The 108,596-nt window shown below is 42.9% G+C and overlaps 2 protein-coding genes across 2 annotated transcripts; both read right to left on the bottom strand.

Annotated features, from left to right (window-relative positions):
* Positions 1–21,838: 21,838 nt before the first annotated feature.
* On the bottom strand, positions 21,839–41,318 carry LOC146021265 (carboxypeptidase O-like). Its single transcript, XM_083155059.1, has 9 exons — positions 41,266–41,318; positions 40,349–40,463; positions 38,727–38,828; positions 31,385–31,489; positions 27,098–27,205; positions 25,679–25,769; positions 24,438–24,640; positions 23,614–23,698; positions 21,839–22,134 (listed from the first exon to the last, which is right to left on the bottom strand). Exons 1-9 carry the CDS (start codon positions 41,301–41,303, stop codon positions 21,839–21,841), a joined length of 1,143 nt encoding a protein of 380 aa, XP_083011185.1. The 5' UTR covers positions 41,304–41,318.
* A 2,658-nt stretch (positions 41,319–43,976) lies between these two features.
* On the bottom strand, positions 43,977–91,326 carry LOC146021264 (carboxypeptidase O-like). Its single transcript, XM_083155058.1, has 13 exons — positions 91,228–91,326; positions 78,455–78,579; positions 77,122–77,236; positions 75,947–76,048; positions 74,606–74,710; positions 73,978–74,085; positions 70,896–70,986; positions 68,376–68,582; positions 66,155–66,235; positions 64,915–65,145; positions 60,929–60,995; positions 44,547–44,622; positions 43,977–43,994 (listed from the first exon to the last, which is right to left on the bottom strand). The coding sequence occupies exons 1-13, from the start codon at positions 91,324–91,326 to the stop codon at positions 43,977–43,979; spliced, it is 1,425 nt and encodes a 474-aa protein (XP_083011184.1).
* Between the last annotated feature and the right edge of the window lie 17,270 nt (positions 91,327–108,596).

Here is a 108,596-nt window from a genome sequence, read left to right as displayed (position 1 = left end):
TAGTTATAAATGTAAGTGACCGTTGTGCTCTAATTGCCCGAGCTAGCAGTTTCCCTGGCTTATTTCCCCACCTGTGGTATTTATGTCGACACCACCTGAAGGCTCTCCGGGTACTGTCATCTAGCATATTATTAAGTGACGTACGTGCTTTTTGAAGTTCTAGTAGTGTGTCGTTGGTGTGGGATGTTTTATGAGTTTGTTCTAACGTTTTAATTTTGGATAGTAGGGCCAAACGACATTCGTTTTTTTTTCTTTTTTAATGAGAGTACCCATCTGAATGCATTTACCTCTTATTACGCATTTGTGGGCTTCCCAAATGGTTACCGGTGAGCAGTTGTCTGTAGAATTTAGTGAGATATATTCATCTATAGTCGTCTCTAATTAGGCTCGGCAGTCGGGATCTCTGAGTAACTGTTCATTGAACCTCCATTGCCATTGGGTAGGAGTTGAACGTCGGAGCAGTAGCGTGAGTGTGATGGGGGAATGATCTGATCCCACCATTTGGTCAATGGTAGCATCTAGTATCAGGTCCAGATGTCTATGGCCCACACAGAGGTAGTCAATGCGAGAGTAAGAATTGTGGGGACTTGAGTAAAAAGTATAATCCCTATCTGCTGGGTGGAGGAGACGCCAAGAGTCAACTAACTGAAAGTCATGTAAGATTGACCTAAATTGCCTCGCCTGTTACATAGAAGTTCTAGATGTTCCGAGGTCCCCTGGTCTCCCGAATATGTTCTGTTCCCCTTAAATATCCCAGGGGTGAAACCCTCCTCGCAGAAATTTATATGGTTTCTGCTGAGTGCGGTAAAAATAAAAATAGCTACCAATTGGAAAACAAATACGTTACCATCAATAGTAGCCATAAAAGAGATGATATGGCATCTATATCATATGGAATACCTCTCGAGTATTGTGGAAGAGAAAGTAGATATCTTTAAAGATATCTGGTCCCCATGGTTAGCCTACCATAATCTCATCTTTTGAATGAAGCTCATAAGGGTAGAGAAAAACTCGGGATTGGGAGGTAGTACATGGAAGGTCTGTCTTCTCCCTACTCCGGTCGTTGCTCCTTTTCGTGTGTGATTTCCCCTTGCTCTTTTCCCTATTAGATACTCAAATTCAGAACACCCTCAACCCCCCTTTCCCTTTCTCTTTCCCTCTGTTGTCTTTGTGTTAGTGTTTAGGGTGTAGAACACCTGGACGTATCTATCCTTCTTATTGCAAGGCTTGATAAAGGCCACTGGGATAGGGAGACTCGTATGTTTGATAAGATGAAAGCGAGCTCATCGAGCTTCCCTATCGAAGTTAATGTTTGGTACGTCTTTTATTGTCTTAGTCTAATTGTTTGTTGATTTATGTATTGTATTGAGTTATAGAGAAATGTTAAATAACAATGAACTAATACATTTGTGGTATATGTATATTGTGAATTATAATAAAATAAAAATTTTCTATGAAAAAAAAAAAAGAAGTTCTAGATGTTCCGACAAAGGAGTCAAGTGCTGGTTCTAAAGTCCAATTAAAATCCCCACCCACAACTAAGACACCTTCTATGCATTCCTCTATGGATTCCAGGCTGTTTCTGAGGAAATATATCTGGTTATGGTTAGGAAAATAGAGGTTTACAAATGTAAACACTTGTTGGTCTATGGTGGCTTTTACCATCACCCCTCTGCCATCTCCTATCGTTCTTTCCATTATATCACTGAGCCGAAGGTGTTTGGCAAACAGGATAGCTGTCCCCCTTGCTTTTGCTCCCGAGTAATTATTAAAGAAACCAGTAGGGAAGTGTTGGGAACTGAGACGGGGTGATGCCCCCTTCTTGAAGTGAGTTTCTTGCAGAAACACCACTTCTGCCTTCTCTGTATGCAGTGTGTCACCATCATTACCTGTATAAGAGAAAAGGGAAGACTAGGGAAACACAAAAGGGAAACAAAATCTAGCAAGTTCAGATCTACATAGGGATTAGCCGGAATAGTAAACATAAACAATTTATCCAGTCTGCTTGCATGAAGAAAACAATATAGTGAAAAGGACAACAGTGTCAGTTTCAAGTGGTAGTATTCTGCATTTAGAGCCATGGGCAACTACCAGTGGCCCACAGTCTCAACAATCTACAGCAGAACGGGGGTGAGAGGGGAGTAGTGAATGTGTCATCACAAATTAACATATAAATATAATATTTAGGGGGAGCCGAGCTAAGCTCGGCCGGCCATTTCACCGTGCAAAAGCATATAATAGCTCCGAGGGCTCGGTCAGCATCATAAGCCATCAACACCATCCCTAGAAGACCAGCATCTGCATGACCTGCAACATCTCATGAGATGAACACTTAATGGAAATTGTTAACCAGAGTGAGAGATAACATGTAAAGGGATGACATCATTATCAATTATTATGTATCTTAACATACTGTATGTCGCATCGAAAAAGGATATGAAATCAAGTGAGGAATCATGATGTTCAAGTGTCCCTGGGTATCTTTCCAGGCTGGTTAGATTTTAAACGCCCACGGGGGTGCCCAGCTTTTTTCCAAGCCTCTGTCTGTGGTTGATGGAGCAAAGGAGGGGTAAGTGGGTCTAACCAGTTCGGCAACTTGATCAGCGGCAGTCCCAGCGATTTGCAGAATTGAGGCACGTCATCGTAGTCCTGCAGTACAGTGCGAGTTCCCTCGTGCATAACCTGGATACTTAAGGGGAAGCCCCAGCGAAATTTAATCTCCTTTTTCCGGAGAGCATCTGTTAGTGGTTTCAGGAGACGCCTCTGTTGCAAAGTGTGCCATGATAAGTCTTGGAAGATTTGGACCTGACAGCCATTGAAGTCTATGAACGGTACCTGTCTCGACTTGCGCAAAATGTCTTCTTTTTCATGGAAATAATGCAATCGACAGACTACGTCGCGGGGTTTCTCTGTAGGAGGGCCTTTAGGGCGAAGAGCTCGGTGGGCCCTGTCAAACAGGATTTGTGCGTTCGGAGAGGTGCCCAAAAGTTCATTGAATATTTTTGTTAGAGCATGTATGATGCCGTGGGGTGGGATATCCTCTGGGAGGCCTTTGATTCGGAGGTTATTCCTGTCTTCCATATCTGTGAGTCTGCGTGTAGCATCTGTGAGAGAACGGGATTGACGTGATATTAGATCATGTAGATCAGCAATTTTGGAGCTAACATCGTCTGCATGTTCTTCCAACTTTTCAACTCTGTCTCCTATTTGGGTCAGGTCTGTCTGTATGGTTGAAATTGTAGACTGGAAAGAGTCTTGGAGGCGGTTTTCCATTGACAGTAAATCTTGCTGAATTTCTTGGCGAGTCGGGAGGGAGCGTAGTTGTGCCATTATGGCTGTCATGTCGATGGGTTCTGCTCCGGAGTGGAGCATTGGAGCGCGTTGGCCCTTCTCTGCAGTGCTGGTATCTGCCATCTGTGTATCTATCGCCTGTACGGGTCCAGATATAGGTATGCGATGATCAGCGTCTGGTGTCCGGAACAGGGAGTGGAATGCTCGCGCTTGTGAAGGTTTGGATGTGGCACTTGTATGTTTTCTGTAGGAGCGTCGTTTCGTCATGTGCTGGGGCAGTCAGGTCCAGAATCACGAATGCATTAGTGGTACAGGAGAAATGGCCAGGTGATTTCAGTGCATTGACACAGTACACATTCCCCTCAGCGTAGTAAAGTTAGACCATGTTCACAGTATGAACAGCATCATAGGATGGAGGTGGGACAGCCGTATTCAGTGTCGTGCCCACAGCCTCATGATAAAGGAATTCTGGCCGTCCCACAAAGCATGGCTGGTGGCAAACAGGGGGTACAGTTTTAACCAGGTAGATAGTGTACAGGGAAGAATGTATATGGGAAAGGGGGTGGCTGGCTGTTGCTCTACAATTTTATTGGATGCTCCCAGAACTGTGTTTTAAAATGTATTAGGCACAGTACTGCAGTGATGTGCCCTGTTTGTATGGCAGTAGCAGCACTGCAGTTTCTAGTGAGGGTGGCACAGTAAGTGGTGTGAGGGTCTTACATGCCCAGAGGACTGGAGGGTAGGGGCAGGTTTGGGAGTACCCTCAGCTATTAAATCTATCCTCTGATTATGAGGTGTAGTAGTTACTGCTGACCAGTCCCGAGCAGTAAAATCAAAGATGGCCGCCGCAGCTGCACTGAGCTCCAGCAGCAGTGCCTACTAGAGATGGGTCGTTCGCGAACGAACCGGATCTTTTGAATGGATCCCATGCAAGAACGAATGAGCCGCCGATCCCAAAAAGGCGATCCTGTTCAGTTTACAGTGCATTTCCCTGATCTCAGTGCTGCCACCTGTGGCAGCTGAGATGTACTACCTCTGTAGACTGAGTACAGTGCTGTGACTACAAGTGATAAAAAGATTAGCTGCTGCTGCTGCCAGGGATGGCCATCGGTGCAGACGCCATCGATGGTTGCCATAGATGGTGATTCTGCACCCAGCCCTCGAGTCATGTACTGTATATTCCCCCTTTTTTTTAAAGCGAGTCGAGGACCCGTCTAAAAGATACGTATCTTTTCACTGAGAGATCCGTCGGATCCTGGCTCTACTTGAAGATCCGTTTTGGCCATCTCTAGTGCCTACAGGCAGGGGCGTTACTATAGCACCGCAGCCCCCGCCACCGCGGGGGGTGCTGTGCATGTGGGGGCGCCGGGGGCTGCGGTGCTATAGTTACCCCCCCCCCCCAATCCCCCGCAGACTTACGTATCTCGCTGGTCCCGGCGGCTCTGTTCTTCTGATGAGGACCACCACAAAATGGCCGCCCCCATATAGCACACTGTTCTCTGAAACTGTCTGCTGTATGGGGTGGCCATTTTGTGGTGGTCATCAGCAGAAGAACGGAGCCGCCGGGACCAGCACGATAGGTAAGACTGCGGGGGAGGGGGTTAGCAGGGGCGGCGGGGCGGCGGGGGGGGGTGCTTGACGGGGCGGCGGCGGGGGGTGGGTATGGGCGCCCCCCCCCTAACGGCGGGGGGGGCGCCCAAAACGTAGCTACGCCACTGCCTACAGGGCTTCTCACCTCCTTGTAAGCGGGGAGCAGGCTTCCAGATGTGGGCTGTCCGGCTGCTGGGGAACCCCCTGAGGTATGGCAGGCTGTGGGTGGTCGAATCCCGGGTCCCGTTTTGCCGCGAATTCGGCCGTGGAGCCCGATCCTGGGCAGGCCTCCAAAATCTAGGTCCCGGCTTCTCCGGGCAGGTAGGCCACAACCCGCAGAGACCTAGTAAAAGGTCTCCCGGCTCCGCAGCACTCCTCACCCGTTTCCCCAGTGCCTGTGGGGCTTAAGTAGCAGGGTGTGGGGGAGATTCAGGTGTGGGGGAGGCACTGAATACTCTTTTTACAGCTAGACCGGCAGGAGCTGTTGAGGAAAGCTGCTGTCCCTAACTCCGTGCATGCCACGCCCCCTGACACTGCTTTTAGGGCCCTACCGATTACCGAAAGACCATGCATGCGCATGGTACGCTGTGTGCATGCGCATGGTATGCTGTGTACATGCGCGGAGTTCTCTTGCGAACAGATGATGTGAATGTTAGCCTTCGCTGGCCACTCGCAAGGTGATTGACAGGCACCCTGGCGATCCCCGGCCCCTTAGACTATTTTTCCTCCTTACTCCTTGCAATGGTTCCTAACCCCAGGTCTCTGCCACCCTAATAATAAGGCCAGTGTCCTGTCCCCCGATGCAACTCTCCTTATTTACCATGCACTTGTCCTAGAATGCCTTGTACTGTGTCTGTCAGGAACCAGTCTGTTTTGTTTTCTGTCAGTTTCTGTTTGGCATTTTGACTCACTGGTGACCTCCAGTGGCAGGTCTGTTGCCATTGCAGCTTTGTGTTCTGGGAGCTTAGTTTATTCACTAGGCTGTGAGATATTAAGCTAATCAAGCACTAGCCTGGGAGCTCCCTGAATCTTCAGGTGTAATTAATCACCTGAGCCCTTTATAGGGCAGGCTCACCTGCAGTATTCTGCCAGTGATAGCTTTCTGTTTAAGTTCCTGCTGCATTTGCAGGGAACTTCTGTTTGCTCCTAGCCACGCTTCCTGGTCCCTTGTTCCAGTCTCCTGTTTGGATCCCAGGATATATCCTCTGCAGCTCAGCTCCTTGCTAGTAATAGCATAAGCCTGATTACCCGGTCCCCGGAGCATTGTTGCTCCAGTCTTTGAAGTATCCTGGTGTATACTCCTGCTCTCTTGTCTCCCAGCCTGCTTGGATCGTCATCCTGTCCTGGGCCAGAGCCTGCACCTGTCCCCGTTACCTATCTGCCTGTGGGTCACGTAAGTGCTCCGTTGGAGCCTGCTGGTTATTCCTTATACCATCTTTGGCCCGCCGTGGCTGTACCCCTCCGTAGGTCCGCTGTTACTTTGCGGTATCATTTCTGTTGTCCTTCCTCTTTGGTTATTGTCTGTCACCTTAGCGTTTGGTAGGCAGGGGTATTTCCCTTCTAGCTACTCCTTGTTTTGGGGAATCGCAGTCTCGGGGTGTCCCTGTTCCGAGATTCCCTATTTCCTTGTTTGTGTCTGCGACTGGGTCGCCGTTCCCCATTCTTGGCCAGGTGCTGGTAGTTAGGGGTCTCTTCCCAGCTAGGCCCTGTAGTTAGACGGTCCTTTTGAGATACCCCCTGGCGATCGCTCACCCCTTGTCTTTACCTAACACCTGGCTGCATCGGGGTCAGAGCCGGCCTAACTGGCTCTGTCGAACGCGGCTACAGGCGAAGCCTAGCACTTGCAGGGGTATTCCATCTGCCCGGGGGACTCAACAGAGTCAGTGTAGGTTTCGCTGTGGCCGTTCTAAACAGCGGTCCCAGCTGCGGGCTCACGCCTGACCTTTTTCCTCCTGCCAGCTGTCGTATCACCCAGAGCCCAGGCGAAAACCATAACATTATCACTGGCCCTACCGATATATGCATATGTTCACAGTAGTCATAGGTATACATGCATATATAAAATTTTGTTTCAAGGTGATTTGGGTGTTTTTGATTGGTAGCGGGACTTATAGATTTGTCCATATTAAGATTTTTTTTTTTTCTTCCCGCATTTTGCCCGTTACGGGGTTTTGCTTTATTCAGCTTGCCCAGTTGGTCTGGTCTGTTTGTTTCATTGCTGTACTTAATCATGCAGGCCTTGCAAGCATCCTTGATGGCCTTAAATACGACCTTTACAGAATTAAAACCTGAGCGGGTTAAGGGTCTGCAGCAGTCATTTCTGCAATTGCAAGATCTGTTAACCCAAATTTTCCTGGATCTGTCTGAGGTTTTTGGGGCTCAACCAGCTCCTAGGGAGACCCTGGCTAAGGGGGTAGTCAGTCAAACTTCAGATCAGGAGATTCAGAAGGGACATAGAAGTTTTTTACGGCCAAGGCTCACACCAGAAGAGCGGCGACGGCGTAAAGACTTTAACCTATGTCTGTATTGTGGGGAATCAGGCCATTTTCTCCAGTATTGCGAATTGCGCAGACCTGGTGGTGGTACTGGGAAGGGTTTTCCTCAATCCAAGTGGTATCAGGAGATTACATCTATGCCTATCTCCTCTAAGCAGGAGGAGCCTGACCACACACCCCACATACGTAACGCTCCGACTTACAACTGGGGTCCTAAGACTAGAGCGCCCCATGTTGAGGTACGGAATCAGACGGGAATGTGGAATTCATCCACAAAGATTCCAGACAGAAAGACGTTAGATACTAATCTTCCAGTCAGGGAGATCAACGTTCTTTCAACATTGGAACTGTTAAGTCCCGTAGAGGAGTATCAGGTTTTTCCCTCAAAAGGGGCTTCAAGCGGCATAATCCCAGAGGGGGTCCTTGAAGCCATCACCCCTAAGAGGGTCTTGGGGAACTTAACCCCACATGGAATTATGGAGGTCATTGCTCCTGATGAGGCCTTGGGAGGCATAACTCCGAAAAAAGAATCCCTGACATCAGTCTCAGCCGGGATTTCTAGTGACATCTTCCCCGATCTTGGGGTTCTCGGAGTTGCCTCTGAGGTTGTGGATCCAGGAGTCCCGGTCTCCTTAGGCGAGTCCGATGCCGGGGGCTCATCTAGCGGCAAGGGCGCTTGGGGCTCATTGAACGTTTGTGGTGCTCGAGGTCAGTCGAGCCAATTTGATGCCCAAGGCCCGCCGGGCGTGTCTGATGATACTCCTAACACTCCATACTTCGATGGAGATTTGGCCCAGCTCCGACCAATTGCTCAGCAATTCCTCGCTGGAATGGACTTCTCACATAATGTGAAGATGACTCCTGCTTCTGCTGTCCCGTTATCTCTTATCATGCTTTAGAGGAGGAGCTTTGGAGTGGGTTAAACCTCTCATAGAGGCTGACGATCCCATCCTAAGGGATCTTCCGGGTTTCCTAAAAAACGTGCGGAAAGTGTTCAGCCCAAAGGCCGTAGCCCCGAGTGGGGGCCCAAAGGCCGTAGCCCCGAGTGGGGGCCCAAAGGCCGTAGCCCCGAGTGGGGGCCCAAAGGCCGTAGCCCCGAGTGGGGGCCCAAAGGCCGTAGCCCCGAGTGGGGGCCCAAAGGCCTGTTTCGCCCCAGAAGGTGGGCAAGTCTGTTTCGCCCCAGAAGGTGGGCAAGTCTGTTTCGCCCCAGAAGGTGGGCAAGTCTGTCTCGCCCCAGAAGGTGGGCAAGTCTGTCTCGCCCCAGAAGGTGGGCAAGTCTGTCTCGCCCCAGAAGGGGGGCAAGTCTGTCTCGCCCCAGAAGGGGGGCAAGTCTGTTTCGCCCCAGAAGGGGGGCAAGTCTGTTTCGCCCCAGAAGGGGGGCAAGTCAGTCCGGTCCCTGAGGGGGACTCTGCCAGTTCGACCCTGACGGGGACTCTCCCAGTTCGGTCCCTGAGGGGGACTCTCCCAGTTCGGTCCCTGAGGGGGACTCTCCCAGTTCGGTCCCTGAGGGGGACTCTCCCAGTTCGGTCCCTGAGGGGGACTCTCCCAGTTCGGTCCCTGAGGGGGACTCTGCCAGTCCGGTCCCTGAGGGGGACTCTGCCAGTCCGGTCCCTGAGGGGGACTCTGCCAGTCCGGTCCCTGAGGGGGACTCTGCCAGTCCGGTCCCTGAGGGGGACTCTGCCAGTCCGGTCCCTGAGGGACCATAGAAGCTGTGTCCCCGGAAGGGGTGGCCATATCCTTGTCTGAGGTCCCAAAGACCACAGCCTCAGCAAGGGTCTTGATGGCTGCAAACCCTGTGAGTGTTTCGGTTTTGCCAGCCTCTCGGGAGGCTTCAGAAATCTTAGCCCCCAAGGTTGTTGTTCCCATAGAGAATTCCAGTTCTGAGGTCCCAGAGGTGGATGTCCCTACGTCCATCGTGTTTGATGGAGATCTTGCCCATTTTATTGCCCTGGTTGGACACTATGTTTCCCTGTTTGAATCTGGACCATCTTCAGGGGTCACTTGGGCTAACATTGTAGACCTCATCATTTCTGCCTTTAGGGGTAGACCTCAGACATGGGCCTACGAGCGGATCAATGCTGGTGACCCTTGTATCCGAGATCTATCTTCTTTCTGTGATGCAGTTATTAAGAAGTTCAGTCCCAAAAAGAAGGATGGGGTTCCACCAGCTCCTGGAAATGTGGTGCCCAGCATAAGCCAGGGGCTTAAGGACCTGGCTTCTGGAGACTCACAGTCTCTGTTTGTTCGTTCTTCTGCCTCATCGCTTGGTCCGGAATCCAGGAGTTTAGCTATTGGTTTTGTCTCACTGACTCCTGACAAAAATTTTTTGGGCACATCTGGTACCTGTAATTCTGGGTCTGGGGAATCCAATAAGAGTTCTGCCTATGGCCAATTAAGACATTCTTCCCTTTCTGAGATTCCATCTGTTAAAAAGACTCTCATGATCTCCTCAGATCGAGACTTCAACTCTGTTTCTGATTTGGTAACCCATAGCTGTGATTTGAAAGAAGGTACCATCAGATCTGATAATGTGTGGGGCCTTAAACTGCTGATTCCATCAAAATCTAGGAAAAAGAAAAAGAAGAAGCATTAATCTTTTTCCGCTTTCCTGGATCATCTTGTTTGTCTTTTTGGTTGTGCCCTGTGGTCACCCTCAAGGGGGGGCACTGAGACAAGCCGTGGTTTTAGCTTGTGTTCACCTTTCTGTTGCCTTTGCCCCATTATCCAGAATCCAGATACATTTAATTTTTGTAGGTCTGGATTTTGGGGTCTGTTGACCCCCCCTCAAGGGGGGGGGGGGGGTACTGTCAGGAACCAGTCTGTTTTGTATTCTGTCAGTTTCTGTTTGGCATTTTGACTCACTGGTGACCTCCAGTGGCAGGTCTGTTGCCATTACAGCTTTGTGTTCTGGGAGCTTAGTTTATTCACTAGGCTGTGAGATATTAAGCTTATCAAGCACTAGCCTGGGAGCTCCCTGAATCTTCAGGTGTAATTAATCACCTGAGCCCTTTATAGGGCAGGCTCACCTGCAGTATTCTGCCAGTGATAGCTTTCTGTTTAAGTTCCTGCTGCATTTGCAGGGAACTTCTGTTTGCTCCTAGCCACGCTTCCTGGTCCCTTGTTCCAGTCTCCTGTTTGGATCCCAGGATATATCCTCTGCAGCTCAGCTCCTTGCTAGTAATAGCATAAGCCTGATTACCCGGTCCCCGGAGCATTGTTGCTCCAGTCTTTGAAGTGTCCTGGTGTATACTCCTGCTCTCTTGTCTCCCAGCCTGCTTGGATCGTCATCCTGTCCTGGGCCAGAGCCTGCACCTGTCCCCGTTACCTATCTGCCTGTGGGTCACGTAAGTGCTCCGTTGGAGCCTGCTGGTTATTCCTTATACCATCTTTGGCCCGCCGTGGCTGTACCCCTCCGTGAATCCGCTGTTACTTTGCGGTATCATTTCTGTTGTCCTTCCTCTTTGGTTATTGTCTGTCACCTTAGCGTTGGGTAGGCAGGGGTATTTCCCTTCTAGCTACTCCTTGTTTTGGAGAATCACAGTCTCGGGGTGTCCCTGTTCAGAGATTCCCTATTTCCTTGTTTGTGTCTGCGACTGGGTCGCCGTTCCCCATTCTTGGCCAGGTGCCGGTAGTTAGGGGTCTCTTCCCAGCTAGGCCCTGTAGTTAGACGGTCCTTTTGAGATACCCCCTGGCGATCGCTCACCCCTTGTCTTTACCTAACACCTGGCTGCATCGGGGTCAGAGCCGGCCTAACTGGCTCTGTCGAACGCGGCGGCTACAGGCGAAGCCTAGCACTTGCAGGGGTATTCCATCTGCCCGGGGGACTCAATAGAGTCAGTGTAGGTTTCGCTGTGGCCGTTCTAAACAGCGGTCCCAGCTGCGGGCTCACGCCTGACCTTTTTCCTCCTGCCAGCTGTCGTATCACCCAGAGCCCAGGCGAAAACCATAACAGTGTCCTTGTGTTTTCTCATACATACACACAAACGTTGCCATCACCTGCACCATTAAAACCTAAGTTTTTGGTTTACTTTATCCATTGGAGTGCCGCCCCGTTTTTGTACATATATATATACCGCGCCCTAATAGCCCAAAGCAGCACCTCTGAAGGCCCCCTGTTAGCTGGAACCCAGGACAGATAGAAATACAAAAAGAATCAGGGTGCGCTAAGGTAAATCATACAACTGGTAATAATTCAAAAGTACAAATATTTAATATAAAAAATGCCAAACAATGGCTGAAAGTAAATATCATGCAAAGTTACACCATTATATCACACAATAAGTTTTACAATCTGAAGAAAGGCCCAACGCGTTTCGTCAACCATGTGACTTCATCAGGGGCGTTTGATGTGTTGATTGAAAACTCGTGCGAAAGCACTAAAAAATGATGATAAACATACAATAAAAATACTAATTTGTACTAGATCTGAGAAAAATGAGAGAGTTGGAAGAGGAGAGAAGAACAATGGAGAGAACAAGCAATTGATAGGACATAGTTTGCATTTATATGCAACCCAAACTGATATTTAGAATAAAATCTTTAACAAATAAAAATGTTATTATTAAAGAGCACAAAAATTATTGCTAAGGGGCACAATAATTGATGTAAAGAAAAACATCCAAAAATAATAATAATAAATCTATTATCATAAAAAATTATCAAACAATGTTGAGACAATAAAAAAACTTTTAAAATTGGTACCTTCTTAGAGCGGTAAATGTTAGAATGTCCCAAACAAGCGGTAATTGTCAGAACATCACAAACAAGAATTGTACAGATGCATATCTGAATAAAAAAATATATACACAGAGGCAATGTTAGGGTTTGCACAAAACCCACTTAATTGAACCATCACCCTTGAAAATACATTAATTCGAGGACTTACATATCGCCAAAACACTCAAAATGTTGATGGAAATAGATAAACAAAGGTAAATCTCCAGAAATTCTGTATCTCCACACCTTTTGTAAAATGGTGTTAGCATCAAGGAACAACCAAAAACTTTGAAAATAAATCAAAGTGGTTCCATTCAGTATGCATACAAACATAGTCAATTATGAGACCGTAATTAAATAAAAGGAGTAATAGTAACCTCTAAAAAGTAATTCCAAATCAAATACTTACATAGACCTGGATGGCCAAGGTGCTCACTCTAGTGTATCCAAATGCTGAATGACAGCTAGAGAGAATCCAAGGCTATATATAGGACTACATGGAAAACGTCACTTCCTGTTTCAATTCTTATTGGATGAAATAACCGTTTTTGCTATATTACAAATATGAAAAAAAAATGGACTATTTATAATATACCCAAGTGGTTTAACTAGGTTGGACTTATAGAAATATAATCTCCTGAAAGGTAAACAGGAGTGAATCCCAGTGAACTACACGGCGAAAAACGCAGTGCGTTCCAAATCGCCGCCATTTTATTCATCTGGAACGCAAATGAGCGTCTAAAGGGCGCCTATATTTATCCACTGGCCATTATTAATACATTGCATTTTTAGTCTCGCTATAGTGTGTGTAGCTGGACAACATTAGTGATCTTAGTCAGAGTAGTATGCACACTTTATTTACCTCTAGGAAGGTTAAATAAATAAATAATAAAAAAGCTTTAAGTGGGCAGAACAGTTCCCTGTTCACGTCATTTCCGCCCTTAATTTCGGGAATATTAATTTAAATTTAATGATGGTTAGACAATCACATTAACTCTAATTGATTAGGTTCTGTTAGACAACCATAAGAAGCTACCAGTGATTTTGAAATAACTCCATAATTGGCTACAATTAGCAAATATACGGAAGCGCACATTATTTATACATGTGCGTTCCAGGGGAATAAAAATGGCGTCCATTTGGAACGCACGGCGTTCCGTGCAGTTCTTTATTATTTATTATGAACTCCAGTTCGCTCTTTAAGTGAATCACACTACACTTTGTTAAACTATGTTAAACCCCTGAGGGTGTGAATTTTGCCTTGACCAGTGGATAAATATAGGCGCCCTTTAGACACTCATTTGCGTTCCAGATGAATAAAATGGCGGCGATTTGGAACGCACAGCGTTTTTCGCCGTGTAGTTCACTGGGATTCACTCCTGTTTACCTTTCAGGAGATTATATTTCTGTAAGTCCAACCTAGTTAAACCACTTGGGTATATTATAAATAGTCAATTTTTTTTCATATTTGTAATATAGCAAAAACGGTTATTTCATCCAATAAGAATTGAAACAGGAAGTGACGTTTTCCATGTAGTCCTATATATAGCCTTGGATTCTCTCTAGCTGTCATTCAGCATTTGGATACACTAGAGTGAGCACCTTGGCCATCCAGGTCTATGTAAGTATTTGATTTGGAATTACTTTTTAGAGGTTACCATTACTCCTTTTATTTAATTACTGTCTCATAATTGACTATGTTTGTATGCATACTGAATGGAACCACTTTGATTTATTTTCAAAGTTTTTGGTTGTTCCTTGATGCTAACACCATTTTACAAAAGGTGTGGAGATACAGAATTTCTGGAGATTTACCTTTGTTTATCTATTTCCATCAACATTTTGAGTGTTTTGGCGATATGTAAGTCCTCGAATTAATGTATTTTCAAGGGTGATGGTGATGGTTCAATTAAGTGGGTTTTGTGCAAACCCTAACATTGCCTCTGTGTATATGTTTTTTTATTCAGATATGCATCTGTACAATTCTTGTTTGTGATGTTCTGACAATTACCGCTTGTTTGGGACATTCTAACATTTACCGCTCTAAGAAGGTACCAATTTTAAAAGTTTTTTTATTGTCTCAACATTGTTTGATAATTTTTTATGATAATAGATTTATTATTATTATTTTTGGATGTTTTTCTTTACATCAATTATTGTGCCCCTTAGCAATAATTTTTGTGCTCTTTAATAATAACATTTTTATTTGTTAAAGATTTTATTCTAAATATCAGTTTGGGTTGCATATAAATGCAAACTATGTCCTATCAATTGCTTGTTCTCTCCATTGTTCTTCTCTCCTCTTCCAACTCTCTCATTTTTCTCAGATCTAGTACAAATTAGTATTTTTATTGTATGTTTATCATCATTTTTTAGTGCTCTTTAATAATAACATTTTTATTTGTTAAAGATTTTATTCTAAATATCAGTTTGGGTTGCATATAAATGCAAACTATGTCCTATCAATTGCTTGTTCTCTCCATTGTTCTTCTCTCCTCTTCCAACTCTCTCATTTTTCTCAGATCTAGTACAAATTAGTATTTTTATTGTATGTTTATCATCATTTTTTAGTGCTTTCGCACAAGTTTTCAATCAACACATCAAACGCCCCTGATGAAGTCACGTGGTTGACTAAACGCGTTGGGCCTTTCTTCAAATTGTAAAACTTATGTGTGATATAATGGTGTAACTTTGCATGATATTTACTTTCAGCCATTGTTTGGCATTTTTTATATTAAATATTTGTACTTTTGAATTATTACCAGTTGTATGATTTACCTTAGCGCACCCTGATTCTTTTTGTATATGTGTGTGTGTGTGTATGTGTGTGTGTGTGTGTGTGTGTGTGTGTGTATATATATATATATATATATATATATATATATATATATATATATATATATATATATACACACACACACACAGGCAGGAGGCGGCACTCTTCAATATAAAGCACACGAACAGCAGGAGTACTTCAACGTTTCGAACCTTTATTAGTTCGTCATCAGGAGGTAAAATTCACAGTACAATGAAGTATTATTAATACTAAACAACAAGATCAGTGCACGAATCATACTCACGTATTCTCCCGCCGCCGCCGGAGGTGCCGTGACGTCAGTGCGACAGGCGCACAACATGTGCGTCATCACGCTGGTAACACTTACCATTGGCGCGAAGCGTGAGGCCCGCGTTGCCATGGAGACTGCATAACAAAGCCCGAGAGTATTCCTGTACCATTTCCTGGTCAGGTGACCTCGATCGGGCTTACGTCATGTGAACAATGACGCGCTGGTATACGGAGCATAACAACAACAAAAAGTGAAAAGTGAAATCGCTTTAATGTCTCCTTTTGCAAGAAATGGATAGCAATCCTGAATAAATGTAGCCTCGATTTGATTTTGCTCGTTATCGAGGAATCAGGTCGTGAGCTCGATGTGGTGCGTGACCGTATCAAGGTTTTTGAGGACTCACATAAGGCCTCCTTTTCTGCTGACACATCTACTGATTGGGTTGATAAGCTGAATAAGCAGGTGATTGGATACAAACGTGACCTGATCCAGTTCAAAAAACAGAAACTTAACCGGGTCAATATGGACTATGAACAAAATTCCGTCTTTTCTTGGACCCAAGGGGGCAACCACCAATCGGGCCCCAGACACTATGGCCGACAGAATAGACGACACGGACATTTTGATAGGAATGGGACTGATTCTTCTTTGGATGCACATACCACCAGTGATTCTGATGGTACCACCAAACCTGCCCGACGTGCCAAGAAGGTTCTTCCCCCTTTAGGGGTTCGCACGAGCTTGATCAATTCCCGCGACGGAGGCATAGGACGAGGAGAGGAGGCCAATGCCAATGGTCGCGGAAGGAGAGGCAGGCCCCCATTGAGGACATAGTATTCAACCTATCCTCCCATATCCTAACTGTTGCCAAACGTAGGGTGCTTAACAAGGGGTTGTCGTTCGTTCCCACCGCCAAATTTGATCCGATGCAGTGGGATATTGAACGTTATAAATTGAACCGTTTGCTTAAATTGAAAGAACATTTCAATAAGACTCCTGCTGCCCCTACTCCTGCTATTGACCCCATTTGCACTGATATTCCTTAACAGGTATCTCGTTTGCAGCCTAAATCTGTCTTTGAACCATTGTCTAACAATGTAAATATTAAATCGTTTATGCATGCACTTGAACATGATGTGGCTACTAATGTGGTGTCTAAACAAACTGGTAAACATGTGTCCAGGGCAAACTTGTCTAAGGAGGAGTTTGATGCCTTGCGTGATTTGGGCAACTACACTGATTTAGTCATCCGGCCCGCCAACAAAGGCGGTGCCTTGGTACTACAGGATCTCAGTGATTATAAAAATGAGATCATCAGACAATTGTCTGACTCGGGGCCGATTTATCAATATTATTTTTACTAAAATAATGTGATAACGGGTGTTTTCGCACCCTTTTCGCATTATTTTAGTATCACCTAAATGTATTAACTATGAATTGTTAGTCTTTTCGCAAAACTTTAGACTTAAAATATATTTTCGCAATTTTTAAGTAAGTAATTCGCAGTTCACATACTTGCAATGGGAAATGTGAACAACTCATATTTATCAAACTTCAATTGTAAAATTAATTGCTTAGTGATAATATCGCCACTTCTTAGTGGCGTTATCCCTGTGTGTGTGTGTGTCTACATTTGTGATGAAGCTGCTCTAACAGCCTGTTCTATAGCAGCCCCCTCCTCCTCTCTCCCCTATTTGTGTGTTTAACACTCAGGGGAATATAGAGACCTTTTATTAATGTAATCAGTCTGCCTGCCTCCGTTCTGCTGCTGAAGCTTCTGTTCACTGTATGGGGGGAGAGATCCCTGGCCTGCAGCTCCATCTTATTCTCTCCTGTCCCCCCTCCTCACTGCTGCTGGGGACTGCTTTATAGCAGGACTTGGAGCACAGGCAGAGTGATACTAAATTAAACAGGGAATTATATATATATATATGTCTGCAGTGAGACCTGCTGTATATTGACATGTACAGCAGATCAACAGCGCAGGGTAAAGAAGGGGATGGGGATGGGGATGGTGAAGAGACGGAGCTTACCTACTCCAAATGTATGTAGCGCTGTCCCACACATGCTTCCTTCCCTTCCTGCTGTGGATCAGAGTCCCACACAGGCTGCCCTGTGTAAGCTCACTTGCTGGCCGAGGAAGAGTTCATTAAAGCGCTGCCCCCCTCTCTCCCCCATGCTGCCGTACATCACTGACAGGCAGCAAAGGAGAGAGATCACCATTAGCTCCGTCAGTGACCCGCTCTCCCCCACTCCTGCTCTCGGAACAAGAGTCCTCCTGTGACTCACTGTGCACACAGACACTACTTTAAAAATCATCTGTGAGTGTGGCATTTTAATAGCGTTTTACTGCATGCAGGCCAGGTCCCTTCCAGCCAGGCTTGCTTCTTCTGGAGACCCCGCCCCCTTCTCCTTCCGTCCTGCAGCTGTGTGGCTGTGCTAAACAGTGTCTCAGATGCGAAAAGACCTGCGATACAGCCGCGAACGGGATTCGCAGGGACAGGGCATTAACGGAAGCTCTGTCTCGGCTGCCGAATGTTGTTACATTTGTACGATAAACGGATTTATCGCAATGCGAGTTTAATCGATATTTACACTTTCTAAACGCCAATAATTTCACAATTTTAATAAATGGGCCCCTAAGGTGTACAGCCCTTTGGCTAAAGATCCTACCATGGAGTATACTGCTCTGCTGAATAACATTCTCAGCACAGCAGTGGCTGATGGTATTATCTCCACCGAATTAGCCACTGCATTAACTGTACAGCATCCTGTAGTGCCACTACTTTATACGTTGCCCAAAATACACAAAAGGCTTCAGGCTCCTCCTGGTAGACCGATCATCGCAGCACCTGGGTCACTTTTTCAGAACGTGTCCACGTATATTATGCATTATTACAGCCCTGTATCAGGAATTCACCTGGACATCTGCTTGATACTACATCTTTCCTTAATTTGATTAATAACATCGGTACAATTCCTATTGATAGCCTGTTGTGCAGCATAGACGTTACCAGCTTGTATACGATCATACCCAATTCAGCTGGGATTGCAGCTGTTAGGAGTCTTTTGTGTGGTAACATTCATTATGTCGGACCTGACATTGATTTTGTCGTGAATTTACTCGATTTTGTGCTCACGCATAATTACTTTCTTTTTGACAGGACATTCCATTTGCAACTCGTTGGCTGTGCGGTGGGGAGTAATTTCGCCCCATCATACGCCAACGCGTATATGATGGTCATGGAACGTGAGATATTCTTTAAGCATATCGATATATCGCGTAACATTTTTTTGTATACGCGTTATATCGACGATCTCTTTGTAATTTTGACAGGGTCTAATGATGATTTTGTTATGATGATTGAACAGCACAATGCTACTGCTAGCCCTGTAAAGTTTACCTACACTGTAGACAGTACCTCTGTAAATTTTTGGATTTTGTGGCACTTAGGGTTGTGGACGGTACGGTGGTGACTTCGGTTTTTACCAAGCCCACCGACCGTAACACATTCCTACATGCCACTAGTTGCCACCCGAGGTCCAGCAAGTTCGGTCTACCTTATTCTCAGTTTCGAGCTAGACGCATTTGCAGCACTGAGGCCCTATCCATACAGCATATTGATATAATGCTTGATAAATTCCTTGCTAGAGGCTATGATGCTCGTCTGCTCAATGAGGCCAAGATTAAGGCTTTGTCCAAAGACAGGGAGGCTCTTCTTAGATACCAACCCAAGAAGACACGAGCAGAGAATCGTCTGCCTTGGGTCAACCACTTTAATGTTTTAAGTGGTGATATCAACATGACCACTAAGCGATTGTGGCCACTTATACAGATGGATAACACCCTCCCATTAGGTGATACAGCGATAATGCCGTGCTACACTCGTGGCAGGAGTGTTCGCGACATTGTCGTTAAATCCGATGTGACCCGCATTTGCGAAGCTGGGAATATACAATTTTTGGGACAGAACCCAGGTTGCTTTAGGTGTCTTAAATGTATAACTTGCAGGGCCCTTATTACTGGCACATCTTTTTGCCACCCCCACAGTGGCAAACGTTATTCGTTGCGCCATAGGATGACGTGCACCACTCGCTTTATTGTCTACATGATATCCTGCCCTTGCTCCTTGCATTACATTGGTAAAACAGACCGTACCTTGAGAGAGCGAATGGCTGGTCATCGACATGCCATCAAATTAGCCTTTGAAAAAGGCACTAGTGATCAACCGGTGGCTCGCCACTTTTTGGAGGCGCGGCATACATTGCTGATGTTACGATATATGATCATTGATCATATTCCAGCCACTATCCGAGGTGGAAATCGCTCTCTTAAACTTCTACAGCGTGAAGCAAAGTGGATCCAGTGCCTCAACACTGTGGCCCCGAAGGGGCTCAATGAGTTCAGGGGTCTGCATTGCTTTCTTTGAGATATATTGCTCCATGATTTGTCCTGTCACATTGTATCATATTGCTATTGCATATGCTAACAATTATGCTTTCTGTACCTGTTACTATTTTGACAAACTGCCTGTTTGTATTATACAGATGCAAATTGCCAATGGAGGTATTGCCCTCTGACATTGGTCTCTTCCATGTTTTTAACTATATGTTTTTTCTTTCTTTAATTGGTAATGGTAGTTTGATTTCACTTTTTGTTGTTGTTATGCTCCGTATACCAGCGCGTCATTGGTCACATGACGTAAGCCCGATCGAGGTCACCTGACCAGGAAATGGTACAGGAATACTCTCGGGCTTTGTTATGCAGTCTCCATGGCAACACGGGCCTCACGCTTCGCGCCAATGGTGAGTGTTACCAGCGTGATGACGAACATGTTGTGCGCCTGTCGCACTGACGTCACGGCACCTCCGGCGGCGGCGGGAGAATACGTGAGTATGATTCGTGCACTGATCTTGTTGTTTAGTATAAATAATACTTCATTGTACTGTGAATTTTACCTCCTGATGACGAACTAATAAAGGTTCGAAACGTTGAAGTACTCCTGCTGTTCGTGTGCTTTATATTGAAGAGTGCCGCCTCCTGCCTGTATCTGTGTTCCCTGCTGGGAAATTGGATGGCACCTGCACCGTGAATGCCTGTTAAGGACGTGCTGCTCGACCACATGGTAATATATATATATATATATATATATATATACTTGTTCACATGTTACACAACATAATATTAAATAATATAAATAGACCTTACACATTTATTACACATCTAATTACATTTTACACCAGATATAAGTCACTTTATATCACTGTTTTGATCAAAACCTTTTTACTCACATTTTATTTTTACTAAATGTTTAAGATTTTTAATATTAATTGGACACTTAGTTTACTTACGCTATTTACATTTCTGAGATCTCATTACTGCGCGGTCTCGTCACATTTCCCTTTAAAAACTGTGACTTTGTTTACATAATTTTTATTCACAGATTTTTCGTTCCCATCCCACATTTCCAAGAGGAAGAAATAATATATCATGAAAGTAGTTTTATATCACACAATAATGTGTTATCATTTCCAAAGTTTCACATGTATCTGATAGAGCTGATTTTGTAAGTTAATAAACTTCAAATAGGGGAGGAGCCGCACCAACTGCCACCATCCGCCATTCCAAACTAGCTCACCGGCCTTTGTTGTTGCTCCCTTATTTGTATTTTGAACTGTACTGCAGCCCAACTTCTGGATCCGCCACAGCTCCTAGCCCCTGACTGCTTGTCCAATTCTCATTGGCTTAATTTCATTGAGTGACATCCAGCTGCTGACAACCGGCAGAGTGCACTGCCTTAGAATGCAGCTTACAGCTTTCTGCAGCCTGTGATTGGTTATCTGATTGATAGCTCCAGAGCTGTATAAGGTATAAGTTAGAAGTGCATCATAGTGCCCAGTGCCAGTGAGCGAGACACTATGAGAGATACAGTTTTCCACACTTACATCCTACAACAGGCGGGAGGTCCAACATTAACTTTATATAGAAAGGGTCGTCAAAAAAACGTTTGATTTCAAATTATAACTGCTGCTGTTTGTATTGCAATAATTATTCAGAAGCACATTAATTTTTTTGCTAGTTAATTCACAAAGTTTAATTTTGACCTATATATGAATTTTCAAATCAATTTTCAAATTTACAAATGAAAAACCATACAGTTCAGGTGCGCACCTAGGGGTTGAGTTCCAGTTGCCCATAAATTCTGTTATGTCGGCATCACCTTACCGCAGCCTGCAATATGCAGAAGCACTAAGCGGTCTCACCAGACTCTTGCAGACCAATGGCCACAGTGACTTCATAGGGCTGTCACAAAAGGTCAGGAGCCACCCAGTCTGCGGGGACCTTAATCTCTGCCCAATGGTCCATTTCTAAATTTTGTGCACAAAACTATAGATGAATAGAATAATATAGTATTATGCAATATTTCTTAAATAAATTATTTGCACCAAATAATGAGGCAAAAATGAGCATTTCGGCATATTTACAAGCACTAAAGTTATTGTGACATTGGACATCTGAACATAAATGTACACAGTACTTTTGTCTATTGTCTAAATTTATTTTGTCTTATTGTCCACATCATTTTTTTCAGACACTAATCACTAATCTATTGAACAGCAGTGGAAAATTGCAGTATTCTGTATTTATATATTAGGCCCACAGTACAGATTGCCTAATCAGCGTACTAGAACGAAGTATATACAGAAAGAAAATGAAAGGATCATATGCAGCCAGTGCGAACCAAGAGCAGCTGCACCACCATTATCATCTTCAACCTCAAGCGGTTCAAGGTGCTTTTCATTTAAGTGCTCGAACAATGACACCATGGAGACCCACGTTTCCTCACAAGTGGGTTTAATCTCATCCTCTGGCAGCTCAAAGCCAAACTCCCCTTCGTCTCTCAGCTCATAGGTGTAACTGAACAGGATGTCCTGGTCAGATGCCCAGTCTGCCGACGTTCCAGAGGTATAATCTGAAACAAATGAAGTAGAGATTCTCAAAGGGAGACTGTGGGTTATTCAGATTCAATTGGTCACCTGTGCCTTCACACGGGGGGGGGGGAACGATTGTTTGCAACTGCGCATGTCTATTCTCATGATTCAGATGAGGATCATATGACATTTATGACCAATAAATGCAGATATCCAGGTTCTTTGAACAGTCCTATCTAGATTTGCCAATCCCAGGGCAATTTTTTAATCACAATCCCGGGATTGGCCTTCCTAATAAAAATAATCTGCCCCCACATTTACTTGGAGTGGCAGAGTGGTGGTGCGTCTGGAAGCAGTGGTGTGTCTAGGTTTGGGGGTACATTGGTGCGGCCAGCAGGCTGCACAGTGAGACCTCTGTCCTCGTCACTCTACGCATTCAGCCGCACAGCTGGAGATGGAAGCAGCAAGGCAGCATCTGAGCATGCGCTGTTACCCTTCTGCGGGAGCCGGCAGAGCAGACTAGGTGTCTTGGGGACAGAGTATTCAGTCTCCACCATCTGCTCCTGTGTACCCATGGGCCGGTCTCTCAGCAACCCAGGGACACAGGGAGAATATTCATCCTCCTTGTCCGCTTAGCAGTTGCTGGGGTACCCCGGGAAAGCCAGCAGGGCCCAGCAGCTGCAGCTGTATAATTAGGACCGGGGTCCTGGTCTGGACCTGGCTCAGGTGATTGGCCACCTGAGTCCTTTTAAGGAATACAGGCTAGCACAGCCCAACCAGTGATAGCATCAATTTTGGGCTCACTACCCTGCCTCTCTGCTGGTTCCTGTTATCCAGGTTCCAGTTTCTGCTGTTGGTCAGTCCAGTTCCTCATCTCCTGGGTTCTCTGCTCACTTGGAGCTGTTGGTTTCCTTTATTCTTTCGCTACTTCTGTTGGACAGAAGTGCCCCTGTTTCTTTACCATCTTGGTCCTCCTTGGACTCACCAGGAAGGTGGTTCAGGTTGTGCTTTGAACACATAGGCCCGTATTGGGTATTGTGTTCGGTACCTTTGGTATCATTTTGTGTGGTTTGCGTGTTGTTACTCTTTGTGTGGTGTTATTACTTTTATGCTTGCGACTTGGTCGCCTATTGTATATGATGAGATCGCTTGTTCAATTAACAGATTCACCTCCCTGATATTGGCTCAGGAGCCATTAGTTAGTGTCCTCCCCAGTCAGGCCCTTGTTAGTCAGTATTTTACCTTTTCATTGTTCCCTATTATGTCCTGGTGGCACCTGAATTAGGATGGACCTAATCTACCCCTCCAACTGTGGCTATTAGAGGTGAAGCCGTAGCATCTGCAGGTATTAGCCACCCTCCAAGATGGATCAACAGAGGCAGTGTAGGACTTGTTGTGGCCATTCTAATCAGTGGTCATGGCTGTTGGGGATTCATAACATGCGCAGTCTAATCCCTAAAACCCGGGTTCCAAACCCCGGCAATTTTTGCCCACCCTCGTCCTATCCCATTTTTACTTACATAATATGGCTGCTGTAGCTCCCACTATGTATTCAGTGTTATGTATCTTTTTTGATTCCTCTGCCGCCTTCTCTGCTGCTTTTGTCTAGAAAGTAAAAAAAAATATACTTAAGTAGAAGTAATAAATATACATAAAATAATCAAAAACAAAAACAGTTGGTGCACCCACAGAAAAGCTGGGTGTACCCCTCTGAATGCAGACGTGTTGATGCCTGCTTGGGGCAGGTGGCTGACATCACATGACATCAGCGCCCACACCGAATTCGGCCATCTCTTGCCAGAAAAAAAGTCAGTCTAGAATGACTTTTATTAGCTATGGGAATAAATCATTCAATTTGTGAGCGACCAACGCCACTGCCGCAGATATCCTGAGCATAAGGGGTAATTCAGTACCGCTGCTTAATGCCGCTTGCCGAAAACCGACCCCCCGACCCCCCACCCCCACAGCCAAATCCCCTCGGTACCATGTGAGAGGATGTACAAGAACACATCCCCTTGCATGCGGCCCTAGGGGAGAGCAATCATTCAATCCGACTATCGAAGGATACCTCTCCCATTCGGAGATAAAAGTCAAGTGTAAACTGACTTTTATTTCCGTCGGAGTCCACCGTCGAGGGGGCGGGAGCTGACATCATGTGACATCAGCTACCCGCCCCCCCTGCAGGCATCGGCCTGCCTGCGTTCCAATAAAATGCTGGCCGTTCCCCTGCTCTGACCCCTGCCTGCCCCCTTCCCCCTTGCAGTCTGAGCTAGCAGTACCCAGAGAGCACAGCAGTATATACATGGTCTTTCTAGCAATATAATGAATAATCCGGGGTACTTGCCATTTCATAATGATTCACAGATGGTAAATATGTATGACCATATGGAAGTAGAATATATTGTCCATAGGAATGTATGGTAAGGTACATGAGAATATTGGGTTTCAGTGGTTCCAGAAGATTGACCACCCCTTGAGTCTCCAACTCAGAAGCCGGTCTTGGTCCGCAGAAGACTAAGGTCTCGCAGTCCCGCGACGCGCCTGTGGCTGGGCAATAAATACAGAAGAAGTCATCATCGGGTAGTAACACTGTATTAATAATGTAGTGCAGTTTATATGTGCAGATCCTTGTGTGAAGGTGATGAATCATATACATGTTCACTTCTTAGTATGGGATCAAACAAGTGAGGAAACTTTTCAGGCTGTTACTAATACTGTAAGAGGTCTGAAGAAGGCATAGACGCAGTTTGGCTGACACAGGTGGCCATGGACAGATGGCCATGGACCCATGGACATTCTGTTCCTGGCATGCCTGGCCGATAGTCTGCCGATAGTGTGTCTTGTTGCACACATTGGCAAGTTTGCACGTGGCCAGTAGAATTTCCATTGGCTGCAGCATTAGGCACTCCTCTACTGCGTCCATCTCTGAATCACCTCCATCATTGGAGATCACGCAGGACCTGACATGGTCCTGACATGTTAACTCCCTGGCGAAGAAGGCCCAAAAACATCTTTACCATCTTAGATGACTGAAGGACTTAATTTCTATGCCTGCACCATTGAAAGCATCCTGACAGGAAATATCACGGCCTGGTTTGAAAACAGCACCAAAAAGGACAGGCAAGCTCTCCAGAGGGTTGTGCGATTGGCAGAGCGTACCATCCGTATCGAGCTTCCAGACCTGGACACTATATACAGCAAGCGATGCTTGACCAAAGCCAGGAAGATAGTGCAGGACCTCAGCCATCCCAACAATGGACTCTTCTCTCTGTTGCAGTCAGGGAAACCCTACCGCTCATTGAAGGCAAACACAGAGTGAATGAGAAGGAGCTTCATTCCGCAGGCCATAGGAGCCCTCATCCAGACCTCCTAGTACCGGGACTTTCTTTCTTTCTAGACCTACCCCACACATTCTCTCTACACTTTTCCTCAGCCGATCTACTTATCGTAATGCAGGACAGTTGTATAATAAGCATTTCACTACATACTGTACTATGTATGATTTTGTACGTGACAAATAAACATGTAATTTGATTTGATCATGTACACTAAATATAAAGCTATAGACGTGTAACCAGCACTTACTGCCCCAATAAAAATCGAAGTTCCGATTAAGGTCTACTCCAAAACAGGTCCCGTTATTATGCGGTGACCGGTTCTTCCTCCAGAAACGTTCCTGGAAGTGACGATGAGATACATGGTTATCACTGCAAATTAAAGTAACCTCCCACATATAGTACAGTGCAGGGTATAGATGGGGAGATTCTCTATTGGTTGTATTTATCAGCACCCCAATTCACCCCTTTTTATCACATTCAGCACAGTATGGTTCTCTATGTAGCATCTATGAAATACTTTATACTCTGCCAGCACCAGGCCGTCTGGCTCTTCTGGAAAATCCCAGATTAGGTAATGACCTGATGGGACAGACCGATTGGATGACAGAGGCTGAGCCGTTTGAATGAATGGCCGACCAACTCTTCCCAGCAGCGATGGATGTAATCCATGATGTGACGATGGTGTAACATTACACATACTGGGTAAGCTGCTACCCAGAGGTGTGGATGGAAAGGTCTACACAGAGTCTAAGTAGACAATGAATAGGTCATCACCAAAAGGTCAACATGCAAATGGTCTAATTTTTTTATTTGTGGGGTATCAAAGTCGACAAGAGTCAACATGGACCACCAATAATTGTAGAGTGTATCTCCGCTCCATTACCACTGCACTTGGCACTGTCATACCTCCCAACAGTACCGATTACTGCGGGAATGTCCCGGTTTTCGGGGACATTCCCGCATCCCTCCCGCGGCCGGCAGTGTCCCGCGGCGAGGGGGAGGCTGTTGGGAGTCCCCCTGTTGGCTGCTGAGCAGCAGTGAATAAACGCTGTGCGCACGAACAGCATCTATTCCCGCAGCCATTGGGCTGGGGGCATAGCTAGAGGCTCGCAGAGCCTCTGGGTCATGTCCCCATAGCATCAAAACGGGGGCGTGGTCTTGCGGTGGGAGCTGTAAGTATAGGCCATGCCCCCTTTAATTAGGTCACACCCCCTGAAATTTCCCCTCTGTCCCTCCTCCATCTCCCTACAAGTTGGGAGGTATGCACAGTTTACCATTGCAAATTGGAGTCTATGTGGATGTTAAAGTATAAAAAAGTCCCAAAAATTGGGATTTTTAAAAAAAAAACTAATGCTAAAGATTTCACACATCGATCTTTTTCATGTCAATGTTGATTGTTTGCATGTCGATCTTTTGCCAATGCCAATTTTTGAATGTTGAACCTTTGGTGTTGACAAATGAAGAGTTGTTATTTTATATATATAGATATTATATATTCATGTATTTTGGTCATCAGCCACTAGATGGCGTCCGATGGAGCAATTTGTGTGTTTCTCCGTTCAGAAGCTCACACCCATCAGTGCTGACATTACTGTAATGCTGGCTGGGTACTAATAATGACCTATCATATAGGTGTCCTCGCAAGCCCCACATTCCAGCATCTTACTGTAGTAAAGGTATAGATGTATCCGTCTACGTTCAGCACAGGCACAACATAGAAATCTACTTGCTTCAGGAGCTTGTTTATCAAGGGCTCATTCTGTCTTGCAAGGATCTGGAAAACAAAGTAATGTGTATGAGGGTTTGGCTAGTACTCGGCGGATGGGCCAATGCATTGGAATGAGCCGGCATGATGCACGTCAATCATTATAAGTAAAAATGTGCACATTTACACACAATTCTTTTTTTTTACCATCGGAATAAGTAATGGTCACAACTTTCAGAATTTTACATTAGACGTTGCTGTCTTGATTTTTTGTGGAGACAAGGCCTCCGGAGGGAGGCCCAGATCAGCTGGGGAGGTTTACTCACAGTGTACAGTAGATAATAAGGACTATAAGTGCTCACTTACTGTAATAAGTATTATGCCCCTTTAATTTAATGATGACAATTAGCACATGCTTACTGTAATAGGTAATAGTTCCCCATTACTGTAATAATGACAATTAGTGCCCCCTTACTGTAATATGCAACAGTGCCTCTTTACTGCAATAATGACTATTGCCTATTACTGCCCGCTTACTGTAATAAGTAATAGTGCCCCTTACTGTAATAATGACTAATAGTGCCCGCTTACTGTAATAAGTAATAGTGCCCTTTACTGTAATAATGACTGATAGTGCCCGCTTACTGTAATAAGTAATAGTGCCCCTTCCTGTAATAATGACTAATAGTGCCAGCTTACTGTAATAATTAATAGTGCCCCTTACTGTAATAATGACTAATAGTGCCAGCTTACTGTAATAATTAATATTGCCCCTTACTGTAATAATGACTAATAATGCCAGTTTACTGTAATAAGTAATAGTGCCCCTTACTATAATAATGACTAATAGTGCCAGCTTACTGTAATAAGTAATAGTGTCCCTTACTGTAATAATGACTAATAGTGCCAGCTTACTGTAATAAATAATAGTGCCCCTTACTGTAATAATGACTAATAGTGCCTGCTTATTGTAATATGTAATAGTGGCCCTTACTGTAATAATGACTATTAGTTTCCGCTTACTGTAATATGTAATAGTGCCCCTTACTGTAATAATGACTAATAGTGCCAGCTTACTGTAATAAGAAATAGTGCCCCTTACTGTAATAATGACTAATAGTGCCCGCTTACTGTAATAAGAAATAGTGCCCGCTTACTGTAATAAGAAATAGTGCCCGACACTGTAATAATGACTAATAGTGCCAGCTTACTGTAATAAGTAATAGTGCCCCTTACTGTAATAATGACTAATAGTGCCCGCTTACTGTAATAAGTAATAGTGCCCCTTACTGTAATAATGACTAATAGTGCCAGCTTACTGTAATATGTAATAGTGCCCCTTACTGTAATATGTACCAGTGCCCCTTACTGTAATAATGACTAATAGTGCCCCCTTAATGTAATAAGTTATAGTGCCCCTTACTGTAATAATGACTAATAGTGCCAGCTTACTGTAATAAGTAATAGTGCCCCTTACTGTAATAATGACTAATAGTGCCCCCTTACTGTAATAAGTAATAGTGCCCCTTACTGTAATAATGACTAATAGTGCCCCTTACTGTAATAATGACTAATAGTGCCCCCTTACTGTAATAAGTAATAATGCCCCTTTCTGTAATAATGACTAATAGTGCCATCTTACTGTATTAAGTAATAGTGCCCCTTACTGTAATAATGACTAATAGTGCCAGCTTACTGTAATAAATAATAGTGCCCCTTACTGTAATAATGACTAATATTGCCTGCTTATTGTAATATGTAATAGTGCCCCTTACTGTAATAATGACTATTAGTGCCCGCTTACTGTAATATGTAATAGTGCCCCTTACTGTAAAAATGACTAATAGTGCCCCTTACTGTAATAATGACTAATAGTGCCCCCTTACTCTAATAAGTAATAGTGCCCCTTACTGTAATAATGACTAATAGTGCCCCTTACTGTAATAATGACTAATAGTGCCCCCTTACTGTAATAAGTAATAGTGCCCCCTTACTCTAATAAGTAATAGTGCCCCTTACTGTAATAATGACTAATAGTGCCCCTTACTGTAATAATGACTAATAGTGCCCCCTTACTGTAATAAGTAATAGTGCCCCCTTACTGTAATAATGACTAATAGTGCCAGCTTACTGTAATAAGTAATAGTGCCCCTTACTGTAATAATGACTAATAGTGCCAGCTTACTGTAATATGTAATAGTGCCCCTTACTGTAATAATGACTAATAGTGTCAGCTTACTGTAATATGTACTAGTGCCCCTTACTGTAATATGTACTAGTGTCCCTTACTGTAATAATGACTAATAGTGCCCGCTTACTGTAATAAGTAATAGTGCCCCTTACTGTAATAATGACTAATAGTGCCCCTTACTGTAATATGTACTAGTGCCCCTTACTGTAATATGTACTAGTGCCCATTACTGTAATAATGACTAAAAGTGCCCGCTTATTGTAATAAGTAATAGTGCCCCTTACTGTAATAATGACTAATAGTGCCAGCTTACTCTAATATGAAATAGTACCCCTTACTGTAATAATGACTAATAGTGCCAGCTTACTGTAATATGTAATAGTGCCCTTACTGTAATAATGACTAATAGTGTCAGCTTACTGTAATATGTACTAGTGCCCCTTACTGTAATATGTACTAGTGTCCCTTACTGTAATAATGACTAATAGTGCCCGCTTACTGTAATAAGTAATAGTGCCCCTTACTGTAATAATGACTAATAGTGCCCCTTACTGTAATATGTACTAGTGCCCCTTACTGTAATATGTACTAGTGCCCATTACTGTAATAATGACTAAAAGTGCCCGCTTACTGTAATAAGTAATAGTGCCCCTTACTGTAATAATGACTTATAGTGCCCCTTACTGTAATAATGACTTATAGTGCTGCTTACTGTAATAAGTAATAGTGCCCCTTACTGTAATAATGACTATTAGTGCCCGCGTACTGTATTATGTAATAGTGCCCCTTACTGTAAAAATGACTAATAGTGCCCCTTACTGTAATAATGACTAATAGTGCCCCCTTACTCTAATAAGTAATAGTGCCCCTTACTGTAATAATGACTAATTGTGCCCCCTTACTGTAATAAGTAATAGTGCCCCTAACTGTAATAATGACTAATAGTGCCAGCTTACTGTAATATGAAATAATACCCCTTACTGTAATAATGACTAATAGTGCCCCCTTACTCTAATAAGTAATAGTGCCCCTTACTGTAATAATGACTAATAGTGCCCCCTTACTGTCATAAATAATAGTGCCCCTTACTGTAATAATGACTAATTGTGCCAGCTTACTGTAATATGAAATAGTACCCCTTACTGTAATAATGACTAATAGTGCCAGCTTACTGTAATATGTAATAGTGCCCTTTAATGTAATAATGACTAATAGTGCCAGCTTACTGTAATATGTAATAGTGCCCCTTACTGTAATAATGACTATTAGTGCCCGCTTACTGTAATATGTAATAGTGCCCTTACTGTAATAATGACTAATAGTGTCAGCTTACTGTAATATGTACTAGTGCCCCTTACTGTAATATGTACTAGTGCCCGTTACTGTAATAATGACTAATAGTGCCCGCTTACTGTAATATGTGATAGTGCCCCTTAAAGTAATAATGACTACTAGTGCCCCTTACTGTAATAATGACTAATAGTGCCAGCTTACTGTAATAAGTAATAGTGCCCCTTACTTTAATAATGGCCAATAGTGCTCCTTACTGTAATAATGACTAATAGTGCCAGCTTACTCTAATATGTAATAGTGCTCCATACTGTAATAATGACTAATAGTGCCCCTTACTGTAATATGTACTAGTGCCCCTTACTGTAATATATACTAGTGCCCATTACTGTAATAATGACTAAAAGTGCCCGCTTATTGTAATAAGTAATAGTGCCCCTTACTGTAATAATGACTAATAGTGCCCGATTACTGTAATAAGTAATAGTACCCCTTACTGTAATAATGACTAATAGTGCCCGCTTACTGTAATAAGTAATAGTGCCCCTTACTGTAATAATGACTAATAGTGCCAGCTTACTGTAATAAGTAATAGTGCTCTTTACTGTAATAATGACTAATAGTGTTACTGTAATATGTAAGTGCTCCTTACTGTAATCATGACTAATAGTGCCAGCTTACTGTAATAAGTAATAGTGCCCTTTACTGCAATAATTACTCCCGCTGCAAAATGTTACAAATCAAAAGTATATAACCTGGGACTGTACCTCTTTCACAAACCACTGGCAGTACGCAGGAGCTATCCATTCCCGAGCATGGATGCCGCAGTCCATGAATACAACTTTCTTTGTCTTGGATGACGGGAATCCGATCTGTAACACAAATATATACAGTACCTTGTAGAGATGAAGAGCAGGACATGAACACACTTCTACAGCTAGAAACAAACTTGATTATAACTAAAATAGGGTTGTGTTTTTTACAACTATATACTAATAAGTTGATTGCAAGCGCTTCCTTGTGGTCTCTGCCACCTGCTGGGGTCTCCTGCATTCGCATAGATAACAGCACTTTACTAATGCATACAATGTCTCTCTGGGGAAGGTTCCCCATTGGAATAGTCAGTACTGCTTCCTCGATATAAATAGGTTATTGAAGATTCATAGTACGGCATCAACACAAATGTCTCCAGGTCATCCGGTGTACTGTAGCATGTGACATACTGCATTAACATTGTTACGCGTTTCATGAGACTGCTGCCCACTTCTTCAGACAGTTTATACCTATCTTGTTTTAACAGTGTTATTTCTAGAATAAGACCTTTTATCTCCAGCACAGAACAAGCTAGATTCTGGAACTCTGCATGAATAAGAAGCATGTTTATTCTGAATCCAGCCACAAGATCATCCAGGTATAGGCTGTCTGATGAAGTGGGCAGAAATCCCATGAAACGCGTAGCCACATTTATGCAGTGGTGTACTGGATGACCAAGGCTTGTTTGTATTGATCTCTTTCTTTCTGTATTATCATAGACTATTTATCAGCAGCAAGAATCTACATGGGATTATCTGACATTAGGTTAAACAGGGTAGATAGGGCAAATGCAGCATTCCTCCCGCTACTCGAGGAACAGCAACCCCATAATGTCAACACCTTTTGTGATACATTTCTAAAATTAGAAAAATTGGTAAACAAAGAATCACGACTCTGGTGGGAGGTACAGACACTAAAACTATATGAACAGAATCAAATTATACCAAAAGGACTGACCATCAAGAAACTACCGACACATAGCACAGAAGACGACACATTTATGAACAAATGGAATAAGACACTCAAACAATGTTCACTAGAACTCATAAATGTATTGATTGAGACCAATACCAACAGACTGGAGAGTGTAGAGTTAGAGATCAACCAACTCGAAACAGAACTTGAACCCTATAAAGACCAACCAGAATTTATTACACTGACAGAACTCACAAAAAATAGGTTATTACAAGGAGAAAATAAACTTATCGAGATCAAAAAGAAAAAGACAAGTTTGGCATCAAACCGATTACCAACCACACACAAAAAAACAAATCTACTCTAATCCTAAAAAATAAATCAACAAAGACTAAGATCAAAACACCCATCTACAGAAAATTGAACCTCACATACCAACAATACATGACGAGAATACACACCAAACAACCATCCAATACACACAAGGATAACGACACCACACAAGACAGTACAGATTTAACCGTATCCGAACAATCCTTTTCGGTCCACGAAATAGAAGAAGATGATACAGGTGAACAACATAGCAATTACGACCATCTAGCCAGACTCTCACTTGGTAAGGGGTGGGAGAAAAGTCTACTCACAGAGATCAATAGTATACAAGACACCATAGAAGAACTGGACACTAGTACCCCAGACAAAACACAGACAGAGGACCAACACATTGAACCATGTGCTTCCCCAACACAAACCCTTTTTTTAGGCAAACAACCCCCTCTGGAAGGGAACAAAAAGAAACCACCAAGACAGGAAAGAAAAAAACAAACAAAACCAGAAGGGGGTGTAGGGGGGGAGAGAACAACAATAAAAACAAAAAAGATAAGAAAGACGAGACAACAGAAATAGGAAAAGGGATATTCAATTTGAGCAATTGCACCCTCACACAACAACAATTGAAAATCCTAGACAAAGGGCTAAAATTCGCCCCTACACATAAATTAGACAAATTTCAGACATATTTAGACCTACATAATTTCACCAGAAAATTGACCCTAAAAAATATAGTTTTCAAACACCACCCCTGTAGCAGTAAGAAATGAGGAAACACAAGGCACTTACAAACACACAGATTTAAAACCAGCATCTAATTTCTACCCCAGTTACATGAAAGGCCCTCAAATAGATGCTTTTGTTAAAATGGTAGAACGTGACATTGAAAACATAAAGTACAAACCAACACAGAAAAACATCACTAAAAAAGAGGAACAAGCACTAAAAAAATTTACAAGACAACAAAGCAATAATCATAAAATCAGCAGATAAAGGGGGGGGGGATAGTAATCTTGAATAAAGAAGACTATCTGAAGGAAGCGCATAGGATACTAGATGACACAACCACCTATACCAAATTAAAGGGGGATCCAACACTAAAATTCAAACAAGAACTGGACAAACACATAAAAACAGGGAGTGATAAGGGAATCATTAACCCACAGGAACTCAAGTTCATTGAAACACAAAATCCCGTAATACCCGTCTTTTATTACTTACCAAAAGTGCACAAAAATTTAACATCACCCCCCGGCAGACCAATAATATCAGGTATCAATTCATTAACCTCAAACCTATCACAATATCTGGACACCTTCCTACAGCCATACGTACAACAACAGCGATAATATATTCGAGACACAACACACATTCTAAAAATACTACAAGACACCCCATGGGGAGACAATTTATGGTTAGCAACATCAGATGTGAGTTCATTGTACAGTGTAATAAATCATGACCAGGGTGTCAACAGCATTGCATACCATTTAACACAAGATCAAACAATCCCACAAGACCAAATCGAATTCATTTTACACAGTATCAATTTCATTTTAAAACACAACTATGTTTGGTTTGAGAACAATTTCTACCTGCAGACAACTGGCACAGCTATGGGCACGAGATTCGCCCCAGGGTACGCAAACCTCTTTATGAGCTGGTGGGAAGACCAGCACATATGGGGTACGGACGGCCCGGGGGAGAATCTCGTGCTCTGGAATAGATTTATAGATGACGTCATATTCATATGGAGAGGGGACGAATTATCACTACAAAATTTTCTGACATCCATGAATAACAACCACAACAATCTAGTTTTCACCACGCAGTACAGTAAGACCAATGTACAATTTTTAGATCTGAACATATTCATAGAAAACAACCAAATCCATACCAACACATATAGGAAATCAGTTGATGTTAATAGTTTTATACGGTCCAGCAGTTGGCATCACCCGAGCTGGTTACAATCAATACCAAAGAGCCAATTTATAAGAGTAAAACGTAACTGCTCGAAACATGGAGACTTTATAGAACAAAGTAGAGTAATGGCAGACCAGTTCGGAGAGAAAGATTACAAAGAGAAAGACTTACAGCCAGCGATACAAGAAGTAGAAACCATAGACAGAAAGGACCTTCTAAGCTACAAAAAAAAGAAAACAGACACTTACCAAGAGACACCATTCATCACACAGTATTCTAAGGAATCCAAAATACTACAAAAAAGCCTTAGGAAACACTGGCCATTACTATTGGAGGATGAAACATTATCTGACATTCTGCCAACAACCTAGAGTGGTATTCAGGAAAGCCCCAGACATCAGGAGTAAACTTGTCACCAATCACATTCCCCCCAAAACTAAAACACAGACAACAATAGGCAATAGCCAACCTAGTAAGGGCTTCTTCCACATGTGTAGGATGTACTAACCAGCAAGTAAAATCAACAAAACCAATTACTGAATTCAAATCATCAACCACACAAGATACATTTATAATCAAGAACAGGATCTCATGCAACAGTAAGGGGGTAATCTATCTTATGGAATGTGGGTGCCACAAACAATACGTAGGCAGAACAACAAGGACACTCAAAACCAGAATAGCAGAACATATACGTAACATAAAGAAAAAACACGAGGAACATAATCTCTCAAAACATTTCTGTGACCACCACAATGGGGACCCTAGCACTTTGAGGTTTATAGGCATTCAAGAAGTGAAACAAAACTGGAGAGGGGGCGACTTCACACTTAAAATCAATAAGTTACAGCTAAAGTGGATGTATGTACTAAAAACCTTGAAACCCAGAGGCTTAAATCTAGATAACGAGGTAAAAGCAATAGTGGGTAAGAAATGATTAGTGTGTTGCAGTAATGCAAATCTATCTGAATTCCATATACTAGGTAAAAAACTAGACCATTGTTTAACATTCATTAAACAATACTTATAAACCCTATGTTTTATTTACTTGCTGTCAAAACTGTAAAAATTACCGATATAAACCTAAGTTTTCATTTATTTGCTGCCAAAGTGTAAAGACAGCCTGCCACGGCAATCTACACACTGTTTCACTAATCAACTGATTAGCAACACACTATAACATGTCAATCATGATTGACATAAGACCTAACCAATCATGTACAAGCAAGAAAATCAACCAATGAGAACAAACGCAAATGAACCAATGACAGACAGTTTGTTTAAACGGAGGGACAGATAAAAACCGAGACTATGGACATACATTTATCTCCCTAGAAGAAGGCTAATAAGGCCGAAACGCGTTGGAGTAATATCCACTAGACAATTGAACTATTCCACGCCAGAGAGAAGAACCTTAATCCATCCCGCGATTCCCCGCGGTGCAGAAGCGCAAACTGGCAAGCTGCAAACAGAACGGAGACGGAGCGCAAGCAAAGACAGCCGGACGCAGTTACTGTGAGGACGGGTAAGTAGGAGGCAGTCCAGTGTGACGAGAGGCAGGAGGACTCCCAGGCAAGGAGGTCGGTACGCGGCGCACGAGTGACCGAAGGTGACTCAGGCGGCGCGGACCATATCCTTGAAACAGGCAGTCACCAGAGGACCGAGGTGCTGGGCGTTGTGTCTCCACACACGCACAGCAACCCTCAGTGGGTGCACTAGCTCACCTGGCATACCTACATGCACCATCCACAGCTCCTCCGAAAACCACTACCATCACACTCATAACATCTAAAGGGGTACCTGAAGATTTGTTCAATACATCTGAGTTAGCGGGACGCCGCGCTCACTGCCAATCCGAGACTGCTTATTTACCATCTGCAACCCACCATCCCCCGTTGTTATTAACAACTTAAGGATATACCTTATCTCTGACGTGAATTTTACCACTCAAAACAACAGCTCCGTAAGAGCGTACACACTGCCCAACCAGGACAGACCACCAATCTGACTCCATGGGAGTTTGTACACACATCGGCAACTGTTGCATATGTAAACAATCTATCCATTTGTGCTGCAACACTGTTTGCAGTCTATGTTTATACTTAAGTTTGTTATTTACCTTTTATTTTTAAATCCTGCATGTTTATGTATATTCGTACCTTGATTTACCAGTAAAGTGTGTTTTTTCAATTCAATAACAGACTGTTATTAAGATCACACACACCTTAGTACTAAGGCAGAGCGCAGCACTAAAAAACCTAAATATTTCTGTACAATCAAAGGACTAGTCATCCTTAAGTGCAGCTGCTAGCCGAACACGATTCGGTGCGCTGATAACAAACCCATTTCTTTTTGTTTGTATTGATGCCATACTATGAATCTTAAATAAACAGCATCAAATTGATCAGTGTTTGTAAATATGACGTTTTGTTGTTCTTTGTTGCTCTTAGTTTTATTTATGCAAATTAGATGCACATTTTGAGCAAATCGGGATCGTGCTGGAAATTTCTGCAGCACTTTATAATTAGGAACAAACACATTCGTTTATACTGGAGATTGATCATATTATTGCAGGAAGATAGATCACTAGCATATTCCTGGAGACATGGAGCTATATTCAATACTTTTTAGCGCGCTGTGATGGTGAGCAGTGCCGATAGCTCGCTGTCACAGCTCACAGGTCAATATTCAACTGACCCCCTGCACTCACCGTTTCCACCTCGCTGGGTTTTTCCAAGGCTTGCGGGCAAGTGCGGGTGTCAAAGCGGCAAGGCTTGCAGCTAAATGCAGCGGGCTCGCTACATTAGCGGCGAACCTCGCAGTTCAGGGGAATCAGAGGATGGCAAGGAGCCCCCTGAAACGTTGAATTGGCCGATGCAGGGGTTAAACGGCAAGGATTGCTTGTTTTCGGCAATGTGGAAATCAGTTTGGAAAGTTGAAAAATAAAAGACAGATGGCTTCTAAGGAGGAGGATGCTGTGGGATTGAGCTCTGATGAGACTGAGATTGTAAGCTCTGAGGAGGCTGTTGGCCTGAGGAGGCTGATAGTCTGGAGGATGATTGTCTGTGGAGGATTATGGTCGATTAGGCTTAGGATCTTCACTCTGAGGATGTCAAGAGTCTGCAGTGGTTGAGGGTCTGAGGAATTTGCTGGCATGTGGAAGATGATGGTCTGTGGAGAGTGATGGTCACAGGAGGCTGAGAGTCTGCTCTGAAGTGGCTGAGGGTCTAAGGGGTGGTTGATGGTCACTGGAGGGTGATGGTCTGAGGACGCTGAGGGACTGAGCTCTGAGGAGGTTGATTGTCTGAGGTTTTGCTGGTCTGAGGGGCTTTGCTCTGAGGAGGATGATGGTCTGAGGAGGCTGAGGGACTGAGCTCTGAGGTAGCTGAGGGTTTAAGAGGTTTAAGGATCTTCACTCTGAGGTGGCTGGGGTGTTGGTTCATGGTCTGAGGAAGCTGATAGTCTTATTAGGCTGAGGATCTGAGCTCTGAGGAGGTTGAGGGTCTTAGGGGTTGATGGTCTGTGAGGGATGAAAGCCTGAGGGACTAAGCTCTGAGGTGGCTGATGGTCTGAGGGGTTTGAAGGTCTTTGCTCTGAGGAGGCTGATGGTCTGAGGAAGCTGATGTGGAAGCTGATGTTCTGAGCTCAGAGGAGGTTGATGGTCTATGAAGGCTGAGGAATTGAGCTGTGAGGAGGTTGAGGGTCTGAGGAGCTGATGGTCTGGGAGGTCTGAGCTCAGAGGTGGCTGAGGGTCTGAGGAGGCTTAAGGACTGAGCTCTGAGCAAGCTTGGTGGAGGGTTAGAGTACAAAAAAATTAAAATGGTGGATGAGGTGTTGCAGATGATTTGGTCACAATATAAAGGAGTAAGAAAAGTAAAAAGTAATAGATGTTGGTGTCTATCTGGTCACATATGAGAGCGCGGGCAATCAGGCCTAATAGAGGATCGAAATAGAACTTCTTGGTCCCTAAATCTTCATTTTGCCACAAAACTTGACCTGATCTCCTGTATATTACCACAGACGTTACCAAGATAGAAGGCAGAACTGTATCTTACCTTATCCAGAGGAAAAAAACACACAAGATTGCCATGTGTGTAATATGGCATATGTATGTCTATGACTTACTTTGAAGTAATAGATGGGACGCTCCTCGTATGTGTGCCCCAGAAGATGCTGTGCCACCAAATTACTATGTTTGTCTTTAATCAGTTCCATCCAGGTATAAATCTGTAACAGTGTAGAGTATATTAGCCATTGTCTACAGTATATCTTACATAAATCATTGTATCTATCTATCTATCTATCTATCTATCTATCTATCTATCTATCTATCTATCTATCTATCTATCTATCTATCTATCTATCTAAAAAACGAGCCATTGAACAGTATCTTCCATCTGCTCCGGTTTCCACTGATCTGCTAAGGAACCAGGCTGAAAGTGGTCATCACTGATAACAGAGACCTGCCCAAAGAATGTGTGGGCACACACCCAGAAAACACCATATTCCCGCCCATAAACATTGGCTTCCTGTCAACCAAACTGTGACTTCTATGCAACTGCTATGCATATGGATATTTAACTGCAAATTGCGGCTGCACATGTGCAATGTAAATGCTGGGCACCCCCAGGATGGCACTCAAGCCGTCTTAACTAATCTTCCAGGGAAGGGTGACTGGGGCCATTGATTGGTGCTCTAGCTGCGACCAACAGATGTTGCAACAGCAGAACAGCTCCCATGAGACTGAGCAGACACAGCGAACACAACAATGGCTCCTAACAAAATCAATCCTAGAATGTCTGTGTGTGCCTGTACGTGAGGAGACTGATTCAAGGTAAACAAAATTGTATTCAGGTGTAAAGCCCCTTTACACCTGAATACAATTTTGTTTACCTTGAATCAGTCTCCTGAGTGCCGTCATTTTTTCCTCTTTGAATATTGGAGTTTTATGCATCATTTCGTTCTGGCACCGTGAGCAAGCTGTCTTTATTAACCATTGAGTGCCGGCAGTTATTGGATCTGTATATATACATACAAGTATATATACTGTATATATCCCAGCCTTTCATATTTCCCAGCTTGCTTTCAGCTTTTATAGATTATTGTTGTAATATCTATTACAACAAAAAGCTATAAAAGCTGAAAGTAAGCTGGGAAATATGAAAGGCTGGGGTAGGCCAGCATTTCCCTTCTTATAGTATTCGGAGGCGGGCAGGGAGCCAGTCACCCTGGCTGCAGCACAGGAGGACGGGAGGAGAGAGTGCGGACAGCACTGATGTGCTGCTGCCCGCGGCGCCAGCAAATGTAGGAAAGGATGGGCAGCCCATTACTCGGCAGAAGAGAGTAGTCAGCAGTGAGTCCTCTTACCTCTGCAGCTTTGAAGTCTCCCCCTGTGAGCAGGTGACAGCTCCTGTCTGCAGCTTCCCGGCCCCGGCGCTCCCTACAGACCACGGGAGGGTTGAGAAGGGAAGGAGGATGGCAGAGGGAGAAGGGAAACTTGCGCAGCACCAATTATGCATCTGCTGAGGCAGACCGCACCTGGCGCTTCCCGCAGATCTAGCCCCCCAAGCCGCCGCAGGGTCTGCGGGCCCATAGTTACGCCACTGCAACACAATGTGCGAGCCGTGATCCAGATGAGGGGGGAGTTTACAGCCAAGGGCAGACACGACTACCCCCAGGCTGTCCCGCCCTCTGTAGCTGCACTACATGCATAACCCTAATGATAGCTCTGACAGTGCCTTGCTTACCTCATCCATAGGGTGGTATTCAGTGTATGTATACGTGTCCAGGGATATGGCCCTTGCTCTGTTCTTGTGCACAGGCCGGCTGTCAATCAGCTTCTGCACGTCTTCAATCATGATGCTGCGGAGGAAGACAACGTAAGATATATTCTGTGCTGTCACTTTATTTATGTAGCCAGGTGGTTCTGGGTGCTACTGGCTCTAAACTCTTGGAATCCACTGTGATGCCTCTGCGATGGAAGAGGGGCACAGTCATGGAGCTAATTAGCTCACTTGTGATTCTGTGAGGAGACCTGCAAAACATGCACTGTTGGTAGCCCTCGAGGACTATGGTTGGCTACCCCAGCTATACTGTAGATCCACCTCCCAGTAAATACTACAAAGTGTAGCCCATGTGGGCTACAATGGCTAAAGGCATCTACAGATACCAGGGACAATTTAATGAAGCTTTGTGGTGCTTGGGAAATTTGTCAATAAAGTCTCCCCCATAAAATCTATGTGGTCCCCCTGTTTTGTGGTTGAAAAGGGGACCACGGGAGATATCTGCTGCGGGCACCTAGGGAACACTTTGTGCTGGATGTAAAGCTGTGTGGGATTCTGACTTGGAGGTTTTTTTTAAAGGGGCAATCAGTTACACGGCATGGTTATACCTTATAAGTGATCGCCCCTTTAAACAAAGGTTAATTGATTATAGATCAGCTGATGCTAAGCTTAATTACACGCAACAAAATAACATTATTATACTGCCCATTTGTAACATTGATAGATCTGTATATTTAATGTAATAGATAAGTAGGTGCCTCACTATCCTACTATCATATTTGTTGTATATTCTAAGTACTAGGAGGTTATCTTTCCCTTTTTACAGTATATACTGTCTATAAATATATATGAGCGCCATCATTGGGGTAGAGTCAGCGTACTTATAGGGAATGTCCTGCTGGCCAAGCTTCTCTTTCATCTGCAGGACATTGGACACTTGGACCCGGACGTGCACCTCTCTCCCGCTGTATATTCCCTCTACAGTATCCGGCTTCCACAGGTCCAGCTGTACAGAAAGGATAAATAATTTATTGCGGATAAACCAAAACATCGCTCTGTAAATAAATTATTGAAAGATGATCGGTAATTCTGGGATTCTCCTAAATGTGAACATGGTGAATTACCTTTCAATGTGTTGACCACTGTCATGTTGTCATTTTGCTAGTATAATGGATGACCCGGGTTCAGTGTGAAAAGGTGCGACCCGGGTTTGTGTTGAGAAAGTGTTATGAAAGATTTTCCGTCTTCTTACAATAGGGTGGCCACGGTGTACAGTCCCAGTGATTTCGACTGAGTCCCCTGTGTATCAAGATGGCTAACTACATCCTGCCAAATTGGGAGCCTCGGCCAAATGCACAATGTAGCAAAAATATTCTTGCCTGCAGTGTCTATTTGGCCGGGCAATAGCGAAGCTGTGGGGGCGCACAACACTATCGCCCGCTACACACGGAGCGATTCAGGAAAACCATCTAAGCGATTTTGATGATGTAATCAAGTAAGAAGAATCACCCCGAGTGTACACCCCTTAAGTGTGAGACGTTTGCAAATCATTTAGAGAAAAGCTAATTTTCTTGACACTATGGCCCAGATGTATAAAGCTTCAAAAAATGATAAAGTGGAGAGTAATAAACAACCAGCCAATCAGCTCCTAACTGTCATTTTCCAACACCAGACTGTAGCATGGAAGTTGATCACTTTCTGAAGCTTGAAACATCAGGCGTGTGTGCTTTCTGTTCATACCGGTGCTCGTAGTAAGTTGCAAATGTCCCAGGCTATAGCCCAGTTGGCAATTTTTTTTACATCGTCCCGAGTTCGCATCCAGTGATGTCACACGCCCATATCCCGTCCATTAGTGGGCCATCTCTATTCGGATAAATATCCAGCTCTCAGTCACGTCCTATACATCCATACATTTTTGCACAAAGGCAGCAGCAGCAAAAAAAGGTAAACTCCTTCAACATCGCCATTGCATGCGAGAGCATCAGCATTGTGTGCGATAGCATTGTCATTGTGTGTGATAACATTGTAATTGTGTGCGATAGCATCAGCATTGCATATGACTCAAAGCAAAAGTGGTTTACGGTGCGTCCTAATTTGCAACCAAACTCGCTTCTCCTAAAACCTCCATTCAACTCTGACGCCATAGTCCCACCATCCGGATGCTGATTATCCACCTTCTTGCAGATTTCAATACTCAGAACATCACTCTACTGTAGTAGTAACATTAGTTTTAAAGTAATGAAGGCATTTATTGTGCTGGGCAATGTTCTATCACAATCTTTATTGGTGACAAGAACTTACAGTATATTCATAAATTTACACCACCTAATAAGCTACAAGCCTGTTATTCATCTCCAGATATGAACTTTTTATCACCTTTTATTCTCAGGAATACTGTAGGAAGAGATTTACTAAATAGGCAGCATGCATGGTGCATCAGTATTTAGTCAGCATGCTTTGCCGTTACATATGATCTAGAACATTGGACTTTTGGGCTATACAGTGTGGCAGGGACAGCATACTTCCACATGAGGGGTAATGTGGAAGATCCAGTCCAGGATTTAGAACCGCAGCAGCAGCGGGTTAGGGAGATTCAACCCAGGTTAGCATGTATTAGGAATCACTGGCTGATTAGCAGCACCTGGTGTTTTCTGTTATATGTGTGTTCAGGACAGAAATTTGGTGTTCCTAATGGCAGTTAATGCCTGACCAATGGGCTTGCGGGGTTCCGGGGATTACATTAGGGATTCTCTGGAAGTAACCTTATTGTGAGAACTACCATTTCTGTATCCTGAGTCACAGCGATTTAGGATATGCCAATCTGTTATCCTGGAATGCTGTCTACCTGCTGAGAATACCAGATGTAGGGGGAGATTCTCTAAACTAAAAATGCTGTAAAAACCGTTATCTGGGTTTTTACCGCATTTTGGGATGCTCTAAGCATCCCCCGTCGGGTTACCGTGACGGGGGGCATCACTAGAAAAATTTGGCGATGCCCGATAGAAGCCTATGGGCTTCTAACGCAACCGACCGCCGCCCTGCACCGACCCACCGCCGCCCCGGACCGACCCCCACCGCCCCCGCAACGACCCCCTCCTCACCTGTGTCTGGGCAACACAGAGCTGTGCTGCCAGGACCTGTGACCTCCTCCTCCCAGCACTATGATCCTCTTCCGGGTGCAGGGAGGAGGAGAGCCCGGCGCAGCAGCACCGGGTAAGGGAGGGAGGGGAGAGCCACCGGGTCCCTGTGGGACCCACTGACTCTCACCGCAAAGGACAGCTCTTAACGCACATGTTAGCATATGCGATAATTATGTCTGTGATGAGCGGCGAAGGGGGGCGGAGCTGGGCTGCAGATGTTTGGACATTCCGCCCCCACTAACTGGTGTACAGTATGTGAATCCTTGTCACACCAGGTAGTGGTGCCAAGTTCCAAACCTAGATATTCCAGCTTTAAGTAGATTTGGCAAACCAAGTAGTCAGGTACCGACAAATTAAAAGGGTCGTAGAGCACATAGCAAACCAACTGAAGCCCAAGACCTGTGGTTGGAGAGGTTAAGCTCTTCGCTAGATCCGCGATCCTCCCTTTAAGATCACTGGCAGCTCGGAGACTGCAAGGAGGAGAGAATGCAGCTGAAGGGGCTGAACAGATCTGTCATTAATAAACCCATAGGCAAACAAAGGAGGGGGGGGGGGTTCAGGCCAGTGGCCTGGGTCACTATATACAGAGTAAAATCTGATGTGTGTGTTTGTGGACCTGAGTTCCCAACCCTCACACCAGACCATTGGGCCTGCATTCATATGAAGTACTGTGTTTCATTAACTGCACATTCTTTGGCTGGTGACAATTGCTCTAAAATCAGTTGGAAATTTCTGCAATCCTGGAAAACCTTAGTTTTTCCACCGAAACTACTGCACTTAGCCTCATTAGTTTTATGTTTTACATGGGGGCTGATTCCACAGCCGCCTATATCGAGTCCACATCGGAAGGTCCCAGGGGCTCAAGGGAGCACTGCATGCGACACCTCCGAGGGGAGAATTCGCCTTTAGTTTAGAGCAGAAAAATCATCATGCTTTACTCTTATATAAATACATGTTGATTAAGATAAGGAAAAAAGTAGGACGGATTTCTCCAAGTTAATGAAAATACAATGTTTTCTTACCCGCCATTGTTTTGCCAATTCTTGAAGGTACTGCGCCTGTTCCTTGGTCTGTGGGGTGACTTTTAGGACTTGATCTCTGTAAACAGGAGAACAAAAAAGATTCAGGTGCATATTTAAGTGTAGCACAATAATACATCAATGTGTTTATGGCTGTACTTAACTTGAAATACTTTACTTTCATATTGAGACAATATTTATTTTGTTTTTGACATTAAATTGTATGATATATGAGTAAAGTCAATGACGTCTTATGTTTGTTATTTTATGTAAAATAAAATGTACAGTATGTATAATATTCAGGAAATCCAGTTCAGGTACATTGTAATCACAGAAATAAATTCTCTCTACAAAGTAATACAGGTTGAGTATCCCGTATCCGAATATCCGTTATCCGAATTATTCCGAAAACCATACTTTCCAGAAAGTGGAAAAAAAAATTTGTTTAGCTAAAAACTCACTGGGGACATATGTAACAGCACTACTGAGGACATGATATGTAACTGGCACTATATATGTACAAGAAAATGATTGCTTGGCATTCAAATTCAATATCTGAGATAGTACACAAATTTTGTTTCATGTTTTGAAACCTTGTTTTTTGAACAAATAAAATATATTTGTGTGTATTTTATGTGGTATTAAAATATATTTGTGTTTATTGTATGTGTTTATACAGCATAAATGCAAGATACTTCAAAATACATCATTGAAATATTAAAATATTCCAAAATACGGAATAATCCGTTATCCAAAATTCTCCTGGTCCCGAGCATTTTGGATACGGGATACTCAACCTGTATATATATATAAAAAATCGTTTATACGGCATAGAGCAGCTTAAAAGTCACTCGCCTTGTAATTAAATAAAACGTAATAGTGTCTCCATTTGTTACATTTTGATACTTAGGGAGGACTTCGTCAGTAATATGGTGTTTTTTTTCAGTGTGGACTTAGATTGTCCCAGAGTTGTCTTGGAGTTAATCAGGAGGAAATCATGATGAGAACATTCCACTTGACACTTTTAAGGGGTTTGGTATGGGATACTGACATTGAGAATTCCGACGGTCAGTATACCGATACTAGCACCCCTGCATTAAATCCTGGCAGGGGTGCTCAACTAAACTAACCCTAACCCCCATACAACTAACCAGTGGTATTTTTCAGCAGGAACTCTCATGAAATATGACCTAGAATTTGAATTTGACGGCAGATAAGAACCACTTGGCCCATCTAGTCTGCCCCTCATCAGGAACTGGGTTCCTGAACCTGGCCATGCCAAAATGTACTTTTCATAATTTAAGTTATTTTAAAGTTCCTTTTGAGTGATTTCTATTCTAATAATAGATAGATAGATACTTATTATGTATTTATTAACATTTTCTTATATAGCGCAGCATATTCCGTTGCGCTTTACAAAAGGAGACAGTGATACAACAAACTGGGTATTTACAGACAGTCAAAAGGTAGGAGGGCCCTGCTCGCAAGCTTACAATCTATAGGGATAGATAGATAGATACTGGATAGATAGATATATAGATAGATAGATAGATAGATAGATACTGTAGTAGTAGTAGTAGTAGTAGTAGTAGTAGTACGTTTATTTAATGTGTATATATTACATATATTTTTTATCTATATATCAAAGTTTAATAGCTCCAACCACAGACACAGTGTTCCTGAACCTTTTTTTACTTCTGCAGCCTAACCCTCCTCTCCAGCAGATTAACCCTAACCCTCCCCTCCCTCTGCCTAATCTCCCTACTGCAGCCCAACCCTAACCCAACCCCTGCAACCTAACCTTAACCAACCCTGGACTACTTACATTCAGGATTCTGGCTGTTGGGATTCCGGTGTTTAGATTCTGACTGGCAGGATCCTGTCCACTGAGATGACTACTACTCCTTTTAAGAAACTGTTGTGTGTATTATTTCCCTCCACCCGAAACACCTGTTTTCTTAATACCATAAACAATACAGGGTACACAGTCCTGCCAAGGAAATAGGTAATGCCAATTTACTTTTAAATTGCCATTCTATTTGCGGTGTTTTCAAATTGCCATAAATCAATGGTTATTCCACTTTTCAGCTGACAAACCTATAGATTGTAAATCCCATGAAGAGATCAGCCCTGTAAAACACATGTAAACGAATCAATTCTTTTAGCTGTGTTTTTGTGTTTTCAATGCAATATTTCAGTTGCACTTAACTGATGCAATCTATTTTATATTTTAAATATTCTTTTAAGAATTAATGATGATTATAATATGCTTTATTGTATCTTTCTTTGCAGATAGAATTTTATTTTTATGACTCAATTCATAAATATGTTGTGATTGGCCTTGCACATCCATCTTCATCGTGTCATAAAGAAACAAATAGTTGGACACGATGACAGTAACATATCGGCAGTTAAGGTTTGCCATAAATACATTGTTAACTGCAATATGCTGAAAATTACAGCACATTTGGATTTTGTTAGTTTTTAATAAACAAAAATACTAATCATTACTTTTTGCTTCTCTCCTAGTCAATAATAATACTAATGATAAAAATAATAGTAACCTTAAACCTAAAGGATAAGAAAGGGTCAGACTAGAATGACCAAGTGGTGCTTATCTTTCAAATTCCAAGTTTCAATAATTTTATTTTGACATTGTTCATTTCATTGTATATCCCCCCCCCCCCCCCAAGAACGCGGCCTTCATCTTTTCTCTCTTCTCTTTCATCCTTCTGTTATAACTAGGGTGGCCAATCCCGGGATCGGTGGTATCCTGGGATTTGGCTCCAAAATAGCAAGGATTTCAATCTTGGGATTGGAGTTTCCAGTCCCAGGATTTTGGGATTAAACAGTCTAATTGTGCAGTCTACTGCTGGGCAGCATCTGAGCACCCACTCAGATGATGCTGGGCTGTTCCTGATCCTCGGCGTTTGGCTCTGCATAGAGTGATGTCAGAGGCCACCACCCCATGGTGGTGTAATCCCTGCACCCGGTGGCCGCCCGCCATGGGCAGCAACCACGGTCCTACACCAGCACACACCCCTGTCTTCCACTCCCAACCGCACTGATCAGCTGCCGCTCCCGCAACCGCTGATCGTCTGCACTCTAGCTCCCAGCCGCACCATGTGGGTATGTGCGTGGCTGACAGTTTTGGGGGGGGGGGGGGGGGGATTGAGCATTTTTCAATCCTGAAACCTGGGATTGAAAAAATGCCCTGGGTTTGGCATCATTCGTTATAACCTTAAAGGTTATCTATGAAAATGTGTTAATTACTATTTTTTTTTAATGTGGTTGTTTACCCTATTTATTTATTTTGGTCAATAAAAATGATTTGATAAAAAAATGATACATCTTCGTAGTCCAGAAATTCTCTTAAATATAGCATTTCTTCTGTTTGATGTATTGAGGACATTGTTGTTGTTTTTTCGACATTTCTGAACATTTACACGTTAAACACGGTGTAAAAACAGACCCTATCACTTTAAAAAAAACAATAAGAAAGATAGTTGGTGATTGACCACATTTAGCTGCTTATAGCTCAGCTAATATTACATTCTGGTGGAATCGATGCAATGAAGAATACAGTATCTATCCTTATGTATCAATGCCTATTTCCCTATAGATTGTAAGCTTGCGAACAGGGCCCTCCTACATTTTGACTGTCTGTAAATACTCTGTTTGTTGCATTACTGTCTCCTTTGTAAAGCGCAACGGAATCTGCTGCGCTATATAAGAAACTGTGGTACTTGTGTAGTTGTGCGTCTGAGTCCCCTTGCGGGGCTCACTTCGCTCGCCCACGCTGCGGGCTCGGTGGCTCGCTACGCTCGCCACGCTATCTAAAATCAACTCCATGCCAACATGGATAGTGGGGCTATGAACTATTCATGTTGGCATGGAGTTAAGTTAGTTTATTTTAGATAGTTTGCCGAGCGTAGAACCCGGAAGTAGCACGGCGCCATGTTGGCGCCGTGAAACTACACAAGTACCGAAACTGTTAATAAATAAATATTTGTATTTATCTGTAGAATCAATACCTGAACAAATATTTAGCTAAATAAATAAAACAGCTGTGTGTGCATGTAGAGCTGTGGGGAGATAAGATTAAATGATAAAGTATTAATATAGAAAAAAACAATAGTCACATAAAAAACAACATATTCGTAAATAAATGTTTCAGTCAAACTGTAATGTGAATAATAAAAGAATATATAAACTCAATTGTTTTAGTGAACCCAATTTACATCTGCAAATTTAATCACAAATACTTTGAAACCCAGTGAGTACAATTAAGTGTTCAACCTGTTATAGTTCAGCTATTTAATTAGACATTTTATGGTTAATTGCAAAATGTGATTTGTCCAATTTTAATTGAAGATTTTTTTTTTTTCTTGTTTTTTTTTTCTATTTACACAATTGGAAAAGTTATTTGAATGGTGATCTTTTTAATGTAGCTTACTTTGTAGACATTATGAAATGTCTGCCGAATTACCAGTTTTTATCAAATAAATAAATAAATAACAGGAAATCCTGCATATATAAGTTAAGATTGAATTCTCCTAATAAGAGCATAAAGATATTATGTTTTTATATATGAGCAATATTTTCAGTTAAGGACTGCCATAAATATATGTTGGTTTATTGTAGAAGACTTATATTATGTGCCCCATCAGCATACTTGGATTTTATTAGACTATAAGAAGTTAAAAATTACACATCTTCCTAAAGCCCTGACATTCCCTGAAATATTGCATTGATTTCTAATGAATTCAAGAGAATATATCTTATGTTTAGAAGCAGGATTTATATGTCTTTTTCTCTGTGTGTTAATCTAAAAACATGAGCACATCTACGTCATCCATGATATTTACGGAGAAACCCTAAAGTCAACATTCTGAAATTCAAAAAATCTACTGTTATTTTGCTATAAATTTCCAATTCTGTTTGCTTAAAAGTTAAAAAAATGTTTTTGTGTAAACAGACTTCTTAACATTTGTGCAGTAAGTAAGGGGAATTGAAAGCTGGTGGCTGCCTAACGCTAAGATGATAATTTAGTATTTTCCTTTCTATGCGTAGAGCCTGAAAACATCATAGGGGATATCCTTTTACCCATTATTGCTGATAGTGGGTAATAGTCTCTCTCAGGGCTATCTTATTAGAACTGATAAGCCGGAACGTGCTGCAGCTTATTGGGGCTTTTGTTTGCCTGCCTCAGGCAGGCGGCGCAAAATCCCCATAAAGCAGCCCCATTTTACTGAAATTGTGTGTTTTCGCTGAGAAACAACTATGTTATCAAGAGATCCTAATAAAAAAATTGGCAAAGCTTCAGGGAAACTGGTTTTTAAAGGGGGTTATTAGATACCCCGCTTATTGTGTACTGTATGTGCAACTGCAGATAAGACTGACATGATTAACTTTTCAGATAAATCCAAGTAAATGGACACATGCAATATACAAATTACGCAACATAAAGAGCCGCTCTGGAGTACCGTATTTCAGTGGTCAATTGTTGCTTACAAACTGGAAATTTTGTTAGTAATGAATTGGGAAATTATAACATTATGTTTACATTTAATCTGCAGCTAAAGGCAGATATCGGACTTGTCAACATTTTTTGTTTTCGTTATTTATTACAGGTTACCGTAAATCCAACAGTACATTGTTTGCTGCGCTGTATCTCCTTCCATGCTCACAGCCTTATCTGCCACATCTGCAGCTCTGATAAGCTTTTGTAACTTCTGTGTATATACTCAAGGTCCTGTACGTGTACATGGGAAGGAGAGGTCTACTTGCTGCAGTACAGAGGGTTTTTAATATTGTTTTGAAACCTGACGGCGAAGGCGTCTAGTCAATGAATATCAGACATTTCCAAATGTGTATACTGTAGATGAATTTGATGTATGCATGTAGTCTCTTTACTGTTGCTCTTTTCCATATGTACACACTTTAAAGGTGGACCCCCTCATTGGGTTTCTATATGCCGTAAATGGACCTGATTTGAACTTTGACCCAGTCATAGGCCTAACTGCTGATCAGGTGATGTGGGGTTGCTTTTTAATGTGGATTTCGTTTTTAAATATTTAATAAATATAATCAAGCCAAGTAATTAGGTATAATCACCAATCCTAACAGCCCATGTCAGATGAGAATGACCGGATACCTCTTTATAAATGGGCTCTTTTTCTTCGTTATATATTATGTTTTGGATGTTAAAATGTCAGTATGATGTAATATGCCTCCCATCTCCTACGTATGCACAGGGCTTTAACCTTAGGCATATGCTCTTTATGATCATGGGATTCACATTTACATATATGTTATTCCCAATGTGGGGATCACTCCTGCCTTGTTATCTACCTCTTATAGAAGCTACTAGAACAGTCAGGTGCTACCGGTGTGCAGGGGATCATCTGTATGACATGGGGGTTGTCCTACAGAGAGTCACATAAAAGCTAATAGAGAGGTTCCCAAATGCACCTCAAATGGTCCAGATATTAGGTACTCGCTCGGCCCACAGGTGACTTAATTAGTAGCTCAGTCAATTTGAGTTAACCATCTTTTTTAAGACATTGATTGATGTAAAACCTGGACCATTGGGTTGAATTAAAGACCACATTTGGAAACCACTAGGCATGTTGGTATAAGTGGGTGCAGTTTTTCTTAATTCCAGTATTAAGTTATTTAAAATGTTGTCCATCTTAATTTCTGGTATACATGGTATTTGGAAAGGTACACTCGTCACCTGACTAATGATCTGCCAGTATACTCATCACCTGACTAATGTTCTGTCTGGTATACTGGTCACCTGACTAATGCTCTGTCTGGTATACTGGTCACCTGACGAATGCTCTGTCTGGTATACTGGTCACCTGACTAATGCTCTGTCTGGTATACTGGTCACCTGACTAATGATCTGACGGTATACTGGTCACCTGACTAATGATCTGACGGTATACTGGTCACCTGACTAATGCTCTGTCTGGTATACTGGTCACCTAACTAAAGATCTGACGGTATACTGGTCACCTGACTAATGTTCTGACGGTAAACTGGTCACCTGACTAATGATCTGACGGTATACTGGTCACCTGACTAATGCTCTGTCTGGTATACTGGTCACCTGACTAATGATCTGATGGTATACTGGTCACCTGACTAATGATCTGACGGTATACTGGTCACCTGACTAATTATCTGACAGTATACTGGTCACCTGACTAATGATCTGACGGTATACTGGTCACCTGACTAATGATCTGCCGTTATACTGGTCACCTGACTAATGCCCTGTCTGGTATACTGGTCATCTGACTAATGATCTGATGGTATACTGGTCACCTGACTAATGATCTGCCGGTATACTGGTCACCTGACTAATGATCTGCCAGTATACTGGTCACCTGACTAATGCTCTGTCTGGTATACTGATCACCTGACTAATGATCTGACGGTATACTGGTCACCTGACTAATGATCTGCCTGTAAACTGGTCACCTGACTAAAGATCTGATGGTATACTGGTCACCTGACTAATGATCTGCCGGTATACTGGTCACCTGACTAATGCTCTGTCTGGTATACTGGTCACCTGACTAATGATCTACCGGTATACTGGTCACCTGACTAATGCCCTTTCTGGTATACTGGTCATCTGACTAATGATCTGATGGTATACTGGTCATCTGACTAATGATCTGACAGTATACTGGTCACCTGACTAATGATCTGCCGGTATACTGGTCACCTGACTGATGCTCTGTTTCATATACTGGTCACCTCTCTCATGCTCTGCTCTGTAAACTAAAATCCAGTCTGGGGCTTTAGCATTATTACCTAGGCACTGGATGTGCGGGAAATAGAATAGGGTTATACTAGCCAGTATTAGCTGCTTATTGATATGTGTAATGTGTCTACGTGACGCGTGCTGTGTTTGTATAACTTTCTTCCATGTAGTAGATATTTTGCCACCGCCAAATTTGCAAATCACAATGGAGTAATGTCCGTGTACATTATATGCAATCTATATATCTCACAAGGTTTATTATTTAGAGTTTCTGAGAAACAGTTATTGTGTAATCCGTCAGAGCAATATACCAATAATTATATCCTTACATACATATGTCTGCCGCTCTATCACGTTACATACAATAAGCCCCCAATACATGACATGTTCTCACTCACCCATTATATGTCACCTGTACGCAGAGACCCAGGTCCAGGAGGATGAGCACTAGGCAGATGCTCCAGGTAAGATGCTTCATCCTTTATCTCTAAGCCTTGTCTTACAGAGTGCGGCGGCTGAGAACCTCCTGGGTCTGTGAGCTCTGTGCATATGTATTCAGTTATAAATCACTAACCTGACTGCCATAAAGATAATGTTATCTCTGCTATCTCTGTGCCAAATAGCTTTACAGGAGCATCATAAACCCAAGTGCTGCACCTAGTAGGTGTTATGTGGAGTGGCGGCCCTTCTACCTATCCATCATGCCCAACAATATGTATAGATATAACACATATGTGTGTGTTAAAGTCAGCCTCTACCACCTCTGATGGGAGGCTATTCCACTTATCCACTACCCTTTCTGTAAAGTATTTTTTCTTCAAATTTCCCCTGAACCTACCTCCCCCAGTGTCAGTGCATGTCCTCGTGTTCTATTACTTCTCTTGCTTTGGAGAATTTTTGCTCCTGTACCTTGGCAATGCCCTTGGTATATTTGAAAATATCATGTTCCCCTTTCCCTTCTCTGCCACAAATGATACATGTCATGATCTTTTTAGACCTACTGGGTAAGTTTTTTAATGTCGTCCATTTTAGTTGCCGATCTTTGTACTGTCTCTAATGTATTTATATCCTTCTGGAGACATGTCCTCCAGAACTGGGCAAAGTGTTCTAGACCAGTGGTTCCCAAACTGTGTGCCTAGGCACCCTGGGGTGCCTCAGGAACATTTCAGGGGTGCCTCGTGTTGGTGATTCAGGGGCAATGCAAATTATTTTTAGTCATTGTAATAGGCAAAACCAGTGCTTGTGGCTGTCAATCAAACTATGTGAACAAATATAAGTGAATCCTGTCCCTACCGACATAAATAAACCTAACGATGACCAGCACAATTTATTTAATTTAAAGTTTTATCTCTACATCTTGTCAATAAAACTTTATCCTAGAGGTGCCGTGAATTTTTTTGTTTAATACTCTGGGGTGCTGTGATTCAAAAAGTTTGGTAACCACTGCTCTAGAAATCAATGTAGTTTGACATTTATCATTTTATATCTTTCTCCATAATATGTCTTTTGGTGATATAATATACACTCAGTGACAAGCACAGGATGCATAGGTGTCAAGTTTAAAATTTTTTAATAAAAAATACAGAGCGAGTTACCATGCCTGCAACGTGGCAAGTGCAGCGAGCCCGCAAGGGGCTTAGTTGCGCTCAGCATGCTGTCTGGGTCCGGCCAGTCGGGATCCCAACGTCGGGATAATGACTGATAATGACTGTCGGGATCCCGACTGTCGGACTCCTATACCACACCCCATCAGGAGACAGGGAATGAGAAACAGGGAATGACTGGGGGTGGGTTGGCTCTTGCTTGGGGGAGAGCCAGGCAGCTTGTGATTACAATTGTGGAGCCTGCTCTTCATGCTGTCGGCGCCGCTGATGCCTGTCAGTGTGACAGGCTAAATCAGCAGTTGCCGGTAGCTGCATACAGCACCAATCATAACGCTGGGTGGGCTGACTGCGGGTGCATTATATTCAGACTTAAAATAAAAATAGAATTGACAGTGGGTCAGGGGGTAAGTGGTACTACGTACCTGCAACATATTTCTTACAGGTACTCCGTGCCACGCCGTACCCCCTTACTTGCAAACACTGTGCTCAGCCCAACCCAATGGCAAGAGGAGATGTCATACTGTACATAGCGGTGGTGTAATCACTTAGCGGAGCTGAAGAGCACTGACTCATTAGATACTCATTAATGCAATTTGATTAGTCTCCATTCCTAGCACCCTTCTGTCAGCTGAATAACAGTCCAAGGAGCATGAAGGTGGAGCTGTACTAATCTATGTGCCCATGGGTTATGTTTATTTCGATGACCGGCATTTTTTGTATCACCATTTGGAACCAGGAACAATGTGCTTGAAAATGACTTTTGCCTCTATATCTATTCCTCTGTATCTATTCCTCATCTTCCATTTTATACAGTAGGCACTACTTCTAGATGATCTAAAGAATTCATATTATTGTAATAAACTCAGCATAGTGGATCATGGTCAGGTGAGTTCTGGGAGCTACAATCAGTATCTTGGTAACCAGTCAGCTGTGCAGATTAGGTCTCATTGTTCTGGGCTTTGTTTTGACTTCTGATTGCTGAAGCTGGAGTTAGAATATTTATTGGTTCGTTGACTGGCGCTGGTTGGATGTTCGGAATTCTCCCCGGACTGTGTTGTGTTGATGAGCAGTTCTGTTTTGTTGAAAAACCAACACACCCAAACTTAGGGCATCCAACAGGAGTCCAGGTTCTGATCACTTTTAAAGAGCTGAGTGGACCAAGTCCCAATTTGGTTCTGCCCTCAAGTTCAAAACTCGGATTTGAAACTAGATCTCGGGATTTGAATTGCATGTAAGTCCCTCCCTTTTCATTTCAGTTGTCATTTCACTCAGGAGTGGAAGGGGAGGTGGCTAAACTTGACTAGAAATCAATGTTATCAGTACTATAGGAACAAAAACTGGTCCAAATTGCACAATTTAACTGTTTTCATATTTTTTTGTACATTTTTAAAGAAACACAGATCTGGGGGCATATGTGATACGATCTGATTTTGCCAGAGATACAGGGTGTTGGGTGATCTTGGATGTTTTTATAAAGCGGCAATTATTTACAATGCAATACCTACCTGATCTATCTAGGATTCTGAGAAAGACGCTGATAAAAAGTAGAGGTGGGGAGACAAGTTAATCCTGAGGATACGCTGTAATGTGTAAGGAACGCCTAATCAAAGCACACTCTTGGCTGTGAGAGAGACCTGACATTGGGAGAAACCATTGTGTGTCTTATTGCATGGCCTTATAAAACATGAGAGAATGATACTACCTACCAAGCTGTTCTACATTGGTTGAGCCAGCTGTGTCATCCATTCATCTGTGCTTTGTTTAGCTGTGAGAGAGCTGAAGAAGGGAGATTTATTTTAAATTCTGTTTTGGGCTGAGAGAGAGCCCTAATATCGGGACAAATTATAATAACTAGGGCAAGATGTATCAAGCTTCACAAAGTGATAAAATGGAGAGTGATAAACAGCCAGCCAATCAGCTCCTACCTGTCAGGTTACAAGCTGTGTTTAAAAAATGTCAGGTAGGAGCTCATTGGCTGGCTGTTTATCACTCTCCGTTTTATCACTTTGTGAAGCTTGATACATCTGGCCCCTAATCACATAAAATACTGAATGTCTGCCTTTGTTGTAGTAATGATATAAAAAGTTTGGTTTCATGCAGTTTTTCATATAATTTTATTGCATTTTATTGTGTATATCTGTACTGTAATTTTCTCTTCTTGAGACCAGATGATCATAAGTACATGTCTTTTATGAATGTGTTGAAAATGTATTTTTTTTAATAAATAATTGTTTCCAAAGCCCTGCTAACTGTTTGTGTTGTCTTTGGTTTTAAGGTGAAGGGGCTGAGTACCCCTGGGAGCAGCTGCATATTGGTTGTGATTGTGAATCAGCACATTTTTCTTGCTCTTGTTGACCTGCCTGATTTGCTTTGTCAACGATTGCTGCTTAAAAACAAAAAGTTGTGCACCTTGGCAAACTCAGACCCTGATACATATGCCCCATGAAATCGAACCCAGTACACTTGTTATTGTTTTAACAAAATCAAAACCAGACAATGACTTAGAATCAAAATCAAAACCGGAGGGTCTGCGCATTTCTCTAGTTGTAATCAGTGCGGTCCTGTATTATAGAGTTGCAGACATAGTTAGCTGATCTGCAATGCTTACCAAACTCCATCTACCTATATAATATGGAAAACCGCTTTCAGGGCCGGTGCTAGGGTGTCCGTTGCCCTCCTGCAAACCATAAATTTTGCGCCCTTTCATGTTGCCATTGCAACAAGCTGCAGCCCAATTGTGGAGCGTATGCAACATGCGATCCTATGGAAGATCTCGGGTACATTTACATGTATGCATACACCATCTCAGTGCTGTGTCCGCAAAATGTTGCAGGCACTAAAGGTGCCCATACATGCTGCGAGAATCACATACGTTATGGGCTAGATCGCATCGCACGGCATGCATGCAATGTGTGCGCGATGCGATCCGAAAGCAGTACAAAAAGTATGTGCAGCACATACTTTTTGTACTTTGCGATGCGATGTGATGACCACAGGAGCGCACATCACATCGCACGCTGCTATGGCCACCTTTAGGCACATAAGCCAGCCCATTATTTAAAAAGTGTCTAAATTAAAATTAAAAAATCTACAATTATAAACATGTATAATAAAAGACTCACTGTTCTTTTGCTCTTCAACTCTTGTGCAGTCCCTCCTCTTCTATCTGCGTAGGCAGGATGCTGAGGACGCCATTACACCCCTCTCGTGACTGAGGGGGAAAGGAGGGGAGAGAAGGAAGAGATGGAAGAAGAGGGGAGGAGATAGAGGGGCCGAAGTGTTGAGGACTGTCAGTGGCACTGGCACAGCACACTGAGAAGAGGGAAGGAAGGGGGGGCGGCGCTGCTGGCTGTTCGTCGTTTGATTGACAGCTGACAATGAGCAATGGGCAGGGGGCGGATCCAGACATGACATGTCTTCCAGGCATTCATAGACAGCGCTACATGCCTCAGCGCAAGTGTCCGTGAGGAAGAGGTGGCAGGTCGCAGGAGGAGGACATTGTGTGCGTGGTGCAGGGAGCTGCTCAGCTTCTCCATACTGCCGCCCGCTGTCAGACAGGCACTGCAGGCGGTGTGCAGGCTGTGTGCACTCGCGGTGCAGGGAGCAGCTCTTTAGACAGGCACTGCGGGAGGCAGTGACAGTGAGGGCTGAGGCCACTGGCGTAACTAAGCCACCGCAGCCCCCGCCATGGCGGGGAGGCGCAGAGTAACTATGGGCGCCTGGGGGGCTGCGGGGCTATAGTTACATGCTGCGCTGCTGCCCGGCCGCATCTGCGGTCACTGCCCGTCACTCGCTCCCGGCGCCGGCTCCTGCTGATAATGAAAAGTGACACTTAGAAAATGGCTGCCCCCGTATTGCAGACAGTTTTGGCAGCCATTTTCTAAGAGTCACTTTTCATTATCAGCAGGAGCCGGCGCCGGGAGCGAGTGACAGGACAGTGACGCAGATGCGGCCGGGCAGCAGCGCAGCGGTGACTGAGGGAGACAGTGACCGGCAGGTATGAGAATGGGGGGGGGGGGGGTATATTTATACACAATATACATTTAACTCTCATCTGTCCTCAGCTACTGAATCTGCCATTCATTTCACCCATCAATCAATCCATACATCTTCTTTTATTCTGCACAATATACTTCAAACTAGGGATTGCCACCAAAATCTTAACCATCGATAGTCTCCACTGGTGGTGCAATCAGTGCTTTGAACCCAATAGACCATGTTGGATCAGGATAAGATGAAAGGCAAGTCATATACCCTTAACACCACATACAAATATAAGTATTGTAGTGGTGCCAATAAAATCTATACATATCCAGCAGTCGGTGGAACCAGGAGGTAGCCAATGTTAGACAACATCGGCCTTGGAATCACTCGGTGCAGAGGACATGGACTGATGACAAGTAGAACATCCCAATGATACTGTATAAGGGAGGGACATGTTTTTGTTTTAATGTACTTAATATACAAAAAATTGTGAGAGCTATTTGTGGTTTGGGGGTTTTATGTTAATAAATCAGGCGGGTTGTAGATGACCCAAGATTGTGCCAAATTGAGGGGACACTATTTTATCTGATACAAGATGGGGGGAGATGTGAGATTTAGATCCCATATCTAAATACTTTTTTGTGTGTACTGTTTCCATTCTAGACTTGGGATCACCAGACAATAGTTACTAAGGGGGACGTTGTTTGAAAGAGAATACTCTATTATTTTTAAGACAGATGTTTATGCGTGGGCCATTATGGGGGTGATAGATCCCATCTATGGAAAACTATTTTTTTTTTTTCAATCATTCTGGGTGACATTATCTCAGGATAAGGGGATCACATCATCTGCATTTACAGATGTATTTATTGGAGTGATAGGGCTCTTAATATATGGAATGTGTACATTTTCTGTAACATGGGGTAACAAATCCTGGGAATCACAAGTGATCATTAGCCAATACTTTGGGAATCTAACATGTTGAACAGGACATTGTCTATATTTAGCCAAGTTGGGGGAGATCTTTTCCCATGCCTGGACTACATTATTTTCCTGTTGCGTAGAGGGTTAGGTCTGGTGATCTCTATGATCAACAAACATAATTAAGTTTTATGAGTTGTCTTGGACTTAAATCCGATAATAACTAGACCATACTATGATTTATTGGGCAGTAGTACTGTATGTTTCTACAGCCATACATACAATTACATACATTATCAGGATGGAGTAGAACATGCAGATCACCAACTGGTGATGTATGAAGGTGGAGGTACAAATAAAAGCGGAGCAGGGTGGCTTAGTAGCAGCTATGCTCAGGATGTCACAGGGTCTCCAGAAGCTTAAGTGGAGCACAGTAACAATATGGCATGTGCATGAGCAGAACTCTAAAGGGTTAAAGAGCTGATGCTTCCATAATGGAGTATCATGGAAACTGCGAAGCCTCACTCTCCGTATCTCAACATGTTTTAAGTGCACTATGATTAGTAGATGGGGGTAGTCAGTCACTGAATGGTCTAGAGGTTTAGGAGGTTGATTAAGGAACTAGATAATCTGTCTAAAGCTGAGTGTTTTTTGTGAACTACTGACAGTTGGCAGGTGGGGAAAACCTTGATTGAGAGATGGAGTTCCAGGTGCAGCCAGAAAAAATGTCCTGTAACTGTTGGGTGAAGATTATTTATTAACATTTCCTGCTCTAACACCAGCATAATTCATTGTGCTTTACAATTGGAAGTATGCAGAGCATAGATCTTGAGGTGGCGCCACCACTAGACAGCTTTAGGCAATTGGAGGCACCACATGCTGTTAAGCTCTTTGGAATAGACGAGAAGCAGGGAAGAAACATAGCTGCCCACAGGGAAGAAACAGTGGAACACTCCAGTCAACCAGCCCTCACCTGATCCTGCTCTGACACCCACCGTGGTCTCCCACAGCTCCTATCCTGGTGGGTGAGTGCTTTATACAGAAGACAGCTGGGACATTAATCTTATATTTATGGCCACTGTTGCAGTAATCTTATATTTATGGCCACTGTTGCATGCACACCCGCCAGCCAGTGCTGCCCGTACCAGACACTGACACCGGTGACTGGCTGCTGCTGCCTGCCTGCCCACCCATCCACACAAATTCCAGCCAGGGGGGCCTTTAATGATCCTGACTTCCAGCTTTCATGTTATAAGTATTTTCACTGATACTTACCTCTGCTACCTTCCCCTTAGGTCATGTTTCCTGCTTGTTCCTTTAGAACAGATTCACAGTCACCGCCATTTTGGAGCATGTCAGCTGACTGCAATACTCCAGTTAGAGTCCTCCTCACTTCAGCTGACACCAGCAACCAATTAGAGACCTGCAACTCCTACCTAAGCCTGCATTGGTCATTTATTCAAGGCCAGAGCAACAAGACTCTTCCCTGAGAGATAACCTGCAACCCAAGCTTACACCAAGCTTTTAGGCATCCCAGCCCCAAAGTGTAGTTCTATGATTCCCTGGTACCTCTGAATGCTTATTCGCTGAATTATCATCTATGAAGCCAGCTGATACAGCTTCAGATACAGTAAGGGTATTATAGATGCGTTACTCTGCTCTTTTCCCTGAGCTGCTCTGAATGGTTCATCTCACAGAAAAGAACTGGTTCTTTGTACAGCTCAACTGCTGCTAAACCCCCAACTGGCGGTGTCAGTCCTCGTTCTCCATCCATGCAAGCAGCTACAGTGTGTGAGGAGTTATGACACAGGCTTCTTTCAAAATTGTCTCCAGTACAGTGTGCTGACTTAGGGTGGGAAGGACATTTTGTGGAAAAATTACTTCTGCGAGCGGAGACAGAAATGCGGCGCAGACTGGTGCCACGCCGCCACCAATCTCTGATTGGATTGGTGAATGATTAAGTGGTGTGCAGTCCCATGACTGTGTGACTCATCAGTGAACAGTGAGTGGCGGTTCCTCGCTGCAGAAACTGCTGCTCAATTTTCATGGTCCATTTAGAAGAACCGGCTCTTCCAGCCGGCTCACTTGTGAGTTACCCATCTCTAGAAGGTTTGTTGAAAATTGTTGAATTCAGTAACCTGCTGAGCTCACTAAGTTCCTGCTCTGTAATATACACAACCATAGCCTGTGTTCCAAACGGATTCAGTATTGAATCCTGGCGGTCGGGATCCCGGCGTTCAGAATCCCGACACCGGAATCCCGACAGCCGAAATGCCGACAAGGGGGGGACGTGGATCGCCCCCCCCTTGCGGGCTCGCTGCGCTCGCCAAGCAGCGGGCCCGGTGCCTCGCTACGCTCGGCACACTAATTTTTTCTCCCTCCAGGGGTGTCGTGGACACCCACGGAGGGAGAATGTGTCAGCATTTCGGCGGTCGGCATTTCGGCGGTCGGGATTCTGAACGCCGGGATCCCGACCGCCGGGATTGTAACTGCATCCCTTCCAAACTGCTCAATCTCTCTTTTGGCTAATTATCTACCAGAGAATTTATCTGTGTCATCAGCCTGCAAGATCTTGATTGCAGTGCTTATCACAGATCTTCCAGCAATTACTGCTACAATGCATTTCCCAATCTGCAGCTGAGATCATGGAACCTGGTGTGTTGTTAACGCCTGAATTCCCAGCAAGTATTCATCTACATATCCAGCCATTGTATCAGTGCCCAGCAGTATGAAGTCTGTCTACCATTACTCTGCCATCTCGCCAGTTCTTTTTTTAGACTCAACTATATAAGTCAGATTAAAGTCTAACACTGCTTTTAGGGCCCTATTCGGATCCATACACAGGGCTGCGAATTCGCAGCCCTGCCGATTACCGAAAGACCATGCATGCGCATGGTCTGCTGTGCGCATGCGTGGAATTCCCTTGGGAACAGATGTGAAGGATAGCCTTTGCTGGCTGCTCGCAAGGTGATTGATAGGCACCCAGGTGTTCCACGGCCCCTTAGACTATATTTAATCCATTCTCCTAACCCCAGGTCTCTGCCACCCTAATAATGAAACAGTGTCCTGTCCCCTGATGCAACTCTCCTTATTTACCATGTACTTGTCCTACATGCCTTGTACTGTGTCCTTATGTTTTCTATATGCAGTGGTGGAGGAGGGGGGCTGCCGCGATGTGGGTCCCCCCCTTCGCTGCCACTGCCATGCTCCCCACTGCCAGTCCCCGCCACCAGTCCCCCTATGTGCAGTAACTTTATACATACTGCACATGCGCTGGCCCAAGCCTCCATGGGCTGCCTTTGCAGCAGCCTCCGGAGGCTTAATCAGGTTCCAGACTCTGGCACATGCAGTCCGCGATACAAATTTTGGCGGCTGCACCCCATTTGTGCACAGAGAGGCATTCCAGAGTAAGGGAACACCTCCCAATTAGACTGCCTTGAACTGGCAGGCCAGACTTCCAATAGGAAGTCACTGCCAGTCACCGCCAGTCACTGCCAGGAAGTCACTGCCAGTCACAAAGGCAGAGAAAAGTGGCGGATTTTACCTGGGCTGCAGCCCTGCAGCCCATAGGTAAAAACTGCCACTGTATATATGTATTCTGCTAGGCGCTGTGGAACCCTTATGGCACCAAATAAATGATAATAATAATAAAAATAATAATGACACACAATACTTGTTCACATGTTACACAACATAATAATAAATAATAATAATCATGACACATCTAATGACATTTTACACCAAGTATAAGTCACTTTATTACTTTAAACTACTGTTTTGATCAACACCTTTTTACTCATTTGTTATTTTTATTAATTGTATAAGATTTTTTTCTTATATTAATTGGACACTCAATTTACTTACGCTATTTACATTTCTGAGATCTCAGTACTGCATGGTCTCATCACACTTCCCTTTAAAAACTGTGATTTTCTTCTTTTATGCACATATTTTTCTTTCTCATCACACACAGATTTTCCAATTTTTCCAATTTAATATATTTTATCACCACAAATCTAATTAATTCTTTAATGCATGCAATTATTACATATATATATATATATATATATATATATATATATATATATATATATATATATATATATATATATATATATATATATGGCTAAATATTCCTCACCTCTTAGATGAAGTACCACCAGTGACCACTAGAGGCCGCTAGATGGACCAAATTACTCCTTACCAGAAAGTGAAACCAAACTGATATGTTTCAAACTTCCTGGGTATGTACAGAGGGAGCTGTGAGGACAGAGACTGGAGGTAGGGATTTTAACCAGTATATTAATAATGTATTACATTTACCCAAGGAATCTATGATAGTTATTTATTGAACAAAAATTATTATGGGGCTGATTCTGAAATGGAATCAATTGGGCCCCCAAATATCCACCTCTGCTGTAAATCCTGCATCCTAATGTGCAAGGGCTGGGACACCCACTGTCAGTGGCCACTCCTCTCTGCATCTCCCCTCCTGTGTTAGATGCATTTCATACATTAGTTTGATTTTATATAACACTGTCCTGCAATTTAAAGAAATAAAATCCCAAACTTTTTTTAAGTTAAAACTTGTGTATTTAATTTCTTTTGTAGGTAGAAGAATATAATATATCACAAGAGTAGTTTTTATATCACACAATAATGTGTTATATTTTCCAAAGTTTCACATGTATCTGATACAGCTGATTTTGTAAGTTAAAAAACTTCAAATAGGGGAGGAGCCACACCAACTGCCACCATCCGCCATTCCAAACTAGCTCACCGGCCTTTGTTGTTGCTACCTTATTTGAATTTTGAACTGTTCTGCAGCCCAACTTCTGGATCTGCCACAGCTCCTAGCCCCTGACTGCTTGTCCAACTCTCCTTGGCTTAATTTCATTGCGTGACATCCAGCTACCAACTACGGCTCCTCACCGTTGCTAAAGAGCGTGCTGCCCTTGAATCCAGCTTACAGCTTTTTGCAGCCTGTGATTGGGTATCTGATTGATAGCTCCAGAGCCGTAACTAGTTATAAGTGAGCAGTGCATCATAGTGCCGAGTGCCAGTGAGCGAGACACTATGAGAGGTACAGTTTTCCGCACTTACATCCTACAACAGGCAGAAGGTCCAACATTAACTTGATCAAAAAAGGTCGTAAAAGGTTTGATTTCATGTTATAACTGCTGCTGTTTGTATTGCAATAATTATTCAGAAGCACATTCCTTTTTTTGCTAGTTGCGTAGTCTCACAAAGTTAAATTTTGACATTACTTCGGTCAAGGGCCGACGTTTCGGTCTGCCTTCAGATCTCCCTTAAGGCCACCACTATCTCCTCCTAAAGTGCATATACCTTGAGGAAGGTCTGAAGGCAGACCGAAACGTCAGCCCTTGGCCCACTGTCATGCACTGAGCACTTTATATCTGACTGTTATGGTGGAGTGATCCCATAAATATGAAAATTGATATTGAGATATATATCTCAATATCAATTTTCATATTTACAAATGAAAACCATACAGTTCAGGTGCGCACCTAGGGGTTGAGTTCCAGTTGCCCATGAATTCTGTTATGTCGGCATCACCTTACCGCAGCCTGCAATATGCAGTAGCGCTAAGCGGTCTCACCAGACTCTTGCAGACCAATGGCCACAGTGACTTCATAGGGCTATCAGAAAAGGCCAGGAGCCACCCAGTCTGCGGGGACCTTAATCTCTGCCCAATGGTCCATTTCTAAATTTTGTGCACAAAACTATTGATGACTAGAATAATTTAGTATTATGCAATATTTCTTAAATAAATTATTTGCACCAAATAATGAAGCGAACATCAGCATTATGGCATATTTACAAGCACTAAAGTTATTGTGACGTTGGACATCTGAGCATAAATTTACACACAGTACTTTTGTGTATGATGAATAGTTTTATTGGCCACATCAATCACTTATCACTAATCTATTGAACAGCAGTGGAGAATTACATTATTCTGTCTTTATATTAGTCCCACAGTACAGATTGTCTAATCAGCGTACTAGAACGTAGTATATACAGAAAGAAAAGGAAAGGATCATATGCAGCCAGTGCGAACCAAGAGCAGCTGCACCACCATTATCATCTTCAACCTCAAGTGGCCCAAGGTGCTTCTCATTTAAGAACTCGAACAATGACACCATTGAGACCCACGTTTCCTCACAAGTGGGTTTAATTTGATCCTCTGGCAGCTCAAAAGCAAAGGAGCCCTCGTCTCTCAACTCATAGGTGTAACTGAACGGGATGTCCAGGTCAATTGCCCAGTCTGCCGACGATCCAGAGGTATAATCTGAAACAAATGAAGTAGAGATTCTCATAGGGAAAGAAGATTAATGCTGGCCACACATCAAACCAACTTTCCTCCAACCATCCAACTAGTTGCTTGGATGGAATATAAATATGTTACTGGATGGGAGCAAAGGACAATCATAAATGTGCTCACAAACCCAGGAAAATGGACAAAAATATTCAGTCAAATTGTTTAAATCAAACAAGTTCAACTACAGTACCGTGCCTGAGCGACAGTTTTTGTCCTTTTCCAGATTTTGGGAGCAAATTTCTGAAGTGAATATTACATTTGCTCCCATCCAGTACCAGATTTTTATTCCATCCAAGCAACTAGTTGGATGGTTGGAGGAAAGTTGGTCTGATGTGTGGACAACATAAAACATTATTTTTACGGCACTTTCAAGTTTTTGTGCTTAGTAAATAATCGGGGAGAACTATTAATAGTGGGCAGATGCAGAAACACAAATCTATCTCTACAGTACTGTACCTACAGGCCTACTGAAGTCAAATCGATGTGTATTGCCGCTTGTCCTATACCCTTGGAATCTGGAATGTATGCTCATGTGTGATATATGTACAGAACTCTATAAAATAGCATGGAAGAACCTTATGTTGCCATAAGTACTTCCACTATTACTTGCCCAAATTTAAGATATTTTTTGGGGGGTCCAATAAAAGTGGACAATAATTTGCAACCCAGTGCCCTAGAGGGATCATAGGTTAAACCAGTTTGATTTCTTACCAAATCTTTCTGATTCTCTCATCCTATTAAATTTCACCCATGGTGTATGATCATTCTCTATGAATTGCGTCATCATAACCATTAGTCTGTGGTCATAGTGACCTAATTCAAGGTGCCTCACCCCTATCCTGCCCACATTGACCTTCACTTCCATGGAATTCCAGGAGAAGAACTTTAATGAAAGTCAGGAAGTTCACATGTCCTCATACTCTGTGGTTTCAATGTGTGAATAGAATTTTGAATGAGGCCATGTCGCTATTTTACTTACATAATACGATGGATGAAGATCCTACCGTGTATTCACGGTTATGTACTTTCTTAAGCTCAGCAGCCGCCTTCTCCGCTGCCTCTGTCTAGAAGGTAAAAAACAGAATTTAAGTAAAATTGAATAGAGTAAGAATATCATACAGTAGCTGCATATTTTGGTACATTTTTAAGTAGTTCCTTCTCCTATTCCACTATGCTGATATATAAGGTGAAGATACAGTACTCTTTTCATGAATTGAGGATGTACTTAAATGTGTATTGGGTGATTGTCATGGTTCTACCAGAGATATGGGGTAAATACAATAGTCAGAACTGCTGGGGGGGGGGGGGGGGGGGGTGGTAATTTGGTGGATATCCCTATCCAAAATGCCTAGTATTATTGGGTGAGAGAGGTTACCAAAAAGTATATCCTGAATGCATCTGTGGTGGAACACAGCAAATATTGGTGACATCTGCTGCAGTTTCCCATTTTTGCTTGCAGAAGATGACCCCGATTGGGGCTTTTCTATTGCAGAATGTACTAAGCTCCATTAGCCCTGTAACATGTGGGTTATATTCTGCAAATCAAAGGGATCCCTCCCTGGCATTTGCTTAGATATGGACCATACTTCTGACCAAGGTGTGACCTTTCCTATTTTAGGAAGGAAGGTCTCCTACAAATTACTGTGACCTCAGTAATACTGACAAATGTCTCCTCTACTACAAGTGTTTGTAATGTCAATACCCTTTTAGCTGACACAGTTGGTACTGGGAATGCAACTTTCCATGCACAGTAAGTCATTGCTAAACTGAGTATACACTACTGCGATTTTTTGCAGCAATGTATGCCCAGCCGATCACCTGCGAGCCGCCTGGGACCTTCCTGGGTGGCAGGGTCACATGTAATCCATCAAATGCGTTCCAGTACTTGTGATGGATCCCATGAGACCCCTGTTCCCCAGACTGAGGGAGGTCAGAGGTCAGACCTGCATGCTAATCTGATGCGCACGAATCAGACCTGACATGATTTGGACTGATTTCTTGTCCTGTTCCATTTTGAAGGGGTGAAATCGTCCCAAATCAAGTTAGTGTATGGGGGTCTTAAACAAGATCTTCCTCAATGATTCAAAAACTGTATCTGTTAGTGCTTCTAATTAGAGATGGGCGCAGTCCCTGGTGTTTTGGTCTGGCTCTAATGCATCATCTTGTTTTGGGTTTGGTAAAACAAACCTCATCTGTTTTGGCTTGAATTTAGTTTTGATTCAGCTAACAATTTATGACAAATTGATGATCATTGTTAAACATTAATAAAGATAGCTAAAATCATGTAATTTTTACAATACAAACTAGACAATTGGAATTAAAATCAATTCTCAATCATGGAAATACTGCGTTTGGATTGGATTTCTTCAGGAGATTCATACCGGCTTTCGTTCCGGCTTGGATACACAAAATTCTGGTGTATTTGGATCTCTGGAGAACCGAATCACATTCTTATACAAGGCATAAATCCCAGATTTCCAAAGGTTGCTAAAATGTCTTGCCTGATCCTCATCACATATTTATTTGTTGCTTGGGTACTTGTGTAATATCTGGGCGCCCGATTTTTTCATTGTATTGCATTGCATCGCATCGCACTACTTAAGGCATGCAATGCAATGCGATGTGATTTTTCATTGTAAAGACCAGATTTTTAATTGTATAGTCACCCATGGGTGATTTCATACCCCCACTATTCAACTACGCATGGAGTTGATTTCATATAGTGTGGCGAGCGCAGCGAGGGGATGCAGAATACATGTAAAGTAATCCGCGTCCCCTCGCTGCGCTCGCCACACTATATAAAATCAACTCCATGCGTAGTTGGATAGTGGGGGTATGAAATCACCCATGGCTGACTATACAATTAAAAATCGGGTCTTTACAATGAAAAATCACATTGCATTACATTGCATTGCATCGCATTGCATGCCTTAAGTAGTGGCATGCAATGAAAAAATCGGGCGCCCAGATAATACACAAGTACCGTTGCTTGTTGCCCAATAAAACCTCCAATATCAACTTTATAGTAGTGGCTTCCAAGCCTTTGCCTAATCCCGCTTACATGAATAACAAGATTATATTTGTAGATGGATTCGTACTTGATATCCTCTTACACTCACTAGGTGATCTGCTGATATGCTTGGCGATAGTCTGAGATAGTGGTACCATTTTTAGGAATATAATAAATAATCCCAGGGTACTTGCCATGTTATAATGATTCGCAGATGGAAAAAATACATGTCCATATGGAAGTAGAATATATTGTCCAAAGGAATGTATGTTAAGGTACATGAGAGTATTGGATTTCATTGGTTCCAGAAGATTGACCACCCCTTGAGTCTCCAACTCAGAAGCCGCACTTGGTCCACAGAAGAGTATGCTCTCGCAGTCCCGTGATGTTCCTACGGCTAAACAATAAATACAGATTCAATTATCTGTGTGAAGTATTAACAATGTAGAGCAGTATCTATCTTCAGATCATTGTTTGGAGGTGATAAATCATATTATAATGCAATGGCCCCAGATGAAGGGGAGAGGAGACAGCTAACAAGGTTTATATGGGTTGACTTCTATTTCTGGCAACCAGATAGCATCACACTGGGATAAGAAGACAGAGGTGCGATGAGTGGCTATTTTGCCATATCCTGTAGGGCAGGGCTGGGCAATAGTGGCCATCCAGCTGTTGATGAACTACACATCCCAGGATGCTTTGCATTAATTTTGCTATGTAGCCATGCTGAAAAGGCTGCAAAGCATGCTGGTATGTGTAGTTCATCAACATCTGGAAGGCCGCTATTACCCAGCCCTGCAGTAGGGTATACGGTCATTAGTGTCTAGGTCGACTGGGGCAACACAATCAAAGGGTCAGCGTGGAAAAGGTTGACATGGTTTTTATACTGTATACAGGGCTATTTTTCTCCAGGAACCAGCAGGAACTCAGTTCCTGAACCTCTAATTAAATATGACATCATCATCACTTTAACATTATGCGCAGTGACCTGTATCCTAAGTAATTATTATTATATAGTACGGACTAAGGGGGTTATTCTGGTTGATTCGCAAGGCTGCAAATTCAAGTCACTTACATATGCTTGCATGCTGGGAAGGAAATTGGTGCCCGCGCCCAGCACCCGCGCCATGGTCTCATTATCATGAGAACGCCCAGCGATCCCATATGCTGATGGAGCAACCTGCTGTCTCAAGCCCCTCTACGTCCCCCGCCCACTGTCCTGGGGGTATGCACCCCGAAACATTGCAATTTAAATTTACACCGTTCATTGAGACCTGGAGTGCCATGCCGATAGATAGATAGATAGATAGAGAGATAGATAGATATAAGGATAGATAGATAGATAGATATAAGGATAGATAGATATAAGGATAGATAGACAGATATCAAATAGTTTGCAGTGAGCCATGCGATGGGGTAGTCTTTGAAATGGTAGAAGCTGGTTGGTTGCCTTGAGCAACTTCTCCTGTCTATCCCTCACCAAGGCTTGATACATTTGTACGCCCACTTAGATATACAGTACATGTAAAGTTATAGTAATATTGTCACGGCCTGGACTATCTGTGTTCCCGGCACAGACCTGGGTGCGCCAGTGGAGGGTGCAGGGAACCGGAAGCGGAGAGGCTTGAGGTAGCTGGAGCTCATGCACGGAGGATAGCTGTGAATGACCTGCCGGGGACACAGAGGATTGGCTGAGACCTAAAGCAGATGCGCAGGGTCTAAGCCGACAGCGGTGTTCACCAGGGACCCCCGCAAGGGGATATGGACTTAGCTGCAACTGCCGACCAGGTCGCGGCCCTCTACCCAGGTTCCTCTGTGACTTTGGCAGGGTTTGATACTCTGGAGTCTCTAGAGCAAAGATGTTTGTTGGGGTACTAAAACCATCGATGGGGATCGATGGCACTGAATGCTTGGGAGCAACACGGAGGGCACAGAGGAATATGGATAGCTGGATGTACACAGTATTGTGGACTGAGTACCGTGAGATGCGGCCTGGGAGCCGGTCGATGATATTCGATGGTGATCACTGGGTCACTGGATATCACTGGGGCGGCCTGGGAGCCGAGAGGTATCGGGAATGGGAACCCACTATTATCCGGATGCTGAGGAGATAACCTGGGCTGCACACAGAGAGCTGGATCACACGGCAGATGGAACACATGGAAGCTTCTGGCAGGAGTGGAATAACCAGGAACGCCAATGATGGAACAGGTAACAACGGACTCTGATAACCAGACCTCTGGAGCAAGTGGGGAGTCTTGAAGGGAGCTTAACGCTGGAGAACCCTCAGGGACAACTGACGAGTTGTTCAAGACAGGGAGGAGACTGTGAGACAGGCTTTTATCCCTTCAGGTAATGAGGGAATCAGACGCATGTGTGGGATTTAGCCGCAGCAGCAGCACACAGACCAGGAAGTGAGTTGGAGCTTACCTGGATCATGGGACCCGCCATCTGACCAGGGAATACACCTGGAGCTCTAAGTGACGCAGGGGATGACTTGGAAGCAGGAGACATCACGCCAGGGATTACAGACAGTATATTACCCCAGTGTGCCGGTAAGGGGCGCACGCGAGCGGCATGACAACCGGGGTTCCTGACAAATATGTGTTTATGTCACTGAGTTACCCCATCTTACATCTAGCAATCAGAGCACACCACGCACAGTCATATGCCATAAATATAAAGCTAGAGGCATGGAACCAGCACTTACTGCACCAATTTGAATCAAAGTTCCGATTAAGGTCTACTCCAAAACAGGTTCCATTATCATGCGGTGACCGGTTCTTCCTCCAGAGACGTTCCTGGAAGTGATGATGAGATACATGGTTATCAAGGCAAATTAAAAGTGTTTTCTATTCTGAGTACAGTGCAGAGTATGCAGCTGGCTTGACATTTGCTTCCCCTTAAGAACTAATGATTTTCCCAGTGTGTGCAGTCTGTGTGTAGCCAGGACTTACTCAGCAGCTGCGATAGAATCAGGCTGATCGGGGGTGGAGCTGACATCACATGACTTCCCCTCACACACCTGGCCATGCCTGTGTATTACCTGACACTCCCAGATAACAGCCGCTCACCATGTAATGATTCCCCAGTGTGTGCAGTCTGTGCATAGCCCAGGACTTACTCAGCGGCTATGATACAGATAGGGCAGGCCTTATGCTTGCTGGCGAATCGCCAGCAGCATGCTGCTGGCGATCCGCCAGCAACACGGCGCGCCATCTGACTGAGACGCGCGTGCGTCCCCCACGCACGTGCGTCTCAGTATCCGGGCGGCCGGCGGGCGAGGCGGACGCAATACTGTCCGCCTCCCGCTCGAGGGGGGCTGGGGGGACCCGAGGAGGCTGTGGGGGGGTGCGGGCGCCCGGTGTGGGCACCGGGCGACCGTCGGAAGGGGACGGCAGCACCGTCGGAAGGGGACGCGCGCGCACCTCGTGCGCGCGCGTCCCCTTCCGACACGCAGATGGCGCGGGAGCAGGGAATGGCGAATGGCGTCGCCATCGCCATCCCCTGCAAAGATGAGCCCGGCCCCATCTGTAGAATCAGGCTGATCGGGAGCGGAGCTGAATTCACATGACTTCCCCTCACACACCTGGCCACGCCTGCGTATTACCTGACACTCCCAGATAACAGCCGCTCACCATGTAATGATTCCCCAGTGTGTGCAGTCTGTGTGTAGCCCAGGACTTACTCAGTGGCTGTGATAGAATCAGGCTGATTGGGGGGGGGGGGGGGAGCTGACATTACATGACCTCCCCTCACACACCTGGCCACACTTCCATTATCCCTAACACTCCCAGATAACAGCCGCTCTCCATGTAATGATTCCTCAGTGTGTGCAGTCTGTGCGTAGCCCAGGACTTACTCAGCGGCTGCGATAGAATCAGGCTGATCGGGGGGGGGGGGGGGGAGCTGACATTACATGACCTCCCTTCATACACCTGGGTACGCCTGCATTATCCCTGACACTTCCAGATAACAGACGCTCACCATGTAATGATTCCCCAGTGTGTGCAGTGTGTGCAGTGTGTGCGTAGCCCAGGACTTACTCAGTGGCTGTGATAGAATCAGGCTGATTGGGGCGGAGCTGACGTCACATGACTTCCCCTCACACACCTGGCCATGCCTGCATTATCCCTGACACTCCCAGATAACAGCCGCTCACCATGTAATGATTCCCCAGTGTGTGCAGCGTGTGCGTAGCCCAGGACTTACTCAGCGGCTGTGATAGAATCAGGCTGATCGGGGGCGGAGCTGATGTCACATGACTTCCCCCTCACACACCTGGCCACGCCTGCGTATTACCTGACACTCCCAGATAACAGCCGCTCACCATGTAATGATTCCCCAGTGTGTGCAGTGTCTGCGTAGCCCAGGACTTACTCAGCGGCTGTGATAGAATCAGGCTGATCGGTGGCGGAGCTGACATCACATGACTTCCCCTCATACACCTGGCCACGCCTGCGTATTACCTGACACTCCTAGATAACAGCCGCTCACCATGTAATGATTCCCCAGTGTGTGCAGTCTGTGTGTAGCCCAGGACTTACTCAGCGGCTGTGATAGAATCAGGCTGATCGAGGAGGGATCTAACATCACATGACTTCCCCTCATACACCTGGCTACGCCTGCGTATTACCTGACACTCCTAGATAACAGCCGCTCTCCATGTAATGATTCCCCAGTGTATGCAGTCTGTGCGTAGCCCAGGACTTACTCAGCGGCTATGATAGAATCAGGCTGATCGGGGACGGAGCTGACATCACATGACTTCCCCTCACACACCTGGCCATGCCTGCATTATCCCTGACACTTCCAGATAACAGCCGCTCACCATGTAATGATTCCCCAGTGTGTGCAGTGTCTGCGTAGCCCAGGACTTACTCAGCGGCTGTGATAGAATCAGGCTGATCGAGGGCGAAGCTGACATCACATGACTTCCCCTCACACACCTGGCCACGCCTGCGTATTACCTGACACTCCCAGATAACAGCCGCTCACCATGTAATGATTCCCCAGTGTGCGCAGTCTGTACGTAGCCCAGGACTTACTCAGCGGCTGTGATAGAATCAGGCTGATTGGGGGCGGAGCTGGCATCACATGACTTCCCCTCACACACCTGGCCACGCCTGCATTATCCCTGACACTATCAGATAACAGCCTCTCACCATGTAATGATTCCCCAGTGTGTACAGATTGGTTGGGCCCCAGTAATACTGTAGCTCCTGGAAGTATGTTTTTCCCATTTAAGGGACCTCAAAATAAGGAACAGACTGAGGTTTATGTGGCCGCATCCTTTGGGGTGAAGGTTGCACCCCCCTATCAGTGTCTCCGGGCATCAATATAAAACAGTTTCTATATAGTATAGTATTTATCTCATTCTCCTCCTGAAGCTTAGATTGCAACAAATACACAGCCACAGCACCTTTGCCAGGCCCCGGTATAGGGAGGGGTGTGGCCAATGTACAGGGGGTGTGGACAAAGCACCTTCTTTTGCGAATATTAAAAATGATATATTATGGGATTGTTTTTGCTTGTATCTGGATGGCTGACAGACATGTCTAGGTCTAAAGTCAATAGATTACTACCATACCATATGTATATTGTAATTATACTGGCAGTGGTGGCCATTTTAGGAACTAATTAATATAGGCATACTGGATATTCTTTTCTTCGCAATCATCAGTGTTACAGTAAATCACAGAAGAGGACATTGAAAATAATTTCTAAGAAAATGTATATACATTTACTAATGATGACATCATAGAGTGTAATAGTCAGCACCAGGTTCTTACTGTCGTAAAGGAATAGATGTATCCGTCTACGTTCAGCACAGGCACAACATAGAAGTCTACTTGCTTCAGGAGCTTGTTTATCAAAGGCTCGTTCTGTCTCGCCAGGATCTGGAAAACAAAGTTATGCGTATGAGGGATTTCACTAATACACAGCAAACGGCCAGTCTATTTGGGTTGTTCTTGTTAGCGAGGCGGATTTGTAATGAACCGTCAGTTGCACGTTAAACATTAAGGTGTCTGTGCAGTAAGTCTCGGAGAAAGATAAAGTACATACTATCATGCAGTTATGAGCTCATTGGCTGCTACAGTACTTTATATCCTTGACCTCTACTTTTTGTAAAACCTCATGTTTTTCCGCCTCAGTCTTTCTAACCATCAGATTTACTCATTTGCAAAATGCATTTCACATTGATTTTCTGATCTTTTAGTGCCATGAAAATATTGTTGAGGGCCCAAGGTGGCTGAGAACCAAGTTTGGGATCCACTTTTTAACAGCCGGGCTCACAATGTCCTGTGATATAAGGTTTAGTATCTGGTGGAACACTCACTTGGTAACAATAGCAAGAAGCTGACTATTGCTCTCGTTATTAATAGTTACATAACAAAAGTATATAACCTGGGACTGTACCTCTTTCACAAACCACTGGCAGTACGCGGGAGCGATCCATTCGCGAGCATGCATGCCGCAGTCCATGAATACAACTTTCTTTGTCTTGGATGATGGGAATCCGATCTGCAAACAATAGATTTTTACATTGAGATGATGGGGATGTAGGACATGCACAAGTACCATCACTGCAAGAAACAACCCCGATTATAAATAAAGTAGGATTGTGTTTTATTAACGATATACACGTTTCAGGAGCCTTCTTGTGGTCTTTGGCATTTGCTGTCTGGTCAGTTGCTAAGGTGCAAAGCAGAACTGCTAGATAAGGAGCAGGCAGAAATCCATTAGAACGTTAAGATGTTGTTGTAAATGAATGGAAGTGAGATATCTGAGGGTCTGGGGAGGCTTGGGAGGTTGGAGGTCTGAACTGAGGGTCTAAGAGTTGAGTTGTGAGGTGGCTGGGGGTCTGATCTAAGAGGAGGCTGAGGGTCTGAGGAGGCAGAGAGTCTGAGCTGTGAGGAAGCTGTTGATACAGTATGAGGAGGCTGAGGGTCTGAGCTGTGAGGAAGCTGATGGTATGAAGAAGCTGAGGGTCTGAGCTGTGAGGAAGCTGATGTTATGAAGAAGCTGAGGGTCTGAGCTGTGAGGAAGCTGATGGTATGAAGAAGCTGAGGGTCTGAGCTGTGAGGAAGCTGATGTTATGAAAAAGCTGAGGGTCTGAGCTGTGAGGAAGCTGATGTTATGAAGAAGCTGAGGGTCTGAGCTGTGAGGAAGCTGAAAATATGAGGAGGGTGAAGGTCTGAGCAATGAGGAGGCTGAGGGTCTGAGCTATGAGGAGGCTGAGGGTCTGAGCTATGAGGAGGCTTAGGGTCTGAGCTATGAGGAGGCTGAGGGTCTGAGCTATGAGGAGGCTGAAGGTATGAAGAGGCTGAGGGTCTGAGGAGGCTGAGGGTTTGGTCTATGCTTTGGATTGTAGAAGTGTGAAGAAGTTACGGTGGTGGATGCAGATGATTCGGTCATAGTTTAATAGAGGGAAATGTTAAAGATAAAGAACTAAGGGTATGTTACAACGTCAGGAGAGGACAAAGTAATACGTGTTGGTGCAAATAGTGTCTATTATATGACTTAAACATTCTTCCCTCCGGTCACATATGAGAGCGCCGGCAATCAGACCGGATAGAGGATGGAAATATTACTTCTTGGTCCATAAATCTTCCTTATGCCCCAAAACTGCTCTGATCTCCTGTATCTTACCACAGACGTTACCAAGATAGAATGCAGAACTGTACTTTCCCTTATCCGGAAGACAAACACACAAGACTGTCATGCGTGTAATATGGCACATGTATGTCTATGGCTTACTTTGAAGTAGTAGATGGGACGCTCCTCATATGTGTGCCCCAGAAGATGCTGTGCCACCAAATTACTGTGTTTGTCTTTAATCAGTTCCATCCAGGTATAAATCTGTAACAGTGTAGAGTCTATTAGCCATTGTCTACAGTATATTTTACATAAATCATTCTATCTATCTATCTATCTATCTATCTATCTATCTATCTATCTATCTATCGTTCTATCTATCTATCGTTCTATCTATCTATCGTTCTATCTATCGTTCTATCCATCTATCTATCGTTCTATCTATCTATCTATCTATCTATCTATCTATCTATCTATCTATCTATCTATCTATCTATCTATCGTTCCATCGTTTCATCGCTCTATCTATCTATCTGTCTATCTATCTATTTATGGGCCTGATTCAGGCCTGATCACTGTGCAGAGTTTCAGATGACCTCAAGTAGATAGCCACTGCCCAGAAATCCCGCCCCGTGCAAATCTGTGAGTGAATTGCGATAATATCGCTATCCGCTATGTTGTCGCACATCCATGCGCAATTCCTGGGCTTGCCTGCATTTTTTTCTGACACTCCCAGAAATGTCTGGTGACCGCCCCCGGGGGCTGGCTTCCTGACTCCACCGCCCCCGAGCGCTGGCTTCCTGACTCCACCGCCCCCGAGCGCTGGCTTCCTGACTTCACCGCCCCCAAGCGCTGGCTTCCTGACTCCACCGCCCCCGAACATTGGCTTCCTGACTCCACCGCCCCCGAGCGCTGGCTTCCTGACTCCACCGCCCGAGCACTGGCTTCCTGACTCCACCGCCCCCGAGCACTGGCTTCCTGACTCCACCACCCCCGAGCACTGGCTTCCTGACTCCACCGCCCCCGAGCACTGGATTCCTGACTCCACCGCCCCCGAGCACTGGCTTCCTGACTCCACCGCCCCCGAGCACTGGCTTCCTGACTCCCGGGGATTGAGATTAGATCTATCGCTGTTTTCTTCGCTATTTGAGCTCACGCATGCGAGCCATGATACATATGCATGAGCAGTCATTGGATTATCGAACGGATTGTGAATCCAACCAACAGCGATCACCTCTGAATCAGGCCCTATGTGTGGTGCGATTACAAGCTAGACATCCAGCGGGTGTATATTATACTATGACACACTGTACCACGGAACATTGCAGCTTGCTTACCTCATCCATAGGGTGGTATTCAGTGTACGTATACGTGTCCAGGGATATCGCCCTTGCTCTGTTATTTCTCACAGGTCGGCTGTCAATCAGCTTCTGCACATCTTCAATCGTGACGCTGCGGAGAGGAAAGACATGTGTGACATGGAAACTCACCCCAATCCCTCTTCTGCTGCTCAGTAGGACGCTATAAACTTCTGAACTTCTGCAGCTGATTATTTGCACCCTGTCACTGTATATATAATTATAATTGAGGCCTGGACCATGAGGCCACAGCAGAGGTGTTAATGCATGTCTCATTTTCATGTAATGCCACCTTCTTTTGCATGTAAAAAACAGGGGGGGGCTATGGTTCCAGGATGAGTTTGGGACCAGTTGTAGGATCACAATAAGAGGGTCTCTGTTGTGTCTGTTTCTTATGACCTCCCCCATTTGTGAATTCTATTTATTTATTATTGCAGGGATTTGCAATGCTGTCTTGGCCTCCCGATCATTTGTGTATGTAATAAAGCTGTAACCTTATAACGGCAATCACTGTGTGTATGTATTTATTTCAGGTTTAAGTTCGAGTGGCTTACTATGGTCTAAATTGCTCTTTATAGAATTCATCAGATTATCCTGAACTTAATAACATGCAATTGTTAACAATAAAATAAAATGAATATACTGTAATAAAACATTTGTGATATTGATAGATTTATATACTTATTTTGATACATAAAATACCCCGATGGTGGGGATATCAGCGGTCAAAAGACAGACACCAGCATCCAGATATGGAGATTACCAACAGGGGCTTCATAATTGACCTAACGCTGTCCCTCTAGCCCCTAACCCTCCATCCCCACAGCCTAACCCTAACCCTCCCCACTAGTGCATAACTCAAACCTTATTACTCTGCAGCCTAACCCTAACCCCCACCTCTCAGCCTAAACCTAACCCCTCACCAAGCTGCCTAACCCTAACCCACCAGCTCTCAGCCTAACCCTAAACTCCCACCTCACAGCCTAACCCTACACTCCCAAATCACAGCCTAACCCTAACCCCCACCTCACAGCCTAACCCTAAACTCACAACTCACAACCTAACCCTAACCCACCACTTCTTGGCCTAACCCTAAGCCCCCATCTCACAGCCTAATCCTAACCCTTAACCTCTCAGCCTTACCCCTAGCCTCCATTCTTAGTGCCTAATACTAACCCTCACTCCCCACAGCCTAACTTTAACTCCAAGTTTCCCCTTAGTGCCTAAACCGTGCCCCATCCATAATGTGCGTCACTATCCTAATATCATAATTGTGTATATGAGAGCCATCATTTGGGTACAGTTAGCGTACATATAGGGAATGTTCTGCTGGCCAAGCTTCTCTTTAAACTGCAGGACGTTGGACACTTGGACCCGGACTTGCACCTCTCTCCCGCTATATATTTCCTCTACGATATCCGGCTTCCACAAGTCAAGCTGGTTGGAGAGAATTATTATAAAGTTATTAAGAAGTTATTATAGATAAACCAACACATCACTCTGAAAATAAATGATTGAATTGATTGTAATCAGACAGTTTGGATGGTTCTAGATTTGAAATGTAAATTGGTAAAATATTTTTTGCTATTGCTCAGGGAGTTACTGAATTGTAGAATCCACAACTTTTCCAGAACAGCTAAGAGTACCAGCAGTCATGGTCCATCATGTCCAAAGGAATGGGCTCCGTGGCAGTGTGCCCTTTCTCCCCCCTCAGAGAAGGCAGATGTTTATAAATATGTTTATGTGTTTCTCAATGTTGCTTTATCTATGTTTAGGTGCTTCAACTATGCATGGATGTCTGAGGTCATTGTGTCACGGATGTGGCTATTTGTGAACCCGGGCTAGGCCTAGACACTGGGTGTGACTCGGGGTCTTTGGGCAGAATGTGGTTGATTTGCTGTAGACCTTTCTCATCAGGACAGAGATAGACAGGTTGGAGTAGCTGGTAAGGACCAGTTGTGGATATACTGGAATGATGGAGATCAGCTATTCTGGATGACTGGAGTGTGCCTGTGCCAGGTATGCGGAACACTGAGATATGGCAGGACCAGTAAAGCAGTATTGCTGGGATGGCTGCAGTACCAGCTACTCAGAATGACTGGGATGAATGCTGTACCAGCCATGCATGGTAACACTGGAGAGGTATTGCAGGAACAGCTAATCAGGATAGCTGCTGGAGTCAGGAAATGTGATGGATGGAAACTGCACTAGTCTGAGAACTCCAAACAGGAGCAAACACTGTAACTCTACAGGTCAGCAGGCAACAAAGCACTGGCGATATACCTGTGGTGGAAATCAGGTTTTATATCCCTGGCTGTTAGCTGATTGGTAGAGATTACCACATGGCAGAAGTTTATCTGCCTATTGGGTCCTGAGCAGTCAGCTAAGAGAAACTGTCATAAGAACTTATTTTTTTGATGCACTTCGCTGCTGTAAAATAGTAATATTTCAAATGATGGTCTGCTGATCAAGAATAATGAATCCGGACACACTGTGTATATTCAACCTTTTTTATATAAAAAGTAACAAAATAAAAATTATAACATTTAATACAGAAACATACATTTATATAAAATATAACACATAGCTCTATAATTAGGGCTGTATTGTTAGTATAGCACTAGGAATAATATATCATATGGAGTCTCCAATAATAAATAGATAAATGGTACCAAAGAAATTTTCCTTGTTTAGCAGCAATATGACAAGCAGTAGTAGCCTCTGTGTTAGTAGGATTAGTAAGCCGGTATTTCACTATGTAGCCAGTCCATTAGCATGTAAATTGACACGCAATAGAGTTTGTATGGCGAAGATATCAGTCACCGGTCAAATGCAGATAGAGTAATACACTTGGTTCCTTTATTGGGAGACCAATTATATCTGGTGTAGATTCTCTTACTTCTAATTTGTCACATTTTGTTGATTCACACCTTCAGAAATTTGTCACTTCACTCCCTTCACATATCAAAGACACAACCCATATTCTGAATAAAACTCTTGGATTAGCATGGACAAAGGGGTGGGGATTCCTCACCCTGGATGTCCAAGCATTGTATACGAATATTCCTCACAATTTAGGCTTAGGGCAGTATTCAATGACGGAGTTCTCCGTGCATGGAGAGCGTTTTATTTTGCTCTCCATGCACTCTCCGTGTTCCGGAGGGCTCGCTGCCACTCCTGCTCCCACTATTCAACGTTTTTAAGACTCGCCGCCACTCGCGGCGAGTCTTAACCCCTGCAGCGGACGAGCGTCCGCGGCAGGGAGCTGACAGGGAGCCGTGGGACGTGGCATCCAGGGAGATTAAAGTCTCCCTGGATGCCACAGAACATATGTGAGGGTAGGGGGCCCCCCTGGGACCCAGGCAGCACAGGCTGCCCCCCCCCTATAGCCAGCGGGGGACCCAGTATTCACTGCACCCGAACGTGCATACGGGTGCAGTGAATATATGAATATCTAATGAGCGGCTCGAGCGCTCCGGCCCCCTGCTGGCTGCACTGTGTAAAAAAAAAGAAAAAAAAAATTAAAAAAAATATTTTTTTTTAAATTAAATATATATTCATGTGCTATAAGCACATGAATAAAAATCACATGCCCCTTCACAGAAAAAAAATCCTGATTTTTTGACACCAAAATTAAATACAAAACCCTTTTAGATTAAAAGTTCACATTCCAGCTCTCCATCAAAAGATGGAGAATTTCTACACGGAGAGAGACGGCGAAAATCACTTAGAAAGACGGAGAACATTTCACATTGAATAGGGTTGCTCGCTTTTGGAGAGCAAAATGCCCCATCCAAGGCGAAAAAAGCACAAATTCTCCACAAAACACGGAGAACTTTTCTCATTGAATACTGCCCTTAGAAGCCATTTATTATTATCTTGATTCAGATGTAAACACGTCCCTCACGAAAAAACACTTTATTCTAGATCCTATACTTTTTATACTCACTCACTTTTTTCCTGCAAAGACTTGGGACGGCCATGGGGACCAGATTTGCACCAAGCTTTGCAAACCTCTATATGGGCCGCCTGGAAGAACAACTTATATGGGGCGGTCCATATAGAGAGAATCTGGTCCTCTATGGCCGTTTCATTGATGACCTCTTCATAATATGGAGAGGGGGTCATGATCTGGCTGTCGATTTTGTTAACTTTTTAAATTCTAACACTTTCAATCTTACTTTCACCTACACTTTTTGTTATACTGCTGTCAACTTCCTGGATATTGCATTTTCAATACAGAATGATACACTGGTTTCCTCGAATTACTTAAAACCTGTAGGAACCAGCAACTATCTACATTATGATAGCGGGCATTACAAGCCCTGGATTAAAACTATTCCAAAAAACCAGCTACTAAGATTACGTCTAAATTGTACCTTATAGATAGAATATCAACGCCAATCACAACTAATGTTAGATAATTTTAGGAGACGCGGCTATCCAGAAGTAATTCTGAAGAAGCCTCTGCTAGTGTAAACAAAATTCAAAGAAACAGTTTATTACAACCAAAAAAAAACAAAAGTCAGTTTGTCACAAAATAGTACAATTAATTTTGTGTCCAAATTTAACACAAAATCGTATCACATTTAAAAAATCCCACGCAATAATTTTGAGATTCTTAACCATGATAAAGTTCTCCAAGGCCATATAACTACACCAAGAATAACATTTAGAAGAAATAGAAATATTAAAGATCATATTTCACCAAGTTTATTACATCCCTGAAACCAGACAAACAACCAACCTGGCTTCCACCAAAACCGAATGGAAGCTTTAAATGTAATAAAAATGTCTGCCTAACCTGTAAACATATGTCAAATAGAAAAAATATAATAACCTCCTCCTTTAATACAAAATCTTTTCCAATTAGACAGTTCATGCGACACTACTTATTGTGTGTACGTTCTAGAATGTCCCTGCAAATTACAATATGTGGGTCGGACAACTCGAAGCATTAAGTGTAGATTTAGGGAACACAGGAACAATATACTAAAAAAGATAAGAAATCATAGTATTCCCCGCCATTTCTCCGATAAACACGAAGGAGATCCGAATGGACTGTCAGTTACAGCAATAGAGCATATTACAGATACAAAAAGAGGAGGTGACAGATTTAAAAGGCTTTGCATTGCTGAAACATCTTGGATCTTCAAATTGGAGAACTTGAATCCACAAGGGCTAAATGAGGCTCTGGATTTCGCAGGCATTGATTGACAACAGATCCTACATAGATATACCTTCATGGTTATATAGGGAAATATGTATATGAATCCTGTTTTTTCCGTGCGGGTTGGTGGGACAGACATCTACCCTCTGTGCGCATTTATGTGACACTGGCGGTTTGCAGATTTCTCTCCCCCCATCCCCCACGAAACATAAACAGAATATTTACATTTATATAATATATGCTATATACCCTATGGGCTCTTCTTATTTTCCACAATCTTTATATATGGTCTTCCGACTCTTAACATGTATTGAATGACACTAGATCTCATATAGATATGTTCCTATGGATATATGGGGAAATATGTACATGGAACCTACTCTTGCTTCGTGCAGGTTGTTGGGACAGACATCTACCCTCAGTGCACATTTTATGTGACACTGTTGGTTTGTAGATTTCTCTCCCCCCACCCTCCAGGAAACTCATTATAATATAAGATATATGATATATGGGCTAGTATATATGGTATTAAGAATTTTTGCGATCTTTCTCTATATGTATTTATGACTGTACTTAAAATTACATCTATATGAGAATGGGTCCCCATTTTATAGGGATGTACGATAAGAACTTCACTTTTGACCGGTGCGGACCGCTGAGAGGGTATTTAGCCCTATTCTTAGGGATACTAATAACTGGGGATTTTCTCCCAATATGTAGACTATAGGGGCCGAATACATTTTTTATAATACTCAATATATGGACCATCAGCCTGAACCACAAAGAACGTAATATATCTATAGAGGAATATTTCCTCTCTTCTCTGGTTTTATATCTATAGAAGTTATCATACGATAAATACGACTGATTATTATTTTTATACCGTCTGAGAATTGTTAAGGTTGTCTTTTCTAATAACTAATAAATAAATAAATAAATAAACAAAGTACAGCAGAGGATTTCACTTCTTTCTGGATGTACAATTATGTATGTCATTATAAAAACAAATTTGATATATTACGACTTGGAAATCATATGTGCACTGTGTAAAGGTGGGCATACAGCGAGATGATTTGGTCCGATTTCGGCCGATTGCGATCAATCGGCCCGTTAAATCGGACCAAATCTGTTCTTCATGACATGGCGTCGGGTCCGATACGCGGTCCCGTGCGTATCGGACCCGGCCCCAGGGGTCGGACCGGCGGGACATAAGATCCGTCGCAATCGACCAGAATGATCATCAGTGTCCACTGTGTCCAGCGCCATAGCGGGTGGGCAGCAGCCGCGGCAATTACAACTTTAAAATAGCATGTCAAATGACTGCCCGGCTAATGATTGGCTGAGATAGAGCAGTCAGCCAATCAGTGGCCTCCCAGAGTGCTCTATCTCAGCCAATCAAAAGCCGGAGAGTCATTTGACACATTATTTTGAAGATGTAATAGCCGCCGCTGCCCGCCCGCTGCGGCGCTGGACACAGTGAGTCTGATTAACGCTGCTGCCCCACTCCTTCCTCCCCAGCCGACCACTCATTTGAGAGCCGGTGCCGCCCACCCCACCCCCACTGCTCTTCACCGCCCTGCAGCTCCCTGTTATAGCACCTCAAGTCCTAATCATATGTGAGCCTCCCGGGGAGCTGAATTGGGTCTGACTTGTCCTTAGGACAAGTTGGCTCTATGTATGGGGGCCTTTAGCTTGCTCTCTCAAAATAAATAAATAAAGAAATAATAATAAAAATATAAAAAAACAATTATTCAAATAATTGGAACACCAAGAAAACACATAACTATGGTTGTTAGTGGTAAAGGTTTTTTAAATAATCAACTTAGAAATAAATAGAACTATGTCTCTCACTATGCTGTAGAATGTTATATGTATCAATCTCCTCTAACTAAAGAAAAAAGTACTAATAGGTTCATTCCTCTAATATTGGCTAATTAATGTTAATAATTATAGTTGTTAAGCTCCCCTTAAGATAAAGAAATAAAATGTGTTATAAACAGTACATATGAGACGACTATATAGCGTCTTTAAATGTATACATTGATTTCAGGATTGTTTTACCGGACACACTGTTTTTACATGTATAGAATGAGTATAATTGGTTATTATTCAATAATTGAGAACACTATGTGGCATTTCAGCCTTTAAATAGCACACAGGACTGCTAAATGGAATCTGTCTTGAGAAAGATCCCAGTGCATTTTGGGTACGAAACGCGTTGACGCAATCTACAGTTCCTGTGGAGTCTCCAACCCTCCCCCAGCCGGCGTATTTCCAAAACGCTGAACGCTGAGCAAACCTACAGACTTTGCCTCAAACTTAAAACTAAAAACAGCAGCACAGTGAAAACTACTATATCTGTGGTGAGCATACCGGACCGGCTCTTTTCCTTTGGCCTTCCGCTCTTAAACAAACTGAGCGAGGGGATCCCCGCCGGTACCGACGGCTGTGCAGAAAGTACATCAGCCCTTTACCATACGGCGTGCCACGCTCCGTGAGTATATAAAAGAACCAAGTTTATTACTCTATCTGCATTTGACCGGTGACTGATATCTTTGCCATACAAACTCTTTTGCGTTTCAATTTACATGCTAATGGACTGGCTACATAGTGAAATACTGGCTTACTAATCCTACTAACACAGAGGCTACTACTGCTTGTCATATTGCTGCTAAACAAGGAAAATTTCTTTGGTACCATTAATCTATTTATTATTGGAGACTCCAAATGATATATTATTCCTAGTGCTATACTAACAATACAGCCCTAATTTTAGAGCTATGTGTTATATTTTATCTAAATGTATGTTTCTATATTAAATGTTATAATTTTTATTTTGTTACTTTTTATATAAAAAAGGTTGAATATACACAGTGTGGCCGGATTCATTATTCTTGATCGGCAGACCATAATATTAAATATTACTATTTTACAGCAGCGAAGTGCATCAAAAAAAAAATAATGTTTTAGTTCTTTTGTCTTTTTTGTGAGCTCCGGTGAACTCACTAGATGCTTGCAGCAGCCGGCTATAAAATAATGTAACACATTAGTGTTTTATTAAATCTTGCATCAAGCACCAGGATTGTGAAGTCGGGTGGGGGCTCCCAACCTCTACTTGACTACACACCTTTCTCCAAGAGAAACTGTCATGGCTGAATTTGGATGGAACTATGGGGCGGTGTGTGCAGCGGACAAATAGCAATAGCCTCAGGCTCTGAAAACATGGGGAATGGGACAACAGTGTGGATACAAATGACGCAGGATGCCAGACGAACCAGTGGGTGACAGAAGGTGCCTCTGAGTGCGGCGTAGGGAAGAGAGTACCCGGCTTGGAAGAGGTGTGGATCTCCGTTTTGTGACATATTGGTTCTTACTAAACACGAGTATACTGTAGATTAGATATTGGTTCGGATTGGTCTTTATGTCCATTTCAGGATCTACAGGCTAAACTGCCAATCCATAAAAATTCAGGTTTGTCTCACAAGGAATAACTGTGGTTCTCATTTAGAGCAATATTTTAATTTGCTTTCTTCTGTACTAGTATGTAAGATTTGATAGAACCCTACGCAGTTAATGGAGGCCAGCTAACGTGTTCCAGCACATCCCTATCTATCTAATCTTCCAGAGACAGTTTTCTTCTGCCTCTGTTATTCTAGGAATGGAATCAGGTACAGTCCTAAACTGGCAGCAACATTTGTGGCACATAGAATCTACTGTCATTCATTAATTACAGATAATTTCTTATAAAATTAATGGGTACTTCTTTACTTTCACGGCGCCAGCATGGCGCCGCGCGTACTTCCGGGTTACGCTCGCCACTAATTAAGTAAAATAAACTAAGTTAACGCCATGCCAACATGGATAGTTCATACCTCCACTATCCATGTGTGCATGGTGTTGATTTTAATTAGCGTGGCGAGCGTAGCGAGCCACCGAGCCCGCAGCGTGGGCGAGCGAAGCGAGCCCCGCAAGGGGACTCTGACGCGCGGCGCCATGCTGGCGCCGTGAAAGTAAAGAAGTACCAATTAGAGTTTAGTGATTCAACTGGATTTGACAATTAAAAAATTGATTGCTTTAAAGCTAACAATAAATCCAGTGAAAATTTGTTTAGAGTTCCTCTGCTATAGAATCTAGCCTGGGCAGTAGAGGGGTGGATTCAGAGATCACTGCAAATGCTATCAAGGTTTTTACTTTAGAATGCAGCAGTAATATCCACATGTCACAGCCACCAGGATTGGTATTGAGATGCCAACTGGAGGCATTGCAGGTCAGCTGCTTGAGTGCGAAGTTCAACATTGCCATTGCGCCCGTCTCTGAATACTGTCCATTTGGGAGCAGTGGCGGATTTAAGGAGGGGCGAACGGGACAGTCACCCCCCCTAGGCCAGTGGAATCACTATACTGATAGCTGAGGATCCCCTCTTTCCAGGGATACCAGAATTTTGAAAATTGGCCCTGGGAAACTAGAGATATCCAACTTCAAATCAGCAGTCCAAATCCGACCTGTTAATTGCAATTCCCAGTCATATTTCTCAAGTTCTCTCTGACCTAGAGTTTTTCAGAGAGTATATTCCAAAAGCGGGGACTCTCCCCTTTCTGTTGACACTAGCGATTTGTCTCTATCATGCCCAGAACCAGAGATATCAGCCTTCCAGCAGCCGGTCCATGCTCCAGCTCCAAAAGTCTGGTGTACAGTTTTATGTTTTTGTCAATGGATTGCTCTGGCTCCTGATCTCTGATCCAAGTTCCCAGCACCTCCTGAAAGTTGGGACTCTAGGTTTTTAATACTACTGAAGGCTAAGAAATCTATTTCCAGATAATGGCGATATATCTGCAGTCAAACAAGCTGCCCTTCCACCAGAAAATGACGAATATTAAGCCCACTCCATTATCCAACCCTCCCCTGTGTATTAAACACCCCCTACCTCCCTGGAAGTCATTTACAAGGGACCCTTCATTCAGCTCAGTGCCCCCTTCCACACGTTAGTGTTCTCCCTCCCACCACCTGTGCAGTAAAGGAGTAATTAGCAGAAGTTACTGCTCCAGGTCCTAGATGTTGAGTGGAAGATAGAGCACCCCCTGCCACCCGTGGGACATCAAAGCTGCTGCTGATAGCACCCCCCACCCCTAGGAGGGGAGAATGGGTAAGGGCCCCAGTGCATTGCTTTGCCCAGGGGCCCACACTGCTGTTAAGACAGCCCTGGGTTAGGGGTATACTCCTCACTGCCGCCGCCCGCATCTGCACCCGCACCTACTAAGTAATGATGGTAGTGATGATGGGGAGGTGATGACGCCGTGTCTCTCACCCAGTAGCTGATATAGCTGGGCTTTCTCTCCCCATCCTGCTGTCCTATTGGCTGGTGGGCTGTAAATTAAGTGGTTTGCCAACGTGATTGCTCACAGACAGTGTGAGGTGGGCTGTGTCTGCAGCACGGCGGGTGTGTGCCCGTTGTGTGCCCGGTTTCAGGATGAAGTCACCTGACGAGCGGGAGCAGCCACAGCCTGGAGCTCCCTTGTGTGTGCACTGTCCGGCTGCTGGTGCGTCCGGCTGCACATACAGTGTGTTTGTATGTGTGATATACTATGTATGTATTTCGTGTGAGCTGTGTGTGATGTGAAATGTACATGTGTGTTTGTGGTGTGCTATCTATATGTGTGCAATGCAGAACCCCCATGCAGGGTTTTTTCTTTAACATTTATTATTATTATTTTTTTAAATTATTATTATTATTTGGGGGGGTTATTTGCAGTCTTACAATGGGAGGAGTCAGGAATGGAAAGGGGAGGAGTCAGGACTGGAGGGGGAGGGTCAAGTTTAAACAGTAAACCGCCCCCCCCCCCCCTAGAAGAGAAGTCTAGATCCGCCACTGTTTGGGAGATCTCTCAAACATTGCGAGACCTACAAGTAGCCAGACCTCTGGGAAGTGCACTTATCATTTTATAAAAATGCCTTAATGATTTCCTGTGGCCATATAGAGAAATTATATTATGTTTGCAGATAGTGTAGAGAAAAGTGACTTTCCTCTACATTATCTACCGTTATACTGTATATACCGATGTTAGTGCTGGATAGCAATGGTTGTTGCTCATTTGGATCATGCCCTCTTTTCTTACATCTTCCCCTAGGTTTGCAACCAGTTAAGCTACATCCCTGTGATATTCCCATTACACGCCCCCAGCCGGTACACCTCTGGGCATTTGAATAGTTACCACCCAATCACTGCCCAGGAACATCCTGTCCATTTCCAATTAGGGTCGGACTGATCATCCTGTACTTCAGGCAAATGCCAGAAGGGCTGATGTCCTGATGAGCTGGTCTGGCCTAAAAGCCAGGTGTACCAGCTCTGGTCGACCACATGGCAACCAGAGAGATAAGGGCTGGCTGAGCACTCTGTGCTGGCACTGTGCTCTGCTCTGCTGCTCAACAAACTGAGACAGCGGCTGGCTTAGCAGCTCCGCCTCCTTGCGCTCTGCCCTGCCAACTGGCATACAGAGAGATGTGGGTGTGCTTTGAGGCCAGGCCCCTATTAGATGTGACCATGGCCCACAATACAAACTAGAATGCCTGAATGTTTTAGAGAACCAGTCCACCCCTGTCTTCAATACAATTCATACTCCGTGCATCTTACAATCACTACTCCTGGGACTCATAGTATAACAACTCCATAACCATTCAGCTCTGGCCAAGTTACATCATCCAGATTTATCATCATCATCGTCCAAAGTTCAACACAAAGTTTATTTTTTGAAGAGAAAAATATGTAACATTAGTTTTAACGCAATGAAGGCATTTATTAGTCATCGCAATGTTCTCTATCATAATCTTTATTGACAAGAATTTACAGTAAATTCAGAAATTTACACCACTTAATGAGCAACAATCCTGTTATTCATCTCCAGATGGTAACCTCTTTTCTCCTTTTATTCTGGGACTGAGAATGGTCCAGGATACAAGATACTGTATATAGAAACAGGCAGCACGCACAGTGCATGACATATCAGTAATTGTACAGGGCCGTTAAATGTGATAGAGAAAAATGGAGAGTTTAACCCTTTGGGCAGTATTCAATGAGGCTGATTCGCCATGTTCTACGGCGATTTTGTGCTATTTTCGTGCTGTAAGGCGATTTTTTTTTTCTCAATAGGTTTTTATTAAGTCAGGTAGATGAACAAGCAGCGTTTACATTACAAGGTCACAATGATACAGAACTGTGCAACAAGCACTGATATATTCAATGAGCAGTTATAGCTAAATCTTGCTAGTTCCGTAGTACTACCGACTATGATTAAAGAAATAGCATGGGGGGGGGGGGCAAAGAAAGGAAACAAACCAAAAAAAAAATATAAAAGACAAAAAAAAATAGAATAGACTAAAAAAAAATAGAAAAGACTAAAAAAAAAATAGAAAAGACTAAAAAAAAAAATAGAAAAGACTAAAAAAAAAATAGAAAAGACTAAAAAAAAAATAGAAAAGACTAAAAAAAAATAGAAAAGACTTAAAAAAAATAGAAAAGACTTTAAAAAAAAAATAGAAAAGACTTTTAAAAAAAAATAGAAAAGACTTTAAAAAAAAATAGAAAAGACGTAAGGCGATTTTTTGACTAAAAAAGTGAATCACCCTATTCAATGACCAGATGGCGAATACATTTCAAGGTTATTATCGCCATGCTTCACCGTGTAGCAATCGCTATCTTTTTACGGTGAAGTGGAATGTGAACTTTTAAATTAAAGTTGTTGTTGTTTTACATTTGGTGTAAAAAAAATCAGGAATTTTATTCTGAGGAGGGGCATGCTATTTTTATTCATGTGCTTATAGCACATGAATATATATTTAATAAAAAAAAAATATATGTATATATTTTTACACAGAGCAGCCAGCAGGGGGCCGGGAGCCGCTCATTAGATATTCATATATTCACTGCACCCGATCATTACATATGCACGAACGGGTGTAGTGAATATACCCGGTCCCCTTCTGGCACCCCCCGGGGGGAAGCCTGTGCTGCCTGGCTCCCGGGGAGCCCACCTCCCCCCCACATACATTCTGGGGCAGGCACGGAGATTTCCATCTCCCTGCCTGCCACCGTCCTCAGGCTCCCTGCGGTGCCCGCCACAGGAGCTCAAATTCGAGGTCAGGGGCAGCGAGCCCCTGCCTCATTGAATACTGGGGACAGTGAGGCTCCGGAACACGGCGGGCAGTGGCGACTGTGCAGCGAATCCTAAACAGGATTAACTGCACGTCGTTAATATTTACATTGAATACTGCCCTTTGAGTGCCAAGTGAATTTGTCAAATTAGGTGTAAAAATTGCCAAAGCAAACATTTTTGTTCATCGTTATGACCGGTGATATTTACCTTATATAGGAAACATAATCTATTTTTACACAACATTTGTTATTTGAATTGACATAACAAATGTGAGCCACTCTGCAAATTTATGCGGACGTTTTGAACATCGCTCACAGAGATGTTGCCATTCAAAGTGTTAAAAACTGGTAGCACCATCAAGTTTCAAATCCAGATATTCCAGCTTTAACAAGCTATCCCTAACCCTAACTGAGCAGTTAGATACAGGAAAAGGATGACCTCAAGTAGCAAGGTCTATGTCAAAATCCAAGTTTCAGCATACAACACTAATTATAGGTAATATCAAGGTATAGTGACACAAAATCAGAACAAGGTCTTTATGTGTTTCTATACTTGGGTCAGTTCTTGGATTTGGCAGTGAAGCTGTAGGCTGGAAACTAGTTGGTCTGATAAAGTTTCCAGAGGAATTAGATGCTGAACTCTGTGTTGACACCACAAAGGGGGGGTTGATCTTGCAGTGCCGGAGCTGGATACTGGATTCAGGGAACAAAACAGCGACTGCTTCATATTGGATAGTGCTGGAGAAAAAATCTATGCCCCTTGATTAACCTTTGGACTGGAACTGAAGGCTCTTAGGATACTGGACAGAATAGAGGAGTCTCTGGGTTGAACCAGAATGGGACTGATAATGCCATAACAGGCCACCATGCTTGAGCCGGTGAAGCTTTAGCTGGACACCATCATACAACAGGCAAGGCTTTGACTAAACATTAGACTGTACCAGTGATGCTTTGGCTGAACACCAGGATGGTACCAGTGAAATGTTAACTGATCTCTGGACTGTGAAATATTTGGCTAAACACCTGCTGGTACCAGCATGATGTTAACTGGTCTTTGGACTAGTGCCAGTGAGGCTTTGGCTGAACACCAGCAAGAAATTAACTGGACTCTGGATTTTTACCGGTGAAGTTTTGGTTGAACACTTATCTGATATTGGGAAGATGTTGGCTGTGAAAGAACAAGAATCCGCAGGAGCAATCTCCAGAGAAACACTTTGGGGAGCACAGGAACACAAGTCACACTCAGAGCAGAGGCTTTCTAGCTTTCAGTGGAACTACTGTGTCAAAATCTGAGGTTTGCACCACCCTAGTTACAGCCTTGGGGTGTGCCCAATACATTAACTGACTATATTAGTTGGGATGTTTGTTTATTGCTGGTACCCAGTTGTCTGCTCTTTACCTTATTGAGGCAAGAAAAAAGTAGGCATTATTTAATGGGGACGGTTTCCCCAAGTGAATGAAAATACAATGTATTCTTACCCGCCATTGTTTTGACAGTTCTTGTAGATACTGCGCCTGTTCCGGTGTCTGTGGGGTGACTTTTAGGACTTGATCTCTGTAACAAGGGGAAAAAAAGGCTAAAATGTTACTAAGGAAAAAGTCCTTATGTTTTTGTATTAATAAAGTTATATTTATAGTTTAAAGTATGTGAAGATGTATTAAGCCATGGTGGGTGGAGGACTACCAGGATCTACCCAAATCTTGAAAGTATTTGTAACATTTTGTTGACATAGCAATTTTGGTATATTTGCCCAATTTCATTGTTTTTCATGTTGTCAAAAAAAATTGTACCCATTTGATAATTGATTGGTAGTGATACCGGACTCTTCTCTTGTCATTTGCCTTAATCTGTTGTCATAGGAATAATTGCTTCTTAAGACCACTGCATTACACAGCCTTATTATTACCAGGAATTAATCAGGTACACTGCCTCTAAAAACTCCAAATCAAAGGTATTAACCCAGAAGTTTTGATTCTAAATACTCAAACCCCATAAAATGGGCCACAAAGCAGATAGATTTTTAAATATGGCTCTTATAGGCTGTAAAGTCTGGGCTATACGGCCTGTCAGAAAAGAAAACAAAGGAGTATGTACAGTATTAGAAAGACAACGTTGGCTTATTTATTACGGGTGCATCCAATATAAATTTTTTATTCTGCAAAGAGGGGTACTCAATCTGGGATACCGACGGTCTGAATGTCCCGACAGTCGGCATACCAGGTCATTTTCGATCGACTGCAACTGGAATTCAATGTTCTGACTGTCGAGTGAAAGTTCAAGGTTTGGAGAAAAAGGGTGCGGATTGTAGAAAAATTGCAGAGAATTTGAAATCCACTGCCTTCTCCGACAAAACAGATCCAACTTGTTTTAAAGTTTTAAAATGTATTCCGCGTCCCCTCGCGGGGCTTGCTGCACTCGCCACGCTTTATAAAATCAACTCCATGCCCACTTGGATAGTGGGGATATGAACAGGACCATTTAACATTGAATCCTATGGAAAAATCGCGTCGATCGCATCGCATGAGATTTGGTCGCGATGCGATCGACGCGATTTTTCAGGCCCGATTAAAAAATCGGGCACCCAGTTATTACACAAGTACCCATACCTAAACTAATCAGAAAATTCGCCAGGTTTACTTCACAAATATGATAGATACATTAGATTATAGAATTTTGTGTTTTGATGGAAAAATACACATTCGCTTTTTGGCTTAAATACAATGAAAATAGTTTTTTAAATCTGCAAATCAGAATATAGGGCCTTATTCTAATCCACTCTTTCTGACAAAATCCTTCTTAGATGGGCAAAACCATGTGCACTGCAGGTGGGGCAGATGTTACTTGTGCAGAGATAATTAGATTTGGGTGGGGTTTTACTTCAAAGTGAGATCTATATTGCAGTGTAAAAATAAAGCAGTCAGTATTTACCCTGCACAGAAACAAAATAACTCACCCAAATCTAACTCTCTCTGCACATGTTACATCTGCCCCCCTGCAGTGCACATGGTTTTGTCCATCTAAGAAGGATTTTGTCAGAAAGAGTGGATTAGAATAACCCCCATAGATTTCTCCTTCCTATGCATGCAGAAATACCATGTTTAACGTACACATACTGTATATACATACAGGAGTTCCAGAAGCTTATCAGAGCTGTAGATGTGGCAGATAAGGTTGTGATCATGGAGTGAGATTCACACTGCACACATGTACATCTTGTCTTAAGTTACTTGTAGGAAACTGCAGTCAGCAACATTTAGCAAAAAAAAAAAAAGACAATTCAAAAAGAGTTTAAACAGTTAAATATCTATATTCAGCTGCAGAGTAAGTGCAAATACAATGTCAGAATTCCCAAATTCAGTCATGGTATGAGATTTCAAAAATATTACATTTCCTGGAAAGCTAGTGATTGCTCTGAGTTTGCGGCCACATTGATTCAGTTTATTCATATCTAAAAAAGTTAATCTGCCAAAATTTGCCCAAAGAGTACACATTCTACTTTTATCTGCCACCTTCTGCTAGATAATGTGTGGTCGGGTAGTGTGACTACCCAAATTCATTGCTGGCAACTTAAGGCTTTCAGTGTAAGGTTACCTATTTTTCAGATTAAACAGTCATGTAGCAGGATTTTAATTGATACAATTGTTGATATTTTTGTGATTTTTTTGAGTAATGGCGTTATAGATCAGGCAGCTATTAGGGCAATTCCCTATTCTGCCCATGCCTTTATCGGGAATTGGGAAAATCCAACATATTGGCAATCCTCATTTAGCTGATTTCAATACAAATTTTATTGGGATTGGCGAGTCAAAATATTGCATATGCTATATTTTGCCAATTCGCCAATAGAATGCCAATAATCAATGTCCACTGATTGCCGATTGTCAATGTCCAGTGATCGGTAGATCATAATCAGCAGAGCTAGGAATTTTGTCTCAAATTTTGCGGTTGGAAATGGAGGGAGATATCTGATGCATTCTCAAATTCTTAAATCCTTAGGCGTTATTGACTAAAAGCGTTGATTTGTATTCAGCCACCTTTATTTCTTTGTGTAAATGTAATCACTTCAAATATTGAATTGGGAAACACTGTCCTTTCCTTTACAGCTAGAGCAATGTGCACGTAATGTGGTTATTATAATTACTAGTATCATACATAATTGTTTAATCATTACTAAAAAGTTATGGAATTTGTTTCTACACCATTAAAAAATGTTTTGGACTGTAGAGTCACTTTTTTATTAGAATTTTTAGAATTCAGGAGTTTAGGGATTCTCTGTAAATTTGTATAGTCACATATGCCCATGTGTTTAGAAAACACCTAAAGAAGAACAGAGAAAAAAAATCCTGCTTCTAAAAATAATTATTAGTCAAAATATTTCCTTTAATGATAATCAAAGCAACATTTCATGGAGTGTCTGACTTTAGGCAAATGTAATTATGTAAGACAAGGTAAATCCAAGTGTGTGCATGTCTTTATGGCAGTCCTTAACTGCAAATGCTTTACTTTTATATTTCCAAAGTATTTTTTTTTTTTATGACAGGTTATTATATTATATGTGGAATATCAGTTATGTAAATTACACCGGTCTATGGAAAAAACCATTTTTTAGTCAATAACTATTTTCTGATTCTCTGTATTAAAAAATGATCAAAACCTTTGTTTATTTGTGAAAAGCTTTGCTTTTGAGTTACATGCTCACTTGGACCAATTTAAAGATAACATGACTTATCTAATATCATGGTCCTTTAATTCAACCACCTGCTCTGTTCTCTTTATGTCACCTCACATCCACTTAAATTCCACCATTCCATCTCCTCCACTGACATCTTCTATTCCCATTTTGCCCATTCAACCTTTCCCTCACACCAGGCACTATACCATTTGCAGACCACTTGATGTACATATAAATAAAGTATAATAAATAATAATAATAATAATAATAATAATTAATTAGTAACCTTATTTTTTTCTGTAGTTTAGTGATATTTTACCTCAACTTGCTTTTATTTTTTTCAGGAGAGTTGAAATTGTAGTAAATAACTGGGTATTTGACTTTTGAGACTGTAAAGCAATGTATAAAAAATTGTATGAGAGATCAGCAAAAAACCTATTAATTTATAATAAGTTCATTTTGCTGCATTTTTGTTTTTCAATATACTTTGTGGGTTGCATGTTACTGATCCGATCTTTTTTTATTTTTAATTCAGTCATTTTACAGTTTATTTTAAATGTTCTTCCATGGAATTGATGATGATGACAATGATGATGCTTATATTTTTTTGTAGCTGACTGTGGGCAGAATTTATTTCTATAAATCAATGTCTGCTGTCCTATTTATGGTCTAAATATAAAAAGACAATATGCACACAAAAAAGTAATGGTCTTTTGCACATTTATTATATAATAAACCGTCATAAAGAAAATAAATACTTTGCAAATATGAAAGTAAAGTATTTACAGTTTAGGACTGCCATAAAGACATTGTCAGATTATTGCAGCACATGTGAAATATGTTCCCCGTCAGCACACTGACTTTTTTTTTAGTCTTTACTAAGTTAAAAATTAAATTAATTAACTTAATTATATAAAAAAATAAAAAATAAAATAAGTTAAAGATTATACCTCTGCCTAAAGTCCAGACATGTTGCATCGATTGCCGATAAATGTCAGTTTTTTTATTCTTCTACTGTTCACCTAAACACATGGTTATATGTAATCCATGATAATTAAAGATACAACCTAAAGTCTGAATTTGAAGTTTAAATTCAATGTTTAGTCTAACCATAGAAACAGATTCCATAACTTTATAACAGCAATTAAACCATAATACAGTAGATGTATTATATTGATGATGATGATGATGATGATTATAATAACCATAACAGGTGTTATTTGCACCACACGGAGAATAAATAATAAGTTTTCCATTAAATGTGCCCAATCTCAATGCGATCCAACCATTTCTTGGTTTTCCTAAAATAGCTTCATTTTTCTTCCTATTAGAAACCTTGGTGAATACACGATGGGTACACAATTTTAAAAACGTGACTACATTTGAAGTGATTACGCTTACCCCCCCCCCCAAAAAAAAGGCTGACAACTTGTTGCTGAGTACAGATTGGCATATAGATCAGTGTAAAATAAATATCTGTGTTCTTTATACACTAGGAAGAAGTAGGGAAAGTGGTCATGGACGGTTTAATGGTTGGCATTACTATCTCCCAGCACTGAGGTCATGGGTTTGATTCCCACTATGGCACTAACTGTGTGGGGGTTGTATATTTTCCCTGTGCTTACGTGGGTTTCCTCTGGGTACTCTGGTTTATTCCCACACTCCAAAACTGTATTGGTAGGTTAATTAGCTCCCAACAAACATTAATCCCAGTGTCTGTGTACATGTGGTTAGGACAGATTAGATGGGCCAAGTTGTTCTTAAATGCCATCGCATTCTATGTTTCTGTCACTTATTGACTCACTTTACTTCCTCTGATCACTGGGACACATCGGCCCAAAGTCCAGACACTCCCTGAAATGTTGCATTGATTGGGCTTATGCCATCCATGATATTTACAGATAATTTACAGATAATTTCTAAGATATTTAAAGATAATTTCTAAGATATTTACAAATATCTAAGATATTCACTATTTATTTCATAGCTCATCTTACAATTTATTTATTTTCCTTATATAGTATCCCAGATACCTAAAACCAGTTATTTGAGCTGTGATTTCTGTATTGGAGAAGACTGAAATGATAAACTCTTAAAATAAATAAATTTAAAAGGACAAATGCAAGGACACAATATTTAAAAAAGTATCTATCTTGTAACAAAAAGCACAAGTGATTGTTAAAAATGTAATAAAAAAAATATCAACAATTGTCATAAATTTATAACGCCAAAGGTCTGCTGGGACCCAGCCTGCATACCGGCGATAGGGGTGCCGGCATTTGGAACACAGACAATGCTCACTATGCCAGAGTCAAAATCCCATCTGTCGGCATCCTGAACGTACTGTACGTATGCTGGGGATGGTTAGGGTTAAGCTGTGAGGCAAGGTATAGATTTAAGCATTACAGGGGAGGTTAGAGTGGGGCTGCATAGGGCAAGAGATAGGGTTAGGCTCCCGGCAGAGAGGGTTAGTGGTAGGTGCTGGGATTCTGCACATTGGAATGCCGCTGTCAGTCTACTGACTCGCAACATTCCAAGCGCCGGCATCATTATACCATCCGGTCTGTGATTTAAACCACATTACCTTACAAACAGGTCTGTACATTGGCAGCACCGAATTCGAGTGCTCAAATGTTGCCAAGATTTGCTAAAACTTTTGTTAATAAAGAAAAAGAAATGAATAGCAGTTACAGAAATTTTATATTTTTAAGATCTCATAAATTCACTGAAATTGGGAATATTACATTTGTATTTAATTTGTCTGTGCAATTCATATGCTGTTTCTACAGTTTGATATTTGATGTCTCCATTACTTACTATTGTGTTTTTTTTCTTTCTGTATTTAGACAAGTTTTTGTCTTAGCTGGTAGGTTAGTTTTGTTTGAAGTTGCTCAACAAAGAAAAAATGAAGACTCTTAAAAAAAATGATACTTGAATACGGATTTCTTAGTCTTGTTGTTTTATTGTTTGCAAGTTTTTATTTTTGCTGATCTGTATTATTCTGCTGTATGCTTGAACTACGCTCTACAAATGATCTTTACTTGTTTATGTCCCGTCATCTCTGTATGTGACATTTTCTATTCTTGATTAAAAAACACACAAAAATACAAAAATTGTATTTCATCTGCAGCTAAATACAGATATTTGATGTTTAAAACATTTGGACTTTGCAAAATGTTGCAGGTTGGCATTTTTATGGGGCCTACACATGGGCAATTACAAGGCATTTTCTAAGTGATCTCACCAGATTGCTTAGAAAATGTCCCTACAGTGCTCAGTGTGTAGGGGCCATAGCAATGCGCTGCACCTCAGAACGCTTAGCAAATCTCCCCATGTGTAGGTCCAACTACAGAGGAGCTAAATCCAACAAGTAGGGCGTTAGCAATGATGTATCTCAGTCTATGCTCACAGCCTTATCTGCCATATCTGCAGCTCTGATAAGCTTCTGGAACTTCTGTGTGTATAATATATATATATTATGTGTAGATTATACAGGGTACTGCATGAATATACGGGAAGGAGAGGTCTACTTGCTGCATTGCAGTGGGTTTTTTATTATTATTATTTTGAAAACTAAAAGCAAATTTGTCTATGGATATTACATTATAAAACCATGTGTGTACTGTAAGTGCATTTGCCGCATGTTTGTAGTAATCTTTCTATGTCTGAAAATGTTATGATTTTTTTTTGAAAAGTGAAGACAAATTACAGAATTTAGCGACATTAATATTTTCAGCAATGATTCAGCCTGCTTACATAAAAAAAGAAAAAATAGGATAATTTTCTAATCTGTTAAATTAAAATCTAGTTCTGTTTTTTTTTAAAGTAACCCACGAAAGGTGGACCCCCTACCATGGAATCACAATATTGTGTAGGGGAACCTGGTTCCATTTGGCCCCAGCCGATAGTTGTATTAGCTTACCTGCAAATCTGGTTACTTTTTTATAAATTTCCAAAGAGGTGGAATTAATCTAATATTTAATAATACAAAGTTAATCAGGTAAGTTATCTGTCATTTGGATTCCTAACTCCCAACCAGATGAATATGTCTAAATATCTCTGGTACTTATTTCCTAGCACGGCGCCCGCGATTTTGATTGTATTGATCGGGTCGAAAAATCGCGTCATGTAAAATGGTCCCTGAGACCCGATTGTACATTGATTTCAATGTAAAAAGCCCCCAAACCCCCCATTTTAATAGCAAACCCCCCGCCCCCCCTGATGGTTGAAATGGCCCTCTATTGTTAACGGCACCCCACTATTGACGCCAACCCGAAGCGTGGCGAGCGCAGCGGTACGCGTCCTCCGACCTTTTCATACCCCCACTATCCACGTCAGCGTGGAGTTGATTTTATATAGTGTGGCGAGTGCAGCGAGCCACCGAGCCCGAAGCGTGGCGAGCGCAGCGAGCCCTGCGAGGGGACGCGCATACCTTCACAGGTATCCGTGCCCCTGCGTGGGACTCGCTGCGCTCGCCACGCTTCGGGCTCGGTGGCTCGCTGCGCTCGCCACACTATATAAAGTCAACTCCACGCCGACGTGGATAGTGGGGGTATGAAAAGGTCGGAGGACGCGTACCGCCACCCCACATGGGCTCGCTGCGCTCGGCACGCTTCGGGTTGGCGTCAATAGTGGGGTGGCGTTAACAATGGGGGGGCATTAACCATACTTTGTATCCATATACAATGAGAAATTTGCCATATTGGCCCATTTCCCATTGTTCCCTATGTAAAATCGGGTTGATCAACCCGATTTTAACTTTAAGAATAATTTAACATTATTCTCTATGGGAAAATCGCGTTGATTGCATCGGTCATATCGCGGCCCATTATAATGGGCCGCGATGGACCCGATCAACACAACTTTGTCTTTCACCAGCAAATACACTGGTGATTGACATAAAATCGGGTCCATCGCGTCAATCGCATGCCTTAAGTACCTTAAACTTATGGCATGCAATCAACCCGCCGTGCTAGGAAATAAGTACCATATCTCTTTATAAATGGTCTCTATATAATTTATGGATGTTTTGCATATTTATATGCCAGTTTAACCACTTTGTGTGCCCATTACAGCAGTGACGTAGGCGGCAGGTTCGGGGTGGCTCGGGGGGACTCAGAGTGCTCAATGATGAATGATTGGCGGCTGGGGCAGCGGCGGCAGGGGAGCTCCGGCGTAGTAACGTCGGAGCGGAGGTGAGGGGGATGGCCTTCCTATGATCTGTGGTGGGTTTTGCTGGGGAAGGACAAACCTGCCCAGGTAGGTTTGTCCTGCCCCAGCAAAACCCACCACTCAAGGGGTTAATGTAATATGTTTTCCAGCACCTGCATGTGTATAATTTTAGTTTTAGATCCGGATTCACTTTCACATTTTGGATTCAATTTTAATTTTACAAGTGTTTCGGTTATAAAATCCAAAGCTTGGGTTTCTAAAATGGAAAATCAACTGATATCATGTCATTTTTTTACAATCCAAAACCCGAAATTTGGATTAAGAATCTAAGTTCCAAACTATACGAAGATCAGAAATGGAACTAGATATGTCCCCACAGCTTCAGTACCTGCCAGGATTGTTGTGTTGCTCAGTATGACAGCTGTAAATGTGTGGATAATAAAGAGAGAATGTGTGACAGTTACATCCATTATCTATTATATGCTTCTAATGTTCTTGGCATTTATAATTATATTTTTACCTTCCATTATTTTATATAAAGAGGTGAGTAGGCCTCTGATGTAACTCCTGCGTTGTTATCTGGCTCTAACAGAAGCTGGCACATTTCAAATCACTAGAATACAAAGATAGCTCAACCAGGCTGAATGTTTTCACCGGATGACAGAGGTTGAGAGGTGATATGATTGGTATGCTCAAATACAGGATTGGGAATCATATGGAACTGGGAGATGATTGGTCACTAACAGGCCTATACTTAGGACACAGTATGACAGCTGTAAATGTGTGGATAATAAAGAGAGAATGTGTGACAGTTACATCCATTATCTATTATATGCTTCTAATGTTCTTGGCATTTATAATTATATTTTTACCTTCCATTATTTTATATAAAGAGGTGAGTAGGCCTCTGATGTAACTCCTGCGTTGTTATCTGGCTCTAACAGAAGCTGGCACATTTCAAATCACTAGAATACAAAGATAGCTCAACCAGGCTGAATGTTTTCACCGGATGACAGAGGTTGAGAGGTGATATGATTGGTATGCTCAAATACAGGATTGGGAATCATATGGAACTGGGAGATGATTGGTCACTAACAGGCCTATACTTAGGACACAGTATGACAGCTGTAAATGTGTGGATAATAAAGAGAGAATGTGTGACAGTTACATCCATTATCTATTATATGCTTCTAATGTTCTTGGCATTTATAATTATATTTTTACCTTCCATTATTTTATATAAAGAGGTGAGTAGGCCTCTGATGTAACTCCTGCGTTGTTATCTGGCTCTAACAGAAGCTGGCACATTTCAAATCACTAGAATACAAAGATAGCTCAACCAGGCTGAATGTTTTCACCGGATGACAGAGGTTGAGAGGTGATATGATTGGTATGCTCAAATACAGGATTGGGAATCATATGGAACTGGGAGATGATTGGTCACTAACAGGCCTATACTTAGGACACGCGAGCATGTACTGAGGCTCAAGTAAAAGAAATTCCGTACTGAATTAAGAAGAGGATTCTTCACCGTTAGAGCAGTAACATTCTGGAACTCATTGCCGGTGGTTACAGCAACTACTGTCAATGAATTTATATCAAAACTGGTCGCTAAGGGAATCCTATAGATATGACTTACACAAGTCAGTAGTTACACATCAGATAGGTTGAACTTGATGAACTAATGTCTTTTTTCAGCCTTAATTACTATATTACTATGTTACTTCCATTACATTGTATCTACAATAGACCATCTGCTTCCGATGTGCAGTGTATCCTCTGTAAAACGCAGGAATTGCCCGGCACAGAGTCACATCATACTATTGCATGTCAGTAGGACTGGATCCAGGTGCTGTCATTTCCCTGTGTCCACCATTCACCCTACTGGAGTTCAACATGATGCCGTGATTGAAACAGTATCTGGGGTTCCTGACCTGGGCCCTCCAGCTTTTATGGGCAACAGACGTTCAGTTCTGTTGGTTAAAGAAATTTAAAATGTTGTCCATCTTAATTTCTATACTCTTCCCCCTCATTGATCCTTTCCTACAAGTCAACTAAATCTGTTATGCCTGTGTATTCTGACCACCAGAATGAGCTAGAGATGAGAACTCAGCAATGGAACAAGAGAGTCTTTGTGGAAAACTGTTCATCACTGTAATGTAGACTGTCATCTGAATGATGCTCTTCCTGGTATACCGGTCATCCGAATTATGGTCTTCCTGGTATACTAGTAATCTGACCAATGACGTGCTGGGTATACTGGTAATCTGACAGTTGATCTGCCCATATTCTGGTCATCTGGCTAATGCTCTTCCCAGTATACTGGTCATCTGACCAATGTTCTGTCCGATAAAATGATCAGCCAAATGATGCTCTGCCCGGTATACTGGTCATCTGACTGATGCTCTGCCCGGTATACTGATCATCTGACTGATGCTCTGCAGGTATACTGGTCATCCGAATGGCACCATGCCCAGTATACTGGTCATCCAAATGGCACCATGCCCAGTATACTCGTCCTCTAAATGATGATCTGCCCAGTACACTCCAAACCATACTGGGGTTTTAGTTTTTTAAATGATGTAATGAATGTTTCGGCACCACAATAGGGTTTTACTAGCCTGCAGTACTGTATGTTTTACTTCATGAGTAATGTGTCTACAAGCAAAAAAGAGTCTACTGTATGGGGGATATTTATGAGCTGCAGGGTTTACAGGGCTAAAATCCATGGGGCGCAGGGATAGACTTTTCAACAAGATAGCCTTTTATCTGCACCCAAGGGTTAAAGAGGGGGGAGTGGGGCGGAACTGAGTTCAACTACCTGGTTTGGTAGCTGGAACTCAGTTCCACCTCCTCCACAGCCTTGCACAGTAAAACAAACAGAAAAGCCTGTCCCAGCGGCTTCTTTTTCTGACACGGTGTATGTGATGTCATGTCGTTACTGCCAATGAAGTGAAGAAAAGCCACTAAGAGGTGCTGGCTTTGGAAAACAATATAGACTCCTTATACTGTGTGTGTGGCATACATATAAGTAGTACTAATGTACAGTGTAACGTGAATAAAAGGCACTACTGTGTGTCCTAACGTGACTACTGTATGGTGTAATATGAATCAGGGGCAATATGCGGTCAATATGATTGTGTTGTGTAGTGTCATTTGAATTGGGGGCACTATTGTGTGACCACACCCCTCCCTTGTGAGACCACTGTTTCTTTATCAAGTATGGCAAGTAGGGCACAAATTTGTAATTTGTAGGGGGGGTGCCGAAAGCCTTGACACTGATCCGGGCCCCGCCTATTGGGGGGGGGGGTGCGGTCTGAAGGGAAACAAGTTCTACTACCTCTCCCTGACCACTTTGCCATTTTCAGGTGCGTGTTTAAGTCTGCCCTCGGGCATTTTCTTGTTGAGTAATCCCCGCTGACCGAATTGCTTCGGTGTAATATTTATCTAATTAAATATCCCCCTATGTTATTGAGAGTTTCCGAAAAAAAGTTATTGTGTAATCCGTCAGAGCAATATACCTATAATTATATCCTTACATTCATATGTATGTCGCTCTATCACATTACATACAATAAGCCCCCAATACATGGCATGTTCTCACTCACCCATTATATGTCACCTGTACGCAGAGACCCAGGTCCAGGAGGATGAGCAGCAGGCAGATGCTCCAGGTAAGATGCTTCATCCTTTATCTCTAAGCCTTGTCTTACAGAGTGCGGCGGCTGATAACCTCCTGGGTCTGTGAGCTCTGTGCATATGTATTCAGTTATAAATCACTGACCTGACTGCCATAAAGATAATGTTATCTCTGCTATCTCTGTGCCAAATAGCTTTACAGGAGCATCATAAACCCAAGTGCTGCACCTAGTAGGCTTTATGTGGAGTGGCTGTCCTTCTATTGGCATCCGGATGGCTGTCTAGGTTGTCAGTTAATACTGTAGATCAACAGCATATCGCCGCCATTGGTCAAAAGGTTGATTCAAGCAAAAGATTGGCGTGGCTATGGTTGACAACATGAGTTTTTGGGGATTATTGAACATTTTTTTACTTTTTCATATTTTACCATCCTAGCGGACTTCAATAGGGACTGATGGCAAGTGAAGGAAGCCAGGTGAGGGGATGCTGTACACAAATTGGGGGTCTACATGCTCATGTGTTGACTTTGATACCCCCCAAAAGGTGAAAATCCTGTCTACCTTTTTTATGTGTCAATGTTTTCCGTGTCAAACCTTTGTGTGCATCGTCCTTTTTTTAAGTTCAAGCTTGTGTAACGTTCTCCAGCAAAATCAACCTTGCCCATCTGACTGCCAATCAGAGAAGCATGACTCATCACTCCACAGACCACGTTTCCACTTCTCCACAGCCCAGTGTCGGCATACGATACACCACTCCATCTGACACTTTGCATTGGACTTGGTGATGTTAGGCTTGCATGCAAATGCTCGGCCATGGAAACCCACCTTATCAAGCTCTTGTTATTACCTTAATGCCAGTGGAATTTCGGGTACTCTTCAGCTATGAAATCAGCAGAGCATTGGAGACTTTTAATTACCATGCACCTTTGCAGTTGTTGACCCTGTTCTGTAATTTTGCATGAAAAACTCACAAATTGTCTTATGGCAAAGGTGGCATCCCATCAAAGTACCACACAAAGGTGGCCTCCTATCACAGTACCCTGCAAAAGTGGTAATTCTATCACAGTACCCTGCAAATGTGGCATACTATCACAGTACCCGGTAATGTTCTCATCCCTTCACAGTACTAGACAAAGGTGGCATCATATCACTGTACCAGACAAAAGCGGCATCCTATCACAGTACCATGCAAAGGTGGCATCCTATAACCATACCACAGAAAGGTGGCATCCTATAACCATACCAGACAAAGGTGGCCTCCTATCACAGTACCATGCAAAGTTGGCATTTTATCACAGTACCACGCAGAGGTGGCAAACTCTCATAGTACCAAGCAAAGGTGGCATCCAATATTAAATAAAGTAAACTATTTATACAGTATGTCATATTTTGGTTCAGTTATGTGATGAGGGACAGAATGTACTTCTGTTTGTTCACATATTATGGTTGGCGGCCACCAGCTCTGGTTTTGCGTATAACATTCACCATAAGCAGGGGAGCAGACATATCAAATATTCCAAATGGAAAACAGGCGCTACACTGGGCTCTATTCAATCAGCCGCTGTAAGGAAGGAGATTGTAAGTCCCACAGACTAAGGAGGGTATTCAATGTACGGTGAACCTGTCCTGTTCTCAGCCGGCTTGACAGTGATATTGCAGGTGGGATTCAATAGCTTGCGAGCACCGAGAAGGGGGCATGGCTTGTGAAGTCGGGCACATTCTGCCGAGATTCCTGTTCAATGCTGTTGGGGAAGACAGCATTGAGTAGGACCCCATCACCATTTCCCCTCATCGGGAATGGCTGCGGGAAAGTGAATACCCCATTAATGTGGCAAAAAGTAAGAACAGCACTTCTCCGAGGAAAATATACAAACAACACTTATTGGATGAAGTAAAACATATTAAATCACATCACATTTATTCACCATTCCATGAATTATTTTAAAAATGATATCGTATAATACAATACAATCAAAACATAAAGTTGATATAATAAAAAAACAAGTGTTGTGGTTTGTGAATTAATAGTGCACATTCCCATTATGCCCTCTTGTGCAGGGATACAGTATTTTGTAGGGGGTGTAGGGGGTGATGGGTCCCAAAGCTCAAACTGTCCACTCACAATTTTGAGGGGCCTACGGTGGAAGTAGGTTACTCACACTTTCGATGAAAAGTCCCCTAAAGTGGCAGTTGGTGGAGCGGCTGGCGAATATTTACCAAGGTAAAAGGTGAACAGGTTGCTGATGTGAGAGGCTTCTAATTTTATAGAAAAAAAGCTGCTGCTTGGATAGGGATATAGTGACTTCTAGGACAATAGCACAAAAAAAACACTTACAGATGGAGCTGGCTTTATCTTTGCCCGGCGCTCGCCAGAGACTCCTCTCTGTCATGTACCGGCGATAGACATTGGGATCAGGGTGGCTTGGCAGCGTCTCCCTGCCTGTCTCCACTTCAGGGAGACACTACCCAGTTTGGGGGGGGGGGGGGGAGTGTGTGTGGGTGTGTGTGTGTGTGTCGGGGCGGCAAGGGGGACCGGTGGCGACGGCAGGGGAGGCAGCGGGGACCAATTGTGGTAGTCCTCTTGTTGGTGTGTAGTTGCAAGCAAAGAGTGCCAAAGGAATGTCATGCCATCTTTAGAATCCTTTAGAATGTCCACCACCTTTAGAATCCTCACCACAAACTTATAGGATAACTTCAAAAATTGTTACACATTCAATACACAGAGTAACAAAAATGTATTAAAATCAACATAAAATTGTACAACATCTGTTCATTGGAGTTAATGTTAAACAAATTTGAAACCCTACGCGTTTCATCTACTAGACTTCATCAGGGGTAAATAAATGATAATCTCAATGAATCCCTTTTAGTGGGTTCCTTAGTGCGGTGTATCTACAATAAGTTTGTGGTGAGGATTCTAAAAGTGGTGGAATTTACTAATGTGCTCTATTAGGTGTACTTTTTTTTGTCATTTGTGTGTTGTAACCAAAGCCTGAGAATGGGAAATTAAACTCCCGAAACGTTGCTAAGACATGGCATCTTATTGATTTATTTATCTGAACGTTACAAGTCCAGAGTGTGCGGCATCGTGGCAGGACTGTATGATTGATTGTAACCAGCACCTTGACAGATGTTGTTGAAAAGTGAGTGCCAGTACATCGCAAGATATATATAACACACATTTGCTGTTAGAGGACCTTCCAATACAGATCCTTTCTAGACACTAATTCTGCTTGGGGCATATACCTTATCATCTGTGTTTCGGCATTGAACTTCTGCAGAGGCATTTGCCGGGTTTATCGTCTAAAATCCTACTAGACATATCACCGTGAGGCATTTGCCATCTATACCGCCTAAAAAAACATATGAGGCACACCACCTCATTGTCATTGGATATTTGAAAAATCTATCCAAAGGATCACTATGCATTACACTTTTGATTCGTTACCTGTTTGCTTAACCCCTGATGAAGTCTTTATAATACAAAACGCGTAGGATTGGGACCATTGTATCGTCTTGAATTGAACTAACAGATGTGGATCACGAGATTTTAATGAATTTTTAATAAAAACACAAATTGTATTGTTATCAGTTGTGTACATTTCTCCATATTTGTCCAAACTATTGGTGAAAACCTATAAGGTGGTGGATATCATTAACGCTCTTTATTTACTCCATTTCTACCCTCTTCTTGTCTCCCACTAACAGGGAGGATTTATAGAGTAGCTGCTCAACCATTTGGGGCGCACTTGGGGTCATTTTTGTTTTGGGGCCACTGCACCCCAACCTGGGAATGCCGAGTGCAGTTTTCATCCCATTCCTAGGAATGGCGAGTGCGGTGGTATCCTGTATGTGTGTGTGCATATAAATATATATATATATATATATATATATATATATAGATAGATAGATAGATAGATAGATAGATAGATAGATATTGTATTAGTGTGGTGGGTACTCCCCAGGCTATGCAGTGCAACTTGCCCGGTGCCCTCCATTAGTGTTCCCCATCCGTCTGGCAGGTACATGCAAAATATTCCAAGATAGGCGCCACTCACAGACGATACCCCCATATATAGCAAACATGAATGTTTGCTACAGTATATATGGGGGTAAGTTGATGTTTTCATTTGTTACACTGTTCTTGATAAAAGTGCACAGGGCACTGAAACGTTGAACACTACAGAACTGTTTATTGCCTTTATTATCATCCGTGAGTGCCACCTATCTTGGAATATATATATATATATATATATATATATATATATATATATATATATATATATATATATAGCAGGTACAGGAATGAGGCGGCACTCCGAAGGCTTGATGCAAAATAAAACGTCTTTATTTTTTCAAAGTGTCACTTTTTTTTTTACAGGGGTCTCACAGAAGTTAGCTGTGAGACCCCTGTGTCCAGATTTTTCTTGGAATACAAAGTCCGACGAGTGCCTGTACTGCATTGCATTGCTCACTATATAAATATATATTGGAATAAAGAAAATTATTTTCATTATTGAAGACTCACGAGTGCCAACTTTCTCCAAGGTACATATTTGGGACTCCAGGGTCCAAAGCCGGCACCGGAGCAGTTCACGAACATCAACTTACAGAGGAGTGCTGGGTTTCCCTCTCATATATATATATATATATAT

Source organism: Crinia signifera, chromosome 7 (genome assembly GCF_055691185.1).
Source record: "Crinia signifera chromosome 7, ASM5569118v1, whole genome shotgun sequence".
Classification (NCBI taxonomy): Eukaryota; Metazoa; Chordata; class Amphibia; order Anura; family Myobatrachidae; genus Crinia; species Crinia signifera.
The sequence above is the reverse complement of the archived record's forward strand: the minus strand, read 5'-3'. Positions and strand labels throughout refer to the sequence as shown.

Coding starts and splice junctions, on each gene's coding strand:
- LOC146021265 (XM_083155059.1), bottom strand. CDS start 41,303: ATGAAAGAGAAGCTTGGCCAGCAGGACATTCCCTATAA. Junction 31,490..38,726: donor GTCCCATCTATTACTTCAAA/GTAAGTCATAGA, acceptor TTTGTGTTACAG/ATCGGATTCCCGTCATCCAA. Junction 23,699..24,437: donor CTGTGAATCATTATGAAATG/GCAAGTACCCCG, acceptor TTTACTTTCTAG/ACAAAAGCAGCAGAGAAGGC.
- LOC146021264 (XM_083155058.1), bottom strand. CDS start 91,326: ATGGTGGCCTGTTATGGCATTATCAGTCCCATTCTGGTTCAACCCAGA. Junction 77,237..78,454: donor CAGCAGAACATTCCCTATAT/GTACGCTAACTG, acceptor TCCTCTCCGCAG/CGTCACGATTGAAGATGTGC. Junction 74,086..74,605: donor GCCAGTGGTTTGTGAAAGAG/GTACAGTCCCAG, acceptor TTTGTTTTCCAG/ATCCTGGCGAGACAGAACGA.